General features: G+C 29.7%; 6 protein-coding genes across 8 annotated transcripts; 2 read left to right on the forward strand and 4 right to left on the reverse strand.

Annotated features, from left to right (window-relative positions):
• Positions 1-2,779: 2,779 nt before the first annotated feature.
• LOC122502226 (60S ribosomal protein L12) lies at positions 2,780-5,447 on the reverse strand. The gene is made up of 3 exons (XM_043612168.1): positions 5,270-5,447; positions 5,059-5,132; positions 2,780-3,273 (listed from the first exon to the last, which is right to left on the reverse strand). Exons 1-3 carry the CDS (start codon positions 5,304-5,306, stop codon positions 2,887-2,889), a joined length of 498 nt encoding a protein of 165 aa, XP_043468103.1. The 5' UTR covers positions 5,307-5,447; the 3' UTR covers positions 2,780-2,886.
• A 6,589-nt stretch (positions 5,448-12,036) lies between these two features.
• LOC122502228 lies at positions 12,037-19,623 on the forward strand. Its single transcript, XM_043612170.1, has 4 exons — positions 12,037-12,501; positions 13,478-13,680; positions 14,369-14,544; positions 19,430-19,623. The coding sequence occupies exons 1-4, from the start codon at positions 12,440-12,442 to the stop codon at positions 19,514-19,516; spliced, it is 528 nt and encodes a 175-aa protein (XP_043468105.1). The 5' UTR covers positions 12,037-12,439; the 3' UTR covers positions 19,517-19,623.
• Positions 19,624-19,966: 343 nt separating this feature from the next.
• On the reverse strand, positions 19,967-23,304 carry LOC122502227. The gene is made up of 2 exons (XM_043612169.1): positions 22,828-23,304; positions 19,967-21,063 (listed from the first exon to the last, which is right to left on the reverse strand). Exons 1-2 carry the CDS (start codon positions 22,930-22,932, stop codon positions 20,275-20,277), a joined length of 894 nt encoding a protein of 297 aa, XP_043468104.1. The 5' UTR covers positions 22,933-23,304; the 3' UTR covers positions 19,967-20,274.
• Positions 23,305-26,697: 3,393 nt separating this feature from the next.
• Positions 26,698-60,561, forward strand: LOC122502229 (coiled-coil and C2 domain-containing protein 1-like). Of its 3 annotated transcripts, none has more exons than XM_043612173.1 (12): positions 26,698-26,849; positions 39,314-39,452; positions 46,771-46,880; positions 46,966-47,293; positions 47,356-47,736; positions 47,822-48,166; positions 48,293-48,663; positions 53,813-53,988; positions 54,357-54,623; positions 57,422-57,460; positions 59,445-59,535; positions 60,136-60,561. In XM_043612173.1, the coding sequence occupies exons 2-12, from the start codon at positions 39,368-39,370 to the stop codon at positions 60,253-60,255; spliced, it is 2,313 nt and encodes a 770-aa protein (XP_043468108.1). In that variant the 5' UTR covers positions 26,698-26,849; positions 39,314-39,367; the 3' UTR covers positions 60,256-60,561. The 3 variants fall into 3 exon arrangements, with proteins under 3 accessions (XP_043468108.1, XP_043468106.1, XP_043468107.1); XM_043612171.1 differs by lacking the exon at positions 26,698-26,849 and adding an exon at positions 27,564-27,920; XM_043612172.1 differs by lacking the exons at positions 26,698-26,849; positions 57,422-57,460 and adding an exon at positions 27,565-27,920.
• A 27,907-nt stretch (positions 60,562-88,468) lies between these two features.
• Positions 88,469-93,661, reverse strand: LOC122502236. Its single transcript, XM_043612181.1, has 2 exons — positions 91,663-93,661; positions 88,469-91,527 (listed from the first exon to the last, which is right to left on the reverse strand). Exons 1-2 carry the CDS (start codon positions 93,659-93,661, stop codon positions 88,469-88,471), a joined length of 5,058 nt encoding a protein of 1,685 aa, XP_043468116.1.
• Positions 93,662-133,745: 40,084 nt separating this feature from the next.
• Positions 133,746-135,200, reverse strand: LOC122502237. Its single transcript, XM_043612182.1, has 4 exons — positions 135,085-135,200; positions 134,359-135,005; positions 133,979-134,146; positions 133,746-133,891 (listed from the first exon to the last, which is right to left on the reverse strand). Exons 1-4 carry the CDS (start codon positions 135,198-135,200, stop codon positions 133,746-133,748), a joined length of 1,077 nt encoding a protein of 358 aa, XP_043468117.1.
• Positions 135,201-144,179: the final 8,979 nt, after the last annotated feature.

Genomic DNA, 144,179 nt, shown 5'->3' on the forward strand with positions numbered 1-144,179 from the left:
CTAACATTTGCGCCTCTTTCGTGAAAATAGAGAACTATTTTCCTACTGTTTTAGTGTTTTAAGGTGTGTCAACCGCTTGACATAACCTCATAACCTAATTTGTACAACTTAATCTTTCAGAATTGTTCTGACAGTTGGCAGTGCCTAAAGTCATTTAAGAAGAATTAATTCTTAAGAAGAATCTTTTAGAATTTGGTGAAATCATTTTAATTATAGCTTCATTTGCTGTTAAAAATTACTTTTTAGTTTGAGGTTATGTCAAGCGGTCGACACTCCTGATTGCATGTTAGTATTTGTGTAAAAAATATTATTTTATAGTTTTGTAGTAAATAAAAATGAATTTCATAAATACATGCATATCAGATTGCGTTAAATAGAAATTAAATAAGATGTTTAATAATAATTGTTGTATTGCAGTCTGATTGCAATTAAACATAAATATTGTTTTATATAGTTTATATTTTCATCACGGAGCGCTGATGTAAGGGAGGAGACTTTTCATTTAAAGCCATAGGTATCTCTAACCCCCCCCCTACAAAGGGCATACTTTTAGCGCTACGAACTATGGGCGTGAGGTCTCCTTATCCTCCTTCATGGTGTCTCATAATAGCACTGAGAGAAATGAATGGTTAGAGCAACTACTTTTTTATTAGTAAAGGCAAAATTTATTCTCCCGTCTATTTAGTTAGTAAAATCTAGTAATTTTACCAGTAAGTTTTAATATTTTGCATATCAAACGTAACTATTTAGAATTAGTAAATGTGAAATAGTAAATGCATCCACAAAAATAGTTGGCTTTACCATTTTCGTTAGTAAACGAGAAAAAAAATGTCGGCTTGACATATGACGCATAACATAGTGTTGCCCTCTTAGTGCATTTGTTAAAGATTTATGTGGTTATTTGTTTCTAACTTTTTGTTATTTTTGTGATAAGAAGAATATCGAGTGTGTGGAAACTGTCAGAAGAGATATCGAGAGTCGAAGAATGTAAAGGACGTGTAATAAGTGCAACTTGTGAATATTTTGTATACTCGAGGAAAAAGTGCAGTGTTATTTTTGTAAGGATAATGATAATTACTTTTCTAATATTATTCGCACATTAAAAAATATGTTTATCATGTCTTTATAGTGTGCGAATAATATTAGATAAATAATTGTTGTTATATATTTATTTATTGTAAAATGAACTAAGCAAATGTACCTATTAGAACTTTTATTAGTGGTCCCTACCAACTAAAATAGTTGCCTTTACTAATAGAAAATGGTAAATCTTTTACTATTTAAAAATGCTATCTTCAACTATCCAATTAGCAGCAGTATAGTTTACTAACCAAAATGGTTTTCGTAAGCATTTTATTGGTTGCGATAACTACTCTGTTCTCTCAGTGAGGGATAGCAAATAATAAGTGTACCTAATGTGGGACGGTAGTCTGACGAAAAACCTGGCTTACCTTAATTTAAAATCTAAAATGCAAATAAACATTTCTTATTAAATTAAATGATATACACAAATAATTATTCTTATAACGTGTAAAATTTTTTGAAATAAGTAGAAATTTCTTATGACCAATTTTAATTGCATTTATTTTATTTTTTGTAATACTGTCTCATAATAGGGACAAAATTGTAAATTGTCCCATAATTGGGACCTTTACCTTATTTAATTTTTTTTTCTCACTCTAATTTTAGAAAACTTCAATAATTAATTTTAGAACTTAGATACGGAACAAATATGTTAATTAATAACAATATAAAGGCTTTATAGTAAGCTTCATTGAATTATTTTATATGCCACATATAAATTAAAATCTTATATTTAGTTAGAGAATTTTAAAAATATGGCCTAGAATAGTTTTGATTGTCAGGAAATTTTGAAAATTTGAAACCGTTCAATTATTCTATACATTAGAATTTTGCCCCTGTTCAAGGTGAAATTGTTCTTGGACCGATAAACCTAAGTAAACCAGAATTGTTAATAAATGTTGAATTGATACTGCCAATACCTCCTGCCTACTATGTAAAAAAACAACGACGAATTTGTAGCAACAAAGTATAGTGTTTAGAATTAAGAAAACAATCGACATTGTAAAATTTAAATTAAGTTGATATTGCATATTGTAAAAACATTTACACGTTTATAATTAAAATTTGGTCATTTTAAAATATTGGACAATTACATAATTAGGATAATTAAACATTACAACAAACATTTATTTAACTATAAAAATATTTTTTTATTTGAAGTTTTGAAAAATATTAATTATATTGAATAAAATATAATTCTACTTAATTGAAAATTGATCAAAAAATTATTTATTAAAAATATTTTTGATTAAATATTTATCTTTATAAAACTTTATTCATATTTACTTTAATTCTCATAATTGACTTTTAAAATCTCGAAGATTGTCAAAAGACATACCTTGTGCTTAATCTTCTTGATACATTAGTTGAAAGTATAAACACAAACATATGTGATTATTTTCCGGTAAAAAAGATCTTGCCCAACAAAAAATTATAGGTATGTTTACGAAAGTTTTTGCTTGATTTAATGTAAGATTAATTTTTAATTACAAATATGACTTACTTTAGGTGAGAATAAGAAAGAAAGAAAGAATCTCAAGATTATTATAGTTAATTCGAATTTAAATTTCAAATAAAAAGTTTAACAAAAATGATAAACTAATAAAATTTCTATTTATAATAACAATATAATTACATAAAAGAATAATTAAAAAATTTAAAGTTCGAATCAACTATAAAATCAACACCAAAAGGCTGGTTTTCAAAAAAATATATTTGAAAAATGACGTGTCAAATATACACAAGTATATGTGAAAAGATGTTACTGTTCGACTCAGATTGAAAAAAATGATTTAAAATAACTTATTCTTCTGGTACTTCGACCTCACCGTTTTTAATGTCATCAATGAAATCATGGGGTGGTCGTCCGTCAATAGTGCAACCGACTGATTGACACGTTCCCAAAATTTCTTTTACGGTCCCACACAGTTCTCGGGCCATTGATCGTGTCCTCATGGCTCTGGCAATGTTAATAACGTCATCAAAAGACAAATTTCCTCCATGCTTTTGAATTTTAACTTTCTTTCGGTCCCTTGGTGGTTCTTTCAGTGCCTTAATGATCAAGGACGCTGCAGATGGAACAACTGAGATCGATGCCTGTCTGTTTTGAATCGTCAACTGTACAGTGATCTTCAATCCTTTCCAGTCGCTCGTTGCTTTTGCGATATCGTCACCAACTTTTTTCGGCGACTGAAATTAATATGCAATTAAATATTTGGATATTTTTTATTTGTAAAGGAAATGTAATATCGTTATTTTTAAAAAGTAGCTATACGGTAGATGAACAATTCAAATATTTTACAGAATTTACAGGTCGACATCAGTTATTATAGGTCATTGTTTTTCTTTTGAGACAGAAAACAAATGTAAACAATAAATTATTGAAAAAGAATGAAAAAGTGTAAACTTTCTTTATTTTTTTGTATGGTTTCTTATTGTTATGTTATATTTTAGAATGATTTTCATCTTTTATTGATACAAACTAAAAATTAAAATTTATTTAGAAAAAAGGGCCTCAAGATGGACATGGTTTCGATTTAAGGAGGAATTGGACACCCATTATAATTTAATTTTTCATAAAAATGCAACTAACTTTTTATGGTTTTTAAAAAAGTTTTTAAGGTGAAGTAAAAAATTGAAGAAGAATTTAAGTTTCTCCATATTTTCAAAGTGCACTAAAAGAACAGAATTTTTGTAGCATTTTGAGAAATTTTGTATTGATATTTATTTCCCTGACAATTTATTGACATTAAAATTATTTTCCTTGACAAAATTTTTTTCACAGGAAAATATGAAAATTTACGGAAAATGAGTAAAATTTATGAAATTTAATAATTATTTTCTCTACTTTTCAACTAAACTTCATCTCTAAATCAATTATATTAAATAATTTTCCGAAAGTTCTTCCAGAATTAAATTATTTAAATAAGAAAATTCAATTTTTTATAATAATTGTAACTGTCCATGTTTTTTTCTTAAGTTTATTAAAGTATAATATTTTCAAAAAATAATAAGTAATCAAATTTTTGAAGAATTTTAATTACAAATATGACCATGCGTTCTCAAAAATTTTAAAGTTCAAAAAAGTAAATTTTTTTTTGCTTTATTCGAAGGTAATTAAATATTAAAAAAATTATTTATTTAAGTAGTAAACGGGCTTACAAAAAATAAATGCCCTTTTATTATGATAAAAAATTTTAAAAATTAAGTAGTTTTTAAAAATATTTTAATGTAATTTCTCGTAAACAATTAAATTTCTTAAAAGAGTTTTTGTATATTATTGAAAAAAACTAATTCATATTTTGATGAATTTTCATGATATTTTCATTAAATTTTTTGATCCTAATTCAATTATTTTGAAAATTTGCAATTAAAATTCTTCAAAAGTTGATTTTCAAAAATTCTAACAAAATACTTTTAAAAAATTAATTATTTTCAATTAAATTTGTCAAAATTTCAATTATTTAAAATCTTTTTAATTGTATATTTCGAAAATTTGAATAGAAAAATGATTCCAAATAAATTTTTAAAAGATTTTTTAGTTATTTTTCGCACTATAAAAATGGAAATGAGTTACATTTATTACTAAAAAATATATTTTGTTGCAATATTGGGAAGAAAAGTCGAGAATGTCGCAATTTTTTAAAATAAGTCGAAAAAATATCAATTTTCTAAATTTCCCGACAAAAAATTTTTTCTCCGAACATTTCCCTAACTTAACTGACAAAAATGTTGCTTTACTGACATATGGCTACCCTAAATGCCGCAATAAATACAATGACAAACGTAGTAATTTTACTTTTCACTTGTGAAAATACTGTTCAATTGTTAAAACTGCTACGCGTATCATAGCAAAATTACCACCCAGAAAATTTGAAATTACAACTCGATTGTAATGCAACATTTGCTTTTTTTAAAGTGTTCTTGTAAAAAAATTGTCAAGCATGTGATATTTTAAGGTTAGTTTGTACTCACCAAACCAAGTGGACCAATTTTTGGAGCAAGAGAAGAAGTTGCACCGACTTCACCTCCGACACACCTCAAGAACACTAATAAAACAAATAATTCACAAAATTATTATAACAGAAAGATCGTTTTTATGACAAATGAATTACAAAAAAGATCACTTGATGTTGCAGGTTAGGTGTCAAGAAAATAGTATTATGAATTAAATTGAGTACTTTACCTTTCTTAACTTCATTGGGGTCAAACTTTGGTGGCATTTTAGCGTTTTAGATATGAAAACTATCTATTTCACAAAAGATTACAGTTATTTTTTAACTGAAATCAATAGAAACTATTGACACGTGAGTCTCACGTACTGAACGCGAGTTTAGAAAGGCCGGAAACGGAAATTACCAAGAAACTTAAAATTTAAAATGATTGCTCATAAAGGTGCTGTCACATTTACTTGAGCATGCAGAGGAAAATAAAGAGCTTTCTGCAAGTATTGCCTTAGAGTGCAGTCCCATGGCACCGTTTTGCGTTGCGTTTTGTAACTAGGCAATGAGTGCAAATAGAGCAAACATATATCTGTATCTCTCTCACACTCATGGTATAGTTACAAAACGCAACGCAAAACGCTGTCATGGGACTCCAGCCTGAGGGTGTAGTCCCATGGCAGCGTTTTGCGTTGCGTTGTAATGAGAGAGAATGCAGCAAACGTATATTTGCGTCTTTTTCTCTCCCATTAAGACGCAACGCAAAACGCTGTCATGGGACTCCACCCTGAGTGCAAATATAGCAAACATATATCTCCATCTCTCTCACACTCATGGCCTAGTTACAAAACGCAACGCAAAACGGTGCCATGGGACTGCACCCTAAGGCTGGAGTCCCATGACAGCGTTTTGCGTTGCGTTTTGTAACTAGGCCATGAGTGTGAGAGAGATACAGATATAGGTTTGCTCTATTTGCACTCATTGCCTAGTTACAAAACGCAACGCAAAACGCTGCCATGGGACTTCAGCCTCATGGGACAGCGTTTTGTGTTGCGTTTTGTAACTAGACCATGAGTGTGAGAGAGATAGAGATATATGTTTGCTATATTTGCACTCATGGCCTACACTGTAAAAAAATCTGCTGTAAATTTACTATGTCCGACGTTGGAAAGTTTGGTCCCTATGTCCGACGTGGTATTTTTACACGCCGACTGTAATCTACATAACCTGCAAATATTTTTTGAAATAATATTTTCAGTCGTAACTTTTTGTATTTATGAAATATAGCCCAAAACTTTTTGTTATATTATTATTTACTTATAAATTAGCATATACTTTCTATAAATGTACATTATATACACTTTTTTAGAGTTATTTATAAAAACTTGAAAATTTTTTGAAAATCTTAAAGGAATAAGAAAATTACATTCGCCATGTAATTGTACAGATCGTGCGACGTAATATTACGTCAAAGTGTAGAAATACACGCAATGTAAAAATACCACGTCGGACACTGTAAAAAATTCTGGTGTATTAAAACATACTGAATGTAATTTTACACAGCAATATTATAGGCTGGACGTAGTAAATTTACTAAGTTTCAAAGTAGTTTTACTATTTTTAATAATTTTACTTTATATGACTATGTAATTTAATAGTTTTGTGTAAATTTACTACGTCCGACGTAGGAAAATTTGATCACTATGTCCAGCATGTTGTATTACACTCGTCTGTTTTTTTACTTTATTCTGTGAATTTACAATGGTCATGTAAAGTTACCACGGATACGTAAATTTACGTTGTATTGCATGTAAGATTACATGCCGCGTGTATTTTTCCTTTAGCGCGGAGTTAAATATACACTGTAAAAAATTCTGGTGTATTAAAACATACTGAATGTAATTTTACACAGCAATATTATAGGCTGGACGTAGTAAATTTACTAAGTTTCAAAGTAGTTTTACTATTTTTAATAATTTTACTTTATATGACTATGTAATTTAATAGTTTTGTGTAAATTTACTACGTCCGACGTAGGAAAATTTGATCACTATGTCCAGCATGTTGTATTACACTCGTCTGTTTTTTTACTTTATTCTGTGAATTTACAATGGTCATGTAAAGTTACCACGGATACGTAAATTTACGTTGTATTGCATGTAAGATTACATGCCGCGTGTATTTTTCCTTTAGCGCGGAGTTAAATATATTATATGGATGCTTGCACATGCTCAAAATAAAGTGAACTGCCAACACCGACATTTTGCCTTTTTTGTGTTTTTATTATTAGTATATATATTTTAGTGTTTTCAATTAGTATTATTTAACAGATTACGCATTAGTTAAATTACATGCGGCATGTTTTTGAACAGAACGCTATTTGAAGCAACCCATTTTAACATTGAGCATGTAAAATAACATGCAGGTTATGTCAAATGATCAGCCATTTGTAAAATTACACGCTTGACGTAGTGATTTTCTTTTCCTACGTCGGACGTAGTAAATTTACATGAGAATTTTTTACAGTGTATTATATGGATGCTTGCACATGCTCAAAATAAAGTGAACTGCCAACACCGACATTTTGCCTTTTTTGTGTTTTTATTATTAGTATATATATTTTAGTGTTTTCAATTAGTATTATTTAACAGATTACGCATTAGTTAAATTACATGCGGCATGTTTTTGAACAGAACGCTATTTGAAGCAACCCATTTTAACATTGAGCATGTAAAATAACATGCAGGTTATGTCAAATGATCAGCCATTTGTAAAATTACACGCTTGACGTAGTGATTTTCTTTTCCTACGTCGGACGTAGTAAATTTACATGAGAATTTTTTACAGTGGACATAGTGATCAAATTTTCCTACGTCGGACGTAGTAAATTTACACGAAACTATTAAATTACATAGTCGTATAATGTAAAATTATTAAAAATAGTAAAACTACTTTTGGAACGAAATAAATTTACTACGTACAACCTATAATTTTGATGTGTGAAATTACAAGTTTCGTGTTATTTTACACCAGATTTTTTTACAGTGTAGTTACAAAACACAACGCAAACGGTGCTATGGGACTTGAGGCCGCAGTCCCATGGCAGCGTTTTGCATTGCGTTGTAATGAGAGAGAATGCAGCAAACGTATATTTGCATCTTTTTCTCTCCCATTACGACGCAACGCAAAACGCTGTCATGGGTCTCCACCCTGACCCTCAGGGTGCGATTCCATGTGAGCAGAATACGTCGACCGAAAGCAGAAAATCATGAGGGTGAAAAGAACAACAATATCTACCTATCTTTTTTGCACTCATGATTTTCTGCTTTCGGTCGACGTATTCTGCTAACATGGGATCGCACCCTCATTGTAGGAGGCTGTGGCATGTGACGAGCGACTATTATCTCGCTCGAGTATTTCTCGATTAATCGAGATGTGTTTAAAATGTCGCGGCAAAATATAATATTAATTATATTTTGATTAAAGCCTTGCGATTGAATTGAACTTAGCATCGTATTTTTACAAACATACCTTAAAATAAGAATGTATTCAAAAACATTCTTATGTTAAAAATATGAATGAAAAGAATAATTAAGAAATAGCCGTAGGGATTTCCAAGCAATATGTTCTTCTAATAAAATCATAAAATTTAGTCTAAGACTCAAAAACACATTTCCAGTAATAAGGAAACAGAATTTCCTGTCAACTAAAAAAACAACGTTTTCTAGAAACTCAATAGAGTTGTAAACCGTAGGTAAAGAAGGCGTCATAAAAATATGCGAACCAATTTCTTAAGATGACCCTTTTTTTAGGTAGAGCAATAAAATCACATCTGCCTGCAAAATTCGTTATATCCTTTTTCTCATGAAAAAGGCACGTTTTGGAAATCCCACATTTGGCATTTTTTCTGATAAATAAATATGAATTGATTTCATTTATAATTTCTATAATAATTAAAATAATTATTGTAATTAAATTAATGTTACATATTTTGATATTAATGTACTAACTTCTATTCCAAATTATACTTTACTAATTAATATCAAAACAACTACTTTATTTCTTATTGTTATTAACTAACAAATGTTGAATGTGTATATATGAGTGTGTAATGTGCAGATGTATATATGCACATGAGTATGTTTACATATTAGAAATTATGTATATATTATATTATCTTCATGTATATTCTTTATGTACAATATAATTATAATGTAAGACACTTCACACATTTTAATATGGTGTAATTGTAATTTAGATTCATTAATCATAAATAGAACAATTTATTGTAAATATAGCAAAAGTATGATGAGTGAATATAGTATGTATAAGAGATACTCTTTTATGTATGTGTAGAATTCACAGTGTCGTGCCTTAAAAGTGTTAGTGTCTCGATGTTGAATACATATCCAACAAGAGTGCGCGTCATAGCGAGCATGCGCATTCGGACTAAAATGAACATAAGACGGAGAGCATCTCCGTCTCGTCTGACAACAAATTTGCAGAGTTCTAATCTTGCGCTTGACTAGAAAGGTTCTTGTCGTCTAAGTTCCTTAGTCAGCTTGATTAAAACAAAGTATTTTAATAAACTTAAAGGGTTTTACCTTCGAAAGGAGACAAATATATTATCTTCTTTCGAACGGGTTTCCCTTCCGTTGTACGGAATTTAATCTTGTTTTATTTAAATTATCCCGCTTCCTTTTTAAAGGATTTAACCAAGTCGAATTTAATTTTATTTTCTCTCTCTATCGTGTAATCATTGTATTATTTAAAGATATTGTAAAACTATTATTATAAATAATTATATAAAACTGTAATTAGATATAATATTAATATTAATTTAAGTTTATTATTATTATTAGTGTTTAATTAATTAACGAATATGCATTAAATATTTTACTTATAATTTAAAAATGAAACGAAATTATGATTATGAAATACTGAATTTGTACTTCTTATTATTGATAAGAAAAACTGTGAAATTATATTGTAAATCTTCGTATGACGGTTATTTTATTGCGCAGTTAAAAACTGCGCAGTAGAATGAATGACAATAATGAGTCATTTGTAGGATGCGTAATAATTTAACCTTAAGGGTAGAGTCCCATGACAGCGTTTTGCGTTGCGTCGTAATGGGAGAGAAAAAGACGCAAATATACGTTTGCTGCATTCTCTCTTATTACAACGCAACGCAAAACGCTGCCATGGGACTGCGGCCTGAGATCTGTTAAATGCGTAATAATTTAACCTTGACACGTGTCATTATTTTGGTCATTTGGAAAATGCGCAATAACTTGACCTTGAATGTTCAACGCTTATTGGTCAAGTGCCACGTCATCAGCGCTCTGATTGGTTAAACAAAGAGTTGGGTATATAAAGTTTTAGTTGGGTATATAAAGAGAGCGCCTGAGACCCAAAGACTCAGACAATTTTCGAGACTTGAGAAGAGACCACTAATTATTAGTGTATATCTTTAAAAGTATTATTGTTAAATCAACGAATCTTACAATTTGTGAATAACCTTCGAACCTTCGACAAACAATTGTTAAATTAATATTTAACAATAAAACAATTATTTGTAAAACAGAATTGTGAAGTGTATATTTTAAAGAAACAATATTTGAACTTAAATAAAATTGGTTTTTTACCCGAAAAGGGTTTTTTTCCAATCAATTATAAGTGTACATTTATTAATCCCACCTTTAATCTGAATAATAAATTCAAATTTAAATTCAGTGCCCGCTTTCAAGCGGTTATAACAGTAAAAAGAATCCAGCCATTGGTTATTTGTGAATCCAACGGAAATATACGTAAAATATAACCTGTGACGCGACAGAGGCCATAAAAACAGAAGAAGGAAGAATTCATTGTAGAACCTCCTTTATGGAATTTCCGATCACGATGTAAATATTTTCGTCTGACACATTTGGGCGGTATTCATAGTCCCGACTTAAGCAAGGACTTAAGCTTTGCTTGATCAAGTCGGTCTTATTCGAATGAGTCGAGCTTAAGACCGTATGTATTCATAGTCAAAAATAAGCAATTGCTTGGTAAAGGAAATGCAGCTTAAGAACTTCTTGACCAAGCAAATGCTTAAGATGATCTTATTGAGCGTTCGGCTTTTTCCGTCAATATTCTCTTGTATCTACCAATAAGCGATAGTAGATAGCTTATATTCATTAGAAAAAATGACGCTAATGCACATAAAATATCTGATAAGGGAGAGGAGGGGGGGTCAAAAAAACTGAAAAATATGCATATTTTAATATTTTTAGGATAAAAGTTATAAAGTAAAAGGATACAAGAAATGACTACCAGAATGATGAAAATTGAAATATTCTTATTCCTCACGAAATATTATATTTAGATTCTAAATTTTTCTGTATTAAAAAATAGAAAAAATTATTTTAACTATTATTATATTGTTTCTAAAAAAAATTATTGAGTCAGAATCAATGAAATTTTACAAAAAATAAGGAGTATTTTTATAATCGAAATGAAAAAAAGCATTTTTATTTGGCCATTGTCTCTAACAAACAAACGACAGAAAAAATTTTGTTTAAAAAAAGTTATTGTAAAATGAATTTTTTTGCAACTTTTTATAAAAAAATCTTATTTTTCCTAAAACAATGAACCAAGAGTGCATATAAACGGGGTAAAACAATTAACTTTCATTTGGAACTACAAAATTTTTAAAAATAGTATTTTTTAATAATTATTTAATATTAACAGTTTTATTTCCTCATAGGGTGTCGATTTTCTTAGAATCAATTATTTTTACAAATTTTCAAGTATAGCGTATATAAATATTTCAACATGGGGAACAAATTCTCCGGATGTATGTGTGTGGATGCATATCGAAATGTTTTTTCAACATTTCGATGAAAAAAAATACTTTTTATTTCTCGTGAAAATTTTATAAATTTTGAACCTTTTTTCTAAATTATTAAATTTTAATTATTATTAAATTGTTTTTAACAAAAAATCTTTTCATTTTTATTATAAATATTTATAAAAAGACAATAAGTAATTGCTTAAGTCATGTAAAGCGTTGACTTAAAATCATAACCTCAATTCGTTCAAATAAGTTCACCGGCAATGTCAAATAAGATCATCTTATTTGACTATGAATACTTGTCATTCTTAAGATGGGACTATGCATCTCAAAATCGAAGCATTTACTTTATCAAGCATATGCTTAAGTTGCGGCTTAAGGCAATGCTTATTGCACGACTATGAATCTAGGTGGCAGCTTAAGTCGCTGCTTAAGAAATAAGTATCGACTATGAATACCGCCCTATGAATACCGCCCATTGTCAAAAGTATATATAGTTTATAAATAATTGAATAGAGATTCTATTGAAAAGGAAAATTTTTCTTTCAAAAATACTATTACCCAAGTATGATTTTTCAAGATGGGAAAGTGTTTCTTGTGTGGAAAATTACCTGATGCAGAGAATAATATAAATTTATATAAGTAAGTAACCTCAGCATAACCTTACTTTATATGGGGGTTTTCAACGAATATTAAAACGTAAATAACTCAAAATGTTATATTAAAAAATAATATTAATTTTAAAATATAATTTTACAATTTTTATACATTACAAAGAACACCCGAATATCTATCTAGGATAAAGAGTAAGGTGATCTGCAGCAGGACAGTGAATGATACTATTATAGCATACCACTCTGTCAAGTTAAAAAAATATAATTTTTTTTATTACGGATTTCGAAAGTAAAATATCTCAAAGATGTTGTGTAAAAATTTTAGAAAGATCACAGCACTAAATATATTATTTTCGGTGCTATTTGAGCGCGTGCAAGGGATATACAATAGTAACTTTATACGCATTTTTTTCGAAACCACATTTTCCGATTCTGTGTAATGTTTTTTTCGGAAACTAGTCTACCGATTGGATTCTTATGAAATTTTTACCACTTCTTCGTCAGATGTGTGGGTACCGCCGGAATTATTTAAAAATATTTAATTTTTTTAACCGAAAAACCGTCTAAAAAACACTGTTTTTCGAATAACTCGCATCGGTATTTCTAGCAAGGCTAAAAATATTGTTAAATTTTAAATAAACAAATAATAATTTTTAATTATATGAAGTTCTTTATATAGTTATAGAGTGTCTTTGTTCAACTTAAAAAGATCTAGATCAATAAAATCTGCAGGGATCATAAAAGAATTTCTACAAGAAAGCTACATTTTCAGGCGTGTAAAGTGGTATGAACCGTTAAAAGTACACTGTATGAGCTAACTTTTAAACCTATAACTATCAATTTAGACACAAACCATTTTTAGAGAGAGGGGAGAGTAACATTGCAAAGAATGCCTCAAATATATTACTCTTTTAAATAATTATATTGATATTAAATTATATTAATTAGTATCAAATTTCCCAAAAAATTGTGATGTTTAATTGATTTAATAATTTAATTTTTAGATTTCCACGAAATGATGATTTGTACAAGAAATGGCTTCTTATATTAGGTTTGGAAAGAAAGGAGTTGAAAAGAAAAAGTTACTTGTGCTCGAATCATTTCAATTCAGAGAGCTTTACGATTCCTTGTAATGGAAGTAAAAAGTTTTTGAAACCTGGAAGTACACCTACAGCTTTAGCAAAAGAAGTAAAACTAAATTCTTCAGGTGGGTAAAAATTTGTATTAAGGGACTATTCATAGCTTCGTATATTAACAAATCGTAGGTTTTGTACATAAATTAACATTTGAATTGTGTTGAGTGTTCTAAACAAGTCTTGCAAAATTTTAATATCAAATAATATATTTTAACTGCTGATTAAGTTCGTTGCCTAAATTTTTGTTTGCCTTAACTCTACGGATGATTGAGTTTTTGTTTCATATCTATCAAGCGCTGCGCAAATTGTTAGATAATTTATTTATTCTTTTGAGATTTTTAAAACCTGGACGAAAAATTAAAAGTACTGTAACTTCATCAATTTTAAAAATTTTTGAAAACCCTTTGACTTACAAAACATCTCTTTCCTAACACTAAAGATTTCTAAAAAAAAATCAAAAGATTTTATGAAAGACCCCTAACAACTCATTCGGTTCATGACTTGATTGCGAAGAATTTGCTTTGAGTTTTGGGTTTTTTCCATTTATGTAACGTGTAACGTTATTGAAAATTTGTTAACTATATTTCAAAATAAAATACACAATTATCTTTCGTATTTAAAGAATAAAATTCATTTTATAAAAGTTGATGTACGTCAATAGTAACATTATATTATGCACAATTTAAATTTGGGACATGAAAAAATTCATTTGATTCTTCTAGGATTAAAAAAGGTGTAATTAGTTTTTTATTTTTGTAGTTGAAGAACAAGAAGCTTTAAAGATGCACGATGGGGAGAACATTTGTCATGATCGTCACTACACTAATACTTTCCAATCTATGACGACGACTATAGCAAAAATAGCAGAAAATTTGGATTCTTTGAAAAAGGAGAACAAAATTCTTCGCCAACAAACAAATCATCTTAAAACGAAGGTATATTCTTTACATACATACATTTTTAATTTTGCAATTCAAACTTCAGAAGTCGCAAAAGAGCAACAAATTTATTTTTGGTTGAACATTCTTGCGTTTCCAATAAATAAATAAATAGTAAATAAAAAGGGAAAGAAATACAAAAAAAATTTCAATTTTTTGTTTAAAGTTTTACTTGTATTAATCTAACATTTTGAATGAGGCAACAAAATATTTTTGTTGTGCTGACAAAAACAATTTTCACAAATAATTTAGTAATGAAAATGGTTATACTTACAGAAAACAGTGATATAATATTTTATTATATTAATCTACACTTAAAAAGAAATCTTTCCAATTTAACTAAAACACTTAATTCTTTTTCTAAAAAATTTAGCATAAAAAAACGAAAAAATTTTTTATTCTACGTTTATACAGGGTCAGTCCATTATATTTCATCTCAAGCCGTTGCGGCCTATTTTTAAAAAAATCTCATAATTTGTAAAAATGATGTTTAATATCCATAAAATTCATTTTTGAGAATTATTTTATAAAATTTTTTGAATTTAACTTAGAATTTTAATTTTTAAATTGAATTGGACAGAAAAAAGGTTAGATTGACAGTTATAAAAATTTAATTAATAAAAAAGCATGGAAATAATTTAGATAATACAAATTTCAAAATTGATATGTGTTAAAAATGAGCTAATTTACTTGTATAAATAGATTATATCATGTAAACACTGCAAAAAGAAGTATCTTAATTAAGATGTTTTTGTAGTCATTTCTAAGATGTTATTGTAGTCACTTTTTAGTCATTTAAAATGTCTTAATTTAAGATGCTAAAAGCATCTTCGTACACATTTTCAGCATATTTTTCAGAAAAAAAGTTTTGAGGTTAACTATGGGCTTATATGTAAGACCATTGTAAGACATTTTATGCATCTTAGTTTTTAGTAACTTAAATTTTTTTCGCATCTTACAATTCACAAGTATCTTATAGCTAAACATCTTATTGAGACAGAAACATCTTAATTTAAGATACTTTAAAAAACTTACAGAAGTATCTTACTCTTTTAAGATAGAAGAAATATCTAAGACGTATAAAACATCTTAAAAATTAGTAAGATACTTTAGAAAACATCTTATTTTAAGATGTAAGATACCATTTTTCCATCTTACATCTTATTTTAAGATATCAAATAAGATACTTATTTTTGCAGTGAACATACCCAAAATAATAGATAAAAATTGATTTTAAAATTTACCTATGAAATGTCGAAAGTCACTACATTTTAATTAAATTTTTCTAAAAAGTGTATAAATATTAAAAAATTTATTACTTCTTAATGTAAAGTATTTTCAATGTACTTTCATAATATGTGGTAACTTTTTAATTTTATAATATAGAAATATGAAAAATTTTACCTTTAATATTGAGTGTTTCATGATTTTCATTGATTTTTATTACTTATTTCTTCTCAGGTGCAAGACTAAAAAATCCAATTTTTGTCTTAATATTTAAGTTTGAACTTCTTTTCCATTCTATTAAATTTTGGTGATGGAGAACGAGCTACTTTTCATTTTAAATTTAGTTTAAAAAATCTGCTGAAAAAACGAATTTGTTGGTTAAAATGCAGGTAATTTTATAACACTGAAGTTGGCTATCTCAATAGTCATGCAAAAATCTACTTGCATTTTAACCAATAAATTCTTTTTTTCAGCAGATTTTTAAAAATAAATTTAAAATGAAAAGTAGCTCGTTCTCCATCACCAAAATTTAATAGAATGGAAAAGAAGTTCAAACTTAAATATTAAGAAAAAAATTGGATTTTTTAGTCTTGCACCTGAGAAGAAATAAGTAATAAAAATCAATGAAAATCATGAAACACTCAATATTAAAGGTAAAATTTTTCATATTTCTATATTATAAAATTAAAAAGTTACCACATATTATGAAAGTACATTGAAAATACTTTACATTAAGAAGTAATAAATTTTTTAATATTTATACACTTTTTAGAAAAATTTAATTAAAATGTAGTGACTTTCGACATTTCATAGGTAAATTTTAAAATCAATTTTTATCTATTATTTTGGGTATGTTTACATGATATAATCTATTTATACAAGTAAATTAGCTCATTTTTAACACATATCAATTTTGAAATTTGTATTATCTAAATTATTTCCATGCTTTTTTATTAAATTTTCATAACTGTCAATCTAACCTTTTTTCTGTCCAACTCAATTTAAAAATTAAAATTCTAAGTTAAATTCAAAAAATTTTATAAAATAATTCTCAAAAATGAATTTTATGGATATTAAACATCATTTTTACAAATTATGAGATTTTTTTAAAAATAGGCCGCAACGGCTTCAGATGAAATATAATGGACTGACCCTACAACATTTTTATAACCAAAAATGTATTAAATAAAAATTGAATAACTTTTGAACGACCAAACGAAATTGAATGAGGCAAACTCTAAATAAATCTTCGCTGTGGCTTCTTTCAGATTCCGAAAAAAATTCGAACAACGGAAACAGCTTTATACAATATGTTAATATTTTTGTTCACTTTTGAACGTAAACATTAGAAGTTCCGGTTCAATAGGAGAGGTTTTTTTTGACGTAATACTTGGTGGAAACATTTCTTTTAAGTACAGATTAAAATTACTGAATTTGATTGCAATTGGTTTTCTTACTCCGAAATATCAGAATTTTCCTTTAGAGTCGTACAACAAGCATATTCTTGGAAAGAATTATCGCATTACTAACTAGGCTTCGTCCATAAATTACGTCACACGTGTTTAGCCCATTTTTGACCCCCTCCCCCCCTTTGTCACACTACGTAACATCTGAAGAAACCCCCTCCCTCTAAATTACGTCACAATTCGTAAACCCCCCTTTAATAAATTTTTCCAAAATGAATCACTGTCAATATCTAATTTTACCTCGAATTTTTTTTATAAATAAAGTTACTTATATAATTAGTACATTTTTTAATATTTTAAAAACAAGAAATATATTTGATATTTTTATTTATTACAATTTTCTCATTATAATAAATAGAGTATAAAGTGTGACATAACAAAATAAAAGGCCCTCACCCCCCCTTTGTCACAATTAGTCACATTTTCATAGACCCCCTCCCCCCTTAAAAAGTGTGACGTAATTTATGGACGAAGCCCTATTAGATATTTAAATTAAAATTACTTTTAAAATAAGTCAAAGAACATGATCTTGAAATTGGCATCCAGTTATTATAACGCCCACTTTAAAAATTAAATGTTCTTTTTGTTTAAAACAACATAAAATTTTTTAAATCAACTGGGTTCCTGTTTCAGTTTCATTCAAAGAACATTAAAACATGTGAAATATTTCAAAAATGATATTAATTTTAATAAAACAAGGCAAACTCAAGAATTTTTTAAATGTTTCTAGCAAAATAATTAAGTTTTTTTTAAGTTTAATTGACAAAAAATTCTAACAGATTTGTGGCTTAGACGGGAAAAATGTTAATTAATACAATTTTTGCAGATACGTACTGTAAAATTAATTGAAATTGACTAAATAATAATACGTAGGGGAGAGTAGGCTACATTGAACTAGGTTTTTTATAAAGTCCAAGAACTAATTAAATTCTACAAATTTTGATCAGGTTTTTGTATCAAAATAAAATTGAAGTACTCCTTTAGTTAATACACACGTTACAAACAGAAAATATTATGATTAAATAATGTAATTTAATTTTTTTCTAACCAGTTTGTATACACATGGAATTCACAACAAAAACTGTTTATAATAAATTTATGTAAGATTTAAAATTCTTTATCACATCGGAATATTGAAGTTGACACCCTAAGCGAAATAAATCACAAGTTTACTAGTTTTTAAAACTTCCTATTTCAATAAAAAACGTCATTATATTTCCACCAAATTTTTTGTTTTGTACGTGAAAAACATTTTTTTTTAGTTTTTCTTTGTAAATAATAAACCTACGTGCCGGAAATTTTTGGACATAGTCTGCTTTGGTAATACTAAGTTACATATTGAATAAGAAAAAATTTCACTCAGTCATTTCTCAGAAAATTGAAGTGGTTCACTGTTGACGATGGTTCAATGTAGTCTACTCTTCCCTACACAGAGAGATAAAAGAATATATTTGAAATTTTGTAAAAATATTTTGCAATTTAAGGACAAAATGCGCAAAGCAAAATTTTTTGATATAAAAAATACTAAACATTAAAAAACTTATATGAAATTAGTATGTATAATTATATCAAATATCAAGTATATTAATTAAATTTTAATATAACTTTACTAAATTGCACATAAGTTTTTTTAAAGTTTAATATTTTTTATATCAAAATTTTACTTCGTTGCACTTTTTCCCCAAATTATAAAATACTTTTACAAAATTTAATATACACTACCGTCCGTGAGTATCTTTTTTAATGAGTGGAAAAATGCTTAACACGTAGAAAATAAGAATGACAAAAATTTTTTATATTTTTTTCCTGAAAGCTAATGAAATTATGAAAAGACTGACACCTGATCGAAGAATTTTCGTTGACCAAGAACGCTAATAAAAGTTGATTAGTTTTCGAGAAATTAAAAAATTACGAAAAGCATTCAAAATCCAGTATTTTTTCTGTATCTGACAGAATAGTCAACGAAAATTCTTCGATCAGGTGTCGAGTCTTTTCATAATTTCATTAGCTTTCAGGAAAAAAATACGAAAAATTTTTGTCATTCTTATTTTCTACGTTTTAAGCATTTTTCCACTCATTAAAAAAGGGGCGTCCTGATACTCACGTACGGTAGTGTATTACACCCTGATAAGCATAATTCTTTGTTTTATTATATAAAAAAATAATTTAAAATATATTTTTCTTTACAGATTATTTATCAACACTCTCTTTCAAATGATGTGGATTTTACCGAAAGCCGGTGGAACAATATTCTTAAATTTGATTATAACAGCTAACGATTTTTAAATATTTAATATATTTAAACGTAAAAATTATTTTATAGAGAACGTAATGTACTGTATACTATTGTATATCTTAATAAAATCTAGGTTTTATATTATAATATAATGTATAATTTTAATACTCCAAATGAAACAGATCAATATAATGAATGCACTTTAAGTTTGAAGCAAAGCAAAGTCCTTGTTGAGTATAGTGAATAATGCTAACAGATAAAATTAAATAAATACATGTTTTTAATTGACAGTAATAAGTAAAATTTAATATTAAGCAATAAAAAATGCATTTGCTTACGGGTACCATTAAATATTAATTTTAAAAAAAGCATGTTTAATTTTTTTCTGCTTACAAAAGTAAATTTCTCACTCTTCAATGTCACGAGAAACTTATTTTCTGTATATTTATATGTGTATTTCGAAGAAGGAGTTTTAAGTAAATTTAAAAAATGGTTTTTGAATAATTTATTTGCATTCACTCATAAACAATCATTCTTACTTTTATATTATTTAGAAATTCATAAATAAAGAAAGGAAATATAATTTAAGTAAGTACTTATGGCTTTCAAATACAGAACTTTAGAAAACAAAAATGAGTTTGACGGTATAAATAGTATTAAGGAAAATCAGACTTTTCGGTACTCATTTCATTTCAAAAAAATTTGGCCCCGGAAAGGAAGCAGGAACAACGAAAATGGTAATATTTAAGTTACAAGCAAATTTAGTTAAAAGTAACTCCTCTTCAATTTGATTTTATTTCATGTTTCCAGTGGAAAATCAGGAATGGCTCGGCTCTTGGGAATTTCCGAGAATTGTTCTATTTCAGGTACATTAGGTTCAGTTTCTGTTTCGATTAAAATTTGCTGCAGCCACTGCTGAACTTGTTTGGGATGTTCAGAATCGTCAGTGTGACTTTTGTGAAATTCCTTTTTTTTCTCAATATTACAAGCATTCTCCTTGTTTCTTGTTTGTACGGAATTTTCCTCAGCTGTCGAAAAATGAAATTCTTTTTGATAACTTTCACTCTCTCCATTGCCTAGATTACTATTGAACAATTCCGATAGACTAATTTCTGAATTAGTCACATAAGAATCGTCAAAGTCCTCGTCAATTAATTGAATGTTCATCAATTCCGTTGAATTTAAATCCCAGGATTTTGTAGAGTCAGTTTTCGTTTTAATGGTTTCATTTTGGGAATTTGAATTGGACGGACTCGAAAAGTTTTGTTTTTGCAATTCCTTATCAAAACTGACATGATCTCGATTTGCTTCTTGATAATCCTCAACTTTGTATGGCTCAGTATCATTAATTATGCAATTAATGTCTGATAATTCGATTTTGCCGAATTGTAAAACTTCCTTCTCGAGGTCATTTTCTTTACTAAGATTCACAATTAATGATGGTATGGAAGAATGGAGTTTTAAATTTGATTGTACAAGGGATAATTGTTGTGTGTGAATGGCATCAATCTGACGTAGTAGTTGTTTCTCTCTGGCTTTTATCACATCAACCAACCGTTTGAAGCATACTTTTATTTCGTCCTGTGCCTGTAAAATAAAATTTTTCTTTTATTTTGTATTCTTTAATTATTGATTATTTAGTATACAAAAATAAAAAGTACTATTCTCGATTAATTTTTTTGAGAAGAAAGTTACTTTTAAGGAATGTTTTATTCTACTTATCAACAATTCAAACATCATATCACAGTACTTTTTATCCTCAAAAAAGGTGAAAGGGGAAATATTTTTCCTGAGAAAGGGGACAAAAAATATTCCAAAAACAGCCAATAAAAATGAGTAGTAGAAAGTAGGATTTCTGAACTTTCTGATAAAAAATATATTTATTTTTTAATTACTTAATTTAAACAGAAAATGAAGTTTAAAAGTTGAACTTTAAAAAATCTCAAAACACGTTACCTCCGATTTTAATAAAATTTATATCAAACGAAAGCTTGTAGATTCTACTTTTTATTTATCAAACGATAATAATGGACATTTCAGTGGATTTTAAGAAATTAATTAAATTTACAGACATTTCGAAGGTGTTTGTGGGTATTGATACGAGTGCCCCGCATTTACTTTGAAAATCCCTAATTCGGATGAGAGCACAAAAAGTTGCATTAGTTAGTTGAGAGTGCTTTTAGAAATATAAATATATTTAGGTATATATGTGTTTTGTAAACAAATATTTATTACAAAGTTATTTTTAAATAAAGCAATAACATTAGTTTTTTGTGATCTAAAGATTTTTTAGTTCTATGAAAGATTATCTAGGGTAAGTGCACTAGTTCCTGCGGCATTCCAGCCAAAATATCTTTTGCATATAAAGAAATATACTTAAACAGCAAAGGAATTAAATTTAAAATTTATTAAACCAATTGCTTGTATTCTTGAGAAATTTTTACAAAAATTAATAGCCTATAAATTTAGAGCGTTTAATTAAAATTAAATAATTAAAAAGAATATCAAAAGCGTCTAATTCTGCGCGCTGTGTCAATTGCTGCGCATTTCACATGCATGTTTCAGTTTCTGCGACAAGCAGAATTTAAAGTTAAATAATTAAAGTAATTTTATTTTAAATGTATATCTATATAGATAATTGTACCAAGTATTGTTCAAAATAGTTTTTTCAACGTTTTTTATGTATTAATATTTTCTTAAGTGATAAATAATTACACATTTCACAAATGCGCAGCAATTGATGCACTTACTCTACTCAATAAAAAAAATTTTATATAAATTAACATTTTTAATTGATTTTTTGAAAGTGTCTGATTTTAAAACACGTAGTAATTAATTGGACACCTCATTTTTATCAATGCAAAAAATAGATTATTTACTTTAACGCAGAAATTAGACATTTTGATCCTCAGTGAAGTTAATTTTTAAAACTAACACAAAAACGTTTAAGAAAATCTTCATTTTTGGAAAAGTAATGTTGATCTTAAGAAATTATTGCAAATTAAACTTCTTTTCAAATATTATAATTAAATGTATCAGAATCTTTTTGATTAGGAAATATTTTTTTCTAAATTTTAATAACTTTTAATGACTTACAAAGAGAAAATTTTATGTTACTGTATTATAAAAAACAAAGGATTTTTTATAGTAATGAAAAAAGGGTACTGTATAATTATTGTCATAGATTATATTAGATTAGGAGCTTTCATATTTATTGTAATAGAAAACAATTAATTAATAATTTTACTAAAGAGTATGTTTCGCGATAAATAATGTTTATTAAACAATATTCATTAAGGACCATAAACAATGAATACATTAAAAATTAGTAATACATAATGAATTGCAGACCTGTGCAGTTGAGTCCTTCAGATATTGCCTTTTCTCGGTGATCAATTTAATTCGATCCGGGCAAGAATTTGAAATTTCCTTGGTTTGTTCATTCTTTCCTATCATATTCAGTAAAAGATAAATTCTTGTGGAAATACCGAATTTCCACTAAAAATCGTGTGCAAAATCTATCACAGTCCACAGTTTGTAAGAATAAATTCAAAAGCCATCGTAACAGCTCTTTTTTGTCAGCTGTTTTTTTGGCACGAGAAAAACGAACCTTAAACCGGTTCTACTTCCGCTAAACGGCCCTTAATCAAACAAGAAAGGTGCATCATTCGTAACCCCTTCTTCTTCCTGTATTAATTCAATTTCATTTCAAAGAAAATAATTAGCAAAGCGCGGTAAGATTACAATTTATATTATGTACTTTGTTGTAACTATATAATATATATATTATATAATGTGGAAAAACTATAGGGATGACAAAATCGCTATCAATTTCGACATTAAAGGTTCAGGCACAATAACTATGCGTTTTGCGTTGCGTTTTGTAACTAGGCCATGAGTGTGAGAAAGATACAGATATAGGTTTGCTCTATTTGCACTCATTGCCTAGTTACAAAACCTTCTGTCATTTTCCTTGTTCCTGTATCCGTTTTTATCAGGGATGGGTGCGTATAATACATGATGTATAATACGTGGTTTTATACATGTATATTACTACGTATATTACGTCCTAGGTTTTCTACATTATTGTTACGAGCGGTACTAAGGTAAACGTACCAATTATGGGACGCTGTTTAAGCTAAACTAAATTTCTATGATAAATTTCTTGGAATCGGGAGTGTTAATATGAATAATTAGGGTATAGATTGAAAGATTGATATGTTATGAATAATATTTAGACCCTAAAATGGTTATTTTTCATGAAATAAAAATAATATTAATTAAATTATGAAACTCTGCACTGCACTAATTATGGGACTATGATTTCTGTATGTACGGGTGTCCCATAATGAATGTTCCTATTATGAGACATTTATTTAATTCAATAAGTAATTAGAATTCTATTGACTTATCCTAATAATTTGAATATTAATTATAAAGAATAAAATACAATAAACAAATTCTGGTTTAAAAAATAATTATAAAACTAATTTTTCTGGTAGAAAATTAATGCGAAAAAACTGAAAATATTTGAGGTTATGTTTGCTGTATATTTCCTGTGTGTCTCATAATAGGGATAGCAAATAATAAGTGCACCTAATGTGGGACGGTAGTCTGACGAAAAACTTGGCTTACCTTAATTTAAAAGCTAAAATGCAAATAAACATTTCTTATTAAATTAAATGCTATACACAAATAATTATTCTTTTAACGTGTAAAATTTTTTGAAATAAGTAGAAATTTCTTATGACCAATTTTAATTGCATTTATTTTATTTTTTGTAATACTGTCTCATAATAGGGACAAAATTGTAAATTGTCCCATAATTGGGACCTTTACCTTATGGGTACTGTGCAAATTCACTCGTATTTGATTCGCGGATTCATTCTTAGTAATATCCCTGAAAAGGGACCGGGAAATTTCAAATAAATACAGAAGTAATTCCGTTAAAACGGAGGGAAAAACTCTTACGAATAGGAGGAACCAATTAATGATTAATATTTATATTAATAAATTATTAGTTCTACTTGCTTCGTGAGGAAACCCTTTTAGTTTATTATAAAAGTCAACTTTACAAAATGCAACCTTTCGGTTCGAGATTAGTCTTAATACTAAAGAGCAACGAGAGGAGATCTGCGTCTCCGCTCTAAGTACATAATATTGTTCACTGCGCAAGTCCTGAGTGACGTACGTTCATCACCAATTCACTGTACATTTCTATACACTTCTCTTCTCATCAACTGTACATTTTACACTCATACAGTCATACTCATTGTTTCTAAAAGTCATACATTTATCAGACATTACAAATCAAATATATTACATACTGTCTTATTCTATTTCATTAATTAATAACAATTATTGTATTTTATACACTAATAAGTTTTATAGTTTATTTAGACTTAATAGTTTAAACATTAATTAATATTTATGAATATGATTACACATATTATTAACAAATTATTAACATTAGTTATGAATAAAGGAATGAAACGCATTTTGCCGAATTAATGCGTATTTCAAAACTTCTTTGTCAAAGGAAAAGATATTCGATACTTATTTAGATTTTGTTTATATGAAGTATTCCTAAGTGGAAATACCAAGAAGACTTTAGGGAAATATAATAGCTTATTTTACGAGTTAATTCTCGGAGCAGATAAAAAGGTTATTGTGTATATATTTTCCAATATTTATTCTATTTAATAAATTGAAAGACGATTCGTTTTATAATTCGAAATCTAAAAAGCTGTGCCATCTCTCACGATTTAGAATTAACATTTTACTTAAAATTATTAATTTATATTTAAATTAATTAAAAGAAATCTCATCGATATATCGAGATTCGATTTATCGATTATCAGTAGAGCGAGTTTTTAAATTAACAAAATTTTTATCGTTTTGTTAATAGTAAAATAAAATGTTTATTAATTAAAATCTTTACATATTTAATTTCTTTTATTTAGAAATTTAATCATAGCCGTCACAGTAATATATGTATAAATAAGCATACAACATAACCTATATTCACTAGTGTCATAGTAGTGCAAAACTTTTTTTATGAATTAAATTTTTTTTGAAAATTTAAATATATAGGAATAATGGGAATATAAATAATAAATAACAAACATTTGAGGTTATGGTAAAGAGGGTTAATATGTCAAAATAAGTCTGCCATCATATAAATACAAAAAGTTACGACTGAAAATATTATTTCAAAAAATATTTGCAGGTTATGTAGATTACAGTCGGCGTGTAAAAATACCACGTCGGACATAGTGACCAAACTTTCCAACGTCGGACATAGTAAATTTACACCAGATTTTTTTACAGTGTGGTTATGTATTTTACCTAGTTTTATACAGTTTTATACGTATAATACGTCGAAAATGTATTATACGTATAAAACCTCGAGTGACGCGTCAAAACCCATCCCTGGTTTTTATTCTAAATATTTAGTGATTTAAATTACTTAAAACGAAATTCCCTATGCTAGTGAATTATAGTGACTTTTGTATTTCTTTAAACTTACTGAATTACCAAAGACGACACTAGGGACTAGGCGGGACGCCTCTTTACCCTTCTCATCACCTTCTTCGCAAATCGTTACAAAATTCTTTTTCACTCTCACAAAACGCTCTTCCATTCCTTCCTTCAATATTTCCACACGGAGAGAAAAATCAAGCGTTTGTAGTATGGAGACTTCCTATGCTAATTTTGTATGAACGTCCTGCTGAAGAGGCATGTTTTTATACCTCAGTTGCATGAAACATATACTAAAAAAGCATGGATCTCTTGCAATCGTAGTATACTGACGTCCCATGCGTTACAGGTAGAACTTTTATGCTGATAACGTAGAAATTTATACAAATACAGCAGAAGTTTTACGCATATTGCGCATGTGCATTCTTTTACGAAATAAGCTTAACTGTCCATACTACAAACGCTTGATTTTTCTCTCCGTGCACTAGCTCCATTAAATCCATACAGTCTTCGCACGTCATAACCTTTCCATTCTTACCTATCCCTCTTTTAAATATTCGCGCCTTTTTCTCACTCTCTCGAACAAGGTAGTTCAAGTTGGGTGGGGGAAATCCAATATGGCTGCCATCAGCTGATTTACCGGAGGACCAAGAAGCAGGGATGGGTAAAAGTGTTTTTTTCGGAGTTTTCTACGTATAATACATAAATGACGTATAATACGTAGAAAATTGTAGAAAACCTGGTATTATACATGTCCAGTTCTGCGCATGCGTACAAACCTCACAATAATAATAAAAATCATATGTTTGATTATTTTTTATTTGTTTCCTGGTTTTCATTACTAAATTGTTGCTAAAAATACCAAGAAAAAACCAAAAAAGGTTACATATAAGGTAAGTTTACAAAAAAATGCGTATAATATATATTTATTGATTTTTCATATGGTTTTTTACACACATTTTTTCATAACTTGTATTATATATTTATATAGAACAATTTTAAAAAGACACGTTAATTTATTATTTATTTGAAAATAAACGGGTTTCAAATAAACTTTTTCATACAAAAGTACTAAATTATTATTATAGCTGTATTTTGCAATGTTTTGTTGCAAATAGGACACAGGGCAACATTTTTCCCTTTATTATTTTTGGGAATAAAACACAATTCCTCCCAGGAATTGTGTTTCGGCCTTCCACCTCTTTTGTTAATTTTTTTTTATTTTAAAAAAAGCAATATTGTACAACAATCACTGACACATGGCCTGGCACATGGAGATGTATAACCTATAAATGGGTCTGGCGGCAGCAGACAACCTGACCTGACCACGAACAGTTAGAACTTTGTTTGTGTGCTATTTCTTTAAAACATAAATTTTAAAAAAACTTTTCAATGTTAATTAATAAATTTTTAAATTGAAATTATGTTTAAAATTTATTTAATATACTATTAAAATCACATGTTTCTTGTCTAAAATTTAAAAATCCCGCGCGTCACGCAATGTATGTAAAATACATGACATACGTAGAAAACTAAAGATGTATAATACCACGTATTATACGTGTAGAAAACCAGGTATAATACATCATGTATAATACGTACCCATCCCTGGCGGGACGTCACAAAAACATAAAAAGAGAGTATTGTGGATATAGCAAAATATAAACTTTCAACAGTGTTTTTTATACAAATAAGAATAAGAAAAATTATGTATATATGTGTCTATACATATACATTTGAAAAATTGAAGTATAAGAGATAATTGAACGATTCATCAAGTGCCTTGTTGACTAATTACTTAGAATTGTCTGGATATTCTTAAGGAATATGAATATTGTTATTTGTTAACTCATAATAAGTTGACCTACGATTTGCGGTTATAATTATAATTGGTATAAAACCACGTCATGTTTAAAAAGAAAGAAGTGAAACGACGACCTAGACCCGCTGGCAGTCTTGCTCAGGTATATAGTTATACACTTTTTAGGTTATATTGTATTATTTCGTTTAACGAAGTGACTATTTGGCCCGTCGGCGGGCCATATAAGCTACTTTTTTTATTTGGCCCGCCTGCTTTTTTTTAATATTTCAAAGCGGGCCAAATAATAAAAGTAACTTATTTGGCCCGCCAGGTAAGAAAATAAAAGCGGGCCAAATAGAGAGTGGTATATTATTTGGCCCGTCACAAATAAAAATTGCTTTTTTTTTTATCTGATCTTCAGTTAATAATAAAATTAACTATAAAAGAAATAATAGTAAGTGCATTAACATATTTTTTGCTTTTTATATAGTGAATTAATTTTTTTTTTTGCTTTAAGAATGTAAATAATATTTTTTTTGTGTTATTAACCTTAAAACACTTATGCGTAAAAAAAGTGGTAAGCATCCCAAAAATTGTCTTTATTAGCGGGAATTTTAAATCAAAATTTTTCTCCTTGTTAGATCAAAATTATTTGTTCAATTTATATTCTTTTTTGAAATCGTATTAATTTGCAAAAATTGTAATAAGTAGTAGTTTGCACCCAGAAAAAAGGTTCTTTGAATCAATGAAATTTGTGCAATGTTATAGGGTCACAAAAAAAGTTTCTTTGATTTAATGAAATTATTTCTTTAACTGTTTTTTGTTAACTCAAAGAAATATTTCTTTGGATTTAACAAATCTTTTTTTAAGTCAAAGACATAAATAAATCAAAGAGATAATTCCTTTAAATGTTCTTGGCCATTTATTTGTCTTAAAGAAATTTTTCTTTGGATCAAAATTTCTTCTAAAAGTAGTTTGCTTTAAAAAGTTAATTAAAAAAAATAAATATTTTATTTAAAAAAATATATATAGTAAATACAAATATTATTGTAAAACAATAAATGATATTATAACATAATAAATATAATATTCAATGTTATGGTTTCGTGAAAACTGTTATTTGAAAAGAATTGTTATACTAATTATAATAAATATACGAAAAAAGTTTTTTGTTATTTCTCTGCGTTAACAAAAAACAGTTAAAGAAATAATTTCTTTAAATCAACGAAACTTTTTTGACCCTATAACAATGCACAAATTTCGTTGATTCAAAGAAACTTTTTTTGAAACAAAGAAGCTTTTTCTGGGTGTAAAACTTTTGATGCATTAAAATTTCTACATTATAAAATATAAAATTCTCTACATAATATTATAATAAAGCACATTGAAAATACTTAATACTTATTAGTCATATATAATTTAAAATATATTTTAAAAATTTCCAGAAGAATATTATTAAAATGTGTAAATTTTGATGGACAATCAATTAACACTATAAGAAAAAATATTTTATTATTACTTATTTTGAGCACTAACTAACTCTTAAGTTTCAAAATTTATTTTTATTTGAATTACTTATCATAAATTAATGATTATTTCAAGAATATAAAAGAAGGCGATTGGAAAGGTTTTCATTCATCTTGACTTTATGAAATGTATATTACAATTTTTGCAAATTAATATGATTTCAAAAAAGAATATAAATTGAACAAATAATTTTGATCTAACAAGGAGAAAAATTTTGATTTAAAATTCCCGCTAATAAAGACAATTTTTGGGATGCTTACCACTTTTTTTACGCATAAGTGTTTTAAGGTTAATAACACAAATTAAAATATTATTTGCATTCTTAAAGCAAAAAAAAAAAAAATTAATTCACAATATAAAAAGCAAAAAATATGTTAATGCACTTACTATTATTTCTTTTATAGTTAATTTTATTATTAACTGAAGATCAGATAAAAAAAAAAGCAATTTTTATTTGTGACGGGCCAAATAATATACCACTCTCTATTTGGCCCGCTTTTATTTTCTTACCTGGCGGGCCAAATAAGTTACTTTTATTATTTGGCCCGCTTTGAAATATTAAAAAAAAGCAGGCGGGCCAAATAAAAAAAGTAGCTTATATGGCCCGCCGACGGGCCAAATAGTCACTTCGTTATTTTAATTGTTGAGAAACATTACTGACAAACATTCAGCACATTTATATTTACTTTTTTTCAAATTTATTCGTTAATAATTGTACTACTGTCAAAGTTATAAACAATATTAATTTTTTTAAAAGGATTATATATATGTATAGCAAATTTATCACCACAGTGATAATAATTAACTATATTAATCTTCGTATTCTTTCATTCATTCTGTCCGCAATTTGAAGTTATTTTTTGAGTATATGCTTTTGTTTTTTTTTTTCTTTAAAAAATATTGTTTGACAAATCGACAATATGCAGATATTTTTTCATAATTTAGGTATAATAAAATAATGTTCGAAATTAGAAAATTTAAAAAAAATTATGATTAAAAAATGAAAAATATACCCATTTTGTTTATTAAGGGAAGTGTTCCGGTTGTGGGCACCCTTTTGTTTTTGCCTCATAACATTTGTCCATGTGCATATTATACAAATATATGTGTACGAATTTAAAGCTAGAGGTCTAAGGTGACTGTCAGTGAAGGAATTAAATTGATTCCTTTAAATAAAAAAGTTTTATTAGAAATTTAGTGAAATGGGAATTTTTTGACAAAAAAAATTTTGTACCCGGTTGTGGGCACCCTTGAAAAATCCGCTAAAAATGGATAAATATTAAAGGAAACCAACACAAATAAAGAAGAAATGAAAGTTTCTTTATTTTAAGAGAATTTGCCGGGATAAAGAACAAAAATGATGACACGTTTTCACACTATGCTCATCGCTAACAAAAGCATAATGCTTGCATGTGAAGTAGCTAGTACGCATACCATAACGCACTGAACGACTATATTCATCGCATTTAATGGAGTTTGCGGCTGTCACTTTCCTTGGCAGAAAGTTTAGATAGATGAGACAGTAGTCCTCATCATTGTCAGATGGTAGAGCCTCCTTAACATAAAGGTGCCCACAACCGGGAATGACAGTCATTTTTTAAAAAGACCAACACATTTTGTGATGCAGGATTGTGGTTAAACACGAAGGTAAATCACAAAATATAATGGCAACACTGCAAAAACAAAATTAAACCCTTCTTTTCTGAACGAATCTACACCCATATGTTGCTCTTCGGAAACAATACAAAATTACTTTTTTATTTATTTAATGCAAATTTTCTTTATTATGCTCACAGCTATTACACAAATGCATATATTTGTTTCGTTATCAATACGAAAAGTCCGTATTGTCAACGAACACGACTTGCAATACTTAGATCAGTAAAGTCTGCTTGCCGTCGAAGTTTACGTAGGGGTGCCCACAACCGGCGCACTTCCCCTATATGCTATTTCTATAACAAATTTCGTTTGACTGATCAAAATTATGCAAATTTTTCTTCTTTCGCTTCCTCATAGAGGAAGGATTGTATTAGCAAAATTTTCGATTGTGATTTTTTGACATATTTATAAACTTTTTTTCATTATACCTAATCTTCTAGTACTTTATGCACAAATGGGCATTGCCCGTATAAATGTTATAAATAAAAAAAAAATTTTATGTAATTTTATCTCAGAAGTCCAAAAAACGGATTTTAAAAAAATGTCCCGATGTGTGTGTGTGTGTGTGTATGTGTACTAACATTACATTTGCCTCAATATCTCAGAACGAGAAAGAGCTAAAGGCCGCAATTTTTTTTCAATTGCAGGTCTCCCCGGGGGACATAAAATGAGAGTATTTTCAGCCCGATTCATAAAGTTTAATTATATTTTTTTTGCATTTTTCATTTTGTAAAAAAAAGTTTTTTGGCCATAACTTAAAAAAATGTTAGAACATCTATAAATGTTTTTCTTTAGTTTTGTAGAGTTTTTTCAGACGCTTCTTTTGAGCCTTCATTGAACATTTTTCGTCCATATTAGCCACAGATATTAAGGTTTTAAAAATATAAATTTTTCGAAAATAACACTTTTTTAAAAATTTTGTTGAAAAATATAAAAGTAACTTTAAAAGTATCATTACCAACTTGTAGAGCATTAAAAAACGCTTCGATTTACCTATTTTTGAACCTAATTCGGTCAAAAATTATCAAATTATTGGTATTTGAAAAATAAAAAATTAGGGAAAATATCATTTTCTCAACATTCTTGTTTATTAACTTATGTGTAATTATTAAACTATTATAACCATCTTATAGAATATATAAAAACATATTTTTTGGATCAAGATTTTATCAGGGTTCCTACAGAATCTGGAAATCATGTAAATGGTATGGAATTTTTAAAAGGCTTCTGGAAATCATGGAAAAGGCCTGGAATTTTTAAAGGGTCTAAATTTTTCCATTTTTTCTCTTCAATAGAAATTCAATTAGAAATTTTAAGTTATAATATATATTATACAACGTGGAAATTAAATTTAAAATTCCACTGGAATTTCCTAAAAATTTGACCTGCACGGAGAAAATTTTATTTGTAGCGGTTACAAAACTTTTCTGTACTGCTCGGACGAAACGACCATTTTAGACCACTTTTGTTACAGCTACAGAACAGTTCTACTACTTTTCAAAATAGATCTGCTTAAATTACAGAACGCATCTGTAACATGTCACGAAGCCTACTGTTCTTTGCTTCCGAATTTAAGTTCCGTTCTTAGTAAGGTTCGAATGGTAAGCGATTACAGAACTGACTTGTAGCGTTGTTAAATGTGGTACCTTAGTGGTGTGTTTACGTGTGCATATAAATAATTCAAATGAACATAAATTATTAATATTTAATTTATTTAAATTATTAATTTTTTATTGATAATAACTAATTAATTTCAAAGATATAGATTTAAATGTTAAAATACTGTGAAATAAAAGAAATTAAAACTTTAATAATTACAAATAAATAGAAATTTTTTCGAAATATATAATAACACAGGTTTACAAATTAAAAACTTTTTTTTTGCCAATCGAACAAAACATTTTTTTTTCGAATAGTAGGTGTTTGTTGAGTAAGAAAATCATAGTTTTAATTTTTTTCCCTCGTGAAGTTTTTCTGTAGCTTCAAATTTTGCATTTTCGAGGTGCGACGCCACTTAAACTTACCTGTAGGAAAATTAGCTGGTCAAAATATAATAAATGAGGTATCATTGGAAAGGTTATTAAATTACCTTTCGATCCATAGGTCACAGAATAAAATTCAACAAAAATTTAGAGAGTTACAGTCGATTAAAGATGAAATTTCATGCCAATTTTATGATTTTTAGACCTTTGAGTAACTTCTACTATTTTTTTCTACATCAAACAGGAAAGAATGTTTAGGTTTTAATTTTTTTATTGATAGACTATATCATTACACAAATTTTGAGTCCTTGTGGACCTCGATTGAATTAAAAATGACAATTCTACACTAAATTTAGTGAACGAAACTACATTCTTCATTTTTAGTATCCCTTAAACATTTGCACCAAAAATTCAAGTAATAAAATTTGGTAAAGCGCTAAAGTTACTGAAATCACTAATCAAGAGTTTCTGAAGTCGTAGATTTCGAATGCAATATTAGTTTTGCAAATTTCAAAATGGCGGATCCAATATGGCGGACAAGTTTTCAAAAATCGATGAAATTCGTCTCAAATTCGTTACTCGGGGGTTTTCGGGGTCGCTGATTACGAACCCGATGTCAGATTTCAAGAATTAAAAATGGCGGATCCAATAGGTGCGAATTCGATGGATTTTAAAAAACTCGTTCACCATTATGAGTCCATCATTTTTAATTTTCGAAATCTGACATCAGATTCGTAATCAGCGATCCCGAAAACCCCCGAGTAACGAATTTGAGACGAATTTCATCGATTTTTGAAAACTTGTCCGCCATTTTGAAATTTGCAAAACTAATATTGCATTCGAAATCTACGACTTCAGAAACTCTTGATTAGTGATTTCAGTAACTTTAGCGCTTTACCAAATTTTATTACTTGAATTTTTGGTGCAAATGTTTAAGGGATACTAAAAATGAAGAATGTAGTTTCGTTCACTAAATTTAGTGTAGAATTGTCATTTTTAATCCAATCGAGGTCCACAAGGACTCAAAATTTGTGTAATGATATAGTCTATCAATAAAAAAATTAAAACCTAAACATTCTTTCCTGTTTGATGTAGAAAAAAATAGTAGAACTTACTCAAAGGTCTAAAAATCATCAAAATTGGCATTAAATTTCATCTTTAATCGACTGTAACTCTCTCAATTTTTGTTGAATTTTATTCTGTGACCTATGGATCGAAAGGTAATTTAATAACCTTTCCAATGATACCTCATTTATTATATTTTGACAAGCTAATTTTCCTACAGGTAAGTTTAAGTGGCGTCGCACCTCGAAAATGCAAAATTTGAAGCTACAGAAAAACTTCACGAGGGAAAAAAATTAAAACTATGATTTTGTTACTCAACAAACACCTACTATTCGAAAAAAAAATGTTTTGTTCAATTGGCAATTTCACTGTAAACCAGTGTAATTAATAGTTTTATTAAATATAATTAAAAAATTTGTGTAAATTCAAATTTATTATTATGGAATAAAGTAACTAATTTTAAGAATATTAGTAAATTACTACTTTCTTGTCATATATAAAATTGACTCTGATCATAATTGATTTTTTAAAAGCTTTAATTAATTTTTAAAGTTAAAGTTTTATCAAATTGATAAACTTCTTATTATGTATTACGTTTCTCGCAAGAGCAAAAGAATTTGAGAAGTTAGTATATAAGAGCAGTTCGAAATATACTTAATATAGCGAATGTAATAGTATAGTGCGTTTATGTTTGTACTGCGTTAGTTTAGGTTAATGTTAGGAATATATGTATATAAGCGAGCGAAATTAAAATGTATGTGTGAAGTGAGAATGTGAACAAAATTTGAACGTGGTTGTATGCCAAAATGGTACAAATGTGTGAGTAAATGCGAAGAAAATAATTTTTATTTTTTACTTTATGAAATCAGAATTACAGTTCTGATCCGTTATGATTACAGAACTGTTTGTGAACGGGGCACGCCTGGGCCTTTTCTGCGCAGGTGTCACCGGTTTCTTATTTTACAAAACAGATCTGTATTGAATAAGGGTACGATCATAATTTTTTCCATTTTTATTCCGTCTTTATTAATAGGTAATTTTATTTAACCATTATTGTTCGTGGCATTTCGTCCGAGCAGTACCGTGACAGTACTGTAATGGCTACAGATAAAATTTTCTCCGTGTTTAAGGTTTTAAAGTATTACAGGGAACACATCGCCCTTGTGTGTATCGAACATAAGTTTTTGAAGTGTGTACTTTAAATTTTTGAAAAACTTTATTAATAATTCAAAATTAGAATATTTGACATTCGAACAGTTTGGTTCGAATTATTTGGCACAGCTCCATTCAAAATCTACTAAAATTAGTTAAATTTGTCAATATATATATTTAATTAATTATTATTAAAAATAATGGATTTATAAAAAAATTTTAGTTAAAAACACTAAAAAAAATTGAATTTTGAAGAAGTTACAAATGATTGCAAAAATTCAATTATTTTCAAAAATTTTAATAAAATTCTTGTCAAAATTTCAATTATATACAAAAATTTTCCTCATTTCAATGATTTTCAATATCTACTACATACTTTAATAAAATTACTCAAAAGAAATCAATTGTTTAAAAAAATGTTAATAAAATTGTACGCAAACATTTAATTATTTTCATAAATAATACAAATTTCTCAATAATTCAATTATTTTCATAAATCTGAATAAAACTCATCGCTGAATTTCAAATATTTTTAATACCTACAATTTAAATCGAATTCCTTGAAAAATGTAAAAGAACATTTTTTTGACTAAAATTTTTTTCTTTATTTTCTAAAAATTAAAAATTTTCAATTTTACAATTGTAATTAAGAAATAGAAATTATGTAAATAATTTCTTTATGAAAATTTAAAATTTTCTAAAAAAATATTAAGATACGAGAATATGTAGGGGAGAGTAGGCTACATTGAACCAGCGTCAACAGTGAACCACTTCAATTTTCTGAGAAATGACTGAGTGAAATTTTTTCTTATTTAAATTAATATATAAGTTAGTTTTACTGAAACAAACTATGTCCAAAAATTTCGGGCACGTAGGTTTATTATTTACAAAGAAAAACTAAAAAAACTGTTTTTCACGTACAAAACAAAAAATTTGGTGGAATTATAATGACGTTTTTTTATTGAAATAGGAAGTTTTAAAAATTAGTAAACTTGCGATTTATTTCGCTTAGGGTGTCAACTTCAATATTCCGATGTGATAAAGAACTTTAAATCTTACACAAATTTATTATAAACAATTTTTGTTGTGAATGTCATGTGAATACAGTAAGTGCGGCATCATTGAACCACCCGAAAAAGCAAAGAATTTTCAATTTTAAGAGTTGTAAAATTGTCTGCTCTACTAATTAGTAAGAAAAATACTGGAAGACATGCTTTCATCACAATTGTGAACGAGATAAACTCAAACTGTCACTTTACCTACCTAACCTGACATTAAAATACATTAATCTCCTATATTAACAAGTAATAACAATTAAATAACAATTTTCTATTTTTTTGAGTGGAAAATAAGATTTTTTACAATGTGTAAGTGGAAATATTATTTTTGAAGTAAATTGTAGTGTTTTATTAGAGGTGGTTCAATGTAGACACACATCCTTCAAAATAAGAAAAGTGTGACTTGTTAGAAAAAAATTAAATTTAATTATTTAATCATAATAATTTGTGTTTGTAACGTGTGTATTAACTAAAGGAGTACTTCAGCTTAATTTTGATACAAAAACCTGATCGAAATTAGTAAAATTTTATTAGTTCTTGGACTTTATAAAATACCCGGTTCAATGTAGCCTACCCTCCCCTAATGTTTTTTTCCCAAAATAAAAGAATTAGTTTGTGAACAATATTTTTATTGATATAAAAATTATACATAAAATGGGTATTTATTTCCTATTTCTTAATCATAATTTTTTACCAATTTTCTATTTTTTATAAATAAAACCGCTGCCAAGTTGTACATTTTTATAATTTTGGTGTTCATTTCATGAATACTTTGTTTCCTCGTAGAAATAATAACACAGGCTTACAAATTAAAAACTTTTTTTGTCAATCGAACAAAACATTTTTTTTTCGAATGGTAGGTGTTTTTTGAGTAAGAAAATCATAGTTTTAATTTTTTCCCCTCGTGCAGTTTTTCTGTAGCTTCAAATTTTGCATTTTCGAGGTGCGACGCCACTTAAACTTACCTGTAGGAAAATTAGCTTGTCAAAATATAATAAATGAGGTATCATTAGAAAGGTTATTAAATTACCTTTCGATCCATAGGTTACAGAATAAAATTGAACAAAAATTGAGAGAGTTACAGTCGATTAAAGATGAAATTTCATGACAATTTTGATGATTTTTAGACATTTGAGTAACTTCTACTATTTTTTTCTACATAAAACAGGAAAAAATGTTTAGGTTTTAATTTTTTTATTGATAGACTATATCATTACACAAATTTTAAGCCCTTGTGGACCTCGATTGGATTAAAAATGACAATTCTACACTAAATTTAGTGAACGAAACTACATTCTTCATCTTTAGTTTCCCTTAAACATTTGCAGCAAAAATTGAAGTAATAAAATTTAGTTAAGCGCTAAAGTTACTAAAATCACTAATCAAGGGTTTCTGAAGTCGTAGATTTCGAATGCAAAGTTAGTTTTGCAAATTTCAAAATGGCGGATCCAATATGGCGGACAAGTTTTTAAAAATCGATGAAATTCGTCTCAAATTTGTTACTCGGGGGTTTTCGGGGTCGCTGATTACGAATCCGATGTCAGATTTCAAAAATTCAAAATGGCGGATTCAATAGGTGCGAATTCGATGGATTTTTAAAAAGCTCGTTCACCATTATGAATCCAACATTTTCAATTTTTGAAATCCGACATCGGATTCGTTATCAGCAACCCTGAAAACCCCCGAGTAACGAATTTGAGACGAATTTCATCGATTTTTAAAAACTTGTCCGCCATATTGAATCCGCCATTTTGAATTTTTAAAAATTGACTTTAGATTTGTAATCAGCGACCCCAAAAACCCCCGAGAGACCATTTTCAAGCAAATTTGTTTAATTTTTAATTTCTGTCCGCCATATTGGATCCACCATTTTGAATTTGCATATCTGATTTTAGATTAATATTCAGCAAACCCCAAGAATTTAGAAAATAACCATAATTTAAAGTATGTGTTACTGATTTAATTTTATTACAGTCAAGTTTAACGTGAAATAATGCGTTGCCGTGTTTAAGTTTGTTAATAACAAAAAACATAAATAATATAGATTAATTTGTTTAAAAACTACTTAATCCTATTTGTAGAAACATAAAAATAAGAAATATGTAATTATTTAAAGTTTTCCTTTAAGTTATGTTAAAAAAATCGGTGGCATAAAAGGTGGTCGATATATCGACCACTGCGGGACTGAAAGGGTTAATCATCACTCTATTTAATAAATTTTTTGTCTGGTACAAAAAGCCTAATGTGGTGGTTGTGGATGTAAATAAATAATTTGAAGCATGTAGAACCTTATTTCAGAATATTTTATATTGAAAATCCTTTTTTATAGCTTTTTTGTTGATTTATATTTGTCGTACAAAATGACAATTTTCATTTTACGAGTTATACAACAAACAAAATAACAATATCACCACCCTCACAGCGCCGGGATATTCAGGATATCCCAGATACGTTCTGGAGATATCGATTTGTTTGCGGCAATTTGTATATCCCCAGGACGTCCCTGGGATATCCTGAATATCCTGGTTCTGTGAGGGCAGTTATATAATATAACAAACTTGACACAAATTTTTGTGTCAAAATAGTACCGGCCCCATCATATATGTATTACATAATACAAAAGATTATTTTCGGTTCCATCATTATTTATTACAATCAAACACTTTTTTCTTGATACTTTTAAAGTAATGTAGGAAATTAAAATAAATAATTTGGAACATAATCCTTTTATGCAAAAAGTTATGGAGGGGGCCCCAAAATTTGTATGTGCTTCAGGCCCGCCAAAGCCTTGATCCGGCGCTGCCTAGGGCCAAATATTTGTAAAGGAAAGAATTTTCTTATGATCGACTTTAACATCGATGAATATCAATTCACACCGTCTGAATTAAATTCTTTTACAATAATTTTTCTATTTCTCGACACTGTCAAATTATCTCAAATCTCCACGTATCTACACTGAAAAAAATGATATTGTCGATTTTGTCATATGAGTATGGGTAGGACTTGTCAAGAAACGATATTAATACAACTTTAATACTTCCTCTATGAAACAGTAATAGTAATAAATAAGGAAGAAATGTATACATATTGTAAAGAAAAGAAATTTTTTTTAGTATGGAATTTTTGAAGTACCTGCTTCTATTGAAGATATTGGCAAAGACCAAGGAATGGACGACGACGACGACGAAGATTTGGAAGCAGAATTGGCTGCTTTGACGACCGGAAGTGACGCTGGACGTAGACAACGTAAAAGTAAAATATAATAAATTTTATTCTTATAATTTTAAACTTATTTTTTATACTATAAAGTAGCTGTTCTACCCCTCTTCGACAGGTTTTAGTTCTAACCAATAAATTTCAACTTTTGTCTTTACATTGCTTAAAACTTCTTTAAAATTTATGAAATTCATTAATGCTTAAAAGCAGATATTTTCAATGATATTGTTTCTATGATCTTAAAAATAATTTAAAAACCTGTTAAGAATTCATTTACACTTGTAAGTTGTAAATAACTTAACAATAGTAAAAGGAATTCATTACGATTGCGGATAAAAACGGAATTGGTTTGGAATTTATGGTCATAAAAATGCCAATCCACTTTAATTCATCCCCTATTACTAGGGAGCAAATAATTTTAAGTTATGTTTATAATTTTAATTATATCAATTTAATTTTTAAATATACAATTTATACACCATTTAAAAAAACACGATTTTTTATTATTTTTGAAATATTTTCATATCTAAACCCTTCAGAATACAATTTAGTGTTATAAATGTAACGTCAAAAGTATTAGAGCCACAAGATAGAACAATTTTGGGAATTAAATTTTTAAATGGTTGACACAAAATAGCGATGACTAAAGTTCCTTTTTAGGGTTCTGTACACAAAGTGTACCGTACAGGACCCTAGTAGTTTTGCTTTTTGGCAAAATTACAGTTTTTCTCTTGAATAAAAACTACTCAGCCGATTGTGTTCAAACTTGGTACGGACATGTATTTTTCAATGTAATATATATATTTATATTTTTCATTGAAAATAATATAATTAGAATTGATTGAATAGTAGTATTTTCAGAAAAATGAAAAATTTCGAAAAAAGTGTTCACCAGCTTTAAATTTTTCAGTTTTAGACCCTAGCAATTAGATGTATGGTAATTGGTGTATTTTTACTAGCCAATTTTGAAGAATTTATAGTAAACCTGATTCGCTTACTATAACTAGCGCCTCCGTCGACCGCTTCGTGGTCGACTTCGTTGCTTCCGTTTTCCATTCAACACGTAATTTTTCTTTAAACATTTTAACATGCAATTTTGCTTCTCTACGATATTCTTCCCTTTAAATTAATTTAATTTCTTTAATTTTTATGCAATAAAAATAAAATTTTCAAGCACATGAATCTTTTTCAATGACATTTTACCAAAAAATAGCGGCTTTTCTCAACCGCCTACGTTGCTTCGTTATTTCCATTTAACACGTCAATTTTCTATGAAAGTTTTAAATTGAGATTAAGGGCATTTTTCCTAAAGCTGTGACGGCATAATAATTCAAATGCCTTCAAGGTTAAATTAATTTTTTGATTTAATTTAAAAATTTAATTCATAAATAATTCGCATAATATATATTAGTTAAGGTGATTTTTTTATAATAAAAAAAAAATAAAATAGGTTTTAAATAAAAATCATATATACATTACAGGATTATTCAAAACCGTTTGATTATTAATTGCAGATAATTAAAGATAGTAACTTATTAATTTAATAAATAATTTAATTTTCTCAATTTTAAGGAGAAACTTATTTCTTTTCATTCTGACATTTTAGCAATAAATAATCAGAAATACTATATACACAACATATTCTTCAACACATGATTTTTTTCTATTGTACACTCAGCCTAAAAATACTAAATAAAAAACATTTAACATACTTTTATTTATATAATAAATAATAAAGAAAAACAATTATTTGCCGAAAATAAAGTGTTGGAAAATCAACAAAGACACTTATGACATTTCATTTTTAAATTATTGTTTACTTGGCGCCAGTCAAGATATAGATGTCGCCTAAAATAGACGCCTTACGCTTCTTCTAATTTCCTTGCTAACAGTATTTGTAAAGCCTCGTTCCTGACAAGTTAAAGTAAATAGTTCCCTACGTTAAATTAGTTCTTTCCATTTAATTTTTCCTATCAGGTTATGGGCCCAGGCCCCACGAAAATCGTATCCTAATTATTGAATTAGATATAAATACGAAAGTAATTTCGGGAGTGTCGTTTCCACCCGTTATCAAGAGTGTTCTCGTATAACCTCACTTCGGTCGAAAATGGCGAACGGCGGAAGCACGAACTCCATACGAATCGAAATGTTGTCGAGACACAACTATGATACATGGAGGACACAGGTTGAAGCTCTCTTCATTAAAAATGACACATGGAGCTATGTCTCAGGAGATATACCACAACCCGAAATTCCAGAAGAAGGGGCAGAGCGACCGGCAGCCGAAGCCGCGCTCAAGGAATGGCTGAAAACCGACCGGAAGGCAAAATCAGACCTTATACTTTGCATAAGCCCTTCTGAACTAAAACAGACCAAAGGATGTGTCACATCCAACGAGATCTGGACCAAACTCGAGAGAATCTACGCATCGAAAGGACCGGCTAGAAAAGCCACCCTCCTTAAACGACTCATTCAACATAAAATGGCGGAAGGGGACGACGCGAAGCAACACCTCGGAGAATTTTTCGACGTAGTCGACAAACTTCAAGCCATGGAAATCGAGATTAACGGAGACTTTCTCGCTATTATACTACTCTACAGCCTTCCGAGCAGCTTCGAAAATTTTCGCTGCGCAATTGAATCCCGCGACAAGCTGCCGGATCCGGAAAGTTTAAAAATTAAAATAATAGAGGAATATAATGCGAGACAGCGAAAAGAAGATAAAGACGATTCCGCTATGTTCGTAAACCGAAATCGAAACTCATTCAACAAAGCGAAAAACGAAACGCGAAACGACGGAACTCGAAACGACGGAACACGAACAGTCGGAAATCAAAACGGAGGAACGCGGAATTCGAAAAAACAACAAAAATTCAACGGCAAGTGTAATTTCTGTGATCGAAAAGGACACAGAGAAAGTGAGTGCTTTTGTAAACGAAAATACGAAAATAAATCCGCGAGTGTAGCAGAAACGTCCCTATGCTTCCTTTCTGAAAAAACGTCGAAAAACGCGAGTGACCTATGGTGTATTGACAGTGGATGCAGCTCTCACCTGTCACACGACAAAAGTGTTTTCACCGACATCGTCAAAACAGAATCAAGTGTCAAACTCGCGAGCAGTGCCACGACGCCGGTAATCGCGAAGGGAAACGTGAAGTTCGATATAAATAATTCGGAGAATTCAGTTAACTTAAAAGATACTCTATACGCTCCCGATTTAAGATTAAATTTGATCTCCGTTTCGAAAATCGTCGATAACGATTATGAAGTGAATTTCAAGAAAAACTGTTGTACGATCTTAGACGCGAAAGGAGTAGTTAAACTGACGGCAAACCGAATTGGCAATTTATTTTATCTTTGTAAAAACCCGAGTGAATCAAATATAGTGAGTGCAGTGGTAAATACCAAAAGTGATACCGAAATTTGGCACGACCGTCTCGGCCATTTAAACAAAAAGGACATGATCGACATGCTCAAAAATGAACACGTGACCGGCTTTAATTTCGACGTGTCAACCGATTTAAGTAAGTGCGAAACTTGCGCGTCGGGAAAATTCACGAGTACCCCTTTTCCTAGAAGAAAAAGTGTATCGAAAGCGCCACTGGAATTAATCCACACCGACCTGTGCGGGCCGATGAGAAACGAGTCTCTCGGAGGGAAATTCTACTTCGTCACATTCATCGATGACTTCAGTAAGTGGTGCCAAGTTTATTTTCTTCGTAAAAAGGACGAAGTGATTGAAAAATTCCTCGAGTTTAAAAACATGTCGGAAAATCAAACGGGACACAAAATAAAAGCCGTTCAATCGGTCAACGGCCGTGAATATGTGAACAAAAGTTTGAGTGTCGTGCTAAAAAAATTCGGAATTCACCATCGCCTAACCGTGCCGCACACGCCGCAACAAAACGGCGTTGCAGAGCGGAAAAACAGGACGCTCGTCGAAGCCGCTCGCTGCATGCTGTCACAATCGGGAAAACCACTCACCTTCTGGGCCGAAGCCGTGGCCGCCGCAAACCACGTCCGGAATCGCTGCATCACCAAGGGAATCGAGAAAGGAACTCCATATCAAAAATAGACTGGGGAAAAGCCCGACATCTCTCACCTGCGAACCTTCGGGGAAAACGTCTTCATCCTGGACAAAACTCCCACCAAAGGCAAGTTTGATCCAAGGGGAATAAAAGGAACCTTCGTGGGCTACGCAGATCAATCTAAAGCGTATCGCATTTGGATACCAGAGCAAAGAAAAGTCGTTTCATCCAGAGACGTAAAATTTCTCGAATCTTTTGAGCCGAAAAGTAATCATTCTCCACTTTTGAAGGAAGAGGACCTCATAGAATCATCAAAAATAGTCAACGCTCCAATCGATGCTCCCAAAATCGTCGAATTTGAACTAGTCAGTCGAAGTTCAACAGCCAGAGTCGATGAGCAACATCCACCCGCAGTGGAAGAACGAAACAACTCGATAAGCAGCGGATCTCCATTCCTCGGTTTTCGACAAGAAGGTGATCACGAGCTGTCTTCAGGCACCAGATCACCATTCCTCGGATTCGAGAGACAAATGAATCACGAACATTCAACCAACGATCTCTCAACATCAATTTTGCCCTCAATGTATCGGAAGTGCCTCTAAAGGACGCAATCACTGGAAACGAACGCAACGAATGGATGACGGCTATTCATCAGGAAACCAGGTGCCTGATAAGCAATGACACCTGGGAACTCGTAGACAAACCAGTTAATCAACGGATCATCGGCTGCAGAACAGTGCTCCGAAACAAGTTCAACCCGGATGGTACAGTCAATAGGAGAAAGGCGAGGGTAGTTGCCCAAGGATTCTCCCAGAGACCCGGTATTGACTTCGTCGACACTTTCGCCCCGGTAGCAAGGCTCGAAACTCTCCGCTTGCTGGCAGCTCTCGCAGCAAAATCAAATCTAAAAATTTATCAATTAGATATAACAGCGGCCTACCTCAACGGAGAAATCGACACCCTTCTTTTCATGAAAGTTCCAGAATTGTTAGAGGAATCTCTTGAAGAAATAGTGAAAACTGAAAAGGACGTAGTCATTCTTCGAAAAACAAGGAGAATGCTCGAAGCATTAAAAACTGGAAACAAGGTCTGCAAACTCCAAAAGTCAATTTACGGGTTGCGGCAATCAGGTCGCAGATGGCACGCAAAGTTGGACGAGATATTAAAATCCATAGGTCTAAATCCAACAAATTCTGATCCGTGCCTTTACATCGACAAAATCAAAGAAACTCCGACATACCTACTTGTGTATGTTGACGACATCCTAATCATCTCGGAAAATCGAAAAAAGGTGAACGACATCAAAAAGGGACTCTCATCTCATTTGGACATCAGAGATCTAGGAGCCGCCAACTACTGTCTGGGAATTGAAATCGAACAAACACTAAACAAGATAACATTATGTCAAACCGGATATATTAATGAAATTTTATTCAGATTCAACATGTCTGAGTGCAAACCGGTGAAGTCTCCTCTCGTCTGCGGAAACAAGCTGGAAAAACCATCAGCATCGGAGAGGATAACATCGTTTCCATTCAGGGAATTGATCGGAGCTCTCTCATTACGTAGCAATCGGGACTCGTCCCGACATCGCCCACGCGGTGAATCTACTCAGCCAATTCAACAACGACCATGGACGACGTCTCTGGGAGGCAGCCAAACGAATATTGCGCTACCTCAAAGGCACAGCTGATATGAAGCTCGTCTACTCACGGAATGATCAACAGGTAACCGGATATGCCGATGCAGATTGGGGAAATTGTCCAATCGATCGAACATCATACACCGGCTATAGCTTCATCGTTTCCGGCGGAGCAGTGTCCTGGTGTTCCCGAAAACAGAAGACCGTAGCACTGTCGTCGACTTAGGCGAAGTATATGAGTCTCAGCGAAGCTGCAAAGGAGGCAGTTTACCTCATCACACTATTAAAGGAGTTAAATCTGAAGAACTTGTCGAGAATTATTTTATTTAACGACAATCAATCAGCCGGAAAACTCGCCCTCAATCCCGTTTTTCACTCGAAGTCGAAACACATTGAGATCCGCTACCATTTCATCAGGAACGCAATCCAGGAGTACCCCATAGAGTTGGTGTACCTTCCCACCGAGGAGATGACGGCGGACGTCCTGACCAAAGCTCTTCCAGCAGTGAAACACGAAAAATGTGCTAGTGAATTGGGACTTAAAATTTTGTAAATTAAAGGGACTTTTTCGTTTTTTTTAAATCAGTGTTTTAATTGAGGCGGAGTGTTGGAGAATCAACAAAGACACTTATGACATTTCATTTTTAAATTATTGTTTACTTGGCGCCAGTCAAGATATAGATGTCGCCTAAAATAGACGCCTTTCGCTTCTTCTAATTTCCTTGCTGACAATATTTGTAAAGCCTCGTTCCTGACAAGTTAAAATAAATAGTTCCCTACGTTAAATTAGTTCTTTCCATTTAATTTTCCCTATCATAAAGTATAAGATCCAAAAGAAAACAAACAGCGGCCATCTTTCTATCTTGACCAATCAAGAGTGAGTCAGCTGTTGTCATTAGTTTCGTCCTCCAATTCGAGTTCGATTCAATTTGTTTAGAAAAGAGGAAATACAATAAAATATATTAAGAAAAATGCTATAATTTATTTAAAAATTAAATTATTTGTACTTTTCCTTTAAAAAATAATAAATTCTTTTTTCTTTTCTTTCTGAAAATTATATAAAAATGTCATCTTCGTGTTCTCCAATTCGAGATTTTCGAGTTCGAGTTCGAGTTTTACGAGTTTCATTCTTCGACTTTCTCGAACTGTTTTTTTTTAGAAAGGAGAAAGGAAAATATGACCTTAATTTTTAAAAATTCAAAATGTCGGGTCCAATATGACGGACAAAAATTTGTGGATTCTTAAAATATTTGGATTCTCTTGAAATTGGTTATTTAGCTGTTTTTAAGGTCACTGATAACGGATATAACTTTAGAATTAAAATATTGTAAATAGCAGATCTATTCTGACGGACGGATTTTTAAAAATCAATCAAATTCTCTTGAAATTGGTCACTCGGAGGTAGCAGCCATTTAAAAATTTAATTCCCAAAATAGTACCATCTTGTAGTCCCAATATTTATGAAGTGATTTTTATATTTTTTAATCCAATATGACTAAGATTTTAAGTTGGGCTAATGCTTAAAAGACTGCACAGTTTGACGAAAGTCTTATTTTATTCATAAGAAAATGACTATCAAAAAATTAACAGAAAGTCTACTGGCTTTGTGTTAATTTTGTATTAGTTACTTTCATCTTTTAAATTTGACTAAATGTAAAAATATTTTATAATACTTATTTTTCAGCTGCTAAACGTATTCCTGACTCAGAATTGAATGCAATGGTTAATGAAAGTTTAAAAGACATAGATCCAGATGAAGAATTATCCGGTGACGAGAACGATCCAAATTTATTGGTAAGAAAAGTTTTTAAAAATATTCCAATTTCCCGTCAATCCATTCTTATTAGAAAATTCGTTTATATGTTTTCAATATTTACAGGAAGAACTTCATATGATTACGGGTGAAGAGATGTCGCCCGAATTGTCAGATCCAACAGACTCAGAGGAGCCTTCAGAAGAAAAAGTCAGTGAACCCGTTTCAGAAGAAATTGTCAAATTATTAGAGGAAAGATTGTCAATGTATAAAACTGCCGAAGAGAAAGCAACAAACGAAAACAATACATCGAAAGCTAGGAGATTTGGAAGAGGCATTAAAACATTAAAAGATATGTTGTCAAGGTCGAATTCTGGCAAGCAAATTATTACTGACGATATTCCTCCAGTTCTTCCATCTTCAGCTATTTCATCTGCAACTGAAAAGCCACCTGGTAATTAAATCCTAATTAGTAAAATTTGCATAATTGAAAAATGATAATTTTTCTAATCATAGAACCAGAAGAATCGGAAACGGCACCTGCAGTTCCGGTGGATGAAAGTCCAAAATCTGAAGATCCTGTCGAACCAGTTGCAAGTACTTCGAATGTTGAAGTTGATCAGGAGACTCTAAGCTTGTTAAAGAATCGTCAACAAGAATATAGAGTTGCGGCTGTCGCGTGGAAAAGGGCAGGCAATGCGGAGCAAGCCATTCAGTACGTGAAACTTATAAAACAATTTGATTTAGTTATAGCGGAACTTACAACAGGAAACGCTGTGGATTTGTCCGACATGCCCGGCACTCCTACATTGCCAGAAACAACAGCACCAGAGCCGGCAACATCAGAGAAAGAAGAAAGTGAAGCGCAACAAGCTCCATCTGTTGAAGAATCGCCACGTAAGGTTTTATCTTTTTACAGGCTATAATTTTGTGTTTCTCTTAATTCGATATTATGAGATAATTTAAAAATTTTCTTGGTTAGCGAATTCGCAAGAACCGTTGACCGGTTCGGCGTTAGAATCCTCATTAAAGGAGCGCTTGGAAGTTTATCGACGAACGAAAGTCGCCGCTGAGGGTGAAGGAAATACATCAAAGGCTCGAAGATACGGTCGAATTTGTAAACAATTTGAAGACGCTATCAAATTGTACGCACGTGGAAAGCCAATGTCTCTCGAAGAACTTCCAACGCCCCCGGGTTTTCCGCCTCTCACGGTGAGCCAACCATCTCCGCCGGAAGCAGTTGCCAATCCACCATCGGATCCGGTACCTGAAAAACAATCCCCAAAGGAGCCAAAAAGGCCTCAAGTTCCACCGAGAGCAAATGCAGGTACTTCATTTTGAAATGTTAAAAGCATATTATCAGAATATATAAGGAAATTAATTAATCAGCATTCGATAAGTAACTTAAAAAAATTGTGAATAAATAAAATATTCCGAATATTTTTCAATTTAGAGAAAAAACAGAAAATTATAACATCCCGTGCCGATAAGCAGATGTTGATGTTACAACAGCGACAACAGGAATTCAAAATGGCAGCACTTAAAGCAAAAAAAGAGGGAGACTTGGAACTTGCAAGGGACTATTTGCGACAAGCCAAAGGATTGGATCCGTTAATTGAAGCTAGTCAATCTGGTCTTCCAGTAGATATGAATTCTATTCCCTTGTCGCCTGATGCTAAAATGCAGTTGACTGCCAGTGGTCTGGAAGCAAAAGATGATGATTCGTTTGATCTTATATCGAAACAAGATTGTCTAGAAGAAGCCACGGGTACTGATGATCAAATATACGAAAATCTAGAGGCACAATTGCTGAAACAAATTAAGGTGACATTTTTAAAAATTCTTTGTTAAAGATATATTAGTAATTACAGTTATCAGTGATACTGTTGTTTATTTATTATATTATAACAGGATTCTAAAATCTATATATAGAGAAAAATTTGTTTAAACCGTTTTAAAAAATTTTTTAATCATTAAGAAAGAGAAATTATTTTTTATTTATTTTATTATTACTAAACAGGGCCAACCCCTTTCGCACACTTTAGTCCAATATCAAAGCTAAATTATGTAATGTTTGTTTCTTTTTATAAACTACAATTATTTTATTACAAACATTGCAATCGATACATTAAAATTTAGAAAGATGCAGGGTTGCCATACAACCTGGAAACCTGGAAATGTCAGAGAATTTTATAAACCTTCAAAAAACCTGGAAAAGTCGGAATTTTTATCAGAATCCTGAAGAATTGTTGTTTTCTAAAGTTATTGGGTTTTTTTATTGGAAAAATAATCAATTTCTCGAATTCATAAGAAAATTCTGAATTTTTGTGGCTATAAACTATGAAATCACCACAAATTCTAATAATACAAAACCTTCAATTATTTCTACTTCTGACATTAATATCTTTTCAAATAACTTAATTCTTCAACAACTAGCATAAAATAATGACTTATAAATTATTGAATGTATAATTTTACTTAAATATTTCAAAATTAATTAAATTTTGAAAGAGTAGCGTTTACAATTTTCATAAATAGATAAACTGCAAAGTTTTAATTTTTAACTTTAAAGAACTTAAATTTTTGAAAAAGTTTAATAATTCAAATTCTTCTGAAATTAGTTAAAGTTCTTAATATATATTGAATTAGTTATTAGAAATAATGGATTTATATAAGAATTTTAGTTAAAAACACTAAAAAATGAGTTTTGGAGAAGGTACAAATATTTGCAGAAATTCAATTATTTTCGAAAGTAATAAAATTCTTCGCAAAAATTCAATTATGTTCAAAAGTTTTTAAAAATTCTCGGCAAAATTTTAATTGTCTTTATAAGTAATAAAATTCTTTTCATAAATTCAATTATTTTCAAAAATTTCAATAAAATTCTTGGCAAAATTCCAATTATTATCAAAAATTTTCCTCAAATCAATGATTTTCAATATCTACTATGTTAGTAAAGTTTTATAAAACAATTCAATTATTTAAAAAATAATTTAATAAAATTTTACGCAAAAATATAATTTATTTCATAAATAATAAAAATTTCTTTAGAATAATTCAAGTAGGTACTTAAGAAAAATCAAATTTTTTACAGTATTCAATTATTTTTAAAACATACAATTTTAATCAAATTTCTAGAAAAATTAAATTATTCTTAAGCATTATATTAAAATTCGTCAAAAGAATTTAATATTTAAAAAATTTTTTAATAAAATTCTTCATTAAAATTCAATTTTTTGAGAAACATTCAATTATTCAATAAATTATTTATTTTCGTATTTAAATAATTGAATTCGCGTAGAATTTTGGATTCAAAGTTTATTTAAAAATTAATTTCAGTTAAAATTTTAGATAATAATTAAATTTTAAAAGCATTATAATGTGAATTTTTGAAAATAATTGAATTTTGAAAAGGTTTCATAATTTTAATTATTCATTTTATAGAACTAATTTTTTTGAAAAAGTTTAATTGAATTTTTTTGAAACTATTTGAAGTTCTTATTTTCTAATATATATATTTAATTGAAGAGTTTCCTAATAATCGAAATTTCGTAAAATTGAATTGTAAACAAATGGATTTGAAAATTCTCAAAGAACTTTTTCGAAAATTTAAAGAATTAAAGAAGAATTTTGGTTGGAAATTCTAGAAAATAATAATTGAATTGAAATGGTGGAAATAATTTTGAAGAAGAAGTTGCAGTAATAATTTTCTTATAATTTAAAATAATGATTCTGTTATCTTTAATTATTATAACACATGCAGAAATCGATCACTCCGAGTCTTCGACTAGGAGTGCTCTATTTCTTCATGTTTTATAAAGATTTAAATTTGAATATTTTGAAAATTCTAATTCCGTTGGAAAAATAATAATGATTATAATATACGAGGGGGTAATTACTGATTAAAATGGTGTACACTCTAATACACTAAATTTTCCTGCTATTACGCGTATTATCTAATATTATAGGGTATTACAGAACTATTACAGGGTATTATTGACTACTACAGAATATTACCTCTATATTATGTCACGGAGAGAAATTTATAGTAGTGGGTAACATAATTGTGGTTAGGGTTACCATCTTTAATGCTACGTATACAGACAGCTATCTAGATAGTCACCGTTACCATTAATATCATCAGGAGTAACATCTTGGTAGTACGGGGTAGCATAACTATATTTTTTTAGCATCTGTGATGGTTGGCAGTAGCATAATGATAGTATCGTGTAACATCATCTTTTTAACATCAAAATCTGACTATCCATTTCTCTCAGTGGTGGTATTACACTGACGTAATAATGCTCTATTACACTCTATTACGTGACTATTACATGACTATTACGTGAGGAGCGTACACGCTAATACACAAGTAAATACCTCCTCGATAATATATTTATTTAAAAAAGAAGTTATTGATGTTTTCGAATAATTTTACAATTAAAAAAATTTGTAAATAAATGTAATTAGAACATTCTTTAACTATCTAATTACTTTTAGAGTGAATCGGAATATTCATTAGAGTCAGTAGGGAAAAAGAAAACTTAATTTTCATGGCAACTCTGATTGAGTAATAAATAAATATTATAATAATGCAGAAGAATACAGTATAATATCAAAGTTCCGTGTATTTATAAAAATTTATTAGTTATTTAATTAGGTAAAAAATAAATATAGTTTTAAAAACCTAGAAAAATTCCGTTTTTTAACGTGGAAAACCTGGAAAAGTCAGGGAATATCAAATGAGTAAAAGCGTGGCAATACCCTGAGATGTTTTCATTTCTTTCTTAAAAAAACTAAAAATTTTTCAACAAATTTTCCTTGTGGAATGGAAATTAGTGAATAATAATTGTCAGCATTTAATCATAATTTTGGACAAAATTTTGTTTTTTTGTAAAAAAGGAAATGATTCTCATAAATTTCTACTTCTTAACCCCTTGGCTGTCAACGAGATTTACACTGTTTGGGCCAAAAGTGTGTTGAAAAAATTTTTAATGGATTTTTATGAAACTTGGTACCTTAAGGTTTCTGGGGTCGCTGATTGCGAATCTGACATCAGTTTTTCAAAATTCAAAATAGCGGATCCAAGATTGCGGAAATTTTTCAAAATTCGTCGAATTTGCTTGAAACTTGTTACTCGGGGGTTTTAAGAGTCGCTGATTACGAATCTAACATTAGTTTTCCAGAATTCAAAATGGCGGATCCAATATGGCGGACAACGAAATAAAAAATTGATCAGATTGGCTTGAAACTGAATACTTGGGGATTTTCAGGGTCGCTGATTACGAATCTGAAATCAGTTTTTCAAAATTCAAAATATCTGGTTCAATATGGCGGAAAATTTTTTAAAATTTATTGAATTTGTTTGAAACTGGTTAATCTGATATCAGTATGATAATTTTTGGTGAAATCAAATTTCGATAAATACCCTGAAAAAATAATGACAGATTTGTAATCAGCGACCCTAAAAACCCCCGAGTACTACGTTTCAAGTCAATCTGATCAATTTTTTATTTTGTTGTTCGCCATATTGGATCCGCCATTTTGAATTTTGGAAAACGAATGTCATATTCGTAATAAGCGACCTCGAAAACCCCCGAGTAACCGGTTTCAGTAACATTTAAGAAGTTTTTAATCACCTTTTTTAAGTTGCGCATATATGCGTCATGAACCACTTTTGGCCAGTTTTGTTTTGCGCATATATGCGTCAGCGACAGTCAACGGGTTAATTAAATTGTGATTAAAAAATAAAACTATAAAAAAATGTTTTCATTATTTCTAAATAAATTGAAATTTTATTAAATTGTTTATTCCAAAATATTGTGATTAAGAAATAGATATTGTGAAAAGTGTTTTCTTTTTTTTTAAATTATAATTTTACTAGGTTTGAATTTCTCTGAAATTTCTTGGTTATGCAAGACAAACACAAGCAGGGATGGGTTTTGACGTGTCACTCGAGGTTTTATACGTATAATACATTTTCGACGTATTATACGTATAAAACTGTATAAAACTAGGTAAAATACATAATCATGATAGCAGACTTATTTTGACTTGTTTACCCTCTTTACCATAACCTCAAATGTTTGTTATTTATTATTCATATTCCTATTATTCCTATAATTCCTATATTTAAATTTAAAACAAAATTTTAATTGATAAAAAAAGTTTTGCACATGTTACACGTACTATGACACTAGTAAATATAGGTTATGTTGTATGCTTATATATACATATATTACTGTGACGGTTATGATCAAATTTCTAAATAAAAGAAATTAAATATGTAAAGATTAATAAACATTTTATTTTACTATTAACAAAACAATAAAAATTTTGTTAATTTAAAAATTAACAACTTATTGTTTTATTAATTATTGTAAACTAAGAAATTTTAAAACACCACCTTTCAGTTACCAAGTTACGTCATCACATGTAATATACATAATGTAGAAAACCTAGGACGTAATATACGTAGTATTATACATGTATAAAACCACGTATTATACATCATGTATTATACGCACCCATCCCTGGTGATAGGCAATTTTGGTATCCGAGATCATATTAAAAGGACAAAAATACATTAGAAATCACTTCTAAATGAAAAATTCAATAAATATCTTGAAACTTTATAATAACACATTCTTGGAATATTTGCCCACATTATTTTCAAAATTTACTTTTTTTTGTCTTACGCAACTGGGACTTAAATGCACATTAAGAGTTTTAATTTAAGTCAATCCTTTGAATTTATATAAAATATGTCCGCCCTATTGGTTCAATCATTTTGATTGTTTAAAATCTGACACCGGATTTATAAGTAGCGAACCAAAAACACAATGTTTTAAAAAAATCTAATTTTTAAGTGCATAAGTTAAGAAATATGACTGTTACACTCTTTAGACGAAAGTGAATCCTGTAATAATTAAAATATTTGTTACTTAAATAAAATCCAATAATTTTATTTTAGTGGTGTTTGTCAACAAGGGATCATTGTAAGGGTCTAGGCGATGTTCCTGGTTACAATAGATGGGAGAGGCTGGCTTTGGGTTATACTCGAGATTTAGACATGCTCCGAGTGCGTAAACGAAGCAGTTCACCTCCTCCTCAACATCATTACGTGGTCAAAACATATGCTATTGTTCAGTACGTATTCGTTTTTATTCTCTCACTGAGAAAAAAGAGGGCGCGTTACAGCACATTTTCGATTCATGTTGTGCGACTCAACCCTGAATTCTTCTACACACTTTCTGGGGCGTGCAGCACGCCCCAAAGAGCGTGTAATACGCTTCAAATACAGCTCGCCTCGACTCAGGAGTCCGCTGCACGCCCCAGAAAAGTGTCTAGCAGAACACAGGGTTGAGTCGCGCAACATGAATCGAAAATGTGCTGCAACGCGCCCTCTTTTTTCTCAGTGCTCTTAAAAATTTAATTTTCAACTTTTTAAATTACACATTTTTAAAAAATTGGCAATGAATTTAATAATAAATTTTCATCCATAAATTGATTTATAGATGTTGTACAGATTTAAGTGACGGAGATTTGGAATTATCAATAATTCGAGGAGTGAATTTTTCAAAAGAAGCTGACACTTATGTGATATTTGAATTTCCTTATCCTGCTGATAATCACACGACGGATTCAACTTCGACAGTTCGAGACAGTACTAATCCAGAATATAATGCTGTTTTTCCATTAAACGGAATTATTGACCGTAGTTCTCGTCAATGCCAAAGAACTTTCAAAAGGCATTCATTGAAATGCCAAATTTGGTCTAAAGGGTAATTTTCACTATATTTGCTTGTTATTATTACATATGAAGGGTTTTATTAACTACTTTTGTCTTACTTTTAAGTTTTCTCTTGCGATACTAGATTATTTGTTTACTGAAATGCGTTAAAGAAAAGAGTTTTGAGATTGGTTTTCGGTTTTTATAATTCTGAGAAAATGAAAAATTATCCATTTTTCATGAAAATATATAAAACATTATATGTGACCTGCTCTAGGAAAAGGGGTTTCCCGTTTGTTGTTACTTTGTTAATTTGTTACTCTGGGGTTTTTTGCAAGCGATGATTACGAATTCGGTGTTGGATTTTAAAAATTCAAAATGGCGTATCCAATATGGCGGACGGATTCGCTTAAAAATTATTAGTTGGTGGTTTATTGGGTTGGATTACGAATTCGATATCAGATTTTCAAAATTCAAAACCCGCTGAATGAAAAAGTTCTTGCGAATACGATAAATTTTAAATTTCGTCCACTATAATGGATCCGCCATTTCAAATTTTAAAACTCTGACACTGGATTCGTAAAAAAAGATCTCACAAATCACTGAGTATCTAATTAACAAAATAACTTCTAACGAAAAACTGAGGAGGTTGCTGCAATTATTATTGAATATAACAGGGTCAGACCAGCTCAACTATGTTAAAAAAATTTAATTAATTTTCTAAAATGTTAAAACTTTTATAAAAATCTATAGTTCACAACAAAACAAAAAAACACTTTTAACTGTGCGATTCCATGGGAGATTTTAGTTTTTTCGGAGTAAGTAAACCAATTGCAATGAAATTTTGGAATTTAAATCTACACATAAAAAGACATATTTCCACCAAATATTACGTCAAAATATTCAGTAGTTTTTGAGATGTCAAAATTTTGGAAAAATTTTGAAATCGTTATATCTTCTTTCCATCTTAACCAAATCACTTAATTTTTTTTGGAGAAAATTCAGCATAAAAAAACGAAAAAGTTTTTTATATTATGTTTATACAAAATTTTTGTAAACAAAAAATTTATTAAATAATAATTGAATAACTTTTGAATAGCTTCACGGAATTGAATGAAATAAACACTAAAATAATCTTACTTTTGATTTCTTTAAGATTCCGAAAAAAATACCTGGCAACGAGATTGTCTTCATATAATATTTTTAATATTTTTGTTCACTTATGAGCGTAAACATTAGAAGTTTCTGCTACTTTACGTGCAAATTCAGGTGCGCGCGCAGACCTCTCTCTCTGAAACCGGAAATTCGGAGATGATTAGAAAGAGAGGTCTGCGCGCGCACCTGAATTTGCACGTAAAGTAGCAGAAACTTCTAATGTTTACGCTCATAAGTGAACAAAAATATTAAAAATATTATATGAAGACAATCTCGTTGCCAGGTATTTTTTTCGGAATCTTAAAGAAATCAAAAGTAAGATTATTTTAGTGTTTATTTCATTCAATTCCGTGAAGCTATTCAAAAGTTATTCAATTATTATTTAATAAATTTTTTGTTTACAAAAATTTTGTATAAACATAATATAAAAAACTTTTTCGTTTTTTTATGCTGAATTTTCTCCAAAAAAAATTAAGTGATTTGGTTAAGATGGAAAGAAGATATAACGATTTCAAAATTTTTCCAAAATTTTGACATCTCAAAAACTACTGAATATTTTGACGTAATATTTGGTGGAAATATGTCTTTTTATGTGTAGATTTAAATTCCAAAATTTCATTGCAATTGGTTTACTTACTCCGAAAAAACTAAAATCTCCCATGGAATCGCACAACTGTTTTTTGAAATTTAAAATTTTTGTTATTTTTTTTGCATTAACAAAATATTACAAATTTTTTTTTAAAAATTAATAACTCAAAAGCCGTTGACAATAAATTAATGAAACTTACACTGATTACACAAAAATGTCCACTCTTTTAAAAGAAAATATTTGCAAGATTGTAAATTTAAAAATTCCATATTTTCAATAACAATTTTATAAACAATTTGAATTATTTATGTGTTCTACCGCTCCAATTGCAATGAAACTCATAGGAAGTGTACTCAGTAGTCTCTTCTTGAAGCCCCAAAAAACAATTTTGGTATTTTCAATTTGGAATGTACAAAACGAATTTTTTATTAAAAACGCGCGCCAACTCCACAATGGGAAAAAGTTTATTGTCGTGGAAAATTCAGTCTAGAGGTTACGAATATTATTTGTTTTTAATAAATTTTTTTTTAAATGAGAGATTATAAAATTGCGCACCGATCTGTGGCGGTAGAATTTTGAAAACTGTTAACAAATTTTTTTATTTAACAATATATATGAACAAAAGAGAAAAAAATCTACAAAATATTAGTTAACAAATGCGTAGCATTCAAATTTTTTTAAGTTAAGATATCAGATTTGATCTGATCGGTGCTCAATTTTATAAACTTTCATTTAAAAAAAATTTATTAAAAACAAATAATATTCGTAACCTCTAGACTGAATTTTCCACGACAATCAACTTTTTCCCACTGATTTTTTGACACCTAGACCAGGTCACATATATGTTTTGTATAAAAGAATTTGTTTTTTAAGAATTGTAAAGATCCTTATCCATTATTGTGTTTCAAGAATGTTTTTAGGACATTCTAATGTTCAGTCTCTTCTTTTTGCCAAGAATCGCACTGGTAATAACTTTGGTTGATTTTTAATGGTAATTTGTTTTCATTAACTTTTTTGTTTAATTCATTGTTATTTTCGGTGTGAAATGGATTCCTGCTTATTTGTCAGGTTATCATATAGTTCATAGAATAGGTTATTGCTTGCAGATGCTCGCTGAACCCAATCCTGTGTTGCACTCACCCAAGGTATGAAAATTTCGTAAACGCATGCTTGACTTCCGGTGTAGCTACTTGGTGAATGGATCCATTTATTCTAGACAACTGGGAAAAGTAGTTTTTCAATTTCTTTCGCCTATCATTTTCTAATCTGCATTATCTAGTTTCTCATAAATGACTTTTTTCCAAAAAATTTATTTTTTGTTTATTTATTGTACATATGAGGCATTTTACGTGTAATGTCCTATGCTGAAAACTTAACTTTTTGAAGAAAATTTACACTGGGGGAATTCAATGTTCTATCTAATGGTAACATAAACTACAAAAATTTTTAACTTTTTTGAAAAATTTGCGGGATAGAGGGGGAGCAATTTTATTAATTTCGTTTGACACGATCTACATTTTTAATTTTTTCTCTCTATACATGCAATAAAAGAAAAAAATTGTGAAATATATTCCTGTAAAATTTTTTAATGCTCTTTTTATTGGTGAATTTTATTTTTTAATTTTCTAGAAAAACGGCATTTTTTAAAAATAAATAAGTACAAATGGATTTTTTTTTCCTATGAGCAGAACAGATTTAAAAATTAAAAAACTACTGCACCGATTTTGCTCGAAATTGGTAGGCTTTAATACGTAAAAATTTAGTCATTAATTGGAGGATTTTTGAATGCAAAAATCTCTCTTTTATAGCTGAAAAACCATAGTTTTTTAGTGAAAATCGAAACGTTGAGTTTGAGCGGTTGCGATTTTGTCAAAAATGAATTTTTTTTAAATCCTTCGATTAAGGACTAGATTCTACTTTAACTAAATTCGTTTGAATTTTGTGGTTCTGACGAACCAGCTCCTTGAAATCGTGGTCACCGCAAACCATATTTTTCATGAAGTAAACTTTTTAATATTTTTAAAAAAATTTTATGGGAATATTTAGATTGACTTGTGTAATTTTAGAGAATAATTTGTTTTACTTAAAAATGTTGGTGGCTTTTTCTTAAAAAAATTAATGAAAATGTTCAATTTTTTCGCGCTACAACTAGGGTTGACCCTTAAAATATTAATTTTGAAAAAATGTGTTACGGCGTTTCGAAACGTTACATGTTATCACCGTCAGTAACGTGATTGCTGCTGCGTGACTTCTTTACCAATTGATAGAGCATCAAAAAACTAAAAACAAAAATTGAGTTTTTTCTATTACAAAGAAACTTCAAATAGCATAGCGTCTCAAGTGAAATTTCTGAAATTTTTCCTCCCCAGTATCGTCAAATTTTGGAAAATATAATATTTTTTTTGGTTATTATACTACCAGATAGAACAATAATTTTTCTGAAAGTTTCCCCACAACACTGTAAATTTTTTAAATATTTACTTGCAATGTTTGGAATATTTAATTGCAAATTTTATTGAAAATTGTGTGTAAATTTAAATGTTTCGATTAAATAAATGTTTAACATGAAAGTTACCTGAACATGTAAATATAATTTTCGCCTAAATCGATTTATCCGAAAATGTAATTTATATGTTCAGGAAAGTTTCGCACTAAACATTTATTTAATCGGGATATTTAAATTATTACACAATCTTAAACTTTGCATTTAAATATTCTATACATTGCAAATAAATAATTAATACATTATCAGGAAAGTTTCGGTGCTGTTGGGGTATTTACACGTATAAATCCTGATTCTAATTCAAAGGTGTCAATTCATTTATAATTAAACGTATAATTACGCATGTAGTTGCACTTGCAAATACACATTTAATTACATTCATATTTTTTCAATTGGGGTGGAATGACACATGAACATAAAAAATTTAAATGATCTTTTCAAACTTATCTAAATGTTCTAATAAAAAAAGTCTTGTAGGAGCTTATAAAACTACACTCTTAAATCATACAGTTATAAATAATTTACTCTTGTAGAATTTGTTTTAGTTGCATTAGTAGTATAGTAGAATATGCTTCAGAACATTAAAACATTAATTTTTGCATTAAATCATGTATTTTTTATTTCAGGGGATTTTTCAAACGTGATAGTTTACTTGGAACTGTGTCTGTGAAATTACAACCTCTCGAAACACAGTGCATTTTACACGATTCTTTTCCGGTAATTAAATTTTAGTACTAACATCTTTTAGTTTTTTGAGTTTTTGAAATGATTTTAAAGTTTGTAGAGGCAACTATAATTATGTGGGAAATGAAAATTTCTTACCAAATTTTATCATGTCGTGTTAGTCGACTCTAATTTATGTTTTATTCTTTGACATGGAAAAGTAATTTCCTATAAAATTGTATTTCAATTTTTTTATTCTTGCATAAGATCATTTATATAAATTAATCACATTTATTAATTGATATAAATTATGAATCATAGCATTGAGTTTTTATTCATATATTGTACTTTTAAAAAAGTATACGATTTTGTACATAACATGAGGTCGGGAAAGAAACTTTTTGAAATGAGGTAATTATTATCTTTCCATGTTGGTTGTATATGATTAACAAGTTTTTTTATAGTTTTTGGAGCAGTGTATTTAATTCCGCTAGTAATATTAATTCAATTGTAAATATAATTAACGATGTAACAAGTTTAAAATGTAAAGGCTCTGAGATTTATAATGATTTTTTTCTAGTGAAACATTTAAAATATGAAAAAGTAAAATATCGAATTAAAAGAATACATTTTTAAATATATTGTTTTTTTCAGTTGATGGATGGAAGAAAAGCAACGGGTGGTAAATTGGAAGTAAAAATGCGTCTTCGTAATCCACTCCTCTCGAAACAAATCGACCAAATTACAGACAAATGGTTGATTATTGATCACTGATTGTCATTTTTTTATCGCATTAAAATTGAAATTTTCGAATCGCCTAATTAAACAAAACGTCAAATATGCGCCTTTCGAAGCCTTTTTTTCTCAGTTTCTAAAAGTATTTAAATATATATAGTTCTAAGTGCGTGTTTTCGTAATGATCACGCTGTATTTTTAACGAAGAAATGAAGGTAAATGTAAATACTCTAAATGATGTTAATTTTATAAATGTCAAACAAAGCTATAGTGAAAGTTGGAATTTATTTTAATGCAGCTGTGTATTTATTTTTGCTTAAATAAATGAACGCACACAAAAATTTATCTAGTCTTTTTTAATTAATGCCTTTTATATATAATGCAATGATAATATAAATTGAGACAAATTGATTTTCTTAGAGTCGAATAATAAAATATACACTACCGCACAGTGGGCCAGGATCGTCGAATTTTGGCCAAAAATACAATTTTTCAACTTTCGAATATGCACAAAAGAATTTATCCACAGTATTTAATAGTAAATAAGGAATTTATTGCATAAAGAATTTGTTAAATAATAAAAAATTGTGTCTTCTAGAACTATTTAAAGTTTAACATTTAAGGAAGTACCCTCGGAAATAGAATTAACAGCAAGTTTTTGATGAAACTTGGAATAATGGTAGATGTTGGTTTAAAAAATATGTAGTTAAATTTTTAGAGGTCTGCACAATGTATAAGAAAAGTTATAAACAATTTTATGTTTTCACATTTTACATTGTGTCTTATTTGAAAATGCACTTTCATGATCTTTAAAATTCAATTGTGAGAAAAATGACAGCGAGATATTGATGTAACTTTTTACAGTTAAAGCTAAAGAACTGATGTTTAAATATTGTCCAAAAAAATGATCAGTCATAACCTGTGAGACTCAAAATTAATTATTTTGTATAAAAAAACACTTTTTTTTTATCAATCAGAAGTTACTAAGCACGACACTTGGCAACGTTGCTTCTTAGAGGCACTTACATAGGTTATGGTAAAAAAAAGCGGGAGAGGCGAAACATTAAAAATTTAAAATAGATAGATTTTTTACAATATTAACAATATTATTATTAAATATTATTAATATTAATTTAATTTTTTGATTATAGAAAGTTTAGAAAAATTAAAAGTAACACCGAATTAATAATTTAATCTAAATAAAAAGAAATAAATTTTAAAAAAATTTCATTTGAATTATTATATACTATTTGAATAATAAATTTGTTAATGCAATTTTTTGTAAGAATTCAATTTAACGATGTTGCGCAATTTCATACAGTGGTCGATTTTTAAAAATAACTACTTGAACGCGAAACGTAATTTTAAAAGGATTTTTCTCCATTTGGACAGTTATTGAAAAATGAGAAAAAATACCAGATATTAAATGAATTTTTGTTCTGTCATTTTATGCACAAGAAATTGAAAATCCAAAATAATACACGTCAGGAAGTACAAATGCGTAATATTGGCAATGAAAATTACCACCGCGGGCTCGGTGTCGCTAGTGTTTTACACCATAAATGGACGAAATGGATGTACAAATTTTATAAGTATTTTTTTAATTTTAAGTAGTTTTTCAATAAAAAGATAAATAATGACCAACAATCTTAACAAATATTTCTTAAACATTAGAATACTTTAAATATTAACAATTTTTGCAACCTTGTACACCCACAGCAGCCATTTTTTTTAGTTCACTTTATGGTCACTATGTGTCGCATTGCAATTTTAAATCCCCAATAGTCTTTTTAAACAATTTTTCTTTATACCTCGGTCGAAAGTACGTACTTCCTTCTTATGGAGAGTCCACAATATGTGCAAAATGCAGGTAGCAAGTCCAAGTGCAAGTGCGATTCCTATACATTTAGCATTGGTTCGCACTTGCACTTCTTGCCTTTTGCACCTATTGTGGACTCTCCATTAGACTTCGCAGCAGAAAGTCAAAAACATTTACGCTTTGGTTGTGTGACGCGCCGAGTCTGATTCGCGCGGTAAAACTCTTAAAATTCAAATTTCTATTGTGAATTTAATATACTTTAGAGTTTAATTTTTAGAATTAAATTCAAAGCGGAATCCTGGACGATGACTGTTCGTTTTCCACAACAAAGAGCTAGGAAGCTCAACTCCCGCGGTGAAATATTTGATCTACTATTTTATCAAATGAAAATGCAAGTTAAAATTAAGGATGATTTGTTTAAAATGAAACTTCTAAGTTCTTATAAATTTATCTTTATTATTATTATCTCAAAGTTAACGTTCTTCCAATTCCGAAGTCGAACAGTATCTGCCTTCTCGTTTTCCTCCGAGACCCTACGGTCCCATCCTGGGGGCCTCCGCCCCCATCCCCGAGTGCCAGGAAGGAAGGCGAAAGTACGCCTCCTTTACTCTAATTCGTTAAAAAGAGGAAAAACCCAAAAAGGCGGAAAAAGAAGGTGTTTCAGATTTTTTCTAACTAGTCCATGCAGCAGGGATGACGAAACAAAAGCATCCCCTTTTTATTGCTCAGGCAAAAAAAAGGGTCTTGGGGTTTCATGGTAACCAGATGCGCGATTTACTCGAGTTTCTTTAAGAAGCAATAAAACCATAAATGTGAATTTCAAAAACGTGACAAATAAGTAAAACATGTACTTATTTTTAGTGTTATACTCAAATAATCCTAAAATATTTATTACGGGAAGGATTAAGTTTCGTCGCCTCCACTGCATGCTCTATTGTATTTGAGTTTATGATTTTTTCCACTTAAGATTTTACTGTGGGAAAGTATTTTGTCGATTTGCCCATGTTGCTTGCCAATATTCTAAATTATACGTAGAATTCGCAATAAATTAAATGTATTCATTATATTATTATATTAATTTGAATTAAACCGCGAATTTTAGTGCTGCCTCTATCGAGAGAGGAGCGTATCATACACATACGTCACAGTTGATATACACACATGCCCTCTATTACAGCGGGAGTAAAAGAATTCTTTGTCGGTAAAAATACCACTGTCGGTAAATAAGAAAATTGTGAGTTCCAGAAAATTTAACGAATTTTTTTTTATTTTAATATATAAAATGAGAAAAAAAATTAACAAGAAAATTTTATAATTTATTTTTTTATACGTGCCACAATATTATAATAAAATTTTAATAATTTAAAGAAATAACGACATTTTGTTTACTAGAACGTTTAGAATTTCCGAAATATAAAATTAATTTTGTACGAACAAAAAAATTCTTTTGAGAATATAATATTAATTAATTTTGTTGCCCGTGTATTATTATAAATAAATCAATAAATTTATCTTTCACATTTTTTTCGTGCCTGGCCCCCGACCAGAAAATGTCGGGGCAGGCGTATGTTGAATGTAAGAGAGAGACAGAGAAAAAACCAGAGCTTCACGAGCGTCCGCTAGAGGCGTTGAAGCGGGGAGCGAAAGTAAATAAAGATGGCTGGCTGTTAAATTAATCACGATTGCAATTTTCTTAAAAAATAAATTAACGGGCGTACTTTCGACCGTATATATAAAGAAAAATAGTATACATTACACGGGCAGAAATTTCGAAGCCCTTCACAGTGCGATGATGCCCTTGGCTTCGTCTCGGGCATCATTTCGCACAGTGCCGGAATTCGAACTTTCTGCCCTTATAATGTAATATATTATATATTTTTTAAATTTAACGCGTTACGCTTAATAAAACCAAGAGATTTAATAGCCTTACTGACGATGTTAGTAATGTGTGTGTCAAAAGAAAGGTCACTACACAGTGTAACTCCCAAATCTCGCACCTTATATACTCTTAAAAGGGAAAAACTGTTTATTGTGTAATCGCAAGTTAATGTAACCTTTTTCTTAGAAAAAGTCATAGAAGAACACTTAGAAGTGTTTAAAAAAACATTATTTTGCTGGCACTAATCATTAAGGTGGTTCAAATCCTCCTGCAAGTTTAAACAATCATCTATAATACTATTTATAATCATGAATAGTTTTAGGTCATCCGCAAAAAGTAAAAAAAACAAATCTGAAAAATATTTTTGATGTTATTAATATCATTAATTGGATCTTAATTTGGTTTTGACTTGTGAATCAATTTAACTTATTGTAGGTGTTTTTTTTTTATAAAAAAGTTTCACTTCAAGTCCATGAGAATCATAATTTATTTTTTGTTTTTCCTTGCTTACGTTTCGTTTAGCAAACACTAAACATCCTCAGAGCAACCATAAACTCATCCTCTCACAGAAGTCAATTTTAAGGTAAAACATTTGAGTGTAAGCTACATCAATGTAATAAGGAAAATCTGAGAAGGTTGCCGCCGTGCCGTACATGTAGGCATGGGGGTGAATGTTTGTAATTTTTGACAGGTCTAACCTCAAAATTTAACCTTAAAATTGACTTCTGTGAGAGGATGAGTTTATGGTTGCTCTGAGGATGTTTAGTGTTTGCTAAACGAAACGTAAGCAAGGAAAAACAAAAAATAAATTATGATTCTCATGGACTTGAAGTGAAACTTTTTTATAAAAAAAACACCTACAATAAGTTATTAATATCAATTAAATATAAAAGCGGACCAAGATTTGAACCCTCCCACAAAGCACAGTATTTTTCTGCAATTTTGTTGCAAGTTTTCCGCATGCAAAGTTCGCAAGTTTGCATCCAAGTTTGCAGCAAACTTGCATGCAAATAAAAATGTCACCCTCTTGGCAAGTTTGCAATGAAAACTTAAGGAAAATTTGCAGCAAACTTTCTAAAATACCTAACAATTAAAAAAAAAAATTTTTTTTTCAAATTGCATATATTTTGATGAAAGATGCCTTCCCTGCAGAGAAGGTGACTAAAATATAGTGCGCAGCTCTAGATGTCATAGTAAACTACTGCGCATACATTTAAGTTTTTGCTATTTGGCGTAAGTTTGCTGCAAACTTGCAGTGCAAACGTGCCAAGTGGGTGACATTTTTATATTTATGCAAACTTGCGAAATTTGCATGGAAAACTTGCAGCAAACTTGCAGAAAATGTCTGTGCTTTGTGGGCTGCGGTACACTTGAGGTAGCCATAAATTCATATGAGTAAGCGTTATTAACCCTTACCACTAGTAATCTGTCACGCAGGTAACTATCGAACCAATCAAGAAGGGGAGAATGAACACCCATCATTTTTAAGTTAGTTAAAAGATGATTATAATTAACCTTATCAAACGCCTTAGAAAAATCGGTATATATTACATCAACTTGCGATCCCGATTCGATTGAAGTTGTCAGAAAATCAATAAATATACACAAATTAGTATCAGTTGATTTACCCTTGACAAAACCATGCTGCTTATCAATAATAACATGTGAAACAGCTCGATACAATTCATCGTAAACTATACATTCAAATATTTTCGAGAACACATTGAGAATAGTTATAGGACGATAATTTCGTATATTATTTTTGTCGTTATCTTTATACACTGGTACAACTATACCCTTTTTCCATTCTTGCGGAAACACTTTATCAGATATAGACCTTGAAAAAAGAAAAAATAAAGGTTCGACCAATGATGAACAACATGCCACTATCAAAGCAGGTGGAACGCCATCTGAACCCGCTCCCTTGTTAACATTAAGTTTTTTAATTTTATTCAAAACAATTTCTTCAGTAATACAAATTGATCCAAGGTCAACAGAGTCAAATAGCGTGTCCTCATTATGATCAGTTGTTGTGTCTGGTTCATATACTGAATTAAAAGAATTAGCAAATAAGTCAGAGATGTATTCGTTATCGTTAGCATATCCCAGATAACAAAATGCGCGTTGTGTGCTACTAATATCATCTGCACGCGTGCCGATTTATCCGCACTATGCGCGTTCACTGGACCACTCAGATGCGTCATCATATGCGATCCATAACTGTCGCATATTGTGATGGGCACATGCGTGACGGTATAATGCGAATTAATTATATTTATACTTCAGCCTTATTTGAATTAAATAAAAAGAAAAGATTATTGACATTAGTAATTTTTTTAAATTAAAATGTTATTTATAAAAACGATTTTAATTTAATATTTCAGTACAATTTTGGAATTGAAATTGTTAAAAACTTCCAAATTCTTTTTTTGAGGTTATATCCTTAATAGAAAAACAGCTATTTTTTTTGGCTGGAGTTTGAGAGTGACGGTCGTGATTGGTTGTGAAAATGACATGATGACGGTCGCGAGTGGTTGAAATACGATGATGACGGTCGTGATTGGTTAAAATCCGATGATGACGGTCGCTATTGGTTAAAATTTTATGATGTCGGTCGGTATTGGTTGAAAATATCATGGTAACGGTCGCGATTGGTTGAAAGACGATGATGACGGTCGCTATTGGCTGAAAACCGATGATGACGGTCGCCATTGGTCAGAAATCGTAGCGGTGACGCTTGCTATTGGTTTATTTTCTTTGTCTACAAGAGCTTCAACAGTAGTTACAGTTTACAGTAGTTACAGTTTATTAACAGATTTTTACAGTATATAATACAGAATATAATACAGAAAAATAAAAGTGCAAAGTGAAGAACACGTTTTTTTCTCTCTTCAAAATTAAAAAAAATAAGACGAAAAATTTTTGTGATTAAAAATAAGGATAAGGAGGTAAGTTTTTAAAAATTATGTAAAATACTACTTTTTAATTATATAAAATAATTTTTCTTTTTTGTAATTAAGAATTGCAAATAAAAAATTAACATCTTTCCCGTCTAAGTCACTAACATTATCTACTTTTTCAACAATTAAACTTGTAAAGAAATTTAAATAACTTTCTAGAATCAGTTAAAAAATCCTTGAGCTCGTCCTTGTTTTATTAAAAACTTAATATAATTTCAGAATAATACTTTACATGGTTTAATAGTTTTTGAATGAATCTTAAACAAGTACCCAGTTTTTTATTATAAAAAAATTTATGTTGTTTTAAACAAAAAAAATAATATTTTTAATTTCAGTTCAAAATTAGAGTCTTGAAGGTAATAAACAGGTGCCATAATATAAAGTGCCAGTTTCAGAATCATGTTTTTGACTTATTTTAAAAGTAATTTTGATTACTGATTTTTAACTTTAAATTCTTAAAATTTGTAAAAAATTAAAGCTTAGAGTGACCATCTGTACTGTTCATTTCAAAGTATTTTTATAATAGTATTTAATGTTGAAATACTTAAATAAAACTAAAAATTACTTAACTGACTAAAATTTAAATTTTTTTTAATTTATAAAAATTCTTTATTTTTTTATCAATTTAAAAATAAATTAATATAAATAATATAATAATAAAATAATATAATTTTTTAATATCTAAATTTTTAAACTTTATTATAAAAATGTTTTTTGTGTAAAAAAATTAAGTCGGATAGTGTTGTATTACTATGATTACTATGAGTAAAAATGAAAAATTAATAAAAATTTTATATTGTAAATGTTTTGAAAAAGACACATTTTTTGTTTTAGCTGAATATTTTTTTAACCAGAAATGGCCAAGCATTTAAGTTAGGCTAATACATAAAATTCTGTCATATTTGCACGGAAAAAAAAGTCCAACTGAAATGGAGAAATTGTTTGCCATAACAGCTAAACATTTCGTCAAAAACGAGCGAGCGATATTGGCATTATCGCTAGAATCGCGATATTGAATTTTACTTGAAAGACAACCTAACCCTAAAATGATTTTTAATTTTTTTCAATTGTATGTTTCAAATTATAACCATATAAAAGTAAATTATTGAAATTAATACTGTTTTAAAACTAAAAAAACACAAAACTGATATTTATGTTGTCAAAAAAATTTCTGGGTAGGAGCCGTAGGAGCGGTAGGTTTCCATATACTTCCAATATGGCTGACGAATTGCGCTCAACCAAAGCTCATTATCACTGAATTGGCTAAACTTTCGGCTAATGTAGTTAAGCTTAATTCCAAACGTGGGTTATGTTGTTCTTCATTTTAATTATATTCCCAATATTGCTCGTTCGCGCCATGAAATTTATTTCCTTGTGGCTTTTTTATTTACATATTTACTTGTAGATTGTAATGTTAAATACTATTTTTAAAAAAACATTAATTGTATTAAAATAAACTGAATGCTTATTTCAGCTTTATCCAAAGAACATTTAAACATGTAAAGTATTTCCAAAATTATATTAATTTTATTAAAACAAGACAAACTCAAGAATTTTTTAATGATTTTAGAAAGTTAGTTAAATTTTACTTTTAAGTTTAATTTTTAAATAATTATATTGAGTTTTAGTGTCTTAGACGGGAAAATGTTAATTAATACATTTTGCAAAATGAAAAAAATATTTATAGCACTAAAATGTAACATTTACACAATTTTTGCAGATAGTGTACAATTAATTAAAATTGATTTAATAAATGGTAATAAATCATTTATCAGATAATAATTTAATCCCAAAAAAAACATCTTTGATGCTTTAATATAATGGGTCAAAATAAGTGAAACTTTTTCAAAAAACATTGTATTATTAAAGTAATTTGGTGTTGAAGTTTTGGATCATTTTATTTTCATGTTATTATTACTTTGAAACAAATAAAGATAATTAAGTAATTTTTTTTAATTAAAGCTTAAAGTCTATACTTTAATGATAAAATAAAGGGATTGTTAAAAAATGAAAATTTAAAATTGTTATTAACAATTCTTTTAAACAATTGCAAATTCAAGAATGTTCTCAATATTTTGGGAAAATTAAATTACCATGTATTAATGTGCAAAACTCCAAGTATTAATTTTAAAAAAAATTCGCCTGTACTTTGGCAGAAAAATCTACACAATTTCTATAATATAGAAGAGAGGTTACTGATTTTTCTTTTTTTAAATTAATCCTTCGAGTTTTGCCATAATTTTTCAAGTGGCCGGTTTCACTTATTTTGGCCCTAATCGAGGCCCTAATATAAGTAAACATATATAATAAACTGGTGGAAAATATCTATCTGTTATTAATATTGTAATTTCCATATTATGAACACATTTACTTTTGCAATATATATAAATATTATTTCAATATTAAATATAAGAAAAACTCTAATAAAAATATAATATACACTACCAGTTAAAATTTAGAGACCATACCCATTTTCAGGAGAATGAAAAACATTTTAAAACGTATCATGTATGGAAACTAAATTTTTATCTTTTAAGTTTTAAAAGATGTTTAAATTTTGAATAGATCAAGATGTTTTAGAAGTCATTTGATAAATATTTTATTTAGACATTTTTAAAAAATGATAATTTTCAATGTTTTACAAAAATTTTAATAACTTCTAAAATACTGAATGCTTTTTAATGATTTTATGCTTATTTTAAAGGTGATTTTCTCGAGAATGTGAATTTTTTATAGGCATTAACGTGTAATTTTTTTTAGAAAATTCAATTCGTCAAACTTAGATTAAAAAAATTAAAAAACTTTTAAACAATCTTATTAACAGAAAAATAATTTTTAAAATATAAACATATGTTTTTATTAAATTAAGATTTAATTTAAGGTTATATTAAGGGGGCATTCTTTATGAACAGAGCCACCCCATCTCTCCATTTTTGGTTTCGTCAAAAAAACATTTATTATATGTCAAATGAAAGCTAAGAATGTCAGCTTTTTAATGCCGAGTAGGATTTTATAATTTTTGAATGGCGGAGACAGTATGGCGGATTAAATACAAAAATGTAAAAATTAACATTGTATTTCTATTCAGAAATACAAGATATACCAAATTAAAAATCTTATTTTAATGCTCAAACATAGTTTAGGTTGAGTACTTTCGAAATTCGAGGTGTTTTCCAAAAATAAAGATGGCGGATCCAATATGGCGACTGAAAAATTGGAAAATTCTTTCGATTCGCTTGATACTTGTTACTCGGGGGTTTTTGGGGTCACTGATAAAGAATTTGAGGTTAGTTTATCAAAATTCAAAATGGCGGATCCAACATGACGGACGAAGTATTGAAAAAGTGTTTAGATTCCCTGGAAATTTATTACTCAGGGGTTTTTGGGGTCACCGATTACGAATTTGATATTAGTTTTAGTTTAATTTTAAATCCATTACACTGTTAAAAATTGGGCTCCAAGTTTACACCCAAACATTAAAAATGGTATTCCTTTAATCTCAAAAAGTATGAATACTTTCATTTGATTGAATTTACTAAAAATTTAAAATCAATCAAATGCAAGCATTCACACTTTGCGAGATTGCAATAACACCATTTTAATTTTTGTGATGTAAAGTTGGAGTCAGATTTTTAACAGTGTTTTTAACAGTTTTGAAAGTACATACTGAAATATGTGGAAACTTTTTGGGTATTAATATAAATTATAATTTACATCTTCTGTTTTATATGTAATTTGTTGCAAACAATGTTTATAATCTGCTATTGAATTTTCCGTGTTTTGAGCGAGTAATAAATTTCCAGGAAATATAAACATTTTTTCAATTCTTCGTCCGCTATATTGGATCCGTCATTAAAAATTTTTAAAAACTAATATCATATTCGTAATCGGTGACCCCAAAAACCCCTGAGTAATAAATTTCCAGGGAATCTAAACACTTTTTCAATACTTCGTCCGCCATATTGGATCCGCCATTTTGAATTTTGATAAATCAACATCAAATTCTTTATCAGTGACCCCATAAACCTCCGAGTAACAAGTTTCAAGCGAATCGAAAGAATTTTCCAATTTTTAAGTCGCCATATTGGATCCGCCATCTTTATTTTTGGAAAACACCTCGAACTTCGAAAGTACTCAACCTAAACTATGTTTGAGCATTAAAATAAGATTTTTAATTGGGTATAATATTGTATTTCTGAAGAGAAATACATTTTTACTTTTTTGTATTTAATCCGCCATACTGTCTCCGCCATTCAAAAATTATAAAAATCCCACTTGGCATTAAAAAGCTGACATTCTTAGCATTCATTTGGCATATAATAAATGTTTTTTTGACGAAACCAAAAATGTAGAAATGGAGTGGCTCCGTTCATAAAGAATGCCCCAAAGGTTTCATTTCGTGTGAAAGGACCAGGAGTGGGCGCGCAACGCGCGCCCTTTTGGTTCTAGTCTAATACAACAAAAATATATATGTACTTTAAACAAATTAAATTTAACTTTCTTATTTTGCTGCAGTACTAAAAATTAAATCCACAATAATTCCTCACAATAATATCGCAATAAAAAACAATAAAAAATGAAATCACAATAAAAACTTATTTTGATAACACACTACAAACAATGCTGTCGCCATTATAAAATGTGTGATTGCCGATACGGGTGGTTGCGCATCATTAATTGCGTGCGTATTAAGTGCAGTTCACTGCACACGCATTCGCAGCATTCGCACTGTGGATGGTAAAATGCGTATGGATTGACTCTTCTAGCGAGTCGCACTTGTGAACGGAACATGCTTATCATTTTGTATCACAGGCGCTTACGAAATGCAGTTCACAACACTCGCATTATTACCAGCGTCACAGACGATAGTAAGATGCGTATATGAACCGACTCATCTGGTAAGTCGCAGTTAGTGCAAGAAACATGCGTTTAAATGCGACGCACGATTGTTATCTGGGTAGTTATGGTCCAAGTACATACACTACCGTCCGTGAGTATCAGGACGCCCCTTTTTTTGAGTGGGAAAATGCTTAAAACGTAGAAAATAAGAATGACAAAAAATTTTCGTATTTTTTTCCTGAAAGCTAATGAAATTATGAAAAGACTGACACCTGATCAAAGAATTTTCGTTGAATATTCTGTCAGATACAAAAAAAATACTGGATTTTGCATGCTTTTCGTAATTTTTAATTTCTCGAAAACTAATTAACTTTTATTAGCGCTCTTGGTCTCGTTTTAATCTCTATTTAATGTAGAATCTAAATTATTAACTGGTATTGTGAAATAAATTTTTCCAAAAAAATTTGAAACCGTAAAAGTAGGATTAAAAAAATTCAAAAAATTATCAGGAATATTAAAGTGTCAAAAAGGTCAATGTAAAATATGTTCATCTAATAGATATACTAAAATTCAAAAAAGCTTTTTAATTACTTAATTATTTAATTTAAAAAAAAATTTTTTGTTGAAAAAGTGTCAATCTGTTTTTTAAATCTTTTGTATCCGACTTTCACAGTTTCAAATTTTTTTGGAAAAATTTATATCACAATACCATTAATTAATTTAGATTCTACATTGAATAGAGATTAAAACGAGACCAAGAGCGCTAATAAAAGTTAATTAGTTTTCGAGAAATTAAAAATTACGAAAAGCATGCAAAATCCAGTATTTTTTTGTATTTGACAGAATATTCAACGAAAATAGTGTAAAACTTCTAAAAAAGTGTAGAAGTGGGTATAAGAGTTTCTTTGCGAAGTGAATTTACGTGTTTCCAAAAAACAAATTTTGGATAGTGATTTGCATTGAGATCGAAGATTAGCAAAAATTAGATAATTATATTCACTTTTATGAAGTTTATAATTGAAGTGAGACAATTTTTTTGCATGCGTTAATGTTTTGAGTTCGGTACTATTCCATGATGGGTACAATGAATAACGAATTGTTTTAATAGGAACAAAAAATTCAAAAGATAAATATAAATAATAATAAAAAAAATTAACTGACTTATTTACACTCACCGCCGACATCAACTTCGAAAAGAAAAGTATTAATAGCTGCAATATTCGCATTTTGAAAATCATATTTAGTATTAACATTAGTATTTCGCGCTAAGAAATCATTTCTGTTAACATGTCTAGAATTTAGCACAATCGGATAATGAAAACTGTCAGGCGAAATAAGTATGCCAGATGCTACAGTTTATTCATAATTATCACTATTAACAAAGACTACATCGAGAATAGAACCGTGTTCGTTCTCAAAAACATTAATCTGTTTTAATGTTAAGTAATCTAAAGTGTCCAAAATTAAATCAACCATTTGTAGTTGTAAACGAAAAGTACCTGGTTTATATGTACAGCTAGCTTCTTGATTAGAAATTATATTCCACTCTGCGAAAGGCATATTTAGATCACCCATAATTATAAAAGTGGCAAAAGGGTATTGAATAGATAAGTCCTCTAAAATACTACACAGAGCATAATATTTTTCATAGTTAGATAAGGTATATAAAAGGTCTCTAAAATCACTTGACAGTTATTTAATTTAAATTTAACAAATATATGCTCTACACACAGAAAAAAATGCGAATGGTAAAAACAACCACATTTGTGTAGTTAGAAAAAAAGTAGTTAAAACTACCATATTCAGCAGCATTTTAACTACACTTCCTCAGTTAGTGGAACCAAAATGAAGTAGTTGGTTTTATGTAGTTAAAATAACTACTTTACGTAGTTGAAATAACTAACAGATGCTTGTAAATGGCTCAACTATAGTGTAGTAGTAAAAACTATTGTTAAAAATAGTTAATTTTACTATTGTGGTAGCAAAAATAACTATTTTGTATTGGTTGCAAACAAAATGAGACTTACTGTTTTTATATAGTAAATACAACCTCTGAAAGTTGTTGCTTTTATGATTTATGTAGTTAAAAGAACTATTTCTTACTAGTTGCAGAGAAAGAAAGAAATTTACTGTTTTCATATAGTAAAATCAATTGTTGAAAATAGTTATTTTTACTATTTATGCAGTTGAAAAGATCATTTTTTTCTACAGAGAAAAAGCGTGAGTGGTAAAAACATCCACATATGTGCAGTTAAAAAAAATAGTTAAAACTACCATATTCAGCAGCATTTTAACTAAACTTCCATAGTTAGTGGAACTAAAATTGAATCGTTGGTTTTATGTAGTAAAAATTACTACTACACGTTATGATTGTGAATAACTCAACAATAGTGCAGTAGTTAAAAGTACTGTTAAAGATAGTTATTTTCGGAATTTCTGTAGTAGAAATATCCATTTCTTGCTATTTGCAAAAAAAATTAAAATTTACTGTTCCAAAGAGTAAAAACAACCGCTGGAATTTGTTATTATTGTGTTTAATGTAGTTAAAAGAACCAATTCTTACTAGCTTTTAATAATTTATCTCTATGGTGGTAAGAAACATTTATTTTTATAACTACAAAAGTCATAAAAGTAACAATTTTTATGTTGTTTTTACTATATGAAAATAGTAAGGGGCCGTCCATAAACCACGTGGACAATTTTTCACCAATTTTTGACCCCCCCGCCCCCCGTTGTGGACAGTCGTGGACATTTGTCAAACCCCCTCCCCCCTATACAATTGTCCACGTGGATATTGCAAATTAAAAAAATAAGTTTTTTTTACTCCTGTATGTTAAAAAATAAAAAAGATTATTTTTGAACATATTTCAAAGCAAGAATGTCAGTAAAGTAAGGGAAATGTCTGGAAAAAATTTTGTCGGGGAAATTAAGAAAATTGTGACTTTTTTCGACTCATTTAAAATAATTGCGACAAAATACCACAATTTTTAGTAAAAAAAAAAGTACAAGTTATTTTGATTTTTATAATGTGAAAAATAACTATAAATTATAGCTGGACCGGGAAACCGGGAAAACCGGGATTTGACAATGAATTTTGAACTTGACCGGGATTTTGGATTTTTTTTTAAAAACACACATTATTTTGTGAGAAAAAATAAAAATATTTATTTCAAGACTTAGGTATTAACTATATTTCATTAAAAAAGATTGAACGATCTTCTATAAAATCTATTTATATTTTGTCAGAGAATTTTATAAAAAGTACTATAAAAATATTCAATTTCTAGAATTTATAAGAAAATTATGAATTTTGCTGTCCAACGTAACAGATTTAGAAAAAGAAAATATTAAATTTAATTTTAAATTCTTTCTATTTCTAACAATAATTAAACAAAATATAATTTTAATTAAACTTGTCAAAAATATTTCAATGAGAAAAAATTTCACATCGTATAGAATAGTGAAAAATAAATCAATTTAAAAATTTGTTTGCAATAATATTATAACAAAACAAATAAGAATTATTAAAAATTTGAACTAATTAGAACAAAAGTGATACGAAATTTATAAAAATTAATTTTAGAATAATAAATAATGTATATAAAAATAAATAAAATTTCTTTCTTTAGAAAATAAATTTTAAAAAATCGTATTTTGCATTAATATCAATTAGTTTTTTTTGCAATTATTGATAAGCAAACTTTTCTGTATTTTAGAATGTTAAATTAATAATTATTATAGATTGAATTTTAAAAAATTTCAAATTTAAGTTTTAAAAAAGTTGAATTTTAAAAGATTTTAATTAAAAATTCTGAATAAGTCAGTTTTTAAAAATATTTTTATTCACATTTTTTTCAAATTAGTTATGTTTTTAAATATGTACCTAATATTTAATTGAAAAATTGTTAAATTATTCAAAATTTCATGAAATTGTCTTGTAAACAAGTGGATTTTAGAAATATTTTAGTTATTTCTAGAATATAATTGAATTGAAATTTTGAAAATAATTGTTAATAAGTTACAGTAGCAATTCTTAAAAATTATTCAAATTTAAAGGATTTAAAATTTGAATTTTTTTTAAATTTGAATACCTACTATATGGAAAAATAATGGATAATAATTAAATATTTATTTCAAAAAATCTATTTAAGTTCAAAATTATTTTTAGAGTAAACTAAAATATTTTTAGGTTTTAGGAAAAAGTCAAAGTTTTGTCTAAAAATCAGGAAATTCTTTCAAAATCTTTCATGGAATAATTTATTTTCAGAGTTATTATTTATGACCGGGAAAATAATTTATGACCGGGAAATGACCGTGAATTTTTTTTTACAAAAAAATGGCCACCCTGTATAAACAAATCTTTTTGAATAGTTGAAATTTTGTAAAATTTAATTGAAAATAATTAATTTATTTTAAGTCTTTCGTTACAATTTTTGTAGAATAAAAAATCTTTAAAGGTAAATTTAAAAATGAAAATTAATGAAAATTAGCTTCTAATTTTTTAAAATTCAATATTCTCAATTACATATTTTCAAAAATTCAAATATATACAAAAAAATAACATTTTAAAATTATTTTTAACATTTTAGAGGAAACAATCATGTTAAAAATTTTTAATTAAAATTTATCAATCAAATTCAAAAATAATTTTAAAATATAACAGAATTTTAGAAGAACTTTCGGAAAATTATTTAAATTAATTGATTTAAAGACGAAGGTTTAGTTGCCCAGTAAAAAAAAGTATTGGAAGAGAGCGAATAGTATTGGCGGTGAGTTTCTGCCAATATGTTTTCGCGTGAAAACCGTATTGGCAGAAACTCACCGACAATACTATTCGCTCTCTTCCAATACTTTTTTTTTACTGGGTGGGAATTGTAGAAAATAATTGAATTCAGGAAGGGTTATAATTGTCATTTTAAAAAATAATTAAAATTATAAATTTTACTCATTTTCCGTAAACATTCATATTTTCCTGTAAAAAGAATTTTGTCAGGGAAATTAATTTTAATATCAGTAAATTGTCAGGGAAATTGATTAACTGAAACTTATGATCATTCTGATTAAGCTTAAGATATCTTTTTTGGAAATATCTTTGATTATATGTCCACGTTGACATTTGCTTTAACACCCCCCCTCCCCTTCGTGGACAAACGTGGACTTTTGATTCACCCCCCCGCCCCCCCAAATGTGTCCACGTGGTTTATGGACGGCCCCTAAGTTTAATTTTTTTATGACTAGTAAAAAGTGGATAATTTTACTACAGAAATTCTGAAAATAACTATTTTCAACAGTACTTTTAAGTACTGCACTATCGTTGAGTCATTTAAAATCATATGCTGGCTACATTTCAACTAAGTCCTTGAGCTTAAAAAATTAGTTACTGCAACTAAACGGAGTAGTTATTATGACTGAATCTAAGAAGAATGTCCTCAAGTACAATGCCAGTCATCGTAGCGTGCGAGCGTGGTTAGGTGGTTAGGTTATCGGTTTGCGAATGTTAGGGTCGTGCGTTCAATCCCCGGCGTTTGGGGATTTTTCTCTGTTAGGTGTATAAGAATTTAATATATAAATTATATATGAACAAAAATAGTTAAGAGAAAATATAAAAAAATGGACCTCAATAATAATAAAAAACAAATAAATAATTTCACTTTACTACTTTAAATAGTTAATTTAACTATTTTTTACAGTTGTTACAACTACAATTTGTTACGGGCGCCTATAGGAACTATGAAAATTTAGTTACTGCAACTAAATGAATCAGTTAGTATGACTAACAACAAATAGTTAAGATAATTGTTTTAGTAGTTAAATTTACTGTAAAAATGGTATTTATTACTACATTTTACAGTTAGACTAACTATTCTGTCATAGTTCATTTTACTAAATAATGTTACGGGCGCCTATAGGAACTACAGGAAATAGTAAAAAAGTAGTCAAATTTACCATTTTTTTTTGTGTGCAGAATTATTATCAGTTTTTACTTTTGCACAACATAAAGAAATATTGTCAGCAATCAAAACACCCCCACCAACAAATTTATCACTGGTGTTCACGCTTCGATCACATCAAAACACATCAAAACCAAAAAAAACCCAACTCGGGATTTGATATATCATCTCTCAACCATGTTTCTTTGAGTGTATAAATGTCATATGGAAGTGAGTGCAATGTAGTATGTAGGTCACGTAATTTAGTGCGAAGGCCACATCTATATTTACAAACATAAGATGAAGATAAAGAGTGAGTGTCTAAAGGAGAAAAAGGAACACTGTCCGCCACTACCAATTCAAGTCCTTTGACGTCTAATCTTTCTATGTGTGAGTTATCGTTGGACATCCATGTCGATAGAGCAGTTTCAGGTTGGTTTCTCCATTCTGACGACGTGTTTGTAATTGTTTCCTTAACCCAGCAATTTCCTCCAGCTGACTCTTGGTACGATCGAGTGCAAACCAAATCTCCTTTAGAGCAGCATGTTTCCCGCTTTTTTGCATCTAGTAGAAGGCGATATATGACACGAGCGCTCTCTTCTGTCACACACACGACTTTTAGGGGGCGTGGTTTTCGCTGTAACTGATGAATCAAACCAACTCTAAATACCCGTATATCAGAAAGTAAATCAGCTGATATAATTCCATGAAGTAATAATATTAAAGCGCTTTTCATGCCTTTAGAATCAATTATTTCATTATCAGGGACTATATTCTCAGGAATACCAAATAACATAATGTTTTTTTTCCGAGATTCCCTATTTGCAAATTCAGTCATGCATTTATTAAAAACGATTTTATCATAATTAGCTATAGTACCTTCAACTTCAGAAACGCGAGTAGAAAGACCATCAATTTTAACCTCCTTGTCACCAACTCTGGTAACCACACCCTACTAAAAATAAATAATCAGGAATCGTCATGAATGGTCAGAATTTCTGAACATTCCTGAACAGTCTCACCACTTCTGACGTTTTCGAACGTTTCTCACCATTCCTAACCAAATACTTTCCAAGCTCCTCCCACTTTACTCCCACCATTTTCGAAGCTGTGACCATTTCTGAAATTCCTGACCATTTCTGAAATTCTTGACTATTTCTGAAATGTGTGAACACATAACCTATAAAAATTTTGGTACATCTTTCTAATTTTGGTAAAGTCTCATGAAAATTTATATATACATATAAAATCTTTCAAATTTATTTTTTACATTTCAGAATACATTATTCTATTATAAAAATTGTTCTTTTAACTTAACAAAAGTTCTCATTTTTCAAATTGGTATAATTATTGAATTAATTATACAGCAAAAGTAGGTAAATAATTTAAAACATTCGGACCATTCTTTTAACATTATTTAATATATTTATTTAATGTATATTTATAATATATTAATTTAATATATATATATATATATATATATATATATATATATATATTTACTTGTAATTATTTAATATAGTTAATTAATAATAAATTTTGTTTCATAATATTAGTAATTTACTATACCAGTCAGTACTTATTATGAGAAGTATTTGCATTATAATTGAAATACAGTTATATTTAAATTATTATTAATCATTAATAGAATAATTTCTTACTATAATGATTATTAATAATTTAAATTTAAAATTTATAAAAATTTCAATATTGCATTAATAATTCATTATTATTATAAATTATAATGTTAAATTAAATTAATATTAAATACTAAATTCATTTTAAATGCAGATATAATAATAATTATTATTAATCTGTATTCGTATTATAGTTTATGAAACATTCCAAATTGTAAAGTTAAGACTTAATTTATTACTGATTCAATTAATAATGTTAATTTTTTTTAATTCACATAACCTATTATGACTAAATTGAAATATAATTAATTAATAAAAATTATTTAACAGTTTATTCTGATTTATTGATAATATTGGTAATTGAATTTTACTATTTTACAGTTGCTCTTTATATAGACAGTTGAATCCAGAAATATGTAAGTCGGTTCGGTAGTCGCAGTCGTTAGGGCAGTTAGTTTAGGCACTAGGTTAGGTCATGCGTCGGGGTTCGATCCCCGTAGGGTCCAAATTTTAATTTAATTCCGGGAATTAGTTTCAAGTTGTTCCGTATGTAAACAAACTGATATTAATTAATAAAATATATTTTTTAAAATTAATTTGTTGCAACTTTTTGCATATTGTTTAAATAAATAAAACAGAAGTGGCTTAAAAATATGGTCAAAAATGAGATACAAATGGTCTCAAATAGTCACCAATTATGGGCGGGGTCAACAAAGAGGAGGGGATAGTAGCAAACTTGTGACCACTTTAAACTTCCTCCTGATCAGTTGTGATAGATTTCTGACGAGATCCATCCAGAATCGTAAGAAAACTGGATTAAAGTGGTCAGGCGGCCTGACCATTTGTCTGACCATTCCTGATTTTATTTTTAGTAGGGCATCATCTATTTTATGTTCCAAAGCATCTATTTTTTTTACTAATAGACACGTCGAGACGAGAACATGCAACAAAAATAATTCGTTCAACGTCATTAGCTGTAAGCTGCGAGTCATAATTGTGAGCAGACGACGGATGGAGATTCGTAGGTGTAGATGCACGTGGTTTACAGCACTTAGAATACGCTCCACTATCGAGAACACTAGTGTTGTTTGCACATCCTGGGTGATATGAAGAATTACATCCAGAGCAATTCACTGCATCACGAACAATATTTTTACCACACGTGGGACAAAGTCTACTCGAGTTGCTCCCAGGCGAACTCATTTTCACTCCGTATGTAAATATAGGTTATGTTCGACACAAGGACTTTAAAATTAAAAAATCAGTCAGAGAAGCAGGCGCAATGCGCCTACATCATAGGGTTTCGTGGCATAAAATGACAAAAAAATAAGTAATAATTTATTTAGAAATTTTTTTTGTACTTAAGATTGAAATTTTTTTTTATTACCATAGTAACGGTTGTTATGGCAACCATTACTATATCAACGGTTGCCACGGCAACGGTTGTTATGGCAACCATTAACATAGCAACGGTTACCATGGCAACGGTTGTTATGTTGTCTTAAGACTTAACCCCTTGGCAGTCGATGACGTGTATACGGGTGATTAAATTTAAAATGTCATTTTCATGTCCTGCCCAGGTTAAAATCCCCGTTCAGGATCCTTAAAGGATCCTCTCGGGATCCTGTGCAGGTCCTGTACAGGATCCCGACCGGATCCCGTGCAGGAAATTGGAACAGGGTTCCTGTGCAGGTTCCGATGCAGGAACCTTAGATATCAAAGGTTCCTGTAAAGGTTCCTGTACAGGAACACTTGCAGGATCATGTACAGGAAACTTTGTGAAGGTTCCTGCACAGGAACCTTTACAGTTTTGTAAACTGCAGGTACTTAAGTATAAAGGATTCTGTAAGGAACCCGTAAAGGATCCTACACAGTTTCCTGAATTAATTTATTTATATTTTTAACTCCTGCGCAGTAGTTTTCTATGAGTTTCTCGAATGCGCAATACATTTTTCTGTCCAACATTGTTATACGAGCCTAACATATTGAAATATGAAGTCTATGTATGTCAAATATTGCTTAACATATAAAAATTAAAAAGTTTCCTGTACATGATCCTGCAAGTGTTCCTGTACAGGAACCTTTACAGGAACCTTTGATAGCTAAGGTTCCTGCATCGGAACCTGCACAGGAACCCTGTTCCAATTTTCTGCACGGGATCCGGTCGGGATCCTGTACAGGACGGGTACGGGATCCGGTCGGGATCCTGCACAGGACCTGCACAGGATCCCGAGAGATTTTGTACGGGGATTTTAACCTGGGTGCCCAAAAATCTGGAATACTAGTTCATATATAAAAGTTTTTGAAGTCAATTAATTTTCTTAATCACTCCTTCTACTTAAATTAATAATTTTTAGTCGCTAGAAAATCTCTGAAAAAATTTGGCAGAAGAATTAGAAGCAAAATGTCAGTGGTGTCCCTTGTCCGCACTTAAGGGGGGAACCTCCTTCAGACGATCGAAAAATGCGTCATTTTTGGGATCTTCTTTCTCAGGTAAAATAACTTCAAACGTTTTGTAATTTATAGGGTATACTTTAATACATGTCTTGAGAGTCTAAAAAAATTTTTGGAGAAAAAACAAAACATTTTTAGTATGGAAATATACACCGCGTCCATGGCACCTCATTTTATCTGTGACATTTCGATTTTTAAAAAAAAATTTCGAGAATTGATTTTTTTTAACCACTTTTAAGTTAAAAGTGATTTTTTGTGCATAAAAATTGACTTTAAAATTCCAAAAAAATATGAAAAAATTTTTTTTTCAACAAACACTAAATGTCATATTAAAGATTATTTAATTATATTTAAAATTATGTATCATAAAGTCCAATTGGTTCAAAAGGGCGTTCTCAATCGTGTTCACAAAATTAAAAAATGGTGTTTCGAGAAAAATGCGTTTGAAGTTTTTTTAAAATAAAGTGACTCGAATGTCAAACAAATGAAAGAAGGGTTGACACATAGAAATTACAAATTATACTGACAGTGGTACTCTAAATGAAAGAAGAAAGCAGATTGAATGCTAAAACAGAAAAAATTCTGGACTCTGGTAAACATTTCATCAGACGACGCATGAAAAAAAAATAATTAAAAATTTTGTAACTTCTTCGATAATACAGAAATCGACTTAAAATTTGATGGGTATATTCTTGAATAGTTGTAGAATCAATTAAAATTATTTCCAGAAAGTCGATTTTTTTGACGCAATAAAGGAGGTTCCCCCCTTAAGAAATCAGAACTTTACCTAATAATAAAAAATGTTGATTCTCACATTTTAGTACCAGAAAAATTATTTTGTACAGCTAAGAGTCTATATTTTTATATAGTAATTGTGCTAGCAGAATAATTTTGATCCAGTGCTAGAAAAAAAATCAAAATCGCCTGTCCGTAAGTTTCATATTTTAAGTAATTATCGCAAATTTTGAATATCATGCCTGATATTTAAATAACCTAGTGCAGATAATTGCGTTATTAAGCGTTAATAGTATTGGTGATATGTATAGCTTCTTAAAGAAAAAACATTACAACATTCTATCACATCTATAACTTGTACGGTTGGTGGCAGAAAGCAAGTATCAGTAAGCAAGTATCAGTTTGTCGAGCACACCATGTCAGTGGTGTCCCCATCGAAAAATTGTTCATAATATTAATATTTTTTAAATATTATTGTTTCTCGTTTTCAGTTATTACACGTAGTTTAAAAACCGCACCGACTTTAACTTAAAAATAAAGTCTTTCTTTTTCGAAATTGAGAAATAAAGCAAAATGTCAGTGGTGTCCCTTGTCAGTAGTGTCCCTTCAAAATTCTGTTTCTTGCAGCTTATTATTTTATTTTTAATAAATTTGTGTTAAATTTACTCCTTATATGCAGTTAATGAAGATTTGATACTGAATTGTAATTTATAAGCTGATTTTATTCTCACTATTCAAAAAAAATTATCAGTGAAATCTTTCAAAAATGTCAGTGGTGTCCCTCAATGTTCATATCTCTTTTTGGTCTTCAAAAGTATATTAATTTATGGTAGAACTCATTACAAATATTTTTTAAGTCATGTTGAAACATTCATTATTGTAATTTGAAATGTTTTAACTTTTTAAAGTTGTAAGAATTTATTTGAGATTAGAATAAACGAAAACAGAAAATTTCCTATCATTTCTGCCTATCGTTTTTCACCTGGTGCAAAATAAATTTTATTAATTAATTAATTGTTTAATTTTATTTTTTTTTTATCTTCCACCTGCTCGACCACTATTATTTTTGTCCATCATAATATATTCTAGTCAACCAAAATAGAGTATCGTTAAGTTCAAAATCTAACATCGAAAAATCAAAGTTAGTAGGATCAAAAATGACATTTTAAATTTAATCACCCATACACGTCATGGTGCACCATGACGGGGCTCAAACTGTGGGCTCAAACTGTCGATGACGTGTATAGACGCAAGCAGATTTTTGGCTACAAAAACACACAGATTTATCCACAAATTTATACTCGGGAGTTTTTGGGGTCGCTGATTACGAATCCGTTTTCAGATTTTAAATATTCAAAATGGCGGATCTAATATGGCGGACGACATTTTCAAAAATTCATCGGATTCACTTGAAACTTGTTACTCAGGGGTTTTCGGGGTCGCTGATTACAAATCTGATATCAGATTTTGAAAATTCAAAATGGCGGATATAATATGGCGGACGACATTTTCTGAAATTTATCGTATTCACTTGAAACTTTTTACTCGAGGGTTTTCAGGGTCGCTGATTACGAATCCGAATTCAGATTTTAAAAATTCAAAATGGCGGATCGAATATAGCGAACGACATTTTCAAAAACTCGTCCAATTCATTTAAAACTCGTTACTCGAAGAATTTCAGGGGTCGCAGATTTCGAATCCGATTTCAGATTTTAAAAATTCAAAATGGCGGATTCAATATAGCGGACGACATTTTTACAAACTCGTCCGATTCATTTAAAACTTGTTACTCGGCGGTTTTCGGGGTCGCTGATTACGAATCTAGCATAAGATTTTCAAAATACAATGTGGCGTTTCGAATATGGCTTGCGACATTTTAAAAAATTTATCAAATGAATCTGATTAATTTTAGAAAATTTCATTCGCCATATTGGATCCGCTATTTTGAATTTTCAAAATCTGAAATCGGATTCGTAAATCAGCGACCCCGAAAACCCCCGAGTAAAAAGTTTTATGTGAATCCGATGAATTTTAGAAAATTTCGTCCCCTATATTGGATCCGCCATTTTGAATTTTTAAAATCTGAAATCGGTTTCGTAATCAGCGACCCTGAAAACCCCCGAGTAACAAGTTTCAATGAATTCAGTTGATTTTTAATTTTCATGTCCGCCATATTGGGTCCGCCATTTTGAATTTTCAAAATCTGATATCGGATTCGTAATCAGCGACTTTAAATACAATAGTATGCTCGTTTGCGCAAATTTTAGTTTTCTAAAAAATTGTCGACATTTTGAGCCCACTTATGAGATTTTGGTCTTGACTGCGAAGGGGTTAAGACTTAAGACATAAGACTTAATACATAAGACTTAAAACTTAAGACTTAAGACATAAGACTTAACGGTTGCCATGGCAACGGTTATTATGTTGTCTTAAGACTTAAGACTTAAGACTTAAGACATAAGACTTAAGGGGTTATGCCACTGTAGAAGGTTACAAAATTAACGTATATTTGCGATTTTTTTTGTAGAAAGAAAAGTTGGAGAGTAATTATATTTAAGGATGTTTTTAGGCGTCTTTTAAAGTTTCCAAAAAATTTTTTTTTATTAAAAAATAATGCAAAATAGTGCTCTGAGAGATGTTCGCGTAAAACGCTTTTTCCTTTAGGACCTCCACTGCACGCAGTCTACAGGTTTTTAAAATGAATCTGTAACAAAACAGATTTTTTTCTAAATTTACATTAGAATAGCTAAAGAAATACGTAGGCGATTTTAAAAATATTCATTTTTGTTAAATTGGTGAGCTTTTCAAAGTTATAATTCAAATTTTCGACCAAAAAATGGATACTTATTTGTATGTCAAAAATATAAATTTTAACTTATCGAAAATCGGCTACGTATTTCTATGCGGAATATTATTTTCAAGAAGTGATAAAAATTTGGAGTAAAAAAACTGAAAATTGTACGAGTTATGCTGCGTGCAGATTTCAAAAATCGTGTTTTGAGAAATAGGTGTTTAAAGTTTTGAGATATATACAACATACCTATGAAAAAATGAAAAAAATTTTCCTTTAAAAAATTTTTTACCATTAATCTGTAATTAAAGCATCATAGACATCTTTCTGTATTTGTATCATCATCATCTGAGCAGTTTCTGCCCAACAGGTAGCCATTAGACGCAGGTAGTCGTTGCGGAACGGCCCGGCGTCAGTGGGACCAAACTGTAATTTACTGTTCATAATAGTCTAGAGCATTCATTTTTTAACCGATTTTACTGAACTTTGTTTTAAATGAAAGATTATTAAATTTGGAAGAGATTTGTCGAGGCCGAATTTTAAATTTCAATTTGTTTATATTTATTTTTTTATTGCAAAGTTTAACAAAAGCATCTATTTTTAAGAAAAAGTTATCTCCAGCCTCTATAATCGAATGGCACGTGCTAAAAACTTTTTAGAAACACACCTAGAGTACTCTGTAAATTGTAAAAAATTTGTGCAGGTAAATATTCGAATGTTATAAACAAATCATATTAACAAATAATTAAGTTTACAACAAATTGTTAATGTGGACAAACGCTTTGATAGATTTTTATGAAATTGTATACTTAAGGGTTTCTAGGGTCGCTGATTACGAATCCAATGTTGGTTTTTCAATATTCAAAATGGCGGATCTAATATGGCGGATGTTTTTTTTAAATCGATTCAATTTGGCTAAAAATCGCTACTCGGGGCTTTTCGGGGTTACTGATTACGAATCTGTAATTAGTTTTTCAAAATTTTTAATGTTATAATGTGTAAGGCGCTTTTCTGAAAAATTAATTTTATGTACTTGAAACTTGTGACTCGGAGAGGTTTTTTGGGTTTTTTTAAGTATAATTAATATTTTTAGTATATCAAAATCTTTTGCATTATTAATGTAGGGTGATGTGGGGTGATGTGAAACATGGGGGGATGTGTAACACTGCTGATTTCTGATTAACAGTTCGATATTGAACAGCACGGTGATCTTGAAGCAAAATAAAGTTTTTCTACGTCGCCAAAAAAAATCATTTGTACAATCTTTTAGAGCGTCATCTCACGATTCAAAATCAATAAATATTGAAATCCCAGCTGCTCGTCCTTGCGTTTTTTCAACCAATACTGTTTTCATTGAGGTGTACTTGCGTTTGCGAAGTTAAAATATTGGCCCCACTTTACTGTTTTTTTCGCAGTCATAATATTTAAAAGATTAAAAACTGTTTTTGCACCTTAAAATATAATATTTAAACTACAAAAAGAAATAATTGTTTCTTTTTTCAATTATTATTTACGATTTGTAGAGGGCGCCAAAGTATGGCGATCTCTAATTCGTATGATTTTGCGGTGCCCCCGATATAGCCACTCCTGACAGTCTGAAATCAAAAAAACAAAATTTTTTTCTTAGTATACATAAATACCTAGTGGACGTATGTGATGGAATTAAAAAAAAGTAAAAAAACGAAAATGGCGCCCTTTTAAAGTAAAAAATTTAAAAGATCAAAATCATCGTTTCTTAAAAATTGACTTTAAAAGGTCGCCATTTTCGTTTTTTTTTACTTTTTTTAATTCCATCACATACGTCTACTAGGTATTTATGTGTACTAAGAATTAAATTTTGTTTTTTGACTTTAGACTGTCAGGAACTGCTGTATCGGGAGCACCGCTAACTCTTACAAATTAGAGATCGCCATACTTTGGTGCCCTCCACAAATCGTAAATAATAGTTGAAAAACGAAACAATTGTTTCTTTTTGTAGTTTTAATATTGTATTTTAAGGTGCAAATAAAGTTTTTATTATCTTTTATTATCTTTTAAATATAATTAGGACTTTTTTCGGAGCAAGCAGGTGAATCTATTCATCGACATTTTTTGGAAACTTGGAAAAGTTATAAAGTTAACGATTTAAATCAGGGACCGTCAGGGAATCAAAACAAAATTAAAAAATACTTTTGTTTTGATTCGGATATGGGTATCAGAATCAAAATTCCACTCTATCTAGTTCTGATTCCAATATCAAAATTCCACTCTATTTAGTTTTGGTTCCAATATCAAAATTCCACTCTATTTCGTTTTGGTTCCAATATCAAAATCAAAATTCCATTCTATTTAGTTTTGATTCTAATATCAAAATCAAAATTCTTTTTTGTTTTAATTTTGATAAAATACTACTGCGCATGTATAAGTCTCATTGAACCTAAATTTTGTTGCAAATGTCAAATATATCAGAAGATAATATCGTTTTTACATAAAAAATCTGAAGTAGAATTCGAATCGACTTCTGTTTCTATAAGAAAGCCGAATTCCAGTATTACAGTATCAGAATCAAAATAGGAAGTAAATTTTGTTTCGTTACAGTATCAGAATTAAAATAGGAAGTGAATTTTGTTTCGTTACAGTATCAGAATCAAAATAGAAAGTAAATTTTGTTTCGTTACCGAATCAAAATCAAAATACATTAATAATTACTGTTTCTTCTCTAGTGGACTGTATATTAAATTCAAACAAATTGGTAATTTGAACAACTTTATTTATTGTAAAATGTGAAAAAATGAATGAGTGGCGTCTTGACGCTTTCTTACAAAAATGGCAGAATGAATAATGAATAAGTGTGAGTGTATATCGTTTCAAAAATGAATTACAGAGGGCGTCGGTAATATTGGCGGTAATAATTTAAATTGAATTTTTAACATACTCCCCGCCTTGAAAAATGTACATTTTCAACAAAATTAAAGATCAAATTCACTGTTCCATCAATAAAATTAAATTGACACATTCTTTAAATCGGAATAAGATTAGATAAAGTAATCAAATATAATCAAATAATACAATAAAAACTTTAGATGTAAAATAAAAGTTAAACTAAATCCTATTTAAAATTACATATATGTATAATCTTGTCGTAGTAATACAAAATACAATACACATCGTAAAGAAAAAAAAAAACATTGGAAATTAAACGAAGATCAAATAAGAACACAACAATCCTTTAAGATTGATTGTCGACGGGTAGAACACATAAGCGAGTAATTGCTCGTTTTACAATTCCTTTATGAGTTCGCAAAGACACTACACGAATTAGACCATCAGTGCCTGGATGAAGCTCCACAACGCGTCCCAATAGCCACTTCATTGGAGGAGAGTTGTCATCCTTTATCAAAACGAGTGAATCCTTTTGAATGCTATTTTTCCTTTCTTTCCACTTTGTGCGCTGTTGCAATTCGGAAACGTACTCCTTTGACCATCGTGACCAAAAGTTTTGCTGCATTCGCTGGATGCCTTGGTATCGAGATAAGTGCGATTCAGGCAAATGCGTAACGTCTGGATCAGGAACCGATGTCAATGGCCTCCCAATGAGAAGATGACCTGGTGTGAGTGGTTGCAGATCGAGCGGGCTACAGGATAAAGGAGATAGGGGTCGGGAATTTAAAATAGCGCTTATTTGTGCCAGCAAGCTATAGAATTCTTCAAAAGTTAACAAATAGGTTCCCATTACTCGCTTCAAATGTAATTTTGTTGACTTTATCCCTGCTTCCCAAATGCCACCAAAGTGAGGCGAATAGGCAGGAATAAATTTCCAATTGAAACTTTCATTTAATAATCGTTCAGTTAATTCAGTCTCATTTTTACGAAGAAAATTTCCGAGTTCTTTGAGTTCAGAGTGCGCACCAATAAAATTAGTACCATTGTCAGACCTTATTTTTTCGGGCAATCCCCAACGAGAAGCAAATCTCCGCAAAGCAAGAATAAAATTATCCGAGGTTAAATCCGAGACCAACTCAAGATGTATCGCTCGACTAGCGAAACAAACGAAAAGAGCCACGTAACATTTTGAAGTTTTACTTCCTCGACCCTTACGATCTTTGATTAGGAATGGACCAGCGTAGTCCACGCCAGTAATACAAAACGCCGACGAAGGCGTAACGCGATCACTGGGTAAATTTCCCATTAATTGAGTAGCCGGCTTAGGATTTGCGCGAGTACACGTGACGCAATCATGAACAATGTTTTTAGACAAATTTCTTCCCGATATAGGCCAATATTTTTCTCGAATGTTATACAACAATGCTTGCGGCCCAACATGCAATAATCTTTTATGTTCATGTAAAAATATTAATCGTGTTAACGGATGTTTTGATGATAAAATTTTGGGATGTTTTTTATCGAATTCGTAGTCTGAATTATCAAGGCGACCACCAACTCTTAGAAAACCGTCTGAATGCAAGAATGGATTTAACTTGAGAACTTTAAACCCTTTGGGAATATCACGTTTTTGTTTTAGACATTGAATTTCTTTGAAAAAGCATTGATTTTGAGCGATTTTGACTAAAGAATTTTCGGCTTTGTTAGTTTCCTCAACGCTGAGAGAACCGGTTTTTCGCATAGTTTTAGTCTCTTTACAATTGTTAATGAATCGATAAATATAAGACATTATTCTTTTTAATTTCATTAAGTCAGAATACCTTTCGAATTGAATTATGGGCATTTTCATAAGAACATTTGTTGCTACTTGAGTCTTAGATTTTATTTCTGGGAGTTTGATCGATGATTCTTCCATATTTGAAAATTTTAAATCATTTTCCAACATCCATGTTGGCCCATGCCACCACAATGAAGAATTCTTCAAATCAACAAGTTTCATACCTCTTGACAGCATGTCAGCAGGATTGTCCTGAGAAGAGACATGATGCCAATCTGTTATGCACGTCAAATTTTGAATATCAGCTACACGATTACTAACAAACGTTTTGAGTGTGCAAGGCTCCAACTTAAGCCAGCTCAATACTATGGTAGAATCGCACCAATAGTATGTACCGGTAATGTTGACATCGAATGATTCCTTTGCTTTATTTACCAATTTAGCCAACATTTGCGCCGCACACAGTTTCAAACGAGGAATAGTGATGGTTTTAATAGGTGCTACCTTACTTTTAGCACAAAGCAGTTTGGAATGAACGATTCCAAATTCGTCTGTTGACCTTACGTAAACTGCAGCTCCGTAAGCCTTTTCACTCGCGTCTGAAAACGAGTGAATTTCGAGAGTGACTGGTGATGAACAACCCACGTGACGGGGAATTCTCAATGTTTCCAATGAAGAAAGATCTGAAATAAATTCGTTCCATTTTAAAGCTAATGCTAACGGTAAAGCTTCATCCCAAGAGGATTTATCGCGCCATAATTTTTGCATAATAATTTTAGCTAGGATGATGCAGGGTCCTAATAAACCTAATGGGTCATATATACGAGCGATTGCGGATAATATTGTACGTTTAGTGCAAGTTTCTGAATCGAGTGACACATTTATTTTATACATAAACTCATCAGAGGAGCTAAACCATGATAAACCTAGTGTTTTTATAGTATCATTTTCTCCTAAATCAATTGTGTGACAAGGCAGTTTTTGATTCGCGAATTCTAAACCCTCTATAATTAATTTTTCGTTAGAGAACCATTTTCTTAAAGGGAATCCAGCAGATGCTAAAATTCTAGAAAGGTCATTGCAATTTTTAATAGCCCCTTCAATGGAATCTACACTATACAACAAATCGTCAACATACATTGACTCGCGAATGATTTTTGATACTTCGGGGTGTGAAATTTCACATTCTTTTGCTAACTGCATCAAGCACCGGATAGCTAGAAATGAACTCGAAGTTAACCCGTAGGTTACTGTATTTAATTCATAAGTTTGTATCGGATCCTGTGTATTAGTTCTCCATAATATTCTCTGTAAAGATCGTTGCTCATCTTCGATTAAGACACGTCGATACATCATAGATATATCAGCTCCTACAAAAAATGAATGAATACGAGATCGAATAATGATGGAAAGTAAGTCCGGCTGGACTGTAGGACCGACCATATGCAAATCATTGATGGATACTCCAGTTGAGGACGGCATTGAACCGTCAAAGACTGCCCGCAATTTGGTGGTTAAACTGTCCTCCTTTAAAACCCCATGATGAGGAAGATAAAATGAGTACCTCGGTGGCTCCTTATCTTTGACCTTCGACATGTGGCCCAGTTGCTCATATTCATTTATGAAATCTGTGTATTTTTCTTTTAATTTTGCATCGCGTTGAATTTTTCTTTCTAATGATAGAAATCGACGAGTTGCTTGTTCCTTAGAGTCTCCTAATGAGTCGAGTGAACCTTTCAAAGGTATAGTGACAATGAATTTACCTTCTTTATTTCTCTTTGTTGTATCGGAAAAGATTTTTTCGCAAATCTCCTCTTCAGAAGATAGAGTTTTGATTTTTGGACACTCTTCTAAATTCCAAAACTTTTCCATTTGCTGATAAACGTCAGGAAGATTGATAGAAAGATTGCAAACAGTTTCCTTTGGCCTTTTAATACAGGGCAATCTTCCAGAAACTACATAACCAAATTTTGTTTTGTGAAGGTAGTCATAACCAGTATTCTCATAACATAACAATTCCCAAAACAGTTCAACTCCGATTAGCATGTCAACTGTTTTAGGCTTGTAAAACTCTGGATCTGCAAGAAAAATATCCTTGGGAATGTGTAATTTTGATGTTTCTATTAGTTCCGTAGGCAGCTTCGAAGTGACATTTTTGGCTACAAAAAAACTCAAATTAGCTGTAAACTTGTTGTGTTTGGACATAATTGTAGCGTTAGTTTGTTTTGAGATGCTCGATTGAGATTCGTTAACTCCGGAAATGTTAACATTAGTAGAAGAAAAGTTCAAATTTAGAATTTTACACATCCTTTCTGAGATAAAATTTGATTGAGAACCTGGATCGAGTAGCGCTACACAATCATGAGCCTTTCCATTTGAATCGAAAACGTTAATAACCGCAGTTGCCAATAAACCTGAATTGTTTAAATAGCTTCCCGCATAACCACTTACTGTTTCATTTTTGACATCCTGTGTTGCAGTATTTGAGGAACCACTGTGCTGATGACCTTCAGATGATTTTTCTATGTGTAATAATGTGTTATGGGGTTTTTGACATTTACGACAAAATTGCGCTTTACAATTAAGAGATAAATGATTGGGTCGAAGACAATTAAGACAACGTTTAAGACGCTTTATTTCCTTAATGCGAGTATAAATTGGTAAATCGAGAAAGTTTTTGCATTGAAAAATAGAATGGGTATCGTTGCACATAGGACAATTTGCTGCTTGATTTGTTGCAGTATTTGCAACAAAATTATTTTTATTTTGCGGTTGTTTGTTAAAAGGTTTCGAACGCGGTTGATCATATGTTTCTTTAATCGATCTGTCAGTTTTCTCAAGTAATTGACATTGTTTTTCAATAAAATCAATTAAATTTGAAACTCCTGGAATTTCTTTCTCTTCGATTTGTTGTTTTTCCCATTCAGTTTTTGTTTTACTGTCAAACTTGTCTGTTATTAAATAAATTAATAAGCTATTCCAATCATCTGTTGATTGCTCTAATGCTTTTAGTGCACGTAAATTGCTTTGAATAGAGTTTAATAAATCGCGTAATGCCGAAAAACTTTGTTTTGCTATTCTCGGATAATCAACAATGCCTTTAATATGATTATGAATCATGAGAGGTTTATTTTTGTACCGTTTCTCGAGTAATTCCCATGCTTCCTGATAGTTAGCAGCTGAGATTTCTAAACCTTTAATAACTTGGACAGCGTCGCCCGTTAACAAACTACTTAAGTATCGAAACTTTTGAACTGCCGATATTGAATCATTCGAATGTATTTCTGACTTGAAGGTATCATAGAATACTAACCACTGATCGTAAGAACCGTCAAATTTTGGGAGTGTTAAAACTGGCAACTTTACCCGATTTGTTGCGTTTATCTGATTACCCTGTGAATTGTGTACCGAAGCTGATCCATCGTCGGATTCAATTTTAACTTCTGGTTTTCGCATGTGATCGAGAATACACTGGGCAAGGGCTGTAGTTTTGTAAAATAAATCTTCGAATTCCGCGCGTTCGCGATATTGACCGGGCAAACTATCCTCTTCGACAATTAATTCGATTTCAGTTTGGTGATTATCAAAATCTGACAATACATCACTAATTTTATCTAGGCGCTGTTGTAACTCAACACACTTGTGTTCAGTTAGTGGATTGTTTGCATCTAACGTTTCTTTAATACTCATAACGAAATTACGGAATGTAGTGACACGGGCTTTAGCCGCTCCACGTTTTCGAGTTAATTTTGTTAATTCCATGTTCATTGAATTTTGATTTAATAAAGCATTCTATATTTTACGAAAATTTATTTTCGATTAAATGAGCATTTTTTTTCGAATAACACTTTATTTATATGTGACACCAAATATTTTTAAAAATTCAAACCTCGATAAATTGGTACCATGTGGGATTTATTATTTTAAAGAATTAAAAACCATATATTTTAATAAATTATATTTCAACATAAAATGATCTTTATTTGGCACAAATAAGAGCAAGGGAGATAATGATGACTTACCCGAACGATCCACAAACACACGCGAGAGTCCTAACCTCAAATTCCCATACGCTGCGTCTGATGGCCTGATGTTCACAGCTTCCCAGCGGCTATTTTCCGTCTCCGTCAATTCTTCAATCCGAAATTCTCTAAGGTTGGATGCCACGGATTTTCTGCATTCTCAGAAATAACTGCTTCCAGAATTTGAATGTAGATATAGCGATGATGTTTGACCTTGACACTCGACAGTTTCCATGTATCAGGAACGTTGATAAATGTTGATTTGCAGGAAAATGTATTGATGATTTGCAGAAAAATACTTGAGAGTTATATTTTCAATGTTTTATTTGATTTGTTGAATGTGATGGCTGTTTATCGAAACGATATGAAAAACTTGCTGTATTAATGAATTTTGATTTTCAAAACAATGTGACCATGCGGTCACACGTAAAATAACTTTTTCTTGTCTATGAGGACAACACAATGCTTGAACTTGATCCGGCTCGAAGGACCAATGTTTCTTCTCTAGTGGACTGTATATTAAATTCAAACAAATTGGTAATTTGAACAACTTTATTTATTGTAAAATGTGAAAAAATGAATGAGTGGCGTCTTGACGCTTTCTTACAAAAATGGCAGAATGAATAATGAATAAGTGTGAGTGTATATCGTTTCAAAAATGAATTACAGAGGGCGTCGGTAATATTGGCGGTAATAATTTAAATTGAATTTTTAACAATTACACAGGTTTACAAATTAAAAACTTTTTTTTGCCAATCGAACAAAACAATTTTTTTTCGAATAGTAGGTGTTTGTTGAGTAAGAAAATCATAGCTTTAATTTTTTTCCCTCGCGCAGTTTTTCTGTAGCTTCAAATTTTGCATTTTCGTGGTGCGGCGCCACTTAAACTTACCTGCAGGAAAATTAGCTTGTCAAAATATAATAAATGAGGTATCATTGGAAAGGTTATTAAATTACCTTTCGATCCATAGGTCACCGAATAAAATTCAACAAAAATTGAAAGAGTTACAGTCGATTAAAGATGAAATTTCATGACAATTTTGATGATTTTTAGACATTTGAGTAACTTTTACTATTTTTTCTACATCAAACAGGAAAGAATGTTTAGGTTTTAATTTTTTTATTGATAGACTATATCATTACACAAATTTTGAGCTCTTGTGGACCTCGATTGGATTAAAAATGACAATTCTACACTAAATTTAGTAAACGAAACTACATTCTTCATTTTTAGTATCCCTTAAACATTTGCAGCAAAAATTCAAGTAATAATATTTGGTTAAGTGCTAAAGTTACAGAAATCACTAATCAAGAGTTTCTGAAGTCGTAGATTTCAAATGGAATGTTAGTTTTGCAAATTTCAAAATGGCGGATCCAATATGGCGGACAAGTTTTTGAAAATCGATGAAATTCGTCTCAAATTCGTTACTCGGGGGTTTTTGGGGTCGCTGAATACGAATCCGATGTCAGATTTCAAAAATTAAAAATGGCGGAAGTAGGTAAACAGGGAGCGTTCTAACTCAAGATCCCTGCACCGACATGTTACCGACACTTTTAGCCCAGACTCAAACCACTTAGCCAAGACTCAAACCCTTGTGGGGGGGGATATTCAGACTGTTATGCTTAGCTGGATATGACGTCATACTTCCTAGAATTTTCGGGGGGGGGGGGTATTGAGATCATGATGCAAATGTGATGCTTGGAATTTATCTAATTTCTTGGAATTATAAAACAATCCTAGAATTTGATGACACATTATCATTGGTATTTCCTGTTTTTGTTTTTTTACAGGGTGCATTCTTTAACGATGACGCATAATTTCTTTGTTTTTCGCAAAATAGGGTTGATGACTCAGAGTTTTGGAATTTTTTATTGATGACTCATTTCCTGTTTTTGTTTTTTACATGGTGCATTCTTTAACGATGACGCATAATTTCTTTGTTTTTCGCAAAATAGGGTTGATGACTCAGAGTTTTGGAATTTTTTATGGATGACTCATTATCATTGGTATTTCCTGTTTTTGTTTTTACTTATTTTATTCTTGGAATTATTATTTTCGTCTAAATATTGCAAATCACTGTTTATTAGATTCTTATCTAAGGAATTTTTTCAAACATTTTTGGTTCTTTTTATAAGAATGCTTTTGATCTTACCGCAATTCCAAGAAATCTATAATTAACTTGAAGGTCAAATAGGTCATATCTCATGTATATAAAGAGGGCAATTTTTATAAACGAAATCATTCCTGCAGTTTAAGTTGGTTAATGAACATATTAGCAGAACAACGTCGTGAAATTCAAGTGCGCTTGAACAAATTAATTCAAGAAATACATAAAGTTAAAAGTTTAATTGAAGCAAGGTCGCAGTTAAATATTTTAATAAAAAAATTGGAAAATTTAAATTTAAGTGATGAAAATAAATTTCGATAAATTAAACAAAGCAAGCAAAGTCTTGGTCACCAAAACAACAAAGGAGTTAACCATCGATGCATTCTATAAAGTAACAGACATTCGAAAAATTGATACGAAATTTGGTCCGAAAATTGTTGCTAAAATAAATAATGAATTTAACATTTTCCTACCACCAAGAATGCTAAAAATATTTGAAGAGGATGCAAATCTTTTCAACAGTCTAAAAGCTGAAGCTGTCAGAGGTGGTGTATATTTAAGAAATCGTGGAGGACCTTACAATCAGATCGAGTTTGTTCCTGAGGGAGTTGACCAGTAGAAGACATAAAATGTCATATTTACCATGCAGAGAAATGTTATTATCAAAAATTTACAACTTGAATCCATCATTTACAAAGCAAGTTGTCGTTGGAGCAGAACTAGACATAAATGGGAAAATAATACCTAAAATTCAACTAAGAAGCAGCCATCCACGAGTATCATTGTCTTTGGAGCTTCAAGAATGGCGCCTATTGTGTGATGCAGTAAAACATATAATGCGATTTTTCAACGGAGATTGTGATGCATCAGTGCTGGATTGTGAAACGTTTACAATACGTTTTAGTGTTACATATCGTTTAATATCAATTGAGCGTTTAGATCAATCATTTACATTTAGTGAAACTTCATTTGCAATATTTAATGAACTTATTCCTTGTGTCGAACAAAAATATGTAGAACTATCAAAATTCAATTTGCAGTATAGTAAAGATATAATTGTAAAGTTTATTGCAGAATTAATCTTTAAAAATAATGTAAAGTCTACAAAACATGCCACGGATTTTATTAAAAAACATTACAGTAGAATACTTCAAAAAGTGATGGGAAGAACTAATGTTTTAAATTTAGAGACATTATTGCTGGAACTTGTCACATTTCACTGTAAACAAATATCAAATGAAGCTATTCAACAAATGTCAAATATTCAATATATCAATGGTAAATTATTGTAAAGAGAGGATAAATAAATACAAAAATGCATACAATTCAATTTATTTTTATTTTAACCTTTCTTAAATACATTATAATTCAGATTCGTTTATCCAACTGTTATGAGAATTATCAAAACCCAACCATTTTACAAATACATTAGATCCTCGTTTTTTTAATACTTTTTCAACTAAATATACATCTGGATATTTAACTTTAGAAAGTTCTTGCTCGTAAAAGCATCCACTTATTAGATTTTCCTGATAATCCTTTAAGACATATGTTATTGGATTAGTATTTTTTACATCGCTTATAGTAAATATATCTGTAGTCCAATTTGGTGTATAACCTTTCTCAAAAACATGTTTAACTTTACTTATACGTACTCTATCTCCAACTTTAAATTTCTTATTATATTGCCTGTTTACTGCAACTTTTTTAAATACATTAAACAACAAATTATTTTCATTTTCAGCATTTACATCTATTGGTTTCATTTTTATTGTTCGATGTTTACTATTATTATACGCATTTACTAAATCACTTAATATATCTATCCATTTGTAATTACCGCGTAAACTAAATTGCATCCATATTTTATTCTTCAAAGTACGATTAAATCGTTCACAAATTGACGCTTTCAAATTACTATGAGTAGAATACAAATTAATGTTATAATTTTTAATAAGATTTTCAAAATGTGAATTATAAAATTCTTTTCCTTTATCTACTTGCAAATTTTTCGGTATGCGTTTTTTAATTAAAATAGATTTCATTGCCGCAGTCACATCTTCACCTTTTTTAGACTTTACTGGAACAGCCCAGGCAAACTTTGAAAATGTATCAATGACGGTTAACAGGTACTTGTAACCTTTATTTTCTCTCGCATAAGGTTGCATTTCAACAAGATCAGCTTGCCAAGTCTCGTCAAAACCTCGAATGTCAACACTTCTTCGCTTATAATTTTTTCTCGCTGGTTTATGTAACTCTTTCACCAACTGTAGTTTTTGATCCTCCATTGCTAATTACCTTCAAGTGTGCGCAGTCTGCTGTCTAATTGTAAAATAATGTCTTTGTTGGTAGACATCATCTCTATATTTCTTTCAATACTGATTCTTAGATTTTCAAAATATTTTTTTATCAAATCTTCTAAATCTAAAATCTTTACTACATTGTCATTTACATCATTTCTCACGGAACCGATTACATCATAGATGGCGTTCGTTTTAGATTCAATAACTTTGTTTACAATATTCAAGTTTACTGCATCACCGTTGCTCTCGGCATCAGCTACGTTACAAAGTTTCTTATTTTCAATAGTAAAATCTCCTTCAGCAGTCAACTTAAAACCAAGTCCTGGTGGACCTCGATTTGAAGTTTCTGTGCTTTTAAACTAACGTCCGAATATGTCGATACTCATCATGAAAATGATAAAAATTTCTACAACTGTTAATTAATAAACAATTCCAGCTTCTCTCAACTCTTCAATAATTGATATAATCTCATTATTATGACTGGGATTTCCAGCTGCTTGAGATGCCAAGAGCAATCTTAAACGATCAACCAATTCATTAGGATCATCCCAATAAACATAATCAATTTTTGCATCTTCTTGTTGAGTCATATATTCTGGAATTAAACCTTCACCAGAATGTACTGCTATATAGTTTAGATATTTTAAACTCTTTTTATCTCTAACAGCGCCATCTGCTTTGTAATATTTTCTATGAGCATTAGTTGATATTACAATATTTTTATAATTTTCCCGATCAACTACACTTAAAACAGCTTCTTCTGGAACTTTTTGAATAAAAGCTCAAGTAAACCTTTCGTTGCAGGATATGTTTTATTACCTACACTAATATTATTTTGTTCAAAATTTATTCCTGAATTACCAATCATTAATTGCCCTTTAGATAATTTACGAACTCCATATGAAGGATCTAAATCTTTTCCCTTTTCATCCAACATTTGAAGATATAAAATAGCACCATCTTTCTCTGATTTATCTCCATCTCCATTATCATCTCCATCATCATCATCATAATCATCACCGTTATCGTCATCATCAGCAGCTGTTGCAAATGATAAGTCATCTCTTAAAAATGAATCATTCTCTCTCTTAACTTCTTGATCTTCTTCAAACTCTAAAGGAAGGTCTCCCTCTCTTTCAATTTTTACTGGTCGAATTTGTTTGACAATTTCAATGTCGTCAACTAATTTCTGAATTGGTGTCACTATAGGTTTAAAGGTATTATTTAAAGTTTGTTCAATTTCTTCCTTGCCCAATTTCATCAGTCTATGCTTTCGTCGAATAGCATCACTGGCTTTTGCAATTTGACCAAGAATATCTTTTTGTTTTCGCAAATGTTTCAAGTGTGTAGAAGACATGTTGATTGACCAATGTCTTGAATGAAACTGTTTATAAAGAATATCATTTCTCTAATTTTATAAAACAATCAAAACACTTTCTATATCTGCCTTCATTGATATCACGATCTTTATCAATCACTATAAAATCATGCTTATTTTTCCAACAAGAGTTGCAAAGTTTTTTAAATTCCATAAATGTCATATCAGTATTTACATGATCATCATAAATATGTCTAAGATTCATTTCATCTTGTTTGAATAAAACTAGTAAATTAACATTGTCACGTATTAAATGTTTTGGAATGCGCGCATATGTTTGACATAAATAAAAGCAATCCACAGCTTTGTGTCTTCCCATAGCAAAAAAAGCTTTAATATTATCTTGTTTTTCACATGCTACGTCATCAAATATAAATATTGAGTTTGGTAACGCATTGTTTGGTTCTACAACATCCACATGTTCATTAAATGGAAAGTAGCCAACACCCTCTACTGGTTGCAAAATGTTTTCTAAAAATTTGTATTTTGGTTGATATAACGATTTTGAGTACACATAAACATTTTCAAATCGTAATCCATTGGGATGTATTAAAAGAGCAAGTAAAGCATTTGTCTTTCCACAATTTGACGGTCCACAAAATATTGCTCGCACACTATTTGGCAATAAATTTCCATGACGATTATCTGTTTTTTTATTACAATCTTGAACAAGAGTGTCAAAATTGTAAACTGGTAATTTAATCGATTGTGCTTCGAACTCTATTCTTACGATAACTGAGGTTAAAACTATAAATACAAGGTTTTTAATAGTTTCAATGTCAGTTTACTGTAGTCGCTTGTAACGTTTGCATGCAAGTCCAATAATAAGGTCCATGCTACTTTACAGCATCTGATTGCTAGGTCTAGTTTTTTAGGAGAGGTTTGCGATTTGGTGTCGATCGTCAACTCTTTCATGCTTTGGGCAAGGTCCACGTTTCCTACTGTCGGAGGCAATTGGAATAATTGACTATTACTGTGATAATTGACTATTGCTGTCATAATTTTTTTGTTAGATCATTAAAGGTCGACTGTTTGTAGTCAAATGGCAAAAAACTATAAATACATTGGTTATATAGATTTCCCCTTTAGTCTTGAAAAAGTTTTCTAACCGTAAAGAATATAAATATGGGTGTAAATAAAAAACAAATTAGTTTAAAGAAAACTTCGAAAAGAGTAAGACGAGGTAGAGGTATTTTGAATAAAATTATCAATAAATTACCTTTCGAACTTCATATACCTGGCTATCAATACTGTGGTCCAGGAACAAAATTAGCAAAGAGATTAGCACGAGGTGATCCAGGAATCAACCCTCTCGACGCTGCTTGTAAACAGCACGATATTTCTTATTCAAAAAATAGGGAAAGTGTAGAAGCGAGAAACGCAGCTGATAGAGTACTTGCTGATAAAGCTTGGCATCGTGTGTTTGCTCCTGACGCAAATTATAGTGAAAGAGCTGCAGCTTACGCAATAACAAATGCAATGAAGGTCAAATCAAAATTGGGCATGGGAATCAAGTCAAAAGAAAATATGAAGAAAAAGAGGGAAAATAAAAAATCAACGTTGAGGAAGATTGTAACCGCAGCTAAAAAATCTATGAAATTGGATACAAATGCCCAGTCTACTATTAAATCAGCACTTGAAGGTGCACGTTTGGCAGTTAAAATTGCTGGTGGCAGGCGAAAAATTAATAAACCTCGAGTTTTACCGATACCTTCTAAAGTGGGATGAATTTTACCTTTTCTTATTCCTTTGTTTGCGGGTTTAAGTGCAACAGGGGCTCTAGCAGGGGGAGCAGCTGGCATAGCTAAAGCTGTAAATGATGCAAATTCTGCAAAACGTCAACTAGAGGAAAGCAAGCGACACAATCAAACAATGGAGTCTATTGCCTTAGGAAAAGGGCTCTATTTAAAACCATAAAGGACAGGTCTAGGGTTACACCTTAAACCTTATAAAGCAGGACAAGGATGCAAGTCAAAAAACTTGAAGTAAAGCTACCTCACCGAGCCCTAACCGACTTAGATTTACTTAAATTTGCAAAGCTTTTAAAAATTCCATATTTTCGAGGAGTTTTTATGCGAAATGAACTACCTATGCGTGGTCCTAAAGAAACTGAATTTGCAATTATTAATCTAGATGATAAAAATGGTCCCGGTACACATTGGTGTGCATATAAAAAGAATAAAGATAAAATCGTATATTTTGATAGCTTCGGTAATCTTCGACCACCTTCGGATCTTGTTAAATATTTTGGTGTTGGTAGCATAAAATATAATCATAAACGATATCAAAACTATAATACATATGTATGCGGACATTTATGTCTTAAATTTTTATGTAAACAATTGAATATTCCTGATTTGTATACTCTGCATATAAATAAATGATATTCTTAGTTTAAACGTTAGTTATTACTTTGACCTCATCATGGACGATTCACTTATTTTAACGTTGTCTGGAAATTCTTCCATCTTAGAATCTCAATTTTTTTTACCAATAGAGTTGTCTAATTTTAAAAATTATGCTCTTGGTCTTGTTGAATTTTTAACTTTTAATTCTATTCCTAATATAGATGTTGGAAAGAATAAATTTTACGTAGGAAATGAAGAAATTATTATACCCACAGGAAGTTATGAAGTTAGTGATATTGATCAAGTTTTGCATTTAATTTTAAAAAATAAAGGAATTAATTTTAGAATCAAACCAAACAATAATACATTGAAATGTACAGTTTATTGTGATGAAGAAATTAATTTTAAACCCAATGATTCTATAGGTAGTTTGTTAGGATTTTCTCCTCGCAAATTAAAAGCTCAAGAATACCATGAGTCTGATCAACCAGTATCAATCATTAAAATAAATTTATTAAGAGTAGAATGTTATATAACAACGGGAGCATACATTAATGGTGAAAAAGTGCATACAATTCATGAATTTTTTCCTATTGTTCCACCAGGATATAAAATAGTGGAAGTACCAAATCACGTCATTTACTTGCCAGTCGCTGTCAAGACAATAGACTATATTCAGTTGCGAATTGTAGACCAAGACGGAAATTTAGTTAATTTTCGAGGGGAAACTTTAACAATAAGGCTTCATATTAAATCCTTAAAATAATGGGTATTGTTTTTAATAATAGAAAAAGGATTGGTTTTGGTTATAAAATTAAGACACCATGCCAGAAGCAAATCAGTCGTCGGCGAATCTTGAAGAGATTAACACCTCAGAACCTACAACTACTAAAAAATCTCGGTCTAAAGATTGTAAAAAAAGGAAGAGAGTAAAAAAGAGATTTAAGGTTATTTTTACTTGTATTTGTGCTTTTGTATGTCAACGTATTATTATTTGCTATGGAAGGGGAAATTTTAAATATTGATTCACCAGTAATTTTTGATGAATCTATTGCTCATTATGAAGTTCATGCGCAACAACCATACACCTCATCAACATACAACAATAGTGACGAAATCCGCATCACGGTACAGAATCAGGATCATTGCTTATTTCCAAGCAAAAGCTCGATTCACATCACTGGAAAACTTGTGAAACCTGATGGAACAGCTCTAGAGCGTACAAATTTAATTTCTAATGGCATATGTCATTTATTTGAAGAAGCAAAGTATGAACTTAATGGTGTAGAAATTGATAAAAATAAAAATGTTGGTCTTACAAGTTTAATGAAAAATTATATTTCTCTGGATGCTAGTCAAAATAAATTTCTTGAAAATGTTGGCTGGTTAGAATTTACGAATGAACCAACCTTAACAAATGCACAAGGTTATTTTGATGTTTGTATTCCTTTAAGTATGATTTTTGGTTTTGCTGAAGATTACCAAAAAGTTATTATTAACGAAAAACATGAGCTTATTTTAATCAGATCAAGAACTGATGCTAACGCAGTGTTGCAAGTAGCACCTTTAGAAGAGTTTAAAATTGTTATTGAAAAAATTGAATGGTTAATACCATACATAAAATTATCAGATGCTCGAAAATTTAAATTATTAAAATATATTGAAAAAGATCCATCTATTCCAATAAGTTTTAGAACTTGGGAATTGTATGAATATCCTTTATTACCAATTACTCCTAAGCATATTTGGAGTGTAAAAACTTCAAGTCAATTAGAGAAACCTAGATTTATTGTATTAGGGTTTCAGAGAAACAGAAAAAATAATACAGTTCAAAACTCTAGTTGTTTCGATCATTGTGATTTATCTGATGTAAAATTATTTTTAAATTCACAATGTTATCCTTATGGTAACATGAATCTGAATATTGGTAGAAATCAGTACTCTACTTTATATGAAATGTTTACAAATTTTCAAGCATCTTATTATAGTAAAGAGTCTCAACCAATTTTATCAAAAAAAGAATTTTTACAATATGCTCCTTTAGTTGTAGTAGATTGTTCAAGACAAAATGAGTCTTTAAAAAGTGGACTAGTTGATATCCGCTTAGAATTTGAATCAAAAGAAAATTTTCCCGCCAATACTTCAGCTTAGTGCTTAGTTTTGCATGACCGCATCGTTGAATATAAACCAATCAGTGGAATTGTCAAAAAAATTGTTTAACTTTAAGCTTATATATGGGCAATTCTACGTGAGATTTCAGTCGACCTCTTAAAATCGGCCAAAAATATTTTTTTTCTATTCTGTATTGAAAAAAAACAGATACGTATTTTTTTATTATTTTTTTGGAGGCCAAATTTTTGAGTTATGAATTTTCAAAATTTTCGCTTTTTAAATGTAGCTATATTTTTAATGTCAGATAACTCAAAAAATATTGCTTCTTTTCATTTTTTGACAAGAGAAAAAAAATTTTGTTTTTCTTTCTACTTTTGAATAATCATAACAAAAAAATTTTTTTTTCATTTTTTATTAAAAAAATAAAAAAAATTTTTAAACAAATTAATTTTTTTTAACTTTGGGTATGATAAATTTTTAATTTTCTTTTTCTAAAACATACCTGGAAATGATAAGAAGGTTTTGCAAAAAGTTTCAGAGTGGGCCTGACAAGTTTGATGGGTCCAAAAAAAAAATTAAGCTGTCCGTGCAGGTCGCACGCACGTGGCACAATGGGATTTTTTTACAATTTATTATTAAAAATTGTCTAGAGCCTACAAATTTTATCGGATTTTGATTATTATTGAATTTTTAGGCTCTAAACAATTTTTAATAATAAATTGTAAAAAAGTCCCATTGTGCCACGTGCGTGCGACCTGCACAGAGAGCTTAATTATTTTTTTGGACCCATCAAATTTGTCAGGCCCACTCTGAAACTTTTTGCAAAACCTTGTTATCATTTCCAGGTATGTTTTAGAAAAAGAAAATTAAAAATTTATCATACCCAAAGTTAAAAAAAATTAATTTGTTTATAAAATTTTTTTATTTTTTTAATAAAAAATGGAAAAAATTTTTTTTTGTTATGATTATTCAAAAGTAGAGAGAAAAACAAAACTTTTTTTCTCTTGTCAAAAAATGAAAAGAAGCAATATTTTTTGAGTTATCTGACATTAAAAATATATCTTCATTTAAAAAACGAAAATTTTGAAAATTCCTAACTCAAAAATTTGGCCTCCAAAAAAATAATAAAAAAATACGTATCTGTTTTTTTTCAATACAGAATAGAAAAAAAATATTTTTGGCCGATTTTAAGAGGTCAACTGAAATCTCACGTGGAATTGCCCATATATTTAACTCTTTACGCGTAATGAGATTAGTTGATTTAAAAATGCAGTACTTGATGGATGTGCAAGGATTCAAATTGCCAATTAATAAATTTGTTTTAAAAGAATTAGCTATAGTTTCTGTAAATAATGATTCAATACCAATAAATATGGTTTTCCAACCTCCTTGTCCATGGAATTGCGTCACAAACAAATATAAATGTATCAATCGTTGGTTAGAAAATAATTTCCATGGTATTCGTTGGAATGCTGGTGATGTACCGTACGTTTATTTAAAAGAAATTTTAGAAAATGTGTTTAAAGAAGCAAAGACAATTTATGTTAAAGGTTTAGAGAAGAAAAAATGGTTAAAAAGCTTAATCGATGAAAAATATTGTATTGAAATTATCGACATGAATGATTTAAATTGTCCTTCATTAAAAAAGTTAAACATCGAAACATATATTAAAACTTGTTTAAAACATTTAATCAACAAGAAAACATTTACTTATGCTCTTCAGAATGTTATAAACTTAAAAACTTGGTTCTGCAAAAACTGTAATATTTAAGTATTTTAGTTTAAAATGTATTCTATTTTTTTCCTCAATAAAATTACAAAATATCAATTGGACTGTAATTATTATTTCTAACCTAACCTTATTGTTTTCAGGAATAAGAAACGACATTTATTTTGATTACATTCATTTATTATAATAAATTACAATATTTTTTAAGTATAATTTATTGAAAAAATTGTATAAATCGAATAGCAGAGAACTAATACAAACTACATTTTAAATAAATATTTACATTTTATACATCAATTTCATCAATTTCCATTGGATCATGCTGTTGGTAACCCCAAGGAAAGGTGTCAGTTTTCCCTGGTATCAAAATTCTTTTATCATCCTGCCAACTGAGAGCAATTTTATTTTGTTTGACAGTAAATACTTCATGTTTTTTGCTGCGTATAAAGTGCTGAGATCGGATCAGGTTTTCATTTTCATTGAGAGTATGCTTAAAATCATCGAAACCTATTTTTTTTAAAGTTGAATATTTTACCCCTTTTGCTTTCTTTTTAGCTTCCTCATCACCCCATAACTTGAATGCATATAGTTTTGATCTTAAACCTATAAATTCGTCTACAATTTTACCGTTATTTTCGTCTTTCATAAGACCCAGGATTTTTTTATTTGCAAGTGGTATATCATAAATGTTGTTTTCAGGATAATCGGATGTATCGAATTTATGTAAATCTCTTTTAATATAATCATAAAAATTTGGTACTGTGATGTGATAAACAAGACTGTCAGTATCTGTGTAGAGTAATTTTGCAGAATCACTGAAAGTCTCGTTAATGTAATTGTAATGAAAGTCATATGTTATTATTTTTGATATGTCTAGAATAGTGAATCCTATGTAAATTGGTTTGTTAAAGTATACCTTTGTTTTATTCATCTCAATAATGACCATATCTTTATCGAATATGGTGCAACTATGAAAGTTTGGTTGAGCAATTAAATTTTTCGCGCAATACCTTCCCTCCCATTTTGTTATTAATCTAACATCTTTGTGTTTTCTAACATTTTCCATTGTCTTGCCAAATACAGAATTGTTCATTAGCTTGTAAAAATTCTTCTCAAATTCATTACTTGATTTTTTTCTAAGCTCGGTATTTAAATCAATGTAGGGTTTTAACCACTGTTTTTGCTTAAATTTTAAAACTCTATGTATTTTAGTTAATTTCATTCCCAAAGATAAATATAGCTTTAAATTTCTATAGTGAATTGTATAGTTCTTCTTTGGTAATAAATTTGGAATCAATTTAGGAATTTTACATTTTGGGAGAGGAGGTATGAAATGTTCAGGGCATAAGGGCAAGTCTTTATGTGAATCATGAAGTTGAGTTGGATAATCTAAATCTACTTCAAGAATATATCCTTCTGAAGAATCATCTGGAATATTTAGGAAAAAGTCATTACTATAATTTTCTAACCATTCAAAATCTGTATATGGCAAGCTCTCGCTCATAGAAGCACCATACTGATTATTTATATCGAAGTACATTATATAAGATTCTGGTATTAAGGGATTAAAATCTTTTTCCATAAATCTATTATTAGCTTTCGCGTATCTGTTTGAGCATTGTGAAACACCACCTCTAATTCCCTTTTCAATAAAAAGCAACATTTCTACATCTGTCAACAAATCAAGTTTTATGTCTGTGTACTTGAGCATAGCGTCAAATGCCAGTCCTGGGGCAGTATAGTAATGTAACGCGTCCAAGTTATAAGTTGTAAAACAGGTTTTTCTAAAATTTTCAAAAATGTCGGCAAGTAGTAGAACGTCAGTCTGTAAATACAAGTCAGAGTATTCTCCTATTGTTTTTAAATTAAACGTTTTCCATACGTTACAAGCATATTCATAGTCTTCGTCTGAAATATAAGCGTCATTTAATTTAGAGTAGAAAGAGTCTTTTACTGGCAATTGTCCTTCTTCTAATTTTTCCCAGCTACTAACATATTCGTAAGGAAATATTCCTTTTCTTGTCAATAAATTAAACTCGTCCATATTTTTACAATACTTTTTAGTAATTTTTTTCTCATCATTTTCAAGATAGGAGGATAATTTGTCTAAACTGCTGGGCATAAATCTAAATGAATCCAGAAATCTTAATACTACTTTTGTGCCTTTGACATACTTTGAAAATGAAATGTACTTTTCCTTGTTTATTGGTAACAGTTTCATTTCACCCTCAAAAGACGTTGCTAAAGCTTTAATAATGAAATGTGCATCATATCCTGACAAGTTGTGAAAAATTATGGGAACAACATGCGAATCTTTATAATTTACATTGCAACCTTGATGTGCTGGACCACGATATTTTCCCGTGAAATGACAATGGTCGCGGTGTTTAATGTCATCATTTTCAAAAGGTTTTTCACAAATATGACAAACTGTTGCTGTATCAAATTGAATTTGTTGTAAAATAGTTAAATTTTCCATTGGAATAATATTTGTAAAATAAGTATTTGCTTTTTCAGCCAATTGTTTTAATTCAGCCATGAACCAATCAACACAATCTGGACCTCGATATGATTTAAATTCTGAAAGAGATTCGTTAAAATTGCAATGTACATAGAAAGCAAAACTTGTTGGGATATGTTTTTGGTATGTTGATGTGTTTGTGTGTGTACTTGCTATAGGTTCTAAGAGACTTTCAGTGTCAGCATACACGACAAAGGGAACACTTTCTTTATTTCTGTAATTTTTAAATTTTAAAATTTTATTCTCTTCTTCAGGTAAAATCACTCGACATATGTTTATTTTATCACAATCAATTTTATGATTATTAAATGATTTTTCATATTTAAAATGGCATAAACACCTATCACAAAGTAACGTTCGATTATGATCTTTTGTTATTTGTGAACTTACTAAACGAGATAAATTATTGATTAATGCAAAATGATAAACTTTGTTAATTTGAAAATTATTATCATCATCATCGTCTTAATCAAGTTCTGTATTTTCAATCATTAATAAGTGATAAGTAGGTTCATCTGATTTGTTTTTACTTAAATAAAGTGGAACAATTTCATTCTTTTTATTACTGCTTTTATCAATTCCGTACACATTAATACTTAAATTGTTTAATTTTTCAAATTTTGGAATATCGCTGAGAGAAATGGGGAATTCAAAATCATCAAACTTTAAATCAGTATCTTTAAAGTGAGGATATGAACTTGTACGTTCCTTATTCTTTACAACTTGATAACGTTGTGCAATGATGGACCATAAAAAACAATGTTTGTCATTATTTATAACATTAATAACAGCTCTTTTATCAATTATAAATTTTGGCATTCTTATAAATGTTGAGTATCCAGCCGCAAGAGGGACATATTTATTTATATTAACACTTAAATTTATAATTTCATTTAAAGACCAACCTGACTTTTTTTGTTGAAAATCATCAATCTTAACAAAAAGTTTTTCACGAATTTTATGATCAAACCATTCATCAAAGTTTGTTGATTCTAAAATTTTTGAATTTCTAGTATTGAAATATTTAATATCTTCAATTTCCTCACCTTCTTCTAAAACAGTATAATTTGCCGCAAGAACAACATTAACTTTCATGTTTCCTACCTTTTTAAATTCATTTTTTAATCGAGAAATAATCATTTTCTTTGCATCACTGAGAAAACTGTCCATATTTTTATGTTTCAAATTAATAACAACACCTGTTCTAATTCTATTCTCGAAAGCATTCTCTAATTCTTCCCACCTGATCCATCTCTCATCCTTTTTAAATAAACCAGTTCCTGTTCTTCTTAGTTTCTTAAACTTTCTGCTATTTGCTTTCAATAGTCCAATAGTTGACAAAATCTTTTTTTTCTCTCCACATGACACAGATCCATTTCTTAACAATTTATTCAGTAATCTAATGTTTTTTACACTATTATTTATCCAAAAATTTAATTCCTCTGTTGTAGTTTTTTTACTTAATGTTTTAAAAGCATTGTTCATAATTTTCACAAAATCTTTACAATAGTTAGAGCTTTTATCAGTTTCCATAACTTTACTTGCTGCATTTAATTTATCTAAATTCATTTTTTATCACTTGTATTAAATGTCAATTTTTTCACTACAATGATTAACTCCGATCAGACTAAAATTAAACTTTTAACTATAGCGATTTTTTTATTTAAAACGAGATTTTTTAAGCGCACTTGAATTTCACGATGAAATTCTGATATGTTGATTGAACAACTTAAACTGCAGGAATGGTTTTGATAAGAAAAATTGCCTTCTTTATATACACAGATTATGACTAATTTGATTTCAAGTTAATTATGGTTTTCTTAGAATTGTGGTAAAAAACAAAAACAGGAAATACAAATGATAATGAGTCATCAACCCTATTTTGCGAAAAACAAAGAGATTATGTGTCATCGTTAAAGAATGCACCCTGTAAAAAACAAAAACAGGAAATTCCAATGATAATGAGTCATCAATAAAAAATTCCAAAACTCTGAGTCATCAACCCTATTTTGCGAAAAACAAAGAAATTATGCGTCATCGTTAAAGAATGCACCATGTAAAAAACAAAAACAGGAAATTCCAATGATAATGAGTCATCAATAAAAAATTCCAAAACTCTGAGTCATCAACCCTATTTTGCGAAAAACAAAGAAATTATGCGTCATCGTTAAAGAATGCACCATGTAAAAAACAAAAACAGGAAATGAGTCATCAATAAAAAATTCCAAAACTCTGAGTCATCAACCCTATTTTGCGAAAAACAAAGAAATTATGCGTCATCGTTAAAGAATGCACCCTGTAAAAAAACAAAAACAGGAAATACCAATGATAATGTGTCATCAAATTCTAGGATTGTTTTATAATTCCAAGAAATTAGATAAATTCCAAGAATCACATTCGCATCATGATCTCAATATCCCCTCCCCGAAAATTCTAGGAAGTATGACGTCATATCTGGCTCAGCATAACAGTCTGAATACCCCCCCCACAAGGGTTTGAGTCTTGGCTAAGTGGTTTGAGTCTGGGCTAAAAGTGTCGGTAACATGTCGGTGCAGGGATCTTGAGTTAGAACGCTCCCTGTTTACCTACTGGCGGATCCAGTAGGTGCGAATTCGATGGATTTAAAAAAACTCGTTCACCATTATGAATCCATAATTTTCAATTTTTGAAATCTGACATCGGATTCGTAATCAGCGACCCCAAAAACCCCCGAGTAACAAACAAATTGCGTCACAAACAAATATAAATGTATCAATCGTTGGTTAGAAAATAATTTCCATGGTATTCGTTGGAATGCTGGTGATGTACCGTACGTTTATTTAAAAGAAATTTTAGAAAATGTGTTTAAAGAAGCAAAGACAATTTATGTTAAAGGTTTAGAGAAGAAAAAATGGTTAAAAAGCTTAATCGATGAAAAATATTGTATTGAAATTATCGACATGAATGATTTAAATTGTCCTTCATTAAAAAAGTTAAACATCGAAACATATATTAAAACTTGTTTAAAACATTTAATCAACAAGAAAACATTTACTTATGCTCTTCAGAATGTTATAAACTTAAAAACTTGGTTCTGCAAAAACTGTAATATTTAAGTATTTTAGTTTAAAATGTATTCTATTTTTTTCCTCAATAAAATTACAAAATATCAATTGGACTGTAATTATTATTTCTAACCTAACCTTATTGTTTTCAGGAATAAGAAACGACATTTATTTTGATTACATTCATTTATTATAATAAATTACAATATTTTTTAAATATAATTTATTGAAAAAATTGTATAAATCGAATAGCAGAGAACTAATACAAACTACATTTTAAATAAATATTTACATTTTATACATCAATTTCATCAATTTCCATTGGATCATGCTGTTGGTAACCCCAAGGAAAGGTGTCAGTTTTCCCTGGTATCAAAATTCTTTTATCATCCTGCCAACTGAGAGCAATTTTATTTTGTTTGACAGTAAATACTTCATGTTTTTTGCTGCGTATAAAGTGCTGAGATCGGATCAGGTTTTCATTTTCATTGAGAGTATGCTTAAAATCATCGAAACCTATTTTTTTTAAAGTTGAATATTTTACCCCTTTTGCTTTCTTTTTAGCTTCCTCATCACCCCATAACTTGAATGCATATAGTTTTGATCTTAAACCTATAAATTCGTCTACAATTTTACCGTTATTTTCGTCTTTCATAAGACCCAGGATTTTTTTATTTGCAAGTGGTATATCATAAATGTTGTTTTCAGGATAATCGGATGTATCGAATTTATGTAAATCTCTTTTAATATAATCATAAAAATTTGGTACTGTGATGTGATAAACAAGACTGTCAGTATCTGTGTAGAGTAATTTTGCAGAATCACTGAAAGTCTCGTTAATGTAATTGTAATGAAAGTCATATGTTATTATTTTTGATATGTCTAGAATAGTGAATCCTATGTAAATTGGTTTGTTAAAGTATACCTTTGTTTTATTCATCTCAATAATGACCATATCTTTATCGAATATGGTGCAACTATGAAAGTTTGGTTGAGCAATTAAATTTTTCGCGCAATACCTTCCCTCCCATTTTGTTATTAATCTAACATCTTTGTGTTTTCTAACATTTTCCATTGTCTTGCCAAATACAGAATTGTTCATTAGCTTGTAAAAATTCTTCTCAAATTCATTACTTGATTTTTTTCTAAGCTCGGTATTTAAATCAATGTAGGGTTTTAACCACTGTTTTTGCTTAAATTTTAAAACTCTATGTATTTTAGTTAATTTCATTCCCAAAGATAAATATAGCTTTAAATTTCTATAGTGAATTGTATAGTTCTTCTTTGGTAATAAATTTGGAATCAATTTAGGAATTTTACATTTTGGGAGAGGAGGTATGAAATGTTCAGGGCATAAGGGCAAGTCTTTATGTGAATCATGAAGTTGAGTTGGATAATCTAAATCTACTTCAAGAATATATCCTTCTGAAGAATCATCTGGAATATTTAGGAAAAAGTCATTACTATAATTTTCTAACCATTCAAAATCTGTATATGGCAAGCTCTCGCTCATAGAAGCACCATACTGATTATTTATATCGAAGTACATTATATAAGATTCTGGTATTAAGGGATTAAAATCTTTTTCCATAAATCTATTATTAGCTTTCGCGTATCTGTTTGAGCATTGTGAAACACCACCTCTAATTCCCTTTTCAATAAAAAGCAACATTTCTACATCTGTCAACAAATCAAGTTTTATGTCTGTGTACTTGAGCATAGCGTCAAATGCCAGTCCTGGGGCAGTATAGTAATGTAACGCGTCCAAGTTATAAGTTGTAAAACAGGTTTTTCTAAAATTTTCAAAAATGTCGGCAAGTAGTAGAACGTCAGTCTGTAAATACAAGTCAGAGTATTCTCCTATTGTTTTTAAATTAAACGTTTTCCATACGTTACAAGCATATTCATAGTCTTCGTCTGAAATATAAGCGTCATTTAATTTAGAGTAGAAAGAGTCTTTTACTGGCAATTGTCCTTCTTCTAATTTTTCCCAGCTACTAACATATTCGTAAGGAAATATTCCTTTTCTTGTCAATAAATTAAACTCGTCCATATTTTTACAATACTTTTTAGTAATTTTTTTCTCATCATTTTCAAGATAGGAGGATAATTTGTCTAAACTGCTGGGCATAAATCTAAATGAATCCAGAAATCTTAATACTACTTTTGTGCCTTTGACATACTTTGAAAATGAAATGTACTTTTCCTTGTTTATTGGTAACAGTTTCATTTCACCCTCAAAAGACGTTGCTAAAGCTTTAATAATGAAATGTGCATCATATCCTGACAAGTTGTGAAAAATTATGGGAACAACATGCGAATCTTTATAATTTACATTGCAACCTTGATGTGCTGGACCACGATATTTTCCCGTGAAATGACAATGGTCGCGGTGTTTAATGTCATCATTTTCAAAAGGTTTTTCACAAATATGACAAACTGTTGCTGTATCAAATTGAATTTGTTGTAAAATAGTTAAATTTTCCATTGGAATAATATTTGTAAAATAAGTATTTGCTTTTTCAGCCAATTGTTTTAATTCAGCCATGAACCAATCAACACAATCTGGACCTCGATATGATTTAAATTCTGAAAGAGATTCGTTAAAATTGCAATGTACATAGAAAGCAAAACTTGTTGGGATATGTTTTTGGTATGTTGATGTGTTTGTGTGTGTACTTGCTATAGGTTCTAAGAGACTTTCAGTGTCAGCATACACCGAAAAAAAAGTATACTGAAACTAAGTATAAATTATTCTAGACTATTTTCATTAGTGTATATTCTAAAACTTTTAGTATATTTCCAACAAATATTTTCAATATTAGTTGATATTCTTAAAAGAAGAATATATTCTAGGACTTAGAATATATACTTGTATGGAGAGGCGTTATGCGCATGTGCAATCGGGCGATAGCAGAAACTTATTGTAAAGTGCAGAGATTCGCGCTGGCACGTGAATGTTTATTTTCATTTTGTTTTAATAAAATAAAATTAATATGGAAGAAGTGAAAATGTGGCTTCGGTTGTACGGGCTTTATGAATTAGAAGGTCGTTTTGAATATAAGTAGATTTTTATTGTATCACTCATTTAACTTGTAAATTGCATTCAATTTATCTTTCATTCATTTTGAGGTTAGAAAAGTAAACATTTGCACAAGCAAACAAGCACAAGCAAAATTTTATTTATTTGTTTATTTAAATGTTATAACATTGAATTGCAATTTTAATTTCTTTCTTTCTTTAATTTCTTTTCACCCTTATTTCTTTCGCACAGGGGGTGATGGAAACCAATACATTAGTTTTAAACATTTATTGTAAAAGATTTTCTAATTTTAAATAAATAATTTTTAATATTATTTTAAGTGTCTTTTTTAATGAAATAAAAATATTTTAATTTTTTATTAAATACAATATTCTATTCCTCAAGTTAGATTACTCTATTCTTTCAATTAGAATATTCTATTCTTCATGCCAAAATATTTTCATCAGTAGGTGAAGAATATAATACACTTCCCATTAGAATATATACTTGATCATTAGGTGAATCTCCTCTAACATATAGAATATATCCTTGGCACCTATTTTAGGGGGATGTATTCTTCATGTTAGTGGGAAATACTAAGTTTCAGTATATTATTTTTTCGGTGTACACGACAAAGGGAACACTTTCTTTATTTCTGTAATTTTTAAATTTTAAAATTTTATTCTCTTCTTCAGGTAAAATCACTCGACATATGTTTATTTTATCACAATCAATTTTATGATTATTAAATGATTTTTCATATTTAAAATGGCATAAACACCTATCACAAAGTAACGTTCGATTATGATCTTTTGTTATTTGTGAACTTACTAAACGAGATAAATTATTGATTAATGCAAAATGATAAACTTTGTTAATTTGAAAATTATTATCATCATCATCGTCTTAATCAAGTTCTGTATTTTCAATCATTAATAAGTGATAAGTAGGTTCATCTGATTTGTTTTTACTTAAATAAAGTGGAACAATTTCATTCTTTTTATTACTGCTTTTATCAATTCCGTACACATTAATACTTAAATTGTTTAATTTTTCAAATTTTGGAATATCGCTGAGAGAAATGGGGAATTCAAAATCATCAAACTTTAAATCAGTATCTTTAAAGTGAGGATATGAACTTGTACGTTCCTTATTCTTTACAACTTGATAACGTTGTGCAATGATGGACCATAAAAAACAATGTTTGTCATTATTTATAACATTAATAACAGCTCTTTTATCAATTATAAATTTTGGCATTCTTATAAATGTTGAGTATCCAGCCGCAAGAGGGACATATTTATTTATATTAACACTTAAATTTATAATTTCATTTAAAGACCAACCTGACTTTTTTTGTTGAAAATCATCAATCTTAACAAAAAGTTTTTCACGAATTTTATGATCAAACCATTCATCAAAGTTTGTTGATTCTAAAATTTTTGAATTTCTAGTATTGAAATATTTAATATCTTCAATTTCCTCACCTTCTTCTAAAACAGTATAATTTGCCGCAAGAACAACATTAACTTTCATGTTTCCTACCTTTTTAAATTCATTTTTTAATCGAGAAATAATCATTTTCTTTGCATCACTGAGAAAACTGTCCATATTTTTATGTTTCAAATTAATAACAACACCTGTTCTAATTCTATTCTCGAAAGCATTCTCTAATTCTTCCCACCTGATCCATCTCTCATCCTTTTTAAATAAACCAGTTCCTGTTCTTCTTAGTTTCTTAAACTTTCTGCTATTTGCTTTCAATAGTCCAATAGTTGACAAAATCTTTTTTTTCTCTCCACATGACACAGATCCATTTCTTAACAATTTATTCAGTAATCTAATGTTTTTTACACTATTATTTATCCAAAAATTTAATTCCTCTGTTGTAGTTTTTTTACTTAATGTTTTAAAAGCATTGTTCATAATTTTCACAAAATCTTTACAATAGTTAGAGCTTTTATCAGTTTCCATAACTTTACTTGCTGCATTTAATTTATCTAAATTCATTTTTTATCACTTGTATTAAATGTCAATTTTTTCACTACAATGATTAACTCCGATCAGACTAAAATTAAACTTTTAACTATAGCGATTTTTTTATTTAAAACGAGATTTTTTAAGCGCACTTGAATTTCACGATGAAATTCTGATATGTTGATTGAACAACTTAAACTGCAGGAATGGTTTTGATAAGAAAAATTGCCTTCTTTATATACACAGATTATGACTAATTTGATTTCAAGTTAATTATGGTTTTCTTAGAATTGTGGTAAAAAACAAAAACAGGAAATACAAATGATAATGAGTCATCAACCCTATTTTGCGAAAAACAAAGAGATTATGTGTCATCGTTAAAGAATGCACCCTGTAAAAAACAAAAACAGGAAATTCCAATGATAATGAGTCATCAATAAAAAATTCCAAAACTCTGAGTCATCAACCCTATTTTGCGAAAAACAAAGAAATTATGCGTCATCGTTAAAGAATGCACCATGTAAAAAACAAAAACAGGAAATTCCAATGATAATGAGTCATCAATAAAAAATTCCAAAACTCTGAGTCATCAACCCTATTTTGCGAAAAACAAAGAAATTATGCGTCATCGTTAAAGAATGCACCATGTAAAAAACAAAAACAGGAAATGAGTCATCAATAAAAAATTCCAAAACTCTGAGTCATCAACCCTATTTTGCGAAAAACAAAGAAATTATGCGTCATCGTTAAAGAATGCACCCTGTAAAAAAACAAAAACAGGAAATACCAATGATAATGTGTCATCAAATTCTAGGATTGTTTTATAATTCCAAGAAATTAGATAAATTCCAAGAATCACATTCGCATCATGATCTCAATATCCCCTCCCCGAAAATTCTAGGAAGTATGACGTCATATCTGGCTCAGCATAACAGTCTGAATACCCCCCCCACAAGGGTTTGAGTCTTGGCTAAGTGGTTTGAGTCTGGGCTAAAAGTGTCGGTAACATGTCGGTGCAGGGATCTTGAGTTAGAACGCTCCCTGTTTACCTACTGGCGGATCCAGTAGGTGCGAATTCGATGGATTTAAAAAAACTCGTTCACCATTATGAATCCATAATTTTCAATTTTTGAAATCTGACATCGGATTCGTAATCAGCGACCCCAAAAACCCCCGAGTAACGAATTTGAGAAGAATTTCATCGATTTTTAAAAACTTGTCCGCCATATTCGATCCGCATTTTGAAATTTGCAAAACTAACATTCCATTCGAAATCTACGACTTCAGAAACTCTTGATTAGTGATTTCAGTAACTTTAGCACTTAACCAAATTTTATTACTTGAATTTTTGCTGCAAATGTTTAAGGGATACTAAAAATGAAGAATGTAGTTTCGTTCACTAAATTTAGTGTAGAATTGTCATTTTTTATCCAATCGAGGTCCACAAGGGCTCAAAATTTTTGTAATGATATAGTCTAGCAATAAAAAAATTAAAACCTAAACATTCTTTCCTGTTTGATGTAGAAAAAAATAGTAAAAGTTACTCAAATGTCTAAAAATCATCAAAATTGTCATGAAATTTCATCTTTAATCGACTGTAACTCTATCATTTTTTGTTGAATTCTATTCTGTGACCTATGGATCGAAAGGTAATTTAATAACCTTTCCAATGATACCTCATTTATTATATTTTGACAAGCTAATTTTCCTACAGGTAAGTTTAACTGGCGCCGCACCTCGAAAATGCAAAATTTGAAGCTACAGAAAAACTGCGCGAGGGAAAAAAATTAAAACTATGATTTTCTTACTTAACAAACACCTACTATTCGAAAAAAAATGTTTTGTTTAATTGGCAATTTCACTGTAAACCAGTGTAATTTCGTTTTGTTTTGGAATATCGTAACGAAATCAAAATTTGATTTCCGTGACGGTCCCTGATTTAAATCATCCTGCATACCTAGAGAAATTGAAAAGTGCTGTTACACAATTTTCTTCTCTGAATATTTGAATTACAGTTTTGTAAATATACATTAAATATGTATGTATATTGTGTATTATTGTACAAGTAGTTTTATCGTATTAAAAAGTATAAATTGTTTAATCATATAAATTTGTATGAAAAGCAAAGATGAAAAGCTTACTTTTACCGCTAAATTTAAATCACTAATAAGACTAACAATCTGTGCTAAAAATCTTTACACTATGCAGAATTATTGGGGTAAGAATTCCTGAAGTGGGCAACGGATTTTCCAAGGTTTGCAATTTCTACAATAAATTTTATAAAAATTAAGTACTAATAGAGGGACAAACAGTCACAAAGTTTTATTTAAAAATATTCATTTGTTTATTTTTTATAAACAATTTAATTTTAATGTAACATTTTTTTAAAACATTTATATCTCAGAACTGGATTATCGGATTTTAATGAAAATTTTTGGACACAATTAATGAAGATTTGAGCTTTTTAAGAAAAATTATTTCAATGTTGAAAAAAATTATTTATTGTAAAAAATAATTGTTAATAATAAACAAATAAATAATTAATTGTGTTCTGGACCTTTTTCGTAAAAATTTTTTTTAGAACCTTAAACTATATAAATCAAGGATTAAATAACTGAAAGAAAAAGTTGATAGATCGAAATGGTTTATTAACTGTGAATTTTTTTGTGAGCGCGGTCTCGTTGTTTTGTGCGTCGCGGCTTAACGTGGAGCTTCATAAGAGGCGTTATTTCTGAACTGTCACAAGTAAAAAAAAAATTTTTCTCAAATTCAGTGGAGATTTTTACATGTTTAAGTAGGGGAGGGTAGGCTACATTGAACCGGGTATTTTATAAAGTCCAAGAACTAATAAAATTTTACTAATTTCGATCAGGTTTTTGTATCAAAATTAAGCTGAAGTACTCCTTTAGTTAATACACACGTTACAAACACAAATTATTATGATTAAATAATTAAATTTAATTTTTTTCTAACAAGTCACACTTTTCTTATTTTGAAGGATGTGTGTCTACATTGAACCACCTCTAATAAAACACTACAATTTACTTCAAAAATAATATTTCCACTTACACATTGTAAAAAATCTTATTTTCCACTCAAAAAAATAGAAAATTGTTATTTAATTGTTATTACTTGTTAATATAGGAGATTAATGTATTTTAATGTCAGGTTAGGTAGGTAAAGTGACAGTTTGAGTTTATCTCGTTCACAATTGTGATGAAAGCATGTCTTCCAGTATTTTTCTTACTAATTAGTAGAGCAGACAATTTTACAACTCTTAAAATTGAAAATTCTTTGCTTTTTCGGGTGGTTCAATGATGCCGCACTTACTGTATTCACATGACATTCACAACAAAAATTGTTTATAATAAATTTGTGTAAGATTTAAAGTTCTTTATCACATCGGAATATTGAAGTTGACACCCTAAGCGAAATAAATCGCAAGTTTACTAATTTTTAAAACTTCCTATTTCAATAAAAAAACGTCATTATAATTCCACCAAATTTTTTGTTTTGTACGTGAAAAACAGTTTTTTTAGTTTTTCTTTGTAAATAATAAACCTACGTGCCCGAAATTTTTGGACATAGTTTGTTTCAGTAAAACTAACTTATATATTAAATAAGAAAAAATTTCACTCAGTCATTTCTCAGAAAATTGAAGTGGTTCACTGTTGACGCTGGTTCAATGTAGCCTACTCTCCCCTACTATAAAAAGTATATTAAAAAAACAATTTTCAATGGAATTAATTAATGGTGTGTCTATTTACAGGGACTCAAATTTTTCGGTTTTTACTGTGCACGTGTACGTTCAAATAAGAATAACTTCTATAAAAATAAAGTAATTTAAAAAAAGTTTTGTACGATGAAGTAATAGAAAACCTTTTTATAATCAAAGTAATCTATTTGTTAATTAAATTTTGTAACATTTAAAATCTTCCATAGTAAATTTATATTTTAAAAAATAGTGATGAAAGAAAAACGTTACTAAATAAACAATTTTTAACTATTTTTCACTTAGCTAGCAAAAAAACATCTCTACTGTCAAAGAAAGCCATAAACAGAGGATATTAAATTAAAAATTTACTTTTGTTTCTTAAAATCGTTCCTACTTTTGCTATAAAAAAGAAATATAAGTGTGGTTTCTGTAAATATTATACAAAAAATGTAAGTACTCCGTCATTTCGAAGAAAATAATTTATTTCAATATATGCTTTTCTATAAGATTCATGGGATGCAAAATTTCGTTAATAATCTTAAGAAATATTATCTTTAAACTTTTTTCAAAGTTCATTTGGATGAACTGGTTGGCAGTACATTAAAATACGTACAAATAAGTGACTTAATTATCTAAAGTTTGAACTATTATTTGAAATTAGGAAATTAAAACGTCTTTGACCAATTGATAAGAAAGAAACGTGTAAAGAAATCTTACGTGTGAATCTTATTACAAAAAAATGACGTAATTTACCAATAACAAGCGTCGAAGAAAGTCTTACGCGTAAAGACAGCCATACTGAGACACTCCTTTTTTAAGAAAAAAAAATATATAACGACTCAGACATTTTTATAGAAAAAATATTTACTTTTATTTCAATAATTCAGTGTAAACATAATTCTTGATTAGTAAATTAGGTCTTTGATTTCCTAAATATATAATTAATGATTCCCAAGATTATCACCTGTTAAAATACGACAACGTAGCAGATTGTTTGATAGTTCTAATACCTGCATTCGCGTTCCATTACATAAACCTTCATTAATACTAAGATTTCGAAGTAGCATGACAATACAATTGGCTCTTAATCGTAATTCATAAGGCGGGAAATTTGATGGATTTAAAGTATTCAAATACTCTAGTAAAATAGCATCATTTATACTTCCATTATCACAATTTTCGGTACTATCAACACTTGTATAAATTCGCTCACTTTTATTATCAAACAGTTCGAGTACCTTGTTGTTAATTTCATCAACATCAACATTTCGAGCAGACAATATTGCTAGTTTTGCTAAATCATCGTATTTATTATTGATAATTAATTCTCCAAATATTTTATGAATGATATCACCATTTTCTACACATTGCTCTGGTGCTAGTATATTATTATCATTATCATTTAAAGTACCATTTCCAACTGATAATAAATATTCTGAAAATTCTTTTTCACCAGGTAAAGTTCTCATATTTTCTGTTAATGATATCACCTTAAAATGACTCCATAATGTGCTAGATTTAATAGATAAATGAACTAATTTGCTTCTAGTAGCATTAACTTTAACAGGCAATAATTGTCTAAAATCATCACCCAAAAGCATAGTTTTTCCACTAAATGGCATATCAACATTCATAAAATCGCGTAATGTTCTATCAATTAATTCCATAGCATATCTTGGCGCCATTGGAGCTTCATCCCAAATAAAGACATCAACCTCTTTCAAAAATGTAGCTTCCTTAGATTGACTTTTAATATTTGATGTAGAATCATAGAACAATGTAACAGGCATCCCAAATGTTTTATGTACAGTTTTACCACGGGGAAGTAATATTGCGGCAATGCCTGTAAATGCCATAGTACAAACACATTTTCCTTTACTTCTTAACAAATGGTATAAAGTTGTATAAACAAAAGTTTTTCCGGATCCACCTGGTCCATCAATGTAATAACATGAAGAAGATGGTATTCTTTTATCATGAATAACTACATTTAATACTTCATCAACAATATCCTTCTGTTTGGAATTCAGTTTCACATATTGCATTTCACCAATCTCTTTATGTTATTGCAATGACATTTCGTTGTTCGCTTGATTTTCTGTTTCAATACTTATTTCATTTAACTGTATCATTTCAGGAAAATTGCTAATATTTGATCCTTCATGCAACAGAAAGTTAATTATATCATTATATGCTCTTTTATGAGCTTCATTAGATGGATAATTTTTCTGATAATCTTCAGACATAGCCTCTTTAAACTTTTTCCAAAGTTCGTTTGGATGAACTGGATGGCAATAAATTAAAATACGCACAAATAAACGTCTTAATTTTTGTGGCATCATCCATACTTCTCCTTCTGTCAAAGCACGTTCCCATTCTCCATCATCTTCAATAATGCCTAATGCTAAACATGCACTACGAAAAATGTCATGTACAATATTGTTGACAGTTCGCAGATGATCATAACTTGTAGCGCCTTTAACTACTATTAAAAGTAATCTAAGATGAAACAGTTCTGATTGACTGGGCGAAATTGAATACATCCGTCCAATGACATTAAATGACCCTTTACGCTTCACCCATTTTAATGCATTTTCACCACGTTCTTTCTTAAAAACATAATAACATGGAATTTCTGCATATGTATATTGTCTAGCTTGTGGATCACGCCTATTTAAATCGAAATATTCTAATAACATAGTCCGTTTCTGTAAAGCTTCATTTATAGCATCATCATTTGCTTCTTCACTAATGGTTACAGTATGCCGATTAATTAAATGAACAGGTAATCGGAGAATAGGATGACTTTTACTCTGTAATGGTCTACCAAATATTCTATCACATGCTTCAACAGGACTAACATATCGAGTTTCAATAAAGTTTTTTATTTCATCATATTCTAAAGAACTACTATCGGTAATTACTACAGCAGCAGCATCCTGTCCCTTAAAAATATATTTATACAAATATTTTACGGATTTAATACTTGAAACTACTTCTACATTAATATGACAATTAAATAACTGAAGTAATGTAGGATTGTATGGAATAACGTATTGATTATCTGTAGTTCCTCCATTTAGGCGATCGTATTGTCCTGTATTAAGGCAGCGATACGTTGGGTATCCGTTTTCATCCATTATTGTCTTAGAACAGAATTGTTTTGGGAAACCTTTCAAACATTTACTATTATTATCTTTACACCAATTTCCACATGGGCCATGAATCATATTTTTCATAACGATGTCATGAAGTATAACATTTTCTAATTGACTTGGAATTTCTGCCGAAATATATTTGTCTACAATCTCGGGTATTGTTATTTTATAATTTTGTTTCAAAGTCACTAATAAATGCATATGCGGCAATCCACGTTTTTGATATTCAATGACATACACATAAGTAATCACTTCGCCAAATAATTGTTCCTTTACAATAGTATTAATAAGTTTATCTTTTTTTATGGTAAAAACACGCGATACAATATCTGGTCTGTCAAAGGCAGTTTGGTTAGGTAATAAATTTTCCTTAATTTCACGCCAGTTTGGATTACACGTCATCGTAATAAAAAGATCAGGTTTACCAAATTTTCTCACAATAGCCATTGCATCTTGGTAATGCTGTAACATATTTCTCGGAGAACTTTTGAAAGATGATGGAAGTATTACAATTTTCCCAACTTCATTGTTCGAATCATCAGCTCTTCTTTGTAAATGATCAATTAGACCTTCGTAAGTATCTGCACGAAGTTTCTTTTGATTATTTCGACAGAAATTTGTCCTAACTTTTTAATTTTCACATAACTGTCGACAATCCATTGCTGAAATAATCTACCACCCTTTAAAAATACATTGTTGTCCCTAGAAGCCATTCTATGCCTGATGTATGCAGCTCTTGATACACGTTTATTTGTATTAGCGCAGGTCAGATTTTTGTCCCAACCTCTTGTTCCATGTGGATAAAATAAAGGATATATCCATGGCTCAACATTGGGATTCATAGAACTTATATATTGTAAACTTTTTGTATTCTTATTATATACGGTAACATATGATTCTGGAATATCACCATCAGCAGTTGTAGTAAAAATTGCTGCAACTTCATTGACACTTTGTAAATTATAACGTCTACTATCCATCCCAGGCTTTAATGAAAATAATAATTGCATCTCAGGCTAAATTTCTGCATTATTGTCAGTCATTGTTTTTTTAATTTTTTCATGCATCATACGGTAGGGCTGTGCAAATAGGTTACAATCCCGAAGGGCTGTTTAAATTCCATCAACAATATCTCGGTTTAATTGAACATTATTCTTACAACAAATTTCGGAAGCTTCGTTTTGATCAACAATAAATAACTGTCCAAATGAAGAAGTATCGTTCCTTTCTGCATACAAAGATGTATTCATTTGATAATAAACCTGACCATGTATTTTGAAACAATATGGTCCTGGTCGTCTATTGTTAAAATTAACTAAGTTAGCGTTGAAAGAAGCAAAACCAAATGAATTATTGTAAGGTCGTATATTATATAGAAAATGCCCAGATAATTCGTGGGTGCCATCAAATAAATTTTGTAATATGAGTGGAGGAGCAGGTAGATCTTCAAGAATGACTTCGCCATGTTTACAACAATCATGAAATGAATTTTTTTTATTAGATACTCTTTCTGCTTGGAAATGTTTAGCATTACAATGCTCACATGAAATGTTCATCGCACCAGCAAAATGTTCTTCTATATGCGAGACTGAAATACTGTCAGAGAAATTTTGATTCTGTGCAAAATCCCGTTTTTTTTGGCTATGAGTTTTTTGATAAGCTACATTTTTTTGACGACCGGAAATATTAGTATTTGCTAAATTTGCTGTAACAGTTACATTATCTTTTGCCAAAGATGTAGTAACAGTTGTAGAGGATTTTTCTGAATTTATATTTGATTTTGACACTGTAATAATACTGTCCTTTGTTTGAAGTGATTGAGGGTTAAGAATTCTATTATTCTCTTGTTTTTTTTGTCGAAACTTTCTTTGATAAGCAGCTTTCTTTTAAAGTTTCATGACTTGATGTTGTTCTTCTTCCTCTAAAGAACGTATTATTGATCTTTTTTTTACTTGATTTTCATTTTTTAAATTAGTATATTTTGTAACATTTCTTGAATCATTACAATCATCATTAGTTTTTGATTTTATAAATAATTCACTGTTAACTTTATGTTCACAAAGTTTTACATAAAAATGATCACGTGTAATGTTCATTTCATTACAATAACCCATCTCTATATGTGACTTTGAAATAATATCAGACTGATTTTGTTTTTGAACAGAAGTATGTTTATTTTGTCGAGAGGTGCGCTTGTAGGCAACATTTCTGTCACGAATTGACGTTTTAACTTTAGAAGTAGAAATATTTTCTTCTGCTGATGATAAAGCTGTAGATGTGCTTTGGGGCCTCGTATTTAAAGTTTGCTCTGCACTAATGAATTCATTAGAATCCAATGATTCAGAGCGAACAATTTTATTATTTTCTCGCTTTTTTTGTCGATATTTTTTTTGATAAGCAGCTTTTTTTTGACGTTTTATGATTTTATATTTTTCCTCTTCTTCAGGAAAATGAACCATAGCTCTTTTTTCTCCTTGCTTCTCAGTTATTATTAATCTTGTATCTTTCATTCCATTGCTTGAATCAATAGAAATATTATTAACATCATTTGCTGGAATTAAAGGCAAATCTTCTAAACAACTATCAACAAAATTTTTTTTACAAACATTGCTGGTTGAATTCAACGATGATAAATTATTGTCAACAATTTTATTTTCTTCATTTTGGAAACTTTTTTCTCTAGCTCGATTCCTAAGAAGACACTCCCAATTACATTCAACAGTCATAGTTCTAATATTAGTCGACCTTACTGACGGAAATTTACTTAAACGATTGTTTTTGAACATTAACATTAAATGATTTCTCATGTTATAATAATAGTAATTGACAGAGTGGGGCATAATATTAAAAAATATCGATGTTGCGAATGCTATTGCATATATTCCACAAGCAAGATTATTGTTTGGTTGTTGATCAACAGTTGTGAAAACTACTGAAGGTTTAAAAGGATATAATCTACTTAAATATTTCCTTTGATCTTCATTTAAACATCCTTCATTAAGACTATCATAAATATAAAGTCTCATTCCATCATAATAAGTGCAAATCCAATGACCTTTCTTGATAGGTCCACTAAAAAGTATTTGAATATGCTTTTTACCTTTTTCAATCGGACTAATAAATTCAAGCGTATAAAAATACAAAGTGCTTTGCATGCTAAAAGCAGAATTTGATTCCCTTCTCAATAATTTTTCGAATTCATCAATATGAGTATCATTTAACATTCCTCCTTCAGTAAGTATAATATTAAAATCTGTAACACTTAAATTAACAGTTCCTTCTTTGTTCGACATGATTTCTTTCAATTTATTGAAAAGATATCGCTTCTAAAAAATAGTTTTTCATAAAATTAATTAATTCAGAACACATGTAAATAATGTTACTATTGTCACATTTAACAGTAACTGGAATTTTTATTTTATCGTTTCTTATTAAAGATTATTAAGAATGTAAAGAATGTATCTTCATCTATTAATATTATTAATATTATTAAATATAAGTATATTTTTGGTAAATTTTTCTGTTTTGTATCTGTTAATCTAGTACCTCTTGACTAAATCTCTGTTTATCAAGTATCTGGTATCTCGTAATCACATGTTATTTTTAGTACATCTTTAATATTCATAAAGTTTTTTTCAAAATAATAACTAACTACCAAAATGTTAAAAAACAAAATGTTAAAAAATCAATAATTAAGATTTAAAAAAAACAAATATTAATCAATATTAAATAATAATTATTACCACTATAATATAATTATGTACAAACATCAGAATTTAAAAAATCAATATTCTACATTTAGAAATCAAAATAACAGGCAAATGTCCTTTATTCCTTTAAACTTTAACTTTAATTAATTTAATGTATCCTTTAAACTTTAACTTTAAAACTTTAACTTTAATTAAATTAATGTATTTAACTTTAACCTTTAACTTTAATTAATAAAATTAATTAAATCCTTTAAATTAATAAATCAAATAATTAACACATTATATTTACAAACTCTTCCTAATAAATATATATACAAATAATATTAACAAAAAATTTAATTTGTATTTACATGTATTTTAATTTTAATACTTACGTACGTAACGTATGCAATATACTTTAACTTTTTTCAAATGTACAAAAAAACAAAACCACAAAATTCACAATCAACACTTTCAGAAAAAAATCACTCAGCAAATAACAGCCAATACTTCTTATCGAAACGATACACTTGTCACACTTTGCAAATGGCTGACAGTTGCTGACACTTGTAATATTTTGTAATTTTTCATACCAACCAAAAAAAACTATGCGTTTCACACTGAGTTGAGGTTACGTAGCAAACAAACAATTGTTTGGAAAAAAAGATGCGCGCGCAACAATTTTGAAGCGTCTAAAATGAATCATAAAATTAAATATATTTTATTATTAAAAAACTTTTCATTTATTACAAACCAAATCATAAATAAAAATTATTTTTATCTTAAACTACTTTTGGTTAACTTTTAGTTAATAAATAAATTTTAATTAATTTATTTTAATTTTAATTTTAAAAAAGATAAAAATGAAAATTTAAAAGTGTGAGGTCACCATCATTATAAAATTCAGCCAATGAGGAACACTCATTATAAAATCAGCCAAAAATCAGCCAATGAGAAGAAAGTTCTACACTTGAAGTTAGCTGCTTTGACATCAGTAAGTAATGTCGTCTCGATTATATCCAATCAAAATAAAGGATTTTGAATTTTATCCAATCAAAATAAAGGAATAAAGGATTTTGAAAAAATAGCCAATCAAGAAAAAGTTCTACACTTGAAGTTAGTCGATCTTACGCACCTCGTTTTTAAGAAAGGATTATATTCAGCGACTTTCTCGATTTTCCACAATTATTAGAACATAATTTTTTGAAATCTATACATCTAAATGATTAACATTATAATCAATATGCTCTTTTACATCAATAATTATTTTTTTTTAGTTTCCTTTTTTTTGCATAGGATAACCGACGAGGATTGTAATGAAAAGGTTGATGCTCTTTTAAATTAGTTTTAAGTTTAAAATTTTGTTTCGAATTTTCTGGTCTTTTCATTTGTAAATAATCAGATTGAAAAAATTTTCTTAATTTTTTGTGACAACTGGGATTAATGTCTAAATTAATTTTCATTTCATCCTCCTCGCTTAATCCACCTACTTCGATATTTAAAATTTCGTTTATCGCTTCGTCATAAAAACTTTTATCTTCTACTATTCTAAAATTAAATGCACTCAAAGCATCACGTCCAAACAAAACAGGCGATGACATTGTACTATCCTCGACTACTAAAAGATTAAGTTTCCTAATTTTACCACTCATTTTAACATTTGCTTCTAGAACCCCAAAAATATTTAATTTTGATCGATTTACTCCTACGTATTCATAACTATCATAATCTAACTGTTTAATCCATTCATTCTTTACAAGTTTTCTTTTAATCAAGCTTACCGCGCTGCCGCTGTCAAAGAGAGTACAATACCTTAAACAAAAAATCTCTCTGTCCTCTTCTATTTCGAATTCTACCACGCGATGATAGTCGTCTTCCTTTTCCACCATGGCTACCTCCTTCTCCACTCTCTGCTTTCGATGGGGGCAGTCTCTGATTACATGATTCATTTGCCCACACTCATAACACGATCCCTTCGGCCGCTTCTCCTTCGTACAAATAGATGCCAAGTGTCCCCACTTTCCACAGTTATAACACTTGATATCTCGTTCGGTTGATTGCGGTGTTTGCTCAGCTCGACTCGTTTTTGGCAGTTCCGAATCAGCGCTACTCTGCTTGTCTCTATTAGACAGAGACACTCTTTCAAAAGCCGACAACAAATCCTGGATTGACTGAAAACGATGGATTCTTGCTTGATCGCGCAATTGTACATCCGGAATCCCTTCTATGACATAATCGATTCTTTCTTCTTCAGGAATAGGCACTCTATTGGCAAGGATAATTTTTTCATGTATGAATTCACTAAATGTTTCTCCAACCTTCCAGACTCTCTCTTCAAATTTTTTTCTTAAAGAAGCCTTACTGGGTAGTCGAAAAAACATCTTCCGAACCTCCGCAAGCAATGCATCTGCGCTCATTTCGATGAGCTCCGGTTTTGAGTGGAACCAATCTAGAGCCTTCCCCTTCAGATGAGAACATATCAGCACTCGGGTGACATCGTCTTCCAGGTGATATGCGGATCGTAATAATTTTACTTGTTTCTCCCACCCATCCATATTCTCAGCTGATCCATCGAATGTGCTCAGAAGGTCTCTAATAGCAGAAATACTTATTTTTGAAGCTCCAGACAAATTCGCTTGAGGTACAAAATTTCCTGAAAAGACTCTTGGTAATTGGAGCCCTCTCCCACCATTTCCCCCGATTGTGTTCAGGCTTTCTCGCAATGATCCTCTGTGACTCCCACCTCCTGTCCTGTGGTTTTCTCCTTCTCCTTGTATATTTCCAGCAACAGAAAGTCGCAAAGCTTCCAACTCATTTCTCGCTTGCTCCAATTGTCGAGATATGGCTGCTTTTTGTTCTGCAACTTCTCTTAATTTTTGCTGATAATCCTCATCTTGCTTCTTTTTTTCAGCTATCAAACGAAGTTCATCAATCTGCCTTTTAGCTTCTGCTAGATCCATCAACAGGGTCTCATTTTCTTTCGCTGCCAATTCGAGTTCATCTTCCTCCTCAAACTCATCATTCTCCTCGTGATTTTATTCCAACCGGCCTTCTTCCAGTAGCCATGATCCATCCGGAAAATTCTCCTGAAGTCGCAATATGAGTTCACTTTTGTTTCCAGCTGTGCTAAGATTTGCAGCCTTAAGTTTCTCCTTCAACTCAGTGACCAAAAAATCATGTGGTGATTTCTTCAACATTTCCGTGCTAGACGTATCAGCCATCTTGTTAGCAACTTGCTATAAGTCCTCAAGACACTGCACTAAACTCCAATTTCTTTAAATTTGCCTCACTTGCAAAAAAAAAATATTTACACCTTTTCAAGTAGCACAATAGGAACGTATTCCCCTTGATTTTCACCACAGCACTTCAGCACAAGGAACTCATATTCGCGATCACCGACGCGACGCTTCGAAAAGGGACGCCGCTTTAGCTTTATTGTGTGCTATCATTTCACATTATTTTCTACTTGTTAATTCGTCATTATGGAATCAACCAATACTCTTTGGAGAGATCGGTGTTTTAACCCGTTTCAAGAAAAAAATCATGGAAAGATTAAAGATTTCCTTCTAAAAATATAGTGGAAAAATTACCAGAAAATGTCCCACTGGATGTAAAATTATGCTGGACATGTAGAAAGAAAATTCAAAAACTTCCAGAAAAACGAAAACTATCGAAAGATGACTCTGATAATTATGTGTTTGACACTTATACAAATTTTTCTGCAGATCTCGAAATTCCTTCCGACCACAGTGATGAAATTGATTCGGAAAAAATTGTACTCCTAACTCTTGCACCTGCATCTTGGGATCGCACTAAAATGATGAAAGAATTTGGTTGTTCTGAGCGCCAAGCTAACCGAGCGAAAAAGTTAGTAGCTGAACATGGGATATTAGCTTCGCCGAATCCAAAATTGGGAGGTAAAAAATTAGCCTCTGAGAATGAAAAAAGAATTAAAGATTTCTACGAAAACGATGAAAATAGTCGACTCTTACCAGAAATGAAGGATTTTGTTTCTGTAAAAATACAAGATGGTACTCGTGAACACTTTCAAAAAGGCTAATTCTTTGCAATCTGTCTGAGTTGTTTGAAGCATTTAAAACGAAAAATCCAATTATTAAAATTGGATTTTCGAAATTCGCTCAACTTCGACCTCAATATTGAGTACTGGCAGGATCTAGTGGCACACATAATGTTTGCGTATGTGTGCATCATGAGAACGTAAATCTTATGTTACAAGCAATAAATAATAAAGAACTGACAAAAAATTCAACTTTACAAATAAAAAATTATAAAGATTGTTTAAAATGTTTAATGTGTACAGTACCTAGTCCTGCTTGTCACCTAAATGAATGCACAAACTGCCCGGGGATTGATGTTATTCAAGATTACCTTCAAAGCCTATTAGATCAAAATTCTATTGATTCAGTAGAATTTCAAGTTTGGGAAGAGACTGATCGATGTACCTTGAAGACAGAGGTTTTAATGAGTGATGAATTTATTCATCAACTTTGTGGTCGATTGCAAAAGCAAAATTTGATTGAAAAAGGACGAAAAGTTTGTAAATTGTATGATATAATTTAGGGAATTTTAGAGAAATTACAAATGATTGCAGAAATTCAATTATTTCCAAAAGTAATAAAATTCTTCCAAACATTCAATTATTTTCAGAAATTCTTAAAAATTTTCGTCCAAATTTCAATTATCTTTATAAATAACAAGAACGATCGCGCGCTGCCGCGCGCGCGTTTTTTCTCTTGCATTTTTATTCTTTAAATTACAGTCTTTTGTTTGTTAAGGTATCAATTTGAGTGACAGTTTCTGATAATAGGAATTTTTAAATATTATTCAATTTAATAAAATAATAGCCTATGTTGTGCGTAAAACAATTTTTTATACCTTAAGGGTGGAGTCCCATGACAGCGTTTTGCGTTGCGTCGTAATGGGAGAGAAAAAGACGCAAATATACGTTTGATGCATTCTCTCTCATTACAACGCAACGCAAAACGCTGCCATGGGACTGCGGCCTTACACTTTTAGTTCTGTCTTTATCTGTTTCTAAATGTATCATTTCTAAAGTTTATGGTTTTGATAAAAAAAACAACACTTTTCTTTGCTTAAAGAAAAGCGTATATTTCAAGAATGGCACATTTTATAAAAAGTTTTGTACGATGAAGTAATAGAAAACCTTTTTATAATCAAAGTAATCTATTTGTTAATTAAATTTTGTAACATTTAAAATCTTCCATAGTAAATTTATATTTTAAAAAATAGTGATGAAAGAAAAACGTTACTAAATAAACAATTTTTAACTATTTTTCACTTAGCTAGCAAAAAAACATCTCTACTGTCAAAGAAAGCCATAAACTGAGGATATTAAATTAAAAATTTACTTTTGTTTCTTAAAATCGTTCCTACTTTTGCTATAAAAAAGAAATATAAGTGTGGTTTCTGTAAATATTATACAAAAAATGTAAGTACTCCGTCATTTCGAAGAAAATAATTTATTTCAATATATGCTTTTCTATAAGATTCATGGGATGCAAAATTTCGTTAATAATCTTGAGAAATATTATCTTTAAACTTTTTTCAAAGTTCATTTGGATGAACTGGTTGGCAGTACATTAAAATACGTACAAATAAGTGACTTAATTATCTGAAGTTTGAACTATTATTTTAAATTAGGAAATTAAAACGTCTTTGACCAATTGATAAGAAAGAAACGTGTATAGAAATCTTACGTGTGAATCTTATTACAAAAAAATGACATAATTTACCAATAACAAGCGTCGAAGAAAGTCTTACGCGTAAAGACAGCCATACTGAGACACACTCCTTTTTTAAGAAAAAAAAATATATAACGACTCAGACATTTTTATAGAAAAAATATTTACTTTTATTTCAATAATTCAGTGTAAACATAATTCTTGATTAGTAAATTAGGTCTTTGATTTCCTAAATATATAATTAATGATTCCCAAGATTATCACCTGTTAAAATACGACAACGTAGCAGATTGTTTGATAGTTCTAATACCTGCATTCGCGTTCCATTACATAAACCTTCATTAATACTAAGATTTCGAAGTAGCATGACAATACAATTGGCTCTTAATCGTAATTCATAAGGCGGGAAATTTGATGGATTTAAAGTATTCAAATACTCTGGTAAAATAGCATCATTTATACTTCCATTATCACAATTTTCGGTACTATCAACACTTGTATAAATTCGCTCACTTTTATTATCAAACAGTTCGAGCACCTTGTTTTTAATTTCATCAACATCAACATTTCGAGCAGACAATATTGCTACTTTTGCTAAATCATCGTATTTATTATTGATAATTAATTCTCCAAATATTTTATGAATGATATCACCATTTTCTACACATTGCTCTGGTGCTAGTATATTATTATCATTATCATTTAAAGTACCATTTCCAACTGATAATAAATATTCTGAAAATTCTTTTTCACCAGGTAAAGTTCTCATATTTTCTGTTAATGATATCACCTTAAAATGACTCCATAATGTGCTAGATTTAATAGATAAATTAACTAATTCGCTTCTAGTAGCATTAACTTTAACAGGCAATAATTGTCTAAAATCACCACCCAAAAGCATAGTTTTTCCACCAAATGGCATATCAACATTCATAAAATCGCGTAATGTTCTATCAATTAATTCCATAGCATATCTTGGCGCCATTGGAGCTTCATCCTAAATAAAGACATCAACCTCTTTCAAAAATGTAGCTTCCTTAGATTGACTTTGAATATTTGATGTAGAGTCATAGAACAATGTAACAGGCATCCCAAATGTTTTATGTACAGTTTTACCACGGGGAAGTAATATTGCGGCAATGCCTGTTAATGCCATAGTACAAACAATTTTTCCTTTACTTCTTAACAAATGGTATAAAGTTGTATAAACAAAAGTTTTTCCGGATACACCTAGTCCATCAATGTAATAACATGAAGAAGATGGTATTCTTTTATCTTGGATAACTACATTTAATACTTCATCAACAATATCCTTCTGTTTGGAATTCAGTTTCACATATTGCATTTTACCAATCTCTTTATGTTGTTGTAATGACATTTTGTTGTTCGTTTGATTTTCTGTTTCAATACTTATTTCATTTAACTGTATCATTTCAAAAAAAAATTGCGAATATTTGATCCTTCATGCAACAGAAAGTTAATTATATAATTATATGCTCTTTTATGAGCTTCATTAGATGGATAATTTTTCTGATAATCTTCAGACATAGCCTCTTTAAACTTTACCCAAAGTTCGTTTGGATGAACTGGATGGCAATAAATTAAAATACGCACAAATAAACGTCTTAATTGTTGTGGCATCATCCATACTTCTCCTTCTGTCAAAGCACGTTCCCATTCTTCATCATCTTCAATAAGGCCTAATGCTAAACATGCACTACGAAAAGTGTCATGTACAATATTGTTGACAGTTTGCAGATGATCATAACTTGTAGCGCCTTTAACTACTATTAAAAGTAATCTAAGATGAAACAGTTTTGATTGACTGGGCGAAATTGAATACATCCGTCCAATGACATTAAATGACCCTTTACGCTTCACCCATTTTAATGTATTTTCACCACGTTCTTTCTTAAAAACATAATAACATGGAATTTCTGCATATATATATTGTCTAGCTTGTGGATCACGCCTATTTAAATCGAAGTATTCTAATAACATAGTCCGTTTCTGTAAAGCTTCATTTATAGCATCATCATTTGCTTCTTCACTAATGGTTACAGTATGCCGATTAATTAAATGAACAGGTAATCGGAGAATAGGATGACTTTTACTCTGTAATGGTCTACCAAATATTTTATCACATGCTTCAACAGGACTAACATATCGAGTTTCAATAAAGTTTTTTATTTCATCATATTCTAAAGAACTACTATCGGTAATTACTACAGCAGCAGCATCATGTCCCTTAAAGTCCCTTAAAAATATATTTATACAAATATTTTACGGATTTAATACTTGAAACTACTTCTACATTAATATGACAATTAAATAACTGAAGTAATGTAGGATTGTATGGAATAACGTATTGATTATCTGTAGTTCCTCCATTTAGGCGATCGTATTGTCCTGTATTAAGGCAGCGATACGTTGGGTATCCGTTTTCATCCATTATTGTCTCAGAACAGAATTGTTTTGGGAAACCTTTCAAACATTTACTATTATTATCTTTACACCAATTTCCACATGGGCCATGAATCATATTTTTCATAACGATGTCATGAAGTATAACATTTTCTGATTGACTTGGAATTTCTGCCGAAATATATTTGTCTACAATCTCGGGTGTTGTTATTTTATAATTTTGTTTCAAAGTCACTAATAAATGCATATGCGGCAATCCACGTTTTTGATATTCAATGACATACACATAAGCAATCACTTCGCCAAATAATTGTTCCTTTACAATAGTATTAATAAGTTTATCTTTTTTTATGGTAAAAACACGCGATACAATATCTGGTCTGTCAAAGGCAGTTTGGTTAGGTAATAAATTTTCCTTAATTTCACGCCAGTTTGGATTACACGTCATCGTAATAAAAAGATCAGGTTTACCAAATTTTCTCACAATAGCCATTGCATCTTGGTAATGCTGTAACATATTTCTCGGAGAACTTTTGAAAGATGATGGAAGTATTACAATTTTCCCAACTTCATTGTTCGAATCATCAGCTCTTCTTTGTAAATGATCAATTAGACCTTCGTAAGTATCTGCACGAAGTTTCTTTTGATTATTTCGACAGAAATTTGTCCTAACTTTTTAATTTTCACATAACTGTCGACAATCCATTGCTGAAATAATCTACCACCCTTTAAAAATACATTGTTGTCCCTAGAAGCCATTCTATGCCTGATGTATGCAGCTCTTGATACACGTTTATTTGTATTAGCGCAGGTCAGATTTTTGTCCCAACCTCTTGTTCCATGTGGATAAAATAAAGGATATATCCATGGCTCAACATTAGGATTCATAGAACTTATATATTGTAAACTTTTTGTATTCTTATTATATACGGTAACATATGATTCTGGAATATCACCATCAGCAGTTGTAGTAAAAATTGCTGCAACTTCATTGACACTTTGTAAATTATAACGTCTACTATCCATCCCAGGCTTTAATGAAAATAATAATTGCATTTCAGGCTAAATTTCTGCATTATTGTCAGTCATTGTTTTTTTAATTTTTTCATGCATCATACGGTAGGGCTGTGCAAATAGGTTACAATCCCGAAGGGCTGTTTAAATTCCATCAACAATATCTCGGTTTAATTGAACATTATTCTTACAACAAATTTCGGAAGCTTCGTTTTGATCAACAATAAATAACTGTCCAAATGAAGGAGTATCGTTCCTTTCTGCATACAAAGATGTATTCATTTGATAATAAACCTGACCATGTATTTTGAAACAATATGGTCCTGGTCGTCTATTGTTAAAATTAACTAAGTTAGCGTTGACTTCGACATGTTTACAACAATCATGAAATGAATTTTTTTTATTAGATACTCTTTCTGCTTGGAAATGTTTAGCATTACAATGCTCACATGAAATGTTCATCGCACCAGCAAAATGTTCTTCTATATGCGAGACTGAAATACTGTCAGAGAAATTTTGATTCTGTGCAAAATCCCGTTTTTTTTGGCTATGAGTTTTTTGATAAGCTACATTTTTTTGACGACCGGAAATATTAGTATTTGCTAAATTTGCTGTAACAGTTACATTATCTTTTGCCAAAGATGTAGTAACAGTTGTAGAGGATTTTTCTGAATTTATATTTGATTTTGACACTGTAATAATACTGTCCTTTGTTTGAAGTGATTGAGGGTTAAGAATTCTATTATTCTCTTGTTTTTTTTGTCGAAACTTTCTTTGATAAGCAGCTTTCTTTTAAAGTTTCATGACTTGATGTTGTTCTTCTTCCTCTAAAGAACGTATTATTGATCTTTTTTTTACTTGATTTTCATTTCTTAAATTAGTGGGTGATTCTCCCGAAATACTCCTTTTTGTGAGTTACAAACAGAAAAGAAAAAAAATTATTATTTATGGATTAATGCAGTCAATTATATTGAGCTTTCAAAAATCTACCACCTCTATAGCATGATCATGCTAACTTTTAGCTTTTAAACTATATATTTTAAATTAAAATTTTCAAAAAAATTAAGAGGTTAAAATTTGGCGCCGGCGTTTTTTATTATATATATTTTTCTATTTACAAAAAATTATTTAAAAATTATAATTTATTAATATTATCTATAAATTTTATAGATTTTGAAATACTTACAGTTATCAAAAATCTTTTTAAACAATTGTCAAAAATTATTTTTCATACATTTTAGGTTCACTTTTCACTGGCAGTTTGTAAACAACCGACAATCATATCAATTTTTAATTTTTATTCAAAAAAGTGAGAGGAATGACGGGTGAGAGGAATGACGATTTCAACATTTTTTAATTTTATTTAATTGACAAATAATTTTCCTCCAGCTTAGAATGCCCTATCATGTTTATAAAGGATAACTTTATGTGAAAAAAATTTGCGATCAATTTATATATATTAATATTGTTTTTATTAGGGGTGAGAGGAATGACGCTTTAGGTTGTGAATCTCTGCTTATGTCTCAATTTTAATTTTTTTAACGCAAAATAATGACATTTTTTAAAAAGTAACTTAAGAAATTAATATTAGAGATGTTAATTTAAATATTGATCACAATAATTAATCAATATCTCTACCCACAGCAAAAATATTGGATAATATTAAACGAGTGAGAGGAATGACGCGGTACTACATGACAAATTTCATTTTCTATATTTAAAAAAACTACACGACATATTTTATTTATATTTTTGAAAATTATTCTTAAATATCATAACTTTTAGAAAAAATTAATAAAGTACCAATTTTCATGTTTTAAATAATTGTTTTACCTATTGAAAAAATGAAAAGCACTTAGATGACAGGTTAGAAAATCGATTTTGAGGTAGTAAAATATTTTAAAAATGTATTAAACAATAAAATTTTACAACTTTTTCTTGCAGAACATTTAGAAAAAGTGATAAAATAGGGAAATATGACTTGGTATTTTCCCAAATGATTATAATTATTTAGAAAATTTTGATTACATGCAAAATGAGGTTTTTTGGAGAATCACCCTAGTATATTTTGTAACATTTCTTGAATCATTACAATCATCATTAGTTTTTGATTTTATAAATAATTCACTGTTAACTTTATGTTCACAAAGTTTTACATAAAAATGATCACGTGTAATGTTCATTTCATTACAATAACCCATCTCTATATGTGACTTTGAAATAATATCAGACTGATTTTGTTTTTGAACAGAAGTATGTTTATTTTGTCGAAAGGTGCGCTTGTAAGCAACATTTCTGTCACGAATTGACGTTTTAACTTTAGAAGTAGAAATATTTTCTTCTGCTGATGATAAAGCTGTAGATGTGCTTTGGGGCCTCGTATTTAAAGTTTGCTCTGCACTAATGAATTCATTATAATCCATTGATTCAGAGCGAACAATTTTATTATTTTCTCGCTTTTTTTGTCGATATTTTTTTTGATAAGCAGCTTTTTTTTGACGTTTTATGATTTTATATTTTTCCTCTTCTTCAGGAAAATGAACCATAGCTCTTTTTTCTCCTTGCTTCTCAGTTATTATTAATCTTGTATCTTTCATTCCATTGCTTGAATCAATAGAAATATTATTAACATCATTTGCTGGAATTAAAGGCAAATCTTCTAAACAACTATCAACAAAATTTTTTTTACAAACATTGCTGGTTGAATTCAACGGTGATAAATTATTGTCAACAATTTTATTTTCTTCATTTTGGAAACTTTTTTCTCTAGCTCGATTTCTAAGAAGACACTCCCAATTACATTCAACAGTCATAGTTCTAATATTAGTCGACCTTACTGACGGTAATTTACTTAAACGATTGTTTTTGAACATTAACATTAAATGATTTCTCATGTTATAATAATAGTAATTGACAGAGTGGGGCATAATATTAAAAAATATCGATGTTGCGAATGCTATTGCATATATTCCACAAGCAAGATTATTGTTTGGTTGTTGATCAACAGTTGTGAAAACTACTGGAGGTTTAAAAGGATATAATCTACTTAAATATTTCCTTTGATCTTCATTTAAACATCCTTCATTAAGACTATCATAAATATGTGACGCGACACGAGAAAAGGGACCTATCGCCGCAAAGGAGAATTTTACAGGGAGAGCGTTTAAAGCGACGCCATGCGCAGAAAACCCGTGTATTTACGCTTACATGCTTAACTTTCGGGCTTTATATTATTAACACTATTTAAGTTTTTCAACTTTTGATTTTTTCACGTGAAAGAGCAAAGAATAATCTGTCGAATAGCACCATAATCTCAAAATCGATTTTTTTAACGATAGGTCCCTTTTCTCGTGTCGCGTCACATATAAAGTCTCATTCCATCATAATAAGTGCAAATCCAATGACCTTTCTTGATAGGTCCACTAAAAAGTGTTTGAATATGCTTTTTACCTTTTTCAATCGGACTAATAAATTCAAGCGTATAAAAATACAAAGTGCTTTGCATGCTAAAAGCAGAATTTGATTCCCTTCTCAATAATTTTTCGAATTCATCAATATGAGTATCATTTAACATTCCTCCTTCAGTAAGTATAATATTAAAATCTGTAACACTTAAATTAACAGTTCCTTCTTTGTTTGACATGATTTCTTTCAATTTATTGAAAAGATATCGCTTCTAAAAAATAGTTTTTCATAAAATTAATTAATTCAGAACACATGTAAATAATGTTACTATTGTCACATTTAACAGTAACTGGAATTTTTATCTTATCCTTTCTTATTGAAGATTATTAAGAATGTAAAGAATGTATCTTCATCTATTAATATTATTAATATTATTAAATATAAGTATATTTTTGGTAAATTTTTCTGTTTTGTATCTGTTTAGTATCTGTTAATCTAGTACCTCTTGACTAAATCTCTGTTATCAAGTATCTGGTATCTCGTAATCACATGTTATTTTTAGTACATCTTTAATATTCATAAAGTTTTTTCCAAAATAATAACTAACTACCAAAATGTTAAAAAGCAAAATGTTAAAAAATCAATAATTAAGATTTAAAAAACAAATATTAATCAATATTAAATAATAATTATTACCACTATAATATAATTATGTACAAACATCAGAATTTAAAAAATCAATATTCTACATTTAGAAATCAAAATAACAGGCAAATGTCCTGTATTCCTTTAAACCTTAACTTTAATTAAATTAATGTATCCTTTAATGTATCTCCTTTTCAGAAAAAAATCACTCAGCAAATAACAGCCAATACTTCTTATCGAAACGATACACTTGTCACACTTTGCAAATGGCTGACAGTTGCTGACACTTGTAATATTTTGTAATTTTTCATACCAACCAAAAAAAAACTATGCGTTTTACACTGAGGTGAGGTTACGTAGCGAACAAACAATTGTTTGGAAAAAAAGATGCGCGCGCAACAATTTTGAAGCGTCTAAAATGAATCATTAAATTGAATATATTTTATTATTAAAACGAAAATTTAAAAGTGTGAGGTCACCATCATTATAAAATTCAGCCAATGAGGAACACTCATTATAAAATCAGCCAAAAATCAGCCAACGAGGAAAAAGTTCTACACTTGAAGTTAGCTGCTTTGACATTAGTAAGTAATGTCGTCTCGATTATATCCAATCAAAATAAAGGATTTTGAATTTTATCCAATCAAAATAAAGGAATAAAGGATTTTGAAAAAATAGCCAATCAAGAAAAAGTTCTACACTTGAAGTTTGTCGATCTTACGCACCTCGTTTTTAAGAAAGGATAGTCATATATTATAAAGAAGCTAATGAAATAAAGCACAAGTCATTAGCTATAATGTCAGATAATTTAAACCACGATACTGCTGCAGTTTTTGAATAATTAAAAATTTTAATGAAATATTTGACATACAATTACCATCCTACAGAAATTATATATTTTTTAGATGGCGCTTTCCCAAAACCCTAGTCGTTTTTTAAATTACTTTATTTTTATAGGAGTTATTCTTATTTGAACGTACACGTGCACAGTAAATAAAAATTTTTTTTGTTAAATAAGTAAAAAGTTCACAGTAAAAAAATTTTCTTTAAATTAAAATTTTTGTTATGGATTTTTATTGAAACTGGTAAATTTTCGTCTAAAGCAGAGAATTCAAATTTCCTTGTGTTAGATTAACAAAACAAATCATACAATATTTCTTGAACAAAAAGTTAAAATTGAAAATTTTGCTTTCAACAAAAACATTTTTTATTTACTTACCAATTTAGTCGAAAATTAAAAAAAAATACTAGTTAAACACCAACAAAGTGAAATTTATTTAATTGAAAATAATTCTACAAATAATCTTAAATTTTAAATACTTATTCTATATTTTAGTTTTTAAGAATACTCGGTGTTCATGGTGGGTGTGCAATGAACTTAAGGAGCATTTGTTTATTATTAACAATTATTTTTTACAATAAATAATTTTTTTCAACATTGAAATAATTTTTCTTAAAAAGCTCAAATCTTCATTAATTGTGTCCAAAAATTTTCATCAAAATCCGATAATCCAGTTCTGAGATATAAATGTTTTAAAAAAATGTCACATTAAAATTAAATTGTTTATAAAAAATAAACAAATGAATATTTTTAAATAAAACTTTGTGACTGTTTGTCCCTCTATTAGTACTTTATTTTAATAAAATTTATTGTAGAAATTGCAAACCTTGGAAAATCCGTTGCCCACTTCAGGAATTCTTACCCCAATAATTCTGCATAGTGTAAAGATTTTTAGCACAGATTGTTAGTCTTATTAGTGATTTAAATTTCGCGGTAAAAGTAAGCTTTTCATCTTTGCCGCGAGATGGCTTGGAGCTTTCTTACCTATAAGTGAGAACGATTCGTTTTTCATTATAAAAGCTTATAACATTTGTAAAAAGCATCCGCCATATTGTATCCGCCATTTTGAATTTTGAAAAACCAACATTGGATTCGTAATCAGCGACCCCAAAAACCCTTAAGTATACAATTTCATCAAAATCTATCAAAGCGTTTATCCAAAATAACAATTTGTTGTTATACAAATTTTTTACAATTTACAGAGTACTCTAGGTGTGTTTCTAAAAAGTTTTCAGCACGTGCCATAAGATTATAGAGGCTGGAGATAACTTTTTCTTAAAAATAGATGCTTTTGTTAAACTTTGCAATAAAAAAATAAATATAAACAAATTGAAATTTAAAATTCAGCCTCGACAAATCTCTTCCAAATTTAATAATCTTTCATTTAAAACAAAGTTCAGTAAAATCGGTTAAAAAATGAAGGCTCTAGACTATTATGAACAGTAAATTGCAGTTTGGTCCCACTGTGCGGCGCGCTCGGTAAAAAAGCTCGAAATTTCATTTAAATCGATTTCAGACACATATAAAACCTTTTGTTCTATATTCTACAAGTTTCAAAGAATTTTTTCAGTTAATAAAAAAAAATTTATGTTTTGAAAATTCTACAGTGGCCTTACCCCTTAATACATAAAACTTAAAACTTAAGACTTAATACATAAGACTTAAAACTTAAAAACTTCTTATACCGAAGTCTCGCTATATGACTTAAGACTTAATACATAAGACTTAAAACTTAAGAACTACGGACGCGGACACCAAAGTCTCGCTATAAGGGTTTTGGCCCTTGGCCACGAAACCCTAAAAAACCGTTTATAGACTATTAAATATCAAAATGGGAGTAGTTCTAAGCAGCTCGTCAGTAGAGAAAAAATATACAACCAAGAGAATAAAAAATATCCTTGCTAGAACTGTTAAAAACAATGATAACCGGAAGAAAGCGTAAGAGCACGTTCTAAACCAACGGGCAGGGCCGCATTGCATTGCATATTTTGCATCAAAGATGTTTTTGTTGGGATTGTTTGTATACTTATCATAAGGTCTTTACAATTTCCTCATATCTTATTTTACCCTCTCTAACAATAAGTAACAATTTTCAAGTGAATCAGATTTCGTTTTTTTCACATAAAATAATTTCGAAACCACTTTTCATGATATAATTTCTATTCTACACATCATAAAGTATCGTTTAAGCAAAAAAAATAAAATCTTTTTTTTCGGGTCAGAGGTGTCACTCCCCCATAATATCTTATATTTTCCAAGAAAATGTCTTTGCAGATTTTTAACCATTTTAGATCTGCATAGTGTTTAATTGGAAAAATTAACAAATTACTATTTTTATCAACGAGAAATCGAGCAACTGCTCCTTTTCAAATCATTCATATAGACCTAATGGGTCCTATCACACCGGTAACATTTCCAAAAGGATATCGATTTATATCGGTATTTATAGATGATTATTCGCGATTGGTAGAATAGAACGGGGTGAGGCAGCCAATTGCTTCTTATTTCTGCATAATTTTTTTAAATCGTGCGCTATTAATAATGTAGACTGCTTATGGTAGTTTACTTTAGTTGCTAACAGATGGGCATTATGGGCATTATCAAACAGACTTTTTGGATGTATCTTTTCTAAGAGTTATTTTTGTGATTTTAGTTAATTAAGTTACACGAATGAAATTCTTGTAAAGTGATTTTCAATGCATAATTTAGTGCTGAAGATGATGGTGTTAATGGAATTGCGATATTCTTAATATTACGGGTTTTGTGAATGTTTTTTAAAAAAAGAACTCGTGGGGTTAGGCAGCCAACGCTAAATTTTTCGTCTTTTTGTATTGATTTTATTGGTTATTCTAAATATTTTCTCTTTTTTCCTACTCCAATGCATTTTAAACTTAACATTGAATTTTTTAAACCATTTTTTAAGAATAACAAATTTATATTTCCTTAAAATATTAAATTGAATTTAATGGCATATCCCATGAAAACGAAGAGTGAAACAGGTCAATGTTTAAAATATTTTGGAAGAAGCGCACTAAATTTATTAGGGCGAGATGCTAAGGTGTGTCATTTAAGAACTGATCAAGGCACAAAGTATACAGGAGA

Source organism: Leptopilina heterotoma, unplaced genomic scaffold, assembly GCF_015476425.1.
Source record: "Leptopilina heterotoma isolate Lh14 unplaced genomic scaffold, ASM1547642v1 Lhet_223, whole genome shotgun sequence".
In the NCBI taxonomy this organism is placed as follows: Eukaryota; Metazoa; Arthropoda; class Insecta; order Hymenoptera; family Figitidae; genus Leptopilina; species Leptopilina heterotoma.

Excerpts from the sequence above, each read along its gene's own strand:
- LOC122502236 (XM_043612181.1), bottom strand. The coding sequence starts at position 93,661 with ATGGAATTAACAAAATTAACTCGAAAACGTGGAGCGGCTAAAGCCCGT. Across the intron at positions 91,528-91,662 it reads AACAAAGAGAAATAAAGAAG|ATTTCATAAATGAATATGAG; the intron begins GTAAATTCATTG and ends AAAAATACACAG.
- LOC122502237 (XM_043612182.1), bottom strand. The coding sequence starts at position 135,200 with ATGGATGAAAACGGATACCCAACGTATCGCTGCCTTAATACAGGACAA. Across the intron at positions 135,006-135,084 it reads TACAATCCTACATTACTTCA|GGACTTTAAGGGACATGATG; the intron begins GTTATTTAATTG and ends TATATTTTTAAG. Across the intron at positions 134,147-134,358 it reads ATTAAGACGTTTATTTGTGC|AAAATCAAACGAACAACAAA; the intron begins GTATTTTAATTT and ends GTATTGAAACAG.
- LOC122502227 (XM_043612169.1), bottom strand. The coding sequence starts at position 22,932 with ATGATAGGAAAGAATGAACAAACCAAGGAAATTTCAAATTCTTGCCCG. Across the intron at positions 21,064-22,827 it reads TGAAGGACTCAACTGCACAG|GCACAGGACGAAATAAAAGT; the intron begins GTCTGCAATTCA and ends TTTATTTTACAG.
- LOC122502229 (XM_043612171.1), top strand. The coding sequence starts at position 27,864 with ATGTTTAAAAAGAAAGAAGTGAAACGACGACCTAGACCCGCTGGCAGT. Across the intron at positions 47,737-47,821 it reads ATCTGTTGAAGAATCGCCAC|CGAATTCGCAAGAACCGTTG; the intron begins GTAAGGTTTTAT and ends TTTCTTGGTTAG. Across the intron at positions 57,461-59,444 it reads CTGTGTTGCACTCACCCAAG|GGGATTTTTCAAACGTGATA; the intron begins GTATGAAAATTT and ends TTTTTATTTCAG.
- LOC122502228 (XM_043612170.1), top strand. The coding sequence starts at position 12,440 with ATGGGAAAGTGTTTCTTGTGTGGAAAATTACCTGATGCAGAGAATAAT. Across the intron at positions 12,502-13,477 it reads AATAATATAAATTTATATAA|ATTTCCACGAAATGATGATT; the intron begins GTAAGTAACCTC and ends TTTAATTTTTAG. Across the intron at positions 13,681-14,368 it reads AGTAAAACTAAATTCTTCAG|TTGAAGAACAAGAAGCTTTA; the intron begins GTGGGTAAAAAT and ends TTATTTTTGTAG.
- LOC122502226 (XM_043612168.1), bottom strand. The coding sequence starts at position 5,306 with ATGCCACCAAAGTTTGACCCCAATGAAGTTAAGAAAG. Across the intron at positions 5,133-5,269 it reads CCCCAATGAAGTTAAGAAAG|TGTTCTTGAGGTGTGTCGGA; the intron begins GTAAAGTACTCA and ends TTGTTTTATTAG. Across the intron at positions 3,274-5,058 it reads AAATTGGTCCACTTGGTTTG|TCGCCGAAAAAAGTTGGTGA; the intron begins GTGAGTACAAAC and ends TATTAATTTCAG.